The sequence below is a fragment of the Schistocerca serialis genome, chromosome 5, assembly GCF_023864345.2.
Source record: "Schistocerca serialis cubense isolate TAMUIC-IGC-003099 chromosome 5, iqSchSeri2.2, whole genome shotgun sequence".
Lineage (NCBI taxonomy): Eukaryota > Metazoa > Arthropoda > Insecta > Orthoptera > Acrididae > Schistocerca > Schistocerca serialis.
This window is the reverse complement of record NC_064642.1, coordinates 239,321,381-239,465,559: the sequence shown is the minus strand read 5'-3', so window position 1 is coordinate 239,465,559 and position 144,179 is coordinate 239,321,381. Positions and strand designations below refer to the sequence as shown.

At 42.5% G+C, this 144,179-nt stretch overlaps 1 protein-coding gene across 1 annotated transcript; it reads right to left on the bottom strand.

Annotated features, from left to right (window-relative positions):
- Positions 1-33,424: 33,424 nt before the first annotated feature.
- On the bottom strand, positions 33,425-142,817 carry LOC126481863 (venom allergen 5-like). Its single transcript, XM_050105822.1, has 6 exons — positions 142,638-142,817; positions 95,286-95,411; positions 81,646-81,804; positions 49,666-49,747; positions 43,904-44,039; positions 33,425-33,686 (listed from the first exon to the last, which is right to left on the bottom strand). The coding sequence occupies exons 1-6, from the start codon at positions 142,815-142,817 to the stop codon at positions 33,425-33,427; spliced, it is 945 nt and encodes a 314-aa protein (XP_049961779.1).
- Positions 142,818-144,179: the final 1,362 nt, after the last annotated feature.

Sequence of the window (144,179 nt, the reverse complement as noted above, 5' to 3'; positions counted from 1 at the left end):
TAGCAGCTCTGAAGAGAGAGGTTGAGAGGAGCGGTGTGCCTGCCAGCCACCAGCTATGATTTACAAGAGACTATAAACGGATATACAGAGACATCAGCTAACTATTATCATAAGAGGAACTAATATTAATGAATTATTTTTTTGGAGAAACTCAAGACTACTGAAGATATGGTTGCGCAATGCTAGTTGTAAGATTATTGTAAAAAGTAAGTCCCATTTTAAAGTCTGTAAAATCATTTCATCCAGAATATAATTAATTTTTGCCAGCAATTTTCGTTACTGATTATAATCCATCCGAAAAACCATCAACGTAAAACTTTGCAAATTTTTATTGTTGTCAAGAAAAAGTTTAACTATGAATTACGTAACTTCAGTCAAATTAATTAAAGAATAACGTCAGCTTTGCTATTAAAGAATAACGTCAGCTTTGGTAATAAATATAGCCACTTATTATGACAGCCCACGAGTAGCTAATAGAGTATAGTAAAACAGAGTAAGTATATTCATGTCGCAGTTCGATGTAGCAGTCAGATGGCGATCCAGTAACAGTAAAAAAGATAAGGAACAGTTTTGGATTATTGCAGGTAACGACTGAGGGCCACGACGACGACACATTCTATGTTTCGTCGAAATAATCAGAAAATCACTTTTTATAAGCGGCATTTAAATTTGTATGCGAAGATTGCAATTATTATTATTGAGAACTTGAATTAATTTCAAAGGGAAGATTTCATTTGTTATTATTAAGCAAGAGATAGAAATCCTAAGGGAAGGTTTCATAGGTTATTGTAGAAGTGAAGGTTGCGTAACAAAAGAGATATAGGGGAGACGGGAAGGTTTCAACGTCTATCCCAATTCTTGCGTTTCACGATTACAAGAAACAATTTATACTGTTGTATGACACTATTAATTTTGTCTTAGGATACATTTTAAGTCAGGAGACCACCCAGTGACATACGCATCCAAACAACTTAGTAGAGCAGGAAAGAATTATTTGACAACTGAGAGAGAAATGCTTGAATTGAAATACGGCATAACTTATTTCTAGTGTTATTTGTACAGACAATGTTTTAAAGTAGAGCTCTCCATTGGTTATTAGGACTTAATGATCCAACTAGTATGTTAATTAGATTGACGTTGCGTCACAGTGAGTTCGATTTCAAAGTAATGCAGCAGCCAGGGAAATCAAACTCAAATTTTAGCCACAAAATACGTGCTAGGAATGCACTGGCATGAACAAGATGAATGGTAGTCAGCATTTCACCAGACAGCTTCAATTCAGCATGGAAAATGTACAGAAAGATGAGATGCGGATTACACAAAGTAGTCTCAGCAAAACTAAGAAACAATGTATTGAGGCAGGCCCATGACTCTGTTTTAACCAAACGCAATGGGAAATGTTGCATAACGTTACTGATGGATAACACGTACACTGGACATAGAGCGTTACCTCAAAAATTGTATTCCGCGTGCACAAAGGTTGGTGTCACCAAAGGTTGCCAAGGTCAGATAAGTCGCTTCAGATGATTGGAATCGATATCCACAGGCCATTTGCAGAAACACAAGTATATAAATACCATGTACTGACAATAAGTGATCATTTTTCATGTTTCGTTTCTATGATAGCTATACCAAACTAGCAGGCAGAAACAGTAGCACATGTGATGCAGAGCCAGTGGATGCTAAAATTCCCAACACGCACAGCAGTAACAGCTGATCAAGAAAGAAATTTTACATCTTATTTAACGAACATTGCACATTAAGAGACTTCGGACCAGTACTCTACACCACAAGCATAGGACTGAACGGAGAGACTCCATCATATGGCTGCAAAAATGCCAAGCTGCTACATTAACTCCCGTCATAATGACAGGGACTGTCTACATCCATACATCACAACGGCATACAATTTGAAAATCCACGAAAGCACAGTGCTACCCCCTAATGTGATGGTTGGTTTTTGCCCAGAAGATTCCGTCCCCCTGTGAATTTTGTAAGCCTCCAATAGGAAATGATACTTCATTAGTGAAATATTCCTTTAAAAGGTTAAAGACTATTTGGCGACAGGTGAGAAATATGAGCACCAAAGCTATGGAACGACAAGAGGGAACCCATAATAAGAAAGCAGTGTTACACAGTACCTATTATGGTAATAGCGTATGATGACCAACCTGTATGAACCAAATGGAAAGACAGAAAAGTTAGTGACACGTTATAAGCATCCCTTTCAGCTAATAAAAATGAGGTCGTCTCTTAAGGCCATTCACAACTTCCAAGTCATCCCACGGTGGTTTACATTAGCCATTTTCGTCCTTTTAAGTGAACCATAAAGATGGTCCTCAACTGGTGGCTACATTTTCTGAATAGGAGAGGAGAATATCTGGCTAAAGGGGTAAGAAGGAAAAGCTCAGGCAAGGAAAACAAGAAAATTTTGCAGTCATCCTGACACATCGCCACGCACGAAGGCCACGAGCAGGTGTAATAAAATAACAGGCTCATAGTTCTAACCCAGGACGAGAAGAAACTATTCCATCGCCAGGAATCTGGCAGTCGACTACAACTACTATGAACATGTAACACTTCGTCATAAGAAACACTCAAGAAATGTCCTGCGACAGTTGGTGTCTTGTTTACATTTCAATATTTGGGTACTGAAGAACGAAACTACAGCACATGATAAATAACAGACAGGGTTCAGTAATATACAGGCATACTATGAATTGTGCAGTTATATTGCGTGACTACAGAGACAGCTACTTCACATTATGGAATTAGTCCCATGAGTGCAACAAAAAAGAAGCCGGCTAGATGGAGGTGGTCGAACCTTGAAAGCTGTTTCCGGAACAGCTGACACGGAAGACCCAGATAACATTAACAAGGCATTATAACAAGTACAGGTGAATATAGACGGTAAGCAGGAAACAGTGAACTTACATACTACTAAGTGCACCAGTCTGCGGAAACGTGTAGTAAACAATATCGGACAGCCGTGCGCCTCAGGCAAAACGCTGAAGTCCCGCATTCAGGGAACAACAGATACTACGAACCACGCAATTAGTGTACTAGGGGACCATCTGGATAACACAGACATCTAGCGAGAACTCGCAAAATCAATGTGCAGTCTTGCTGATAACATTACTGATGCACACATCGAGACCATCGGAATACAGGAAATCTTGTTACATGCTGTTAGCGGGCATTTAGCACCAATACTGTCGCCGCCAGATCAGTTCCTGGAAGGATTACAGAAAGTCCAAACCAAAGTACCTACTCCATCAGAACTACTAACAGCAACAGGGAAGAGTTTTTATCATTATCTTATCCACCATGCGTCCACAGTTAATAGTACACATGTGACACACACTTGACAATTCTTATTGAAATACATGTAACTTATAAGGGTTGTATACAGGGTGTCCCAGCTATCTTGTCCACCCAAACTATCTCTGGAACAATAACAGCTATTGGAAAACGACTTTCACCGGTATCAATGTAGGGCTGGGGCCCATGAATGTACATATTTGGAAACATTCTAAAACGAAAGCATATGTGTTTTTTAACACAAACTTATGTTTTTTTTAAATGGACCTCCTATATTTTTTCTTCAGCAATCCATAGCATGACAAAGCAAATACACAATGGCGTTCATTGCATCGCAATATTCCCATTACATACCGAGAAATTAAGACGCGAAGTTGACGCTTGAAACACCCGACATGCGCTGCTAGCGCACGTCCTGAGGCTCAGGCGTGAACCCCATGCTGCCCGTAATCGCGATGTGATTGACATGCGTAATCACACTTCCATACTTATCAAGAGGTCCGAAACGAATAATACGCTCTGCTGCCGTCAACTCTCATAAGCACATAATGGTTTCCCTCTTACACGTTTTACGTATCTACGTACACAATATGAACCAGTACCGATCGGTGTACGCCCGTCAGGTTGTTTTATTTATCCTGCACACCCGAAATAAGGTTTATCTAACGCGTTATATTACCCATTGTACCTGTCGCGCAGGGCCTGGCTCTACCTAGTCAAGTGTCCAACGCAGTTCCCACTACTGCCACAGTTACCACTTCGCCTTGCTTATGATTTGCGACCCATGCAAGCTCCTGTACTCCACCACCCTCCGAGTATCCCATTTGTTGTTGCTTTGGCGTGTGGTACACCGCTTGCCAGTGTAGTCGTACATCAGAGTAATCTAGTGACGGCACGGAGGTAGTACACATTGTGAATAAACGTTGTGTTGTGGAACTTATACTGCACAGTATAATGTACACACATGAAGATATGCTAGAAATGCTGCTGATCTATGGAGAATGTACGTTGACGGGGAATACGTTATGAGATTGCTTGTTTGTTGATAGTACTGTTAGCGAACATTATTATTGTATACAATAGGCTGTATGATGCGCAACTTTACTCCCGACCTCCATGGCGAGGTCCATCTTTGCAACTACGACAGCATGCAGCGAGGTCAGATGGGCCCAACAACATGCCGAATGGATCGCTCAGGATTAGCATCACGTTCTCTTCACCGATGAGTGTCGCATATGCCTTCAACTAGACAATCGTCAAAGACGTGTTTGGTGGCAACCCGGTCAGGCTGAAAGCCTTAGACACGCTGCCCAGTGAGTGCAGCAAGGTGGAGTTTCCCTGCTGTTTTGGGGTGGCTTTATGTGGGGCCGACGTACGCCTCTGGTGGTCATGGAAGGCGCTGTAACGGCTGTACGATTCGTGATTGCCATCTTCCGTCCCACAGTGCAACCATATCGGCAGCATATAGGCGAGGCATTCGTCTTCATGGACGACAATTCGTGCCCCTATCGTGCACAATTGTGAATGACTTCCTCCAGGGTAACGACTAGAGTGGCCAGCATGTTCTCCAGACAGAACCCTATCGAACATGCCTGGGATAGACAGAAAAGTGCTGTTTATGGACGACGTGACCCACCAACCACTCTGAAGAATCTACACCGAATTGCCGTTGAGGAGTGGGACAATCTGGACCAGCAGTGCCTTCATGAACTTGTGGATAGTATGCGGCGACGAATACAGGTATGCATCAATGCAAGAGGACGTGCTACTGTATTAGAGGTACTAGTGTGTACAGCAGTCTGGACCACCACCTCTGAAGGTGTCGCTGTATAGTGGTACAACTTGCAATGTGTTGTTTTCATGAGCAATAAAAAGAGCGGAAATGATGTTGATGTTGATCTCTATTCCAATTTTCTGTACAGGTTCCGGATCTCTCTGAACCGAGATGATGCTAAACATTTTATGATGTGTGTAATTACAGGCAAAACAATTTGTTCCGAAGAGTAGATCTACATTGATCGTGTCACGAGGGCCTCCCGTCGGGTAGACCGCTCCCCTGGTGCAAGTCGTTCGGTTTTGACGCCACTGCTACGACTTGCGCGTCGATGGGGATGAAATGATGACGATTAGGACAACACAACACCCAGTCACTGAGCGGAGAAAATCTCCGACCCAGCCGGGAATCGAACCTGGGCCCTTAGGATTGACAGTCTGTCACGCTGACCAGTTTTTTTTTTTTTTTCGTTTCATCTGCTCGGGGTCGTAAGACATCCGTTTAAGTTCGTTGTTGATCGATTGACTCCTGTTTTTTTTATTACAGATGGCTGCTAATCCTCTGACCGAACACGCTGAGCTACCGTGCCGGCTGACCACTCACCTACCGGGGGAGCACATCTACACTGGTTACACTCTATAACAAACCAAACAGTCTTTATTTGTACTTGTTACGAGCAAGATCGACAAAGTGACACACAGCGAATAGAGCTACCACCTTATGGGATATATGTGTACCGACCTTCCAATTACCAGCCACTATAAAGGACGCATCGGCTTATGTACCCAAGCTGCTCCTCGAAATTCTGCTAGTAGAAAATCTAACTTAATCTAAATCACGTATTAGATCCTACTCTACTTGCCTCCCTAGGCCAAATGTTAGCTGTGACAAATGGGCACGTATCGATGGATGACATTTGGACCATGTACAAAAGTACTGTACTAAACATCATAAACAACTGGTAACCATACAAGCCCCAAACTCAGCTGCCTGTATGATTTTAGCAGTAATAGGAATCGTAAACTACCAGTTCAAGCGAAAAGCAGCCTAAAGCCCATTCTTGACATTTTCAGCCTACCTGTGTAAGGGCACCAGTAAGAGGCGATTTGACGAAGGGCGGCGTAAGCCTTGAACAAAGTCTTCTTTGTTGAATCAAGTGCTGGTGAAGTCGAGGAAGAAGTATAAATAGAGCAAAGAACAATGCGACACCGCAAGTGAAGGTGAAAATGTGAACAATAAATAATTATTAATAAACCAGTATCTATGTTTCACCAAAATCCAAGAGTCGATATTTCTTGTGAAGGGGAGGAATTGTATAGGGAAAAAGAGCTGGAGCGCCAGGACGGTCATAAGGCACAGTGGAATCTGCCAGATCCAATCAGCAACTATGTGCTGAATGGACCTCTTCCGCGGCACAGCCTTCCACGAGATGAAACGGGGCCAGTCACCAGGATTGGCTATAACCGGTTACGACAATCGGTCATAGCCTCTGTTCTACACATTTTGGCTTGACAAACAAACTTTGCAACCACCACAAAGTCAGTGGGGAACAGCAGCTTTAAGTCCACTCGAACCAACCTGTTATGTCTCGAACAATTGAGCAGTTCTGTGACGTTCAGTGTTTAGTGCTCAGAGCGGTGTCGATGACGCAGAAGCATTTGACACTGCCGCGATATGAACCGCTGCCTGCCGCCTAAGCATCGAGGTGCCTAAGCAACCCGGCACTTTGCCACCATCTTGGAAGTATGACGTGAGGATCCAACCATCCCTACCCTCAGTGAGCTATCAAAGGAAGCCCTCTACACTCTAGGTATCGGAGCATTTCACAGACAGGTGTTGTCGGAGCAGCCGCCACTAGCCACACCTTCCCCGACCGGGGAATCCCCGAGAATCTGGCGCTGCAGCAGCAGCCGGAGGCCGACACACTGGGAAGCACTGTGATTATCATCTCGCCCGCCATCGTTACTTGCAGTTCCAAGCCAACAATTGTAAACAAGCTGCAGTAAAGACGTTATTGTAATTTTAACCGGATCTTCTTTGGCTGCTCACCTCTTTCTTCTTCAACAGAAAATCTCTACCCTCAACTAGACATCCTAGAGATCACATCGTAGCCAACCACATACAGCACCGTTATACAGGGGAAGGACTGATTTCAAATTTGTGTGTGTGTGTGTGTGTGTGTGTGTGTGTGTGTGTGTGTAGAGATTTATTCTATTTCCTTACTTGGAATTGTAAACTGATGCAATCCCATGTGTACGCTGCTGACACGAGTAAATAAATGTGATTAACAACATGGAACTCCGTATTCAGTTATGTGAATTGTATAATGGTCTTCCCTTCTGCGTAAACGTTTTGATGCCTTTAGAGTACCATATAGAAGTGGGGAGGTCTGGCAGATAGCTGAACTAAAGAGTATTCGGTTTTATAAAGTCAGAACAGCTTTTTTAAAAGCTCATTTCCTTCCAAGTAACTCACTAACCAATACCTTAACACGATATTCCTGGCATCAGAACAAAGAGGCCATCACGCTCAAGTGTATCACTGGGACTGTACCTGTAATCTCTTCCTTATATAGTAATATGCGAAATAATTCAAGCCAGCAGACACAGTGAAGCTCATTCAGTAACGTAACGTCAACGTTATACAGGCTGGCTCCATAAGTGAAAGCAGGCGCTAGAAAAATCGCATTAACTGCCTAGTCCGTGCCACTTAAATAGACGCAGTGATGAACTGCGTCAATGCCTGGAGGCTTTGCATGAAGAAACTAAATTACAAACGATCTTTAGAAGAGGCTTGATAGTTTTTTGTGGCAGCATGAATTCATAAAATTTTCTAGATCTTCAAGCCACGTCACTTTCGAGTTAAAATTCGAGGTTCGAAGATATTCGTATTCTTCGTCAGGGGCTGACTGACTGCTGTTGTTTCTCCTTTACTGTTATTTCACTGCCAGCAATACATTGCCGCTCTTCAATAGAGAGTATTTCGACTGTATACATAGTTATTTGATGTTCATGATGAGAAAATGTGTACATACACTTTTATGTCATTAAAAAGGATATTTGTACATGACGTCAAGTAGCAGATTCTTTTGGTTTAAGTGATGGTATTCTTTACTATTACAACGAAACCATTCATACAGTGCTCGTCGGCACCTGATTATCTCACAAACGTTGCCTGGAATCGTAGGAAATCAGCCTTGTCTGACAGATTCTAAATCCTCACTGATGTAGTTAGAGCTGCCAGTGACTCCTGATAGCCTTGATTATTCGCAGGATCCTCCTGAAGAGTAGCTCACGTCCCCATCTACAACTTCAGAACCATTCAATACATAATAAGGTTTTTGCGTGACTAGAACGGTCAACTTTTCTTCGTTTGCGTGTATATCCAGCAGGTCACAACAATATGAAACGTGGTTAACTTCCTCTTGGTTATGAAATTAATACGGTTTAGCAATTTGATGTTAACTAGAATAAAATCTGTAACACACAAACATTCACAGATAATTTTTTCCAGCATTGTACATACATCGGTTTACATCAAGAGCAAGAGCCAGCTAAAAATTCACTTCTGCAACGTAATGTCGAACAACATGCCTGGGTTGGTAGGCGGTGGTTTAAAAAAGGTGTGAATCCTAGCTCCACATGCCTACCTGCCCTTACCTGTGATGCAGTTGGTCTTACGGTGCTTTCCACTATGTGAACCTGATTGAACTTTGCCTAGAGACAGAAGTGCTTTGAAAAGAGTCAGTACACCATTAAAGAGAGAACAAACTAATCTGTAAAAATCAGACATATTATTAAGGCCGTTTGTGTTCTATTTCAGTTGGTCTACAAATTTTAAAACTGCTTCGCAAAGTTTACAATTGTATTCATCACAATTCAAGGAGCTTTCTAGTCTGAAACTGTTTCCTATTGAGAAGACAATGCCGCCCTGCTGAATTATCCACACACACAAACCATTACAATCGATTTTTAGTTCTCCCATTCGAGACTTAGACACTCACTGCCGGGATAATTTTGGATCTGCCGGCAATAAGTCACATGATTCCTCAAAGACACAAAATACATCAACCCCCCCAGTCGTGATCAGTCGGCATTCATAACACAGAGCCAGGACACAACTAGATAATCAGCATCATCCAGTTTACTGACATCCAGTGGAGTAATGATGTATGACTTACCATAAACTTTGTGCAATTTACCTATGTTCGTTTAAGTCTGTAGATAATGTCGCCATCAAAAATATACTTTTAAGCGCCAATTAAAATAGGCCTACATGACTGTACATATTCAGGCTTAATATTAAGTGAACAAATTAAAGGCTTATGACGTAACCGAGATGAATTACCGTCAGACTTAGGGTCGACCTCAGTCAAGCCCCGACGCGATCGTTACACAGTGGTCTATCACCGCTGCTTATAACTTTTGGGACTTCTGTGACGTCGGACAAGTCATTTTACCAATTATTTTCGTATCAAAACACTCCCTGAAATAATTCTCTCTTCATTCTTTCATAAAAAATGTTTTCCGGAGGGACTATTTTTCTTTCCACAGTCCTCCACTCCATCGACTCGTCCACCTACCTGTTGCCAAGCGGTATCTGCCCTCCCAAACTGAACCCAACATTTAGTTTGTTCGTTTTGTAATCTTACGCTAGCTTCCCAAACAGTTTCCGACGCTATTCTCTACTCCCCACCGTGATAACTTACGACTTTGGGCGCTCTGTCGCCTGATCTCCTGACAATGGTTGCCTTTGGCTCCCAAGTGCTATTGTGAACTCTGATTTCAGTACTTACTTAAATTTAGAACATCTCATGATCGATAACTCTGATCACTATGCGGTTTTCACAAAACAATTTAAATAAATGAACGCATCCGTACGCCTTCTGTTTCAACCTGTTTCTCTTGTTACTCAGTTCCTATGCTTACAGTAACAAGTAAATCGGGAAAGAGTGGGGTCAGTTATTGTACCTATCACTGCTACATCTCACCCTGCTCCCTCCCCCCACCTTTATGCATTTGAAACTCCAGGAGCTGTAAACAGCAATTTCTTTTTCTGCCCTCTCTTCACCTTTTTATAACGAAATTCTATACCATTGCAATTAACTACAATTTTTTAATTACTGTATTCAGCCTGTAGCAAGTGCTTAGCTTACTATTTCTTATTCATTCTTCAAATGGACCATTATCTTTTCCAATACACCAACCGATTTCAATAGTATAAACAAAATTATACATATCCTAAAAAAAAGCATACAATTTCATACATCAGCTACATAATATAGTAATACACTGAATTCCCTCAATAAACCCTGTCCAGGCTTTTTATTCTCCATTTTCTCCTTTGTCTTTTTGGTTACACTTTTTCTTTTACTTGTTTTAACACGCAGAACACATTCGCTTGCACGCTTGTGATATAGAGACGGATGTGGAGGGACTCTGTGTTCTCCACCGTCTGTGATTCTTTCAGTAATTAATTACTTTGACAGTTATGGGGCAGGGGAAGGTCCTACTACTCACTGTCTTGTTATAATGACGCATCTCCCTCGTGTCTCCTCCACTGTCGACTGTCCGCTTTGTCCAGTACCCTTATTTCTTTCACAACTGTGGGCTAGGTTCACAATCTTCAGAAAATGATTACCAAGTTTTACTCTACAATGAAACATCAACATCAGTCTTCTTGAGTTCGTTCAGTCGCATTTTGTACTGACATATTTATAGTTACTGAATACCGCACTTTTCCGTTTACTCACAGTTTTACTTAGTCTCTATTACTACTATCTATTCTGGCGCTCTCTTATGCTCAGTCCAACATTCACACAAAAACCTTAAAGCTTTAACTCTACTCTAGCGTTCACGATTCCTCAGTCTCTTTTAACTATCTTCAGGAACACTAATTACTGCTTCTTTAATCTTAAATTACTCAGTTACCTTCATGGTGACGACTTGTATTACTAACACACCATATCTACTTCGGGCCATTACTTCAAATTCACTTCCCATATTCGTTTATTCTCCATTTCGAACACAACCTTTTTAACTTAAAATTTTCCACATTCCATTTTATTAACAAACTGCCAACCTTATTAATGATACAGGATACTCTGGCATCGTTACTGTCTACACCAGCACATTATTGAACGCATTTCTTCAAATACAACCCATTCCTTAATCCAAAAGCTCTTTTGGATTTACATGTAGGATAAACCAAGAGATATACAGTGGCTTGTTGTGAGCTTCCCACCATGCCATGATAAATGAGTATAATTTTTTTGATTTCTTAAAGTACCTTGTGACACGAATTCACCTGGCTAGAAAATGTTTCGCTTGACCCTATCATCATGTCATTTCTGCCTTTCTTCGAATATATTTAACATTCTCTCCTTTGTCAATTTTTTTTGTCTCGCTCCGGATTTAAATCTAATACACTACTTTTTTGTCTCATTCCGGATTTGAATCTAATACACTGTAAATCCCGCCTCCTCTTCAGCAGTATTTGGAGGTATCCTTCCAATCATTAACTTGCACGGCAGGAAACCAGTAGCTTCATGCCACAGATCGTTAAATAGCTTTTCGAATACCGGAATAAAATTTGTAGAGTTATGTCGGTGACCAAAGGTACGACATAATCGGTTTAATTCTTTCATTGATCGCTCCCTTGGATTACACTATGGAAAATTCGGAGAAATCCTGTTGTGTGTGATCTCGTTCCTTACTAATATTTCTTCACACTTGTGGCCCGTAAACTCTGGACAGTTCTCTGGCAGTAATTCATTTGGTTTCCCAGTTTTTTGAATGACTGATCGGATAAAACCTTACATGCTATGAGAAAACGTCTAGAATACCAAAACTGTATGTTCTGCTGTATCTGGACACAATCTATGGACCAAAGAGAGCTGTAGCAATTAATTGCCTTGGTGCCTCTACCTGAATACTCTAGCGGAGTCCTTGAAATATCACAGAAGCTGCAAACACCTTCTGGTAGTGATCACACAGTGCGATCCTCTTTTGCACCTACCTCGACTTGTTTCCTAAAACCACAGTTTCTTGTAATTCAGCTATGCGTTTTCATGTGCCGTAATGTCCACAGCCTTACTAGAGTGGAACTGCCAGGGCGTTTACATAATGATTGGGAACGCACAGTTTTCAGTCTTCCTTGTCCTTTTTTCTTCTGTGAAATAGTACACCTTGATAGCTCTTACAATATACCTTCACCTTGGAATGTTTACGCGAGCCCAACACCTGCTTCACGAAATTCAGGTGTTCATCTCTGTTTTGTGGCATATTCGATAAATTGTGGCTTCGTTTTTGGTAATCTCCATGAACAATATCCTTAATCCTTCGGAAATTTTGCCCAGCTGTTCTTGCTTTCCCTCTCCAGGTGGTCTAGATAAAACATCAGTGATAATATTAATCCAACCTTTGATGTAACTGAGCTGCATGTTGAACTGTTGAGTTGCTATGGCCCGCTGTACAAAGCTCTGCTTTCGAAGCCCTCTTCTTAAAGCTTAGCTCCTTATGATTAGTTAACACCGTGGCATGATTCTCCAACATGTACCCTTCAAACTTTTGAAATCTATAGGCAATGGCTAACGCTTGCTGCTTGGCCAGTGTAGCCGCAGCAAACGACATCATACAATGTTAAGTATCTCCTTCCTTACCTTCCAGATGGAAGATATCTCTTCACATCCGAGATCATATGGAACAACTTTGTATAGTTGGAATGGTATAAAATTTTACCATTGAGTACTGGTGTTTGAGCTCTTGGGATGCCACTTCACATTCCTTGGTCCATACCCACACCGTGTTTTTCTGTTCGCTCAGATGTATATTGTGCTGCCCTGTAATGATGTAAAATCCCCATAGAATCGAAAAGATCAAACATAGCACTCAACTTTTTCTTCCTATTTTTTGGCTTCGGAAATTCCTTGATGTCTCGTAACTTTCCTACGTCAGGTACGATGCTCTTGACATTGCTGACATGTCCTAAGATCTCATCTCGTTTATAACCAGCTCAGTCTTATTAAGCTTGAGCTTCATCCCACTTTCCCATACGGTGACCAACAATTTCTGCAATAAATTACAGCAGTCTTCCCAAGTGGCTGTAGCTAACAATACATCATCGACATATGCAGTGAGCAACTCGATCAGTTAGGGGGCCAGTTATTTCTGCATTGCTTTCTCAATGACGCAAACCTATATGCTTATCATGAGTGGCCTGATAACACAAAACGCCATACAAAATCAGGTGTATTTTCTTAATTCTGGTAGCAACCCGTGATTACAGTATCCACAGGTTATGTCCATGGATGATAAAACCTTCGCCCCATGTAAACATTGTAGTAGCTCATCAATTAAAATGAGTCTATTGCTATCTCACCTGACTATTTCATTTAGCTTTCAAGCATACGGAACAAGATCCTCATTCCGGTCCTTTTAGGGACCACAAACAGCGGATTTATATATTCATTGCAGGCCCTCTCAATAATATCCCACTCTACCATGCAATTTACCTCTTTCTTCACATCTTTCCATTGAACAAATGGCACAGGGTAAGACCAGGCACCAAAATTCTCTTCAGGCTTTACATCTAACCTACATTCAAACCCTTCAACAACTCCAAGTGAATCAGAAAACACTATACTAATTCCAAGCAAAATCTCATTTATACTTTCTTTTTGTTTTTCTGACAGCATCATATTCTTAACGCTGTCCACTATCTCACCCCTAATCGTTGTCGCTGTTTGTTCAACAGTTTCGACTCACTCACAACCCCTGCATTACTATTTTAAATCTTTGTTCATTAACTCCTCTGCCACCACGCTCTCAAGCCATTTCTTCTGGATATGTAGCTCACAGAGTTTTCATTTCCCAAACCTTTTGCTTACGAAACGTATCACTACAGCATTTTCCTTTACACAGAGTTTTACATAAAAGAAACATGAAAATTCACATCACAACAATGCAAGTTCAAAAATTCAGCTCTTAAAATCATCTAAATGCTCAGCTGAGGTATAATTAAAATGTCTGTTCAGTTACCACGCCATTAAATGTCACAAGTAGCGTGACTTTGCCCTTAATTGCCTCCAGACATTTTAACGCTTGATACCAGCGGCACGGACATACCTATTTTGTTTGGCAAAGCTTTGAAATGTTCTTGCAAAATCTCTAAAATCTCTGAACTACTATGTAGGAGTAACTCATTCTCCCATCTCCCAGTAATACTCTCACAGTAATCTTAATATCAGCTTCTTTTGGTACCCGCTCCAGTTCAGATAACAAATCTTTAATTTACTGATTTTCTGTCAAGTTCTGTATCACCCGATGGATTTTCAGTCTTCGCTCTTCCTGCAGGCAACAATTGAGCACTTGAATCATCCTACTGAGAAACAACAAGTCACAATGTGCTGTGGTTCGCACCGCTCAGCCTGTGACACTAAAAGAAAAGAATTCACATTATCTATGGTTAAGGGTAGTACATTTCAGAATTCCCAAAAAACACGGATTTATTGATAACGTCACTTTGCTCCAGAGGCACTGTTGCACTTTTTAATTGCTTAAGTTGATCAAGTTCTTTAATCCATACTTAAGAACTATTTTCAACCTCACTCTCATTCACATTCTGTTTAAGAGCCCGTTATTTTCCTAGTTGCCAAATGAGTGAACGATTTTTCTTCACTGTCCCTACTGTTGTTCTCCGCTGTTCCTGTCCTGTAAATAGCCTGTCAGTTCTGTAAGTGTCATTTGCTCATAGGTAATCAGGAATGTCAAGATGTATCAAGCTATGTCCCCATCGGCACGTCACATATCGCCAACTGCCAGCATGGCTGGTATGTCGCATCTCGACCCTTTAAGGTCACCTGTGTCTCTGACCAGCGCAGGGTCACTAGATTGCCCAGCAACAACTCAATTTGGTCAGTCGTTGGACCTTTACTCCCCACCTGCTTCTGCTTGAGGCCACTAAGGTCACCTGTTCAAAAAAAAAGTGTGTGAAATCTTATGGGACTAAGGTGAGCAGTCCCTAAGCTTACACACTACTTACCCTAAATTATCCTAAGGACAAACACACACACACCCATGTCCGAGGGAGGACTCGAACCTCCGCCGGGACCAGCCGCACAGTCCATGACTGCAACGCCATTGACCGCTCGGCTTATCCCGCGCGGCAAGGTCACCTTTGATTTCACCCTACCACTCTTCGTTTTCTAATATAAAGTGTCATTCCTTGTTAACTGTCTTCATAATATTGGGACCTCACATATTATTATCTCATGCCAATCTCACTTCGAAGCACAGTGTAGTTTAATGGGACTTGTGGAATATGTTGAACAGCATGTTCTGAATCTTCATAAAGGCTCCCATTTGGTCATCCATTACGGAACTTTAGCCTGCCAGCTAAGACTACGAGTAACATAGACCTACCTACCGCCCTCTTTCTGTGCCTGCCAGTTCTTATTGCTTCCATTTTTGTCTATGTTTCACCATTTCGAAGAACCAGCCATAATCCTAGTAGTTACCACATGGTGCTGCAACCAGCTCTCTCCGAATACAGAGTGCTACATTCGCATTATAAAGCGGCAAACAGTTCTGTCGCCATACCCGTCTCAATATATTTTATTCTACAGTAGGATAGTGACAGTATTTTACAGTGCCTGTTTAGTTCGATGCAATGTTCCCTAGGACAAGGATGCTTGTCCGAAGGATCAGGTAATGATGACGATTGACAGCCGCATTAAATTGCGAAATACGAGACATATGAAAATTTGTGCCCGACAAGGACTCGAGCCCGCTTTACACGAGTGGTCGCCTTAACCGCCTCGGGGCTCCGTGTACGCCTCCAGGACCTACCCAAATTTCCAAATGTCTTAGAGTTTAAGTCCCATAGTGCTCGCATATATATAGTACGCTTCCCGCACAGGGAGAGACATTGTTTTGCTCGTCAGATTGCCTTGCTCGGGCAGAAAATACAGCAGGGCAGTGTGTGTATTTTACAGTGTCTGTATAGTTCGATGGAATGTTCCTTTGGACATGCATGCATGTCGACCACTTGCAGCTCACGCTGTTTGTTGACTATAGTGCGAAAATTAGCCGAAGTATAAACGCCAGCAGCCTCCAACGCCCGCTCAGCTCGCCTCTGTCACCCTCAATATCGCGGCTGCCAAATGGCGCCACAGATTCAATGGCTCCGACACGTAGTTCCTGATGGTTACTCGCCGAGTCATCTGTGGAGCGCTGCCGCCTGTCACCGTCGGCAATCTCATAGCGACCCGTGGTGCGATATCCGTTCCACTCTGGATCCCCACCTCACATGGTGTCATCATGTCCAGGACGATAATAACAAAGCCATGGACGTCTCTTCTCGTTGGATCCCTTGTTGGACCCTGCTTCCAACATAACACTTCAACTGGGTGGCAAGCAGTACAAGGTGTTGCTCTGCCCTGCCGCCGTTGTCTGGCGTCAGACTGCAAAAATGTACCTCAAGTCGTTGCAAACAGTGCAAAATTGTGCGGTCCGTTTAGCTCTGTACTTACCTTGAGATTTTTCTACTGGTCCACTGCATGATATAGTTCGTTTCCGGTTGACTGCACGCTCCTTCTACGTCGAGACGAGGCAGTCGCGCAACAGAAAATTTCGGTCGCTGTGTCAGGAAATAGAGCGTTGCATTGCCGCAAGGTGGTCGCTACTATTGGCTCCGTAGGCAGCTCCTCTTAAACAGCACTGTCACGGATACCCGAGATGACAACCGCAAGCAAAGTGCACTGTCATGAAAGAACGGATGGGAGGCAAAACATGTACGTGTTGAGAACTCCACCACCGTCAGAGATTTAACGTCTCTGTTACGATCCGCGAGTCCGAGGTACCTTCCTTGCTTCAGTTGCGGTCGAGTTCTGAAAAGGCAGTGCTGGAGACAGACTGTATGCGGCATGTGAGCCGCCCCAGTATGAAGCAGTGAACTAAATCAGTTTTAAATTAATTTTTCGCGAACTGCTAGCGCTAATGATAGGCATAATATGTGTCATTGGGCACTTTTCTTACCGAATTTCAATTATTGCGGAATTAATGAAAGAACTTTAACTTCAGATTTTCATAAAGTGAAGGCGATTTCGGATCCTGAAAGTGAGCTCCCAACTATGACTGATACTTGGAGTACAGTTCGCTTCGTTCACATCCAATGTACTGCTAGCTCTACTGTACACACATATAAACCTTGCCGCCGAATTGTTCTAAACAAAAACCGCTTTTTATTTCTTTTATTGTGAGGCCACCATCCCTGAGTAATTCAGTTTTAGGTTATAAAATAAACTTCGAACAATCTCAGTCTTATATACTTGTCCACTTCAGTTACGAAACTATCCTACATCATTAATTTTATTTGCAAACGTTGTCATATTTTTATAGTTTTGATCAATTGCTAGGAAACTCAATAAAAATCTAAAGATTCTACGGTCAAGTCGACCGAAAGTTGATAAATGTAGTGGTGTGTAGCCACCCCTTAGACCTGTGCTCGATCTGAATTTCTATTAGGTTGCACACGCAAACGACCATCTGCTATTTCGAAAGCAATTTTCAACACTGATTTTACTGGACCAAAGAAATACGGCAGCTTTCACCACGAATTACCACCTAGTGTTTCACATGGCTTCACTGGATGAGACGTTGTGGACAGGTTCTATAATGGTAACTGAATACCACAATTCACTGCAACGTGTGGAATAAAAGGATACATAATGCATAGGAATCAAACCCTATTCCCGTATTCCAGAACGAATTTTCGTTCTGTAACGGGACTCGAACTTAGAGCCTGTTCCTTTCAAAGGCAAGTGTTCCACTGACTGAGCTACCGAAAGCACGACAAACGACCCGTACTTACGGTTGGTGGAAATGAAGTTCTGAGGGAGCATCGTGAACAGTGCTAGGGTAAGTCAGTCGGAACAGCACGTTCTCACGAAACCCAAAGGTCCCTTGTTCTTGTCCCGGTACGTCACACAGTTTTAATCTTCCATGAAGTACCTACGAGTAATAACAGTAGTAGTAGTAGTAGTAACAGTTCTATTCATCCAAAGATCTCTTTTATAAGGATTTTGGGCATGGCTTGCTATTACAATTTAAGAACAATGAAAATGAAATAATTCATGTATACAGACATTTGCAGACTTACGGTTCTAGTAAGGTGAGCATGGGACAGGGAGTCAGCTGTGGTCTTGTAGTAGGGAACATCCCAGCGCTTGTTTGAAGTAATTTAGGGAAATCACACAAAATTTTAGTCAGGATAGCTGGATGAAAACTGAAGCCTCCAAACTCCGAATACAAGGCCAGCATGTTTAAAACAGAGCTGCCTCGTTTGGTTTGTTCCTACTGTACAATACTGGTTTTCATGTAAGTCATTTAATAACGAAAGAGGCTAATGGTACACTGTTCATTCATTCCTCACATCCAGTCACTGCACACACTACACACACATTGTTTCATAATACCACACGAACTACCAGCTTATGTCAGGTGAATTTTGGGTACCACAGCTTCCTTCGCTAACCTGAACGGCATCCCCTTATAACGAGTTAGATGTTGTGCTCAGAAACAGGATGTTTATTTACTTATTTATTTAATCTGGCAAGATTGGGGCCATCAGGCCTTCTCTTACGTCTAACCAGGCACTCTACTTATTTTATTTTCAAATGTTTTTGTAGGTATGTTAAGGTACATACAGTACAAAAAGTCAAATAAACAATTACAAAGGTACACTTGGAAAATTACATACATACACAGTTTGTATTCGCTGATGATAAGTACAGCTATAATTAGACATTGTGACAGAGACAGATTTTAGATAGGAGTGCTAGCAGCAGGGGGATATGAGGGAGACTGATGGTGAAGGGAGGAGAATAATAGGGACATGATGAAACATAATTAAGGAAATATCAAGGAAAAGAAGATTGAGTGGCTAATGAAGATAGATGAGGAAGAAGAAGAGAAAGGAGCAAGATAGGAGACACTAGCTTTGCTGTTTGACAGAGAGGAGGATTCGCCTTGTACATTAATTTTGTGGAAAACGTTATGAGGATGATAGCAGGAAATGCTTTGGGAGTAAGTTTCTCCAGAGGAGGAAAACTGAATATAAATATATTATGAAACAGCTATGTGGCATCTTATATGTTTTATTATCGTTATTATTATTATTTATTTGTTTTACAGTTGTTACCAGATCTGTGCATCTTGTTTCCATTTCGGAAAAAAAGTAATTATATGGTGATGTTTAGAGTACAAATAGATGCACAAATTAATTTGCAATATGGATGTAAAATGACTCGTTCCACATCAAGATGATTTATCGTAGAAAATGATCCATGGAACATGAAAGTAACTAACTAAATAACCAACTAAGTAGCCATGTTCTGTGTTACTTAAGTAATCCTTCAATGTATAGCATATATTGCTCAACAAGTACTATTTACTGATTTTTTAAAGTTTACTTTAGCAATGTCTTTAATGCCCTTTGGTGATTTATTGTACAGTTCTATTCCTTGTTAGAAAATGCCACTTTGAGGTTTAAGTGTATTCTTTCTTGGTAAACGAAAGTTCATTCTAGCCTTGTTCCGTGGTCATGGAAAGAGTTGTTCGTACAGTAATTATCAACATTATTTTTGATATGTACAACTGATCGGTAAATGTACTCACGCGATGCAGTTAAAGTCCCCATTGTTTTGAATAGATTTTTACAATACCCTCCACTACTAGTTTTCCTTATTATTGTTATGGTCCTTTTCTGCAGTTTGTAAATTGTGTTCACATTTCGAGCATTTGTTTCCCGCTAAAGAATGTCATAGCTAAGAATTGAGTGCACACACGAATAGTGAGTAACTAAAAGATAAAGACTGCTACAGATGACAGGACTCTAAGGACATAATATGCTGATGACATTCTGTTTGCAAATGTATTTGTGTGTTTACACCATTTCAACTGAGAATCACTATTCATTTCTAGCAATTTTGCATCTGTTACACAGCCTATAGAAGTGCCATCTACGTTTAATTTAACAGTGTCATTGTCTCTCTTCAAACCTAAATTCACGGCATTTGTTTTCTATATGTTTATATTTATAAGATTCTAATATTGGACTAACACTAATTAATATATAAACTCCAGCAGCAACAAGAGTAGAAGCATGAACTAAAGCAGATAAATGTTACTTTATTACTTACTGAGCAATTGTAACTTCCTTGAGGGTTCCACTTGCTTTCTCAACAGGGAGTTCTCTTTTTCTCTCAGTGTCTATAACATTTCTGCCACAGCAAAGACAATTTTTCCCTGTGACTAACACTACTGGGAGAGTCATTGATGTATATCACGAACAGTATTGGTCTTAAAGGATACCTTGAGGTATTCTTACGTTAGTGTATTTTGGGTCTAATAACTGTGTGAGTAAAAGTTATTATTAGCAGATAATGAACAGATCGAAAGATGGTGGGTAGCTTTCTCTAAGCGCCCAAAATTTTCTAAATTTTCCGCCGTGCTGATTACACGAGATATATGAGGGCTATCCAGAAAGTAACAGTCGATTTGGTCTATGATGACAGTGGGCGGGGCTACAACTGCCATCTTGGTGTCATAATCATCCTACACTCAGTACACATCCAACAGTGGTCGCATGAAGTCTACGTTTCTTCTATTTTGACATGTTAAAATGTGCGCTGCGATAGAAAATCACACCACTTGTGAGGCAAACAACTATAAACCATCTGAAATTAATCACGACTGAGCTGTAGCCAGCTCGTGTTCATGTCATTTGTTCTTTGGCATTTTGTTACAATCGAGTGGCGTCTTATTTCTCCCTGAGTTACTACCATTACAAGTTGCTGACTTGCCTCCATCAGTGGCAGCTGCAGCGCTTATCGATACTAGTACTGCTGTACCATCTTTGGTGTGACGGCAAGGAAGTTTCCGCGGCGCGGGATCAGGCCGGGACTGCTGATGGCACGCACCCACGGTCGGATTGTGAGGTGCTAGCTGCGAGATCTGCAAAGATCGTTGCCCACCGAACCTGGACATTGAAGTTGAGTGATCAGTTAACCTGGTATGAAACCTCAACTGCTGTGACATCTCTTTGTTCATTTCTGGTTGTTGCTTTCTGGGCTGTTCTGGCTAGTAGTAACGTATGGTGTGTTGGAGTCGGCGAAATTTTGCAGCCGTCTTCCTGTATGGCCTTTAACTATTGAACTGGCTGTTACTTATCAGCGAAGTTCACAAGCGGTATTTTCTGCCTTGTGACCGTTAACACCCCAGTTACCTGCCCTGGTCGAAGTGTAGTTTTCCGGCAGTGTGTTTTCCTCGCCGAGTTGATGCTGTCCAGCACAGCATGTAGTTTGACAGCCTTTTAGTTGTTTGTTCATATTGTTGTTGGTTATTGTGCCTTGGCTGTTTTTAGATGCCAATTTTGAAGACGTAGTGCCACTAGTATCTTCGTCCTCAGTTGATATTTTCCGTTGTTGTACCGTTGGTCGGGTGGAAGGGAATTGATTAAGTTGTTGGTCGGTCTTCCAGCTGTCCCTGGGTCGGGTTGCCATCCAATTATTTAATCTTACTCTTCGCTGCCTCTGTCATCTCACTTTGCGGTAGAGCTTCCTCCTCAGGGCGACCCTTGGAACACTTCTGAGCACCACTGTTCTGTTGTTTTAGATTGTGATTTTCATTTTAGTCTGGTGTACTGTGTGAGGTTTTCAGCTGTCTATTAATTTAGTTTGTTTTAATTTTAAAATAAGGCCTTCAGCCAACTTAAATTAAAATTTGAAGATTGATTTGTTTCAAAACTAAATTTTGAAAATTTGTTATATTTGAAATTCTTGTTATCCAGGCCCTAAGTCCTGAGTTGTTCACAGTCCGGTGTGTGACCTTAAGCTGAGCTTTTACGTGAAATATTTTTTAATATAAGGCCTTCATCCGTCTTAAATTAAAATTTTGAAAATTAATTTGTTTAAAAATTTTTTTTTAAGTTTTCTCTGTCTGAAATTCTTGTTGTCCAGGCCCTAAGCTCGAAGTTGTTCAGTTTCTTGTGTGTAGCCTTCAGCAGAATATTTACGTGAATTTTATTTTTTTTAGGTAATGCCTTCAGCCGGGTATATTCTTTCAAGTAATTTTTATAACTTGTATTCAGGCCTTCAGCCGTTTTTGTTTCAGTGTGGTTTTGAGCCTTTAGCCCAGGAGGTATTGCAAGTTTTCTTAACTAGGCCCTCAGCCGTATTGTTTTAATTTGATCCTTTTAAGGCAATGTGCAATTAAGTGGTTCTTAGGAAAATAAAGTTTGTGTGTTTTGTGCAACTAACGGTAGCTGATTACGGCCCCCTCCACAACCATAACCTGATCCGCTCTGTCCTGCAAAGCCAGATTTCAACGACCTTTGTGATGTGCACGGGAAAGGAATAAGGAGTGAAAGCCGAGTGAGGCACTAGTGCACTGATTTTTAAAAAAGGATGTACGAATGTTCACGATTAGGACCGCAGTGGTAGGCCTAGCCTTCTGACTGACGAACTGGTGACGAAAATCAACGACAAAATTAGCAAAAAATCGTCGTTACACGATCACGGAACTTCCGTAACATTTTCCCCACATTTCACAGTGTTTGGCCCATGAAATTGTGGTGGAGAAGCTTGGTTACCACAAATTTTGTGGTAGGTGGGTTCCCAAAATCCTAACGGAAGACTACAAAAAACAGAGACTGGGTGCAGCACCGACCTTCCTCGAAAAGATTACGAGAAAAATAGTGTCTGAGTTATCGATCGTATCGTAACCGGGGACGAGATTTGGGTGAAGCATCTCAATTGTGAAAAAAAAGGCAGTCGATGGAATGGGGACACACAAAGAAACCTAATACGTTTTCAAACGCTGTCAGCACGAAAGATCGTGCCTGCTGTGTTTTGGGACTCTTAGGGAATGATTTGGGTTTGCTCCCTTGAACGAGGCACAACAGTTACCGCAGAGAGACATTGTTAAACATTGAAAAAGTTATGGCGGGCGATACAAAACAAGCCTCGGGGCAAAATAACCGCAACAATTTTGGCTTTTCGCAACAACGAAAGTCCACACGCGGCAATCGTAGCTGAGAGCTCCTATAGGGCTGTGGATGGGACGTGTTTGGTTACCCATCATACAGCCCGGATATGGGCACCTCATTCCAGCAATGAAGACATGGTTTGCTACACAACACTCTGATAATGACGCCGAATTGCACGCAGGTATAAACCAGTGACTGCAATCGCATGTCCAGTAATTGCAGGCCGCCGATTTCTACAGAGACGGTGCCGAAAAACTTGTGTCACAGTATTGTAAGTTCCTCAGTCTGAATGGCGATTAAGTAGAAAAATAGCTCAAGAGTGTACCTTTGAAATGTACGTAATAAAATTTGGTTTTTCCATATTGTTAATTTTTTTATTTCAAATAGCCGGTTCCTTTCCGGATAGTCCTCGTAAGTTAGAAGATGTCATTTGTTTTTTGACTCATATCGAGCAAGGTGTCGAAATTACGAGACTAAGATATTACAAATTGCTTTTTGCTTTCGTCTTCTTTTGGAGGCTGTTCGGCACTTCTTTGTTGACTAAAAAAGCTGAGACACAGAATTCAGTTTTTATGTGAAGCTTTTCTGTTCTGTTAATGATGTAGTCCTGGTGACAAAACTGTAGCAGTCCTGTCACGTTTCCTTGTGGTACATCCGAAACTGTCAAACAGCACTCAATTATTGATCCATCGAGAATTTCTTGATCATCATCAATTAGATTTCTTTAAGATACTTCCTGTGAATCTGACTGATATTTTTCTTTTTCACAGCTAAATTTATGTTGACCTCTCACTTTCAATTGTTTGTGATACATACTACGAGGGTAATCCCAAAAGTAAGGTCTCCCACTTTTTTATAAGTACATAGACCTGTTTATTTCTACAATGGTTTACATCAGTTTACAGCTTTAACATTTAGCTATTTTTCGACATAATCACCATTTCTGTCGATGCATTTTTGTAGACGCTGTGGCAGTTTTTGTATGTCCATGTCATACCAGCTCGCCGCCATGCTGTTTAGAAAGTTATGAACCTCTTCTTTCACCTCGTCGTCGGAGTTGAATCGCTGGGACCACAATTAACGCTGACAGGTACTGTGAGACTCTGAAACAAACTCAAACGGGCAATTCAGAAACGGAGAAGAGGAACGTTGAGCCAGGGCGTACACATTTCTATGACAACGCTCGCCCACACATCGCTCGGCAAACCGTTGCTCTCCTGCAACAGTTTCAGTGGAACATAATCACCCACCCTCCCTGACTTGGCGCCCAATGACTATCACCTGTTTCCTAGGTTAAAAGAACATTTGGCCGCAAAGCGATTCAGCACCGACGACGAGGTGAAAGAAGTTCATAACTTTCTGAACAGCATGGCGGCGAGCTGGTATGACATGTGCATACAAAAACCGCCACAGCGTCTACAAAAGTGCATCGACAGAAATGGTGATTACGTCGAGAAACAGCTAAATGTTAAAGCCGTAAACTGATGTAAACCATTGTAGAAATAAACAGGTCTACGTACTTATAAAAAAAAATTGGAAACCTTACGTTTGGGATTACCCTCGCACTTTATGGTTGTGAATGATTTCATTGACTGATCACTGATTATATAGACAAACCCAATCGAAATTTTCTTGTATTTATGTTCAGTACCTTACATTTGTTTACATTAGGGTCAAGAAAGAAGTAGAGTTGTTCTGTAAATTTAGTAACGCTCTTGTTGTTGCGTCCAGCCAAGCACAGGAGGAATATACACAACTTCGGCGGTACGACAACAATAATATTTTGATAACGTTTCCGCTCTTTTCCACTACCAGCTGTCAGCATCAAACAACGACAATGGCCCCCCAGCGGGAACCTGGGAAATGATACCCAGTAGTTCCATTTCTTCGAAAATTCGCGCGAAAACCTCATTTTATAAGCGAACACGACACTGGTTTTCGAAAGTCTTCAACCGTACAGTCGCACGAAAATACTACTGAGAAGATCGTAACAGAGGAGTCAGAATATAAACTTTGGAGAAGAAATTGAGAAGAAATATGACGCAGTGTAGTCAAATGGTATTTTGCTTCAGTATTAACAACAGTCGCTGTAACACTCTCGCGTATCGGTATACTTTCACATTCGGGTTTCATCTCCCACAGAACAGCATAAAAAATAAATACGAGGGCGTACTGAAGAATAACACCTCCGAATTTTTTATTCTGTTCTCAATATCGGTTGAGGTACTACATGTCATGCATATTACACGGTCGAGCTTCCACTTCGCTGACTCAGTTTGCAACCCTCTGCTTCTAGAGGGCTCCAAAATTGTAGCCTCTAACGAGGCGGACTGTTATGTAACTGCGTCGGTGCGTGAGAGACCCTCAGAAAACTGAAAGCACAAATTCGAAGAGTTCGTCCACTCGTGGATCTCTCTCTACTTCAGCTTCAAAATGGCAGACCACTCGAGAGCTGCGACGTCTGCAACGGTCCGACGCCTTGGGTTCGCTGTCATCGATTATCCTCCATACAGTCCCGACTCTTCCCCATCCGGTTTTTAGCTATTCTCAAAACTTGATGTACACCTTCGAGGACTTCACTCTCAGCGATGAAGCTACGCAAGTAGAGGTGAAGTTGTGACTCCGTGAACAAAGTCAAACATTCTATAGTGAGGGTATCAACTAACTTCTCCGTCGTTGGGAGGAATGTGTTTGGCGCCACAGTAACTGTCGAAAAATAAATATGTAGACGTCAGGAAAAACGGTTTGTAATGTCAATAAAGTTTTTTTTTTTAAAAAAAAAAGTTTGAAGGGTTCTCACATAAAAAATCGGAGACATTACTTTTCAGCACACCCTCGTAATATTATCAGGGCGGTATCGTTTTACTGATTCCTTTCCGTTCACGAGATAATAATATGTCATGCTCAAACGAATGACTATCGAATTAATTGCAGAGTAATTTAAGGGGAATAAGAGCTCTAAATACTCTGACTATTACTGAAAAACAATCCGGTTTCTATCTACTTGGTGGAGAATGTCAAAGAAAATTTGTGACAAAAGAGAATCTGTAACAAAAGCGATCAATATGCAGAAAAAACTGCGACTGCTTCAGTTAAATTTTTGTAATCGTTGTAGGAGAAATAAAATAGTGATCGGTAGAGGTGGACAGTGTTCCGTATGATTTCGGGAAAAGTTATGAGTATTTGTCACTTAACTGGCAATATATTCTGTTATAGGGTCATTATACCATCTTGTCATGTAAGAGTACACTGAGATCCTGTACAAAAGGCGCAGTCAGTGAATGCATAGACCACGCACATATTGCTGCGCCGTGCTCGATGGAGTCTAATAAAACAATTTTTGTCCACACATCTAAACTTTAGGATTTCATCAATCAGAGAAAGCACGACTGCCAGAAAATCTCATCACTCGGAATGATTGTTCCTAGTTGTAATCCGGTAGAGTGATAGTGATTTCGTCGATATGTAGATCAGTATCTATATCACTTTGACGGGAAAGATGCAATTGAATAAAACAGAAGTGATAAAAACGCACCATAGTCCGAAAAGGATGCAACAGTGATCTCCAGCTTTGTCAAATCGAAAAAAAGACACTGAATTCCAAAAAAATACATATTACAAAATATTTCTATAATAACTTATTTAAAAATAGTTTTGGTTAGTTACTGCTACAAGTAAGAGGATTGCGCAAATATATGTCAGGCTTTTATTGTCACTGCAGTTCACATGTTAGCATAAGCGCTATTTACATATATACAACGGGAATGATAATACTTTTTTGCATGTTTTCAGGCATCTAGTTTACAGAACAAAATCATAAATTAATTTCCTTCGCTAACGTTAATGGCTACAATTAATTCTTATCAACATCTGTCTCTCCTTTTGATACACCTCAAGACATATTGTGTTACTTACTGCGCGTACAGAAGTAGTTGCTAAACAGGAAAATCGATTCAATCGTCTCAAAGCGAATCAAGATATTTGCAATAATAGTACCGAACACTCTTGTAATATAAAACTACACTGCAAGTGGTGTAGATACAAAGAATGTCACATTACTTTCTCCAGTTCCGTATTCTGACATCACCAGTAGAAAGAGAAATAAACCGTTACTGCGACGTGGCCTCCGTATTTTTCGACATAGCGAACAGTAGACCCAGGCCAAGAGTGACTTAATTCGTCACCTGTCTAGGTACAGCCATATTCCAGTTCAAAGCTGGGCAAGCACAGAAAGTGGTAGCAGAAAATGCCACGACTGGTTGATGTTAACGTCATTAAATTTCTTGTCGATGAGAGGATAAAGAGCTGAGGGGAAAGGTGACGAAATGTTCAAACAGAATGTTGGAGCTGAGTAAGTCGATAGGTGCAAATGATGGCAATAGGGATTGAACAATAATATGAACGTGACTCGAGTATCTGCCCCAAAAAGAAGGAACATGATACACACAGCAAACATCACACTGACAGTGTACGTATCTGGGTTATTAGGTAGGAATTTCTGCGATGCTATCAACAATACATATAAACACGAAGAGGTACCAAAAAAAAACCGGAATAACATTGCCGTGGGCGGAGCTTGTGTGCCGCTAGGTGTGTATAGCGCAACTCACTGCCAGTTCAGTGCCTCGTGTGTTGTCGGCCTGGCTTGTTCTGTTCATCTGCAGAGATTGTTTTTTCAAGCACTGTTTTGTTCTTATTTCGCTTTTTTACTATGGCAAATTTAAGTGAACAATATGCAGCTGTGAAATTTTGTTTTCTACTCGGTAAAAATGCCGCTGAAACTGTTTTAATGTGGAAAACAACTTACCAAAATGACGCTATGGCAAAAACTGAAGTGTACGAGTGATTTGCTCGATTTAAAAATGTCAATTGATGACAAACCACCTTCTGGACATCCATCAACTATCCAAACTGACGAAATTCTTGAAAAAATTCGAGAGCTTGTGCTCACAGACCGTCAACAGACAACTGATCAACTGTCAGAGATTAGTGGGTTATCTTGGAGCTCGGTTCAACCAGTTTTAACAGAAGATTTGGGAATGAAAAGGATTGCTCCCAAGTTTGTTCTCGGGATCTGATTGACAATCAAAAGGAATGTCGAGTTGATACGTATCGTGCTTTGAAACAACAGCTTGAAACTGATACAGATTTCCTGTCAAAGGAACAGGTGTTGGATCATAGTGCTATGTTTACAAACCGGAACAAAGCAACAGTCAAGCCAAAGGAAGACGTCATCGTCGACCCGTCCAAAAAAATGTCGGCAAATCAATTCAGACATCAAAACAACGCTGACTTGTTTTTTTGATGCCAAGGGTGTAGGTCATTCAGAGTTTGTTCCCCCAGGTCAGACCGTCAGTCAAACATTTTATTTGTAAGTTTTAAGGAGATTGCGCAACAGTGTTAGCCAAAAAGGCCCGATTTGTGGCAGGCAGGAGGCTGATTCTTCTATCACGACAACGCACCTGCACACCCAGCCATCTATGTTAGTGAGTTTTTGGCTAAAAATGGCATGTTTCCGCTGCCCCATGCACCTTATTCGTCTGACCTCTTATTTTCACGCATGAAAAGGACCATGAAAGGACACCGATTTGATAACACCGACGAAGTCAAGGAAAAACGAGGGCGGAGCTGTCAGCTATTTCTAAGGATGACTACAAAAAATGTTTCGAAAAGTGGAAGCTCCGATGGGACAAAAGTACTAGTTGTAATGGAGATTATTTTGAAGAGGATGTTTTGTAAACAATTTGAAAATATATATATATTAAAAAATAATTCTTGTTTTTTTGAGTGTCCCTTGTTCAGACTGTACGAAAATGTCACAGGTTATGTCGCACATAGCTGGATGTTAAAGCTAGCAAGGAAATTCTGATAAAATTTGTTATTTCTGTAGGATTTTGTCTGCAAAGACGCCAGAATAAAACGAATGAGCATGCGCCAATGAGACAGTATAGCTTCAAATGGGCGTATTACATAATGTTGTTACGTAAATATGAAGTACTACAGTTAGGGTGGCATTGGGTTATTCAAAATAAATATGGATTCATACAAATCACGCAGTGACTAAATGTTGCTACATTGATAGTGTCCAAAGAGAAATGTCTAATGAAGGTGCCGGACAATGTCTGGTTGTGATGCTACGCTGAGAACTGCCACATATGCGGCATGGCTCTATCCGTAAGAACACCGAGGTATGCGCTGTCACTGTCTCCCCTTCCCGTTTCTCGGGTGTAGCCGCGACGGTGCAGCTACCCTGGCCCGACTACAATTCGCTTTGTCAGATAATACGCAGTGCTTATTTTTTAAATCATGTACGACATATTTTATAAATAATTTGTAAGCAATTCTTTATTTTCTTTTGGTTTTTTTTTCTTTAAATCATTTAGCACTTGGTGTACCATAATGGTACTTCTATCATTGTTGCAGGAACGCAAGTGTAGTACGTGCTCCAGGACGTAACAATTCTTGTAAAACGCAAATCAGTTACAGAATGAAACCAAGCTTAACAGTTTCTTCAACCTATCTCACAATTACTAATTAACTGACAGTTGAAAACTATATAAACGTCTGACATCCATAGAGAAAGTCTCGTAGATACATGCCTTCAACTTATACAGCTTATGGGCAGATAACTATACGTCAAATACAAACATCTGTATGTAGTTTGTCGTGCACGGCTAACCCAGAGTGGCATTGCGTTTTTTCTTCTGTCACTCGTAAAATTGCATTATAAATAAGGTACCTTCACAGTGGCATAACTGTCCACTTCGAATTGATACGCTACCAAGTAAAATCTCATTTGAAAAGTTCTTGTAGAAACAGTAAATAATATTCTCACAAGCTGAGACATTGTCGCAAATAAAACATTGACCCGTATATACAATAAATTTCCTTTAATTTACGTCTATGGTCACAAACTTTTTGTTAACAGATTACCGGTTTCGGTCTATAATGACCATCATCAGATAGATCTGTTCTATAAAAACAAAGTCCTAATGTACTGCAGCCATAGTGGCATCTTCAAATGAATATGATGCATTTGATGTTATTTATATATATTTGACGATGCTGATTTTGCATTTAACATTTGATGATGCCACTATGGCTGCAGTACATTAGGACTTTGTTTTTATAAAACAGATCTGATGATGGTCATTATAGACCGAAACCGGTAATCTGTTAACAAAACGTTTGTGACCATAGACGTAAATTAAAGGAAACTTATTGTAAATAATATTGTTAAATACATCTATCCATGCCTTTAATTACAACTGTTTTTAAAAGAGGCTAGAGAAACTAAAATAGCTACGTATCAATCACAGAGAAGTCTACGTCTCAACTACAGTAATACGTGGAATAATTTTCACATCCCGTTGGTGGAGTTTTGACTGTGTTCTACAGATAGTATAAACTTTGTATACCTGAGTAACACACACTTTTGGACCACGACTCACGCCCTAAAGAACAGGCCGAAGCGAAGCAAAAGGTAACACGGCGTGTGTCTGTATCTATTGTCAAGAAAAGAGACACTGATGTGAAGAAAGCAGATAGTTAACGAATTCACAGGCTACGAATAAACTGCTTTAGATGGGACAATCACAAACAGTGTTTCAAACTACGGAAGCCCATATTTATCAAATGAAAAGGAGACCACCCTCTTACCGTATGTGACATACAAGACACCATGACGAATATAATTAGGAGAATGTATGGCTGCCAGTTTCACAATTCTACTAAAAATCCGTATGTGGGTCAGAGGATCGAATAGTAAGACTACGAGTCATTTTACATAATGGGTGTGAGCAAGCTTCATTCACCACTAATTAATAGAATCTCTACAGCAACATATAGGATGCTCAAAAAATGAGGGACTCTCATGAAAGAACGTTTCTTTCTCGTTGTCAGTACGATCCTTGTATTATCGAGAAAGGAAAGGGTTACGCATTAAAGCAGACAGCATTCGTTGACTTGTACCGATTATGCTGACATCAATAATTCCTTCACAGAAATGTGTAGCAACAAGGACACGATGAAGAGGCTGTAAAACAAGTTACAGGAGACAGGAAATGCTGCAAACGTAGTCGACAGTGGTCGACCGAAATTGGTAGCACCTGAACGGTTGATTGAAGTTCAAGCTGCGTATACTTTGAGTCCAGTGAAGCTTTTGCGACAGCTCTCTAGCCGAGGCTCATAGTATATGTAACGCCAGACGGGGAAGAAATTCACTCCGTCATCAGGTTATCGACCATCCGACTGCCGTGTCATTCTCAGATGAGGATGCGGATAGGAGGGGCGTGTGGTCAGCACACCGCTCTCCCGGTCGTTATGATAGTTTTCTTTGACCGGAGCCGCTACTATTCGGTCGAGTAGCTCCTCAATTGGCATCACGAGGCTGAGTGCACCTCGAAAAATGGCAACAGCACATGGCGGCCCGGATGGTCACCCATCCAAGTGCCGGCCACAACCGACACCACTTAACTTCGGTGATCTGACGCGAACCGGTCTATTCACTGCGGCAAGGCCGTTGACGGGGAATAAATTAATGATTGGTTTTTCTCAGACGAGGCATCGCTCCACCTTGATGGATATGTGAACGCTCATCATTCATGCATTTAGGGTACTGGAAAATCACATCAAGCACACGCAGATTTTGGGTGTCTGTCCAGCAGTGTCAATCTTCATCACGTTCTTCCGTAGCAGACTGAAGAGAGAGCACTAGGTACAGTTTGTAAACACAGTTTGTAAACACGATACCTGAAAAACATTTACAGAAAAAATGTCTTTAGGAGGACAACGCTACGGCTCATACAAGCAACAATACCATGACTTCCTCGGATGAGAATTTTCGTGGAGAATCGACTTCGAACTAAGTTGTTCGCCACTTCGATCTCTTCGCTTATCCCCACCTGACTTTTTCTATGGGGATCCCTTGAGAATGCCGACTAAAGTCACGTTGCTGCGATCTCTCAACTAACATTAGAACATGCAGCTACGAACAACCTCAGCATTACTTTTTGTTACTTTTTGTAATAAAACAATATTCCATAGGTATGCACTCTTGAATTTTCCTTATAAAATAACTCTGTCCCAAATTGAGAACCACACTATCCGGAACTGCGCACGCTTTTAGTACTCGCTCCAAAATGCACTATTTTCTTTGACAAAAATTATGAAATTTAATCCGTTGGCTTTCGCTATAAAAAGTTACATACAAGCAAAATTTATTATGTTTTACATATGTCAATCATTTTCGGAAGTTTTCAGCTGATTTTTAACCAACCATATCCTTAGATTTCCCTAGCTATCCGAAAATGGGGCGTCTCATCCAACACACGAACATGTTGATCACATTCCAAGAAAGTGTTGATCATGTCGTTTTACGGAAGCGATATATCGTCGACGTCTCCGTTGCTCATACTGAACAAATTGTGTCAGCGGTAGTTAATAATATAATGAACATTATGCCTTTCTCGCTTGTTTGACCTTTTCTTCCAATGTCCCGTCCCTAATCCACTACATAGGGAAACATTACTGTACGTCTCTGTTGCGTTCTCAGTCGCAGATTTACACCCAGTGGCCAAAATTAGAACGATTTTTTTTCCCCCAACGAGAATCAGTTCCTCATTAATATATTAGTATACCTATCAAGTTTTGCTGCCATATGATAATCACAGCGCGGACTGGGCTTTTGTGAGTAGCTGAACTTTAAGTACAGCCACCCATTAATTAAGATTTATTCATAATAATAAATGTACATAAGCGTTCTTACAAGCTTTCTCTGTTTTAGCAGCTGCTTGAAATCACTACATCTTCGCGTCCACCTTTAGTTAATTCCATTCCATTCCTGTTTTCGTAACTCCATTTCACAACGATTTTACTGTTGACAGCAGTCATGCAGGAGATATTTTATTTTATATGACAGCAAAGCAGAACATTTGCCATGTAGTCTGATATAAAAAAGTTCTGATAGTGATGATAAGTGATCACGCTTTGGACACTGGTAGTTAATGATAAATTATTTTAGCTACGTGTCTTGACTGTTCTGAAATATGACTTTTGTTTTTTTATTTCATAAAAACCTATAAAGGAGTCTTTCATGTCTTTTTGGACACTTCAGAGTACTTGTGGCGTAACGGTAAGGTGCAGCTGCGGCACTCTGAAGAGCGACGAGCGCTGTAGTGAAGACAGAAGGGCGTCGCGACGCTCTGCCAGTGTGACGTATTCTGCCAAAGTGACGGTGGGCGGGGGGTGAGGCGCCGCCGCGATGTCCCGCGCAGACGCAGCCCGCTAGCCGCCACGAGAGGGCCCGGAGTCGCTCTGGCAGAGCCCCAGGGAGGAGACGCAGCTGTGCGCCGGCGGGCACTGGCTGCAAGCTCGGCCCTCCAGGTACAGGGGGCGCCCGAAGCGGTTGCCGGACGGCCCGTAGTTGCAGGCGTACATGGACGTCACCGGCTGCGCCTCCCCCTCCCGCCACGCGGCGTACCCGCAACCCAGCGTCCGCGTCGCAGCCGCCACCATCTGCGTGTAGTGGCTCGTCTTCCCCAGCGACCTGCAAACACCACAGCCTTCGGTTCAGTTTCTCCACAACGTGGGTGTGAGAGACACTGAGGTGACAAAACTCGTGGCATACCTCCCAGTATGGTGAAGGACCTCTTTTACCCGGACGTTGCGCAGTAATTTGACGCGGCATGGTCTCGAAAAGTTGCACGTCGCCTGCGGAAACGCCGAGCCACGGTGCCCCTGTAGCGGCCCAGAATTGCGGCGAAGTTGCCGCTGCAGCTTTTTGTGCACTAACTCACCTCTCCATTGCGAGCTTCCCAAATAATAAATGATCAAGTGTGGCCCTCAACTACGTACCCTCAGACTCAAAGTTGAAATATTAAAAGTTTTGGCTGGTTTCGTTGTCTAGGGGCTGGGATACGTAGTTGCCGCATTACTGGACAAATACTGCTGAGTCTACAATATACAATTGGAATATACACATGAATGGTCGAAGGTTCCAATCACTCGGCAACTGCGAATTTTAAATGAGTAGACATTTAACTGAAAGATTGCAATTAAATAAAATCTGCAGATGCTATTCTTGACGACTTTAAATGGTGGTACGATAGTAGACGTACCAATAAGAATGCTGTTTATTACAACAAAACACGTATTGGTGTCGATAATCCAGCGATTAAATAAAATATAAGTTGTATAACAGGGAAACAATAAATTCCTACTTCACGTACACTACTGGCCATTAAAATTGCTACACCACGAAGATGACGTGCTACAGGTGCGAAATTTAACCGCCAGGAAGACGATTCTAAATGATTAGCTTTTCAGAGCATTCACACAAGGCTGCGCCGGTGGCGACACCTACTACGTGCTGACATGAGGAAAGTTTCCAACCGATTTCTCATACACAAACAGCAGTTGACCGGCGTTGCCTGGTGAAACGTTGTTGTGATGCCTCGTGTAAGGAGGAGAAATCCGTACGACATTGCTGCTCGCGTTGGTCGAGATCCAATGACTGTTAGTAGAATATGGAATCGGTGGGTTCAGAAGGGTGATACGGGACGCGTGCTGGATCCCAACGGCCTCGTATCAGTAGCAGTCAAGATGACGGGCATCTTACCCACATGGCTGTAACGGATCGTGTAGCCACGTCTCGATCCCTGAGTCAGCAGATGGGGACGTATGCAAGACGACAACCATCTGCACGAACAGTTCGTCGACGTTTGCAGCAGCATGGACTATCAGCTCTGAGACCATGGCTGCGGTTGCCCTTGACGCTGCATCACAGACAGGAGCACCTGCGATCGTGTACTCAACGACGAAGTTGGGTGCACGAATGGCAAAACGTCATTTTTTCGGAAGATTCCAGGTTCTGTTTACAGCATCATGATGGTCGCATTAGTGTTTGGTGACTTCGTGGTGAACGCACATTGGAAGCGTGTATTCGTCATCGCCATACTGGCGTATCACTCGGCGTGATGGTAGGGGGTGCCATTGGGTACACGTCTGAGTCACCTCTTGTCCGCATTGACGGCACTTTGAACAGTGGACGTTACATTTCAGATGTGTTACGACCCGTGGCTCTACCCTTCATTCGATCCCTGCGAAGCCCTACATTTCAGCAGGATAATGCACGACCGCATGTTCCAGGTCCTGTACGGGCCTTTCTGGATACACAAAATGTTCGACTGCTGCCCTGGCCAGCACATTCTCTAGATCTCTCACCAATTGAAAACGTTTGGTCAATGGTGGCCGAGCAATTGGCTCGTCACAATACGCCAGTCACTACTCTTGATGAACTGTGGTATCGTGTCGAAGCTGCATGGGCAGCTGTACCTGTACACGCCATCCAAGGTCTGTTTGACTCAATGCCCAGGCGTATCAAGGCCGTTATTACGGCCAGAGGTGGTTGTTCTGGGTACTGATTTCTCAGGATCTATGCACCCAAATTGCGTGAAAATATAATCACATGTCAGTTCTAGTGTAATATATTTGTCCAATGAATACCCGTTTATCATCTGCATTTCTTCTTGGTGTAGCAAGTTTAATGGCCAGTAGTGTAATTAGTTATGAGCAACAACATAGCTCGCGAAATATTCACTTCTAAACGTCTTCACTGTAGAAACCAGGGAAATCTCACAACTGTACAGGTCAGCACTACGAAAAATTTCTATCTCTCGCGACCACGCGCAAACTGCTCCACTCTGTAAGTCTTTCCCACGACCGCCCGTCGCGCCTCCTCGTCCACCACCCTCTCCCGTACTCTCCTGTACTTTCCTGTACTGTGCTCCATGCTCCTCCCCCGCTTCGGTAGTCGCCTGCTGTAGTAACGAGCGCTGTGATTGGCTAGAGCACTCCTGCTATGTCTTCAAGCCCACGTACTCTCACAAACATATTGAACCACATACTAAATCCTGGATTTACATTTAAATAATTTGAAATTAAATAAATATTCCTATGGCTTGACCATAAACACGCTCTAACACACATTGTTAGATACATAAGCAAATACACTCCTGGAAATTGAAATAAGAACACCGTGAATTCATTGTCCCAGGAAGGGGAAACTTTATTGACACATTCCTGGGGTCAGATACATCACATGATCACACTGACAGAACCACAGGCACATAGACACAGGCAACAGAGCATGCACAATGTCGGCACTAGTACAGTGTATATCCACCTTTCGCAGCAATGCAGGCTGCTATTCTCCCATGGAGACGATCGTAGAGATGCTGCATGTAGTCCTGTGGAACGGCTTGCCATGCCATTTCCACCTGGCGCCTCAGTTGGACCAGCGTTCGTGCTGGACGTGCAGACCGCGTGAGACGACGCTTCATCCAGTCCCAAACATGCTCAATGGGGGACAGATCCGGAGATCTTGCTGGCCAGGGTAGTTGACTTACACCTTCTAGAGCACGCTGGGTGGCACGGGATACATGCGGACGTCCATTGTCCTGTTGGAACAGCAAGTTCCCTTGCCGGTCTAGGAATGGTAGAACGATGGGTTCGATGACGGTTTGGATGTACTGTGCACTATTCAGTGTCCCCTCGACGATCACCAGTGGTGTACGGCCAGTGTAGGAGATCGCTCCCCACACCATGATGCCGGGTGTTGGCCCTGTGTGCCTCGGTCGTATGCAGTCCTGATTGTGGCGCTCACCTGCACGGCGCCAAACACGCATACGACCATCATTGGCACCAAGGCAGAAGCGACTCTCATCGCTGAAGACGACACGTCTCCATTCGTCCCTCCATTCACACACCACTGGAGGCGGGCTGCACGATGTTGGGGCGTGAGCGGAAGACGGCCTAACGGTGTGCGGGACCGTAGCCCAGCTTCATGGAGACGGTTGCGAATGGTCCTCGCCGATACCCCAGGAGCAACAGTGTCCCTAATTTGCTGGGAAGTGGCGGTGCGGTCCCCTACGGCACTGCGTAGGATCCTACGGTCTTGGCGTGCATCCGTGAGTCGCTGCGGTCCGGTCCCAGGTCGACGGGCACGTGCACCTTCCGCCGACCACTGGCGACAACATCGATGTACTGTGGAGACCTCACGCCCCACGTGTTGAGCAATTCGGCGGTACGTCCACCCGGCCTCCCGCATGCCCACTATACGCCCTCGCTCAAAGTCCGTCAACTGCACATACGGTTCACGTCCACGCTGTCGCGGCATGCTACCAGTGTTAAAGACTGCGATGGAGCTCCGTATGCCACGGCAAACTGGCTGACACTAACGGCGGCGGTGCACAAATGCTGCGCAGCTAGCGCCATTCGACGGCCAAAACCACGGTTCCTGGTGAGTCCGCTGTGCCGTGCGTGTGATCATTGCTTGTACAGCCCTCTCGCAGTGTCCGGAGCAAGTATGGTGGGTCTGACACACCGGTGTCAATGTGTTCTTTTTTCCATTTCCAGGAGTGTATATTAAACATATATTAAAGGAATAGAAACAAAAGGTAGGCCAGTAGCCTAACGTCTCTGTGGTTTCTAAAACACAGTAAATATTTAACCAATTGCTTCATCAATAGGATATATCGGCTATAAATAAAGACCTAGATGAACAAATATATTTATAAGCATGCTGCTACCGTTTTTTCGTGTAGCTGTGAAGTACTTATGCCCTGACGCGATCGATAGTAATCAACCACTTTGACCACCAATAACTCATGTATTCAAGTTACATTCCTGTAATTTATACCAATTTAGGTTTACACTAACAGCTTTCTAAAGACAAGTCGATCGACAAAATCGGATGAACCGTTTAGATTTTGTAAATTCGTTGCTGAGTGTTACTTGTATAATTTACAGTCAGATACTAAACCTTAAACTAATAAAGATATTGAAAATCTGATTACACCATCAGAATCGTAGTGCAAATAATGGTAATGTACAAGTTTCTTTTTAAGGTATCATGATTAATCTGGCTGCTATTAATTTCTATACGAACTGTGAAATGTCTGCCATGAAGATTTCACAACGTCCGCCATCTTTGGCACTCCTGGCATGTCTCCTTCATCGACACAGTGTCAGCATGGAATTCCCAGCCATGTGGGGGCTGGACCACGCACTGGGGCTACCCCTCTTGTCTGGCACCGCGCAGTCGGCCTGCCGAGCATCCCGCATGGCCATGCCAAATTCGAACTTAGAATATTTTCAGGGCACTACAACTGGTCCATTACCTCACACCATTGTGTCCCATCAACGTTCAGTGGGATTATGTCAGGCGATCTGGGAGGCTAAATTATTCTTTCGAATTGTCCAGAATGTTCTTCAAACCAATCACGAGCAACTGTGGCCCAGTGACACGGTCCACTGTCTTCCATAAAAATTCCATCGTTGTTTGGGAACATGAAGTCCATGAATGGCTGCAAATGCTCTCCAATTAGCTGAACATAATCATTCCCAGTCGATGATCGGTTTAGCTGGACCAGATGTAAACACAGCCGACATCATGACGGAACGACCACTAGCTTACGCGGTGCCTTGTTGACTACTTGGACCCGTGGCAAAGTGGAGTCTGCACCACACTCAAACCCTATCATTAGCTCTTACCAACTAAACTCGGGACCCATCGTGCCAGGCCATGGTTTTCCAGTAGTCTAGGTTCCAATTGATGAGGTCATCCTGCTGGCGATGTTGTCCTTTTAGCAAAGGCACTCGCGTCGGCCGTCTGCTGTCGTAGCCAATTGTTACATACCAACCCTATATCAGGCAGCTTGCCGCAGAATTTCATAATTGCGAGGCCTCTTCACTTTGTGTTCCTTGAGGGAGTGCCAACAAGCGCAGCACGAAACGACAGCGTTTCATCACGTTAGCAGGTCAGGCGGAGAGCAGGACATCAGCGCTTTGCGCGAACTGGGTAGCCAGCACCAGCAGAAGCTTAGTAAAGCAATAACACTGCGAAGTATCACGTCACCTTGTCACGTGAAGTAAGAAGCCGCCTCGCTAACGCAAGAAGGCGAACTGAATATTGTTACGGACCAGTCTGTTGGTATAAAAATTGTGTTAAGCAAATAGGGTACGATATGGATCGCTGACACATTCGTACTAGGGAAGTCTATGTGGTCATTACAAGTGACGTTCGGTCAACACCAGCCGATATTTCACACTATAAATACCCCAGCGTTTCAGTTCAGAAGGGAATTGGTCAGAAGGATGGATGGTGTACAGGATCCGCGTACTCGATTCCCTGACACAGTATTAACGCTGGGTATAAGTCTGTTAGTCATGGACTGTGCGGCTGGTCCCGGCGGAGGTTCGAGTCCTCCCTCGGGCATGGGTGTGTGTGTGTTTGTCCTTAGGATAATTTAGGTTAAGTAGTGTGTAAGCTTAGGGTTGACGACCTTAGCAGTTAAGTCACATAAGATTTCACACACATTTGAACATTTTTATTAGTCTGTTGTAGATTTCCTGCTCGTACTCAACACTGCCGATAGCCAATGGAGAGATGTCTTCCTCTCCGTAAGCACCAGTCAAGAGTTCGACGCTGCTGACAGCTTCCAAGGCAGATGGAGAGACCTGGGGGTCTTCCGTGTCGACTTGGAACAGGACTCCAGTGTTCCTGACACTTCAGTAGAGCCACGGGCCTACCTGCACGGCAGGCCAGGGTCGGCGCTCTTTTCGACCACACGACAATCGTCGTCATGGTTCAGAGAGCAGAGGTGAGCCACAGTTACGTGAGAGGATAGAGAACCTCCTAGGCCGGCGTGTGTAGGCCACATACGCACGTGCCACCTTCTTCGAGTGCAGAGGATGGAGACGCAGCATCCACTTCCGAATAGCTGCCGGGCGCTCGCGGAACAACCGGACAAGCAGCGGCAGAGGACCGTCGTAACATCGTTAAAGGAGAGATGTATCTGCAGAAATAAATGGTTAAAAGTCACTCTTATTTTGCTGCGCCCACTGGCGTACTCAGGTCACAACCAGGAACTGGGAAGTGTCGAACTGGGAGAGTGCCTCCTGACACACCATCCATCTGCCACGCCTCCAAATCGTCGTCACTTGCACCATTAACGCCACATTTCGCCGCACTGTCTTAAGCGATATGTTTTTCATATGTCCCACTTCACGCTGTGTTGTTTGTCTGTTAGCACTGACCCCTCTACGCAAACGCCGCTGCTCTCGGCGTTAAGTTAAGGCCGTCAATTCCTGTGTTGTCTGTAGTGATTGATAATGCTTAAGGTTTGGTGTTCTCAGTGCTTGTATGTTAATATGTTATGTGGTGCCGGCCGCGGTGGCCAAGCGGTTCTAGGCGCTTCAGTCCGGAACCGCGCGACTGCTACGGGCGCAGGTTCGAATCCTTCCTCGGGCATGGATGTGTGTGATGTCCTTAGGTTATTCAGGTTTAAGTAGTTCTAAGTTCTAGGTGACGACTACAGATGTTAAGTCTCATAGTGCTCAGAGCCATTTGAACCATATTTTCTTATATGGTATTTTCAGGAGTTACATTGCTTTTAAATTCTCATATTCTTGTATATCATTCTTATAGCAGTTCTTATATTATTTCTTATATTTTATTCTTGAGGAAGATTTGGTGCATTCCTTTGGGTGATACCAACCGCTAAAAATTCGAAACAAAGAAATTCCGAAGACTGGTTTGCCACAGTAACATCTCACTCGAGAAACAAACGTCTTGTCGCGGCCCGCGCAGCTCCCCCCATCGGAGGTTGGAGTCCTCCCTCGGGCATGGATGTGTGTGTTTTCCATAGCGTAAGTTAGTTTAAGTTAGATTAAGTAGGTCTAGTGTGTAAGCTTAGGGACCGATGACCTAAGCAGTTTGGTCCCTTAAGCTCTTACCTCAAATTAATTAAAGAAACGTAGTTAACATTACTTAAGATCTCACGTATCGGCAATAATTTCGCGGCAACGCACGCATAACGGAAAACTAGCAAAAACTGGCGCTGTGGTTGATTATGAATCAAAATATACTATAGGAATTTCACCGAAAACAATTTAAAATTATTTTCTCACTCATATATTGGTTTTTTTTTTTTTTACTTTTATTTTGATTTATTCACCAGACATACAATTAGTAGACGAATAACGACACCCCTTATTTCAGTATACATTGGAAAACATTCATGCAATAATGTTATACGGACATGGACAAATAAATGGAAAACAAAACTAATAATAATCGGGTTTCGAACACTGGGCGCAAAAATGTAGGCTGAGAGGCTACTCACCGCTTAGGTTCAAATATTTACTCGATAAAAGGCACATAAAGAACCTCGGAAACTTTTACCGTCTTTTATTCAGAAACGGTCGCGTATGTACGGACAAGCCGCGATACGTGTTCGCCTGTTTTGAGCCCTCTTCCACTGAGCGAAGTTTCTGGGGAATCGGGTTATGACACTTGCCGCGATCTCCTCGTGAGATCGACTGACAAGGACCTGACTTTCGTATCGCGCCGTGCCCTCGATTGCTCGTTCTAGTTGTTTGGGTCAATCGCCCTGGCTGCATTTGTGCTTTCCTCCGTGCCACTCGCTACACGGTGTTTGGACACTAGACCATAGACTCATACTAGCACATTGTGCTTTCCCTCTTCCACGGTCTTGTTGCCTGGCTTCTATATCAAGCATCCAAGGTCGGCTAGGGAAAGAACACTTTTGCCGATAGGATTATTTCACAGTATTGCAGATACAAAATCTTCATATTCACAAAACTATTGCTCTGGAGCTCAGCTTAGAAACAGCAGGGCAATGATTAAATGAAACCTGCATAAAATCCTGTCAATTAGAACGTGTCAGTGTTAGTGAACTCGTGCCCTATTCCACTCTCTTACTGACTGAAAGAAAAGTGAATGTGTATACGCCTCTTTGCTCACCATAATCTCACTCATTTTGTTTCCATGGTCTGTACGTGAAATGTACAAATGTGGCAGCCGAAGTGTGGCACAATCTTTATCGTAAGTACCAAACAGGGAAGCAGACTGCGCAACGAAGGATGCCTATTTAGAAACCCGTATTGTCTCCCATTCTATCCCACGTCCGGCCATCCTGATTTAGGTTTTCCGTGATTTCCCTATATCACTTCAGGCAAATGCCGGGATGGTTCCTTTGAAAGGGCACGGCCGATTTCCTTCCCCATCCTTCCCTAACCCGAGCTTGTGCTCCGTCTCTAATGACCTCGTTGTCGACGGGACGTTAAACACTAATCTCCTCCTCCTCCTCTCCCATTCTGACGCATAAGTTCGAAATTTGGCTTCCTCTATAATGGTGCAAAACCCTGGCGCCTTGCGAAGTCAAAAAGGAAAGTGTCGACAAATGCGAAAAAGAGGCCACAGCTCTGACGTTTATATGAGCTTGAATGTCGGTTAATGATGTCAAATTGACACCAAATTTCACCACAATTCTGCCCAACGACAACGTGGATGTGTTACACGAAGAGAGGGTCGTCACATCCACTCTTACCCATATATCACCCCTCCTTTTGCCGCCTCTGTGACGGTTATCACAACCACGACACTCGGTATTGAAATCGTGCGGATTTTTATGGGTGGCACCCACAGACACACTCCCCCTCAGAATCGACACAAAAACGCCTCAGGGCGTTGGCATAAAGGGTGTCAATAAAACCACTCCTTCCCTTGGGGCACTGATTCCCATACAGTCGAAAAGGATAATCTAATCTGCGGCAACAGAAAGACGTCCGTAAGGACGTTCAGACTGCTGCAATGACATTGTGGAGCTACAGCCCCACTGAGCGTGAACTTCGGAGTATAGAGCGACCACAATGTTTTGCTCTTCCATAGAAGGTGGAACCACTAGGGACCGTTCAAAACCACCCTATGAAATTTGAACGTGATCTGGAGCAGCAGAGGGGTATTATACTTTATCAGCGCTTCTGGTTTGCGCCCTCTTCTGGCCTGATCACGTAGTTGTGCTACATGGCCATGGGTGTGAATATAACAGAAAACGCTCCCTATAACACCCCCTCCTCCTCCCTCCCCCCCTCCTCAGTTCACCAATACCATCGGTGCCAACTATGCACCTTTGCTGAGCACTTTAAAACTGTACCTGTCAGAAATATCGAGGCTGCCCTAGCACCTGAAGGTAGGCAACCCGCATGTAATACGGGCCGAAAGAGTTGCCTCTCATGCATTAGAGCTGCCACGATGCTGAATCAGTGTCAAAGCGATTTGTAACAACAGTCCCTTTTGCTGTATAGGTCAAACTGGCACCGCTATCAGAGTAAGGTACTGAAGAACATTTACTGGGAAAGAAGCATGGTAAAGTGGACCTCTTTACATTTGCTGAACATTTACTCCTTACGGATCATTCCGCTAAAGATGTGGGAGAAACAGTAATTTTGTCTAAGCAGGTTCAAAGGCGGAAATTCGACTGACGTGTAGAACTGGAAATTTTTAAACACTACCGTTTGCCTCGGCGTCGGTAGTTTCCAATGGCAGTGGCGTTAACTTCCGTTCGACACACCATTCTAACGGCCACAACAGTACCCATGTTCTGTGTTTCTTTTTAACTCTGCAGTTCTTTAGGATGCCCATTACAGAGTTGTGTCACTCCATTTGCCTCATTAATATCTACTGCTCTGGCCCAAAAGGAAACCACATCTCGATTTTTAAAAAGGTTGATACATTTACCCTAGTAGCTAATTAAGTTTGCATAAAAGCGTTGCTATTTTTTCAATGAAATCCTGACCACTGTTCGTCTAGCTGACAATGTTTTAGGCAGAAACGTTTAATGCCTCTCAGTGTGTTTTCTCCTTTTATCTGCGAGTACACGGTAGCTGTGTCTGACTCACCTGAATTGTTTCACGTTGCTGGCGTCAAATATTTCCACTTCGTTGTACCAGCTGAAGACGGTTGAGCTCCAGTTTGCTTTGATGTCGTGCTCGGTGCCGTAAATAACGAACAGGTTCTGTCCCACTTGGAAAGTCGCTGAAACAGGAGCACCGGAAATATTCTGAGGGGAAAGGAAAGTGGCTAAATGCTGAGGATCTCCACCACACAGTTGGTCGCGTCCTTCAGCTGAGAGGACAAGTGTTATAATCAGTTCTAGTGGAAGAACCGCAACGCATGAAAAATATTAGGTAACATTATTTTCTAAAATTTCCACAACCTTACTTAATATTAAAAATGTGCAGATTATTTACGTTTTCTGTTAGTAATAGAGTATTCACGTTAACATAATATTCATTTTGAATACATAATGTTTGAGGCTGTTTTAATCAATATCTGAGCACGATTTGTTACGAAACTCTTTTCATTAATGATGGTCGATTCTCCCATAATCTAATTGCAGTGTAAAGCCCGTCCCTTGGATAGGGGGGCAAAGCGACAGCCAATAGGAAGCAACCTAAAAGAAGTGGTTGTGAAGATAATGCACACAGTAAGCTGGTCTTGGGTGTCGAGACTGGAAGATATCTTGCTTGCAGGCTCGAAAGAAAGAGGAACGGACGCGAATTTGTAATGTTTATGTGATTTGACATTTGATCAGCAAGTGACCGTGTGGTGCAAATTTTGCGTCCGTTTCTTTCGTGAGCCCAGTTCACATAGTGAATTACAATATTTCCGTTAGTGAGATCATAGAGAAAATTTAAAGTATTCGTAGTGCAGTGCATTGATACACATTTGTAGAATTAACACTTTTGTCAATTATTCGTCTCTCATGAGACACACTTTAAGCCGTTTTTTTGTGAATATGAGTGCCTGCTACAGTTGCTGAAGTAACTAGTGGCACCACGACTGAATTGTGTTTTAATGAAGAAACAATTGAAATTCGAAGGTATAGTGCGCGCAAAATGCAGTGGCCGCTATATGCGCAGTTGGCTGGGGAAGCGAGGGGAGGCCGGCAGTGGTGGGGAGCCGCTCAGAGCTCAGAGGGGAAATGCCGGCGCTGGAGGGGAAGTGCCGTTCTAAACTGAAGTCTACGCTCAAAGTTGTTTTTTAACTATTAAGCGTGGCCCCTTCACACCCACACTTGCATGATGAACATTCAAAAAGATCTACTCTCACCTCTGCTTTCGTTAGTATCTAAAAAGAATCCTGCTGAAAACGCAACGATTCATTTTCTCCTGGATTGATAACCACTTGTAACTTTCAGAGAAGAGTCATGAGTAGCGAATTTTGAGTAAAACCCACACATTTCTCTAGTTTCCATGACAAAATTTGCGTCCTTTGCCAAAACACAGCGGAGTTTACACTGTATCACCTCATTAATATGTTGTGCAGACAAAATTGCGACAGAATTCTGAAACAGTGGTTTATTAAGTTTCTTAAATGAAGAACTCAGGAAAATTAAAGTCAGTAGTTTATGAAAAAGCACATCCATTGTACAAAAAAAACCTATAATGTCTCCAAATATGTTGTTCCAAAACCCATAGCGTTTCTCGTTTCATCAGCTATCGATGACCCTTAAAAATTACATTCTTTCACCAAAAAAATCTGTAGTTACTGGAATAACACAATAGACAATAAGTTGTATATAATAACGATATGGTAAAATAGTCTCCTCTTTGCGTGCTATCGTTTGCCAAAATCTCATTTCGATATCTGAAACCGTTTATGAAATATGAGGACTGTTGTGAATATTTCACTCTGGCTTTACCGCTGGCGCGGCGCGATCGCGAATGAGAGTGCTACATCTGATTAATTTTCTTGAGATTCGTGACAGACAGATTCTTCTACCCAAGTTTAAAGAAAAATTGAATATGTTAGCTAAACTTCATACTTAACAGCATATTATGTATTATGTACCAAACACAAAATCATAGCGACCCCTATTTTTCATTTTTCCGAATTTCGCTCAGCGTCTTACTTTCGCGTAAATACCACAATACCTATGACCTTCAACGAAATGATGGGCGCATCATCATGAATCTGACATATAAAGCTATCAACATAGCAAAAATTATTTTTTTTTTCGAATAGTTTCTGTAAAATCGTTTGAGAAAGATTGTAGTGTGCGCGCCTCCATTCTGTAACAAACGAATGAACTCGCCCAGCGCTTTGGACGAAAACTGGTCATTGCCCATCGGCCACTGCATCCTGCGCGAGGTATACTCCTTGTGTTGCCTACCTCATCTGATGTAATAAACTCGAGCTACGTTCATTTATTTTATTGCAGTCAACAAGTATTCCAAGAACTCACAAATTCGTGATTTTTTAAGTTAGGAATTGTTTTGCAGTGGTGTGCTATCGATCTCTACACTATAACAAAAAGAAAGAGCTTCTCGTCCAAGTCGTGAGATCACAGGGATGTCTCCTCTACCTTGCGACGTCATGTGGATGCGGTATTCAGAGGCATGTGTTCAGCACACCCCTCTCCCGGCCGTTTTGCAGACTTTCCAGACTGCAGAGCCGCTACCGCTAGTTCCAGTAGCTCCTCAGCTGGCATCACGAGGCAGAGTGCAGCCCGTATCAGGCCTCCCACCAAGGAAAAGCCCTTACCACTGCCCAGAATAAAACCCGGCATGGCAACCATCAAAGCAGACCACTCAGCTACGAAGCTGGACTAGACGACACATAATGGGCCAAAATCAACTCGGATGAATCTGATCAGGCATTTACGTTCCCCATCTAAAGTTGGATTACTGATTCCCCCACTCCTCCTTGTTGCACTGTTGTAAAAAGGGAGAGTCTGTGCTGAGAGTTGTACGAGCGGCTAAAAAATAGTTAAACAGACATTAGCAACTGGTCCTTGTAACTTATATATATACAGTGTTTTTCTTTCGAAAATAAAATTTTTTGTCAAACAAACAAAAATTGAAATACAGCTCCAGGCCTCAACTGGGGTGTTGCAATTCCTCGCCCCCACTTGATCACGCCTCTGACTAAGTTGTACAATGTGTGTTCGAGGCTCAGTAAGGAGGAAGGCAAACGAGGTCATAATAAAGAAAGCTCCAGATCAAGACCCGAAAGCTGTGCGGGATTAGCCGAGCGGTCTAGGGCGCTTCAGTCATGGACTGTGCGGCTGGCCCCGGTGGAGGTTCGAGTCCTCCCTCGGGCATGTTTGTCCTTAGGATAATTTAGGTTAAGTAGTGTGTAAGCTTAGGGACTGATGACCTTAGTAGTTAAGTCCCATAAGATTTCACACACATTTGAACAAGACCCGAAAGAGGTAAAGTTGTATAGAAGTTCTATAGGTCCGTCTGTTTATTGGACCTGCTGGGAAAACTTCTTGAGAAGCAGCTAGCAGGTAGACTGACAGCACACGGTGTGCTGTGCGGGATGAGTGATAAACAGTTCAACTTTCGGTTGGGGCGATCGGCATCTGACGCAGTCGCCATGGCGGCTGAGGACTGTAGCTCAGTCCCGTACAAGTACATGGCATCATGGTGGACATCAGTGGCGCTTTTGATAACCTGTGGTGGCCTTCACACTTCTCCTGCCTGTGGGAGAATGAGTGCCTAGGGCCGCTATGTGGCTGTCTTAGGAGCTATTGTGAAGAAAGGGAGGTCTCGCTATTATCCCTAGCGAGAAAATCAGTAAAAAGGTAACAAAGGAGTGGCCACAGGGTTCTGTCCTGGGCCACTCTCTTGGGACGTTAATATGGAGCCTCTTCTAGAGAACTTGAAGAATATTGCGGATGTACTAGAGGTCATGGCCTACGCAGGTGACCTCCTCCTGCAGTGAGAACCTTGAACCGAAAGCGGAAAAGGCTATGTCGGTATTGGCAGCGTGGTGTCATAAAGCAAAGATGGCAGTAGCACCTAGCAAGTCTACCTACTTCATCCTGAAATGACAACTTATTAGGAATCCAACAGTAAGAATAGACGGCTCACCAATTCTTCGACGTCACAACTACCTGGGAGTAGTCATCGATGAGAAATGGAGTTACACGAGGCATATCGACACTGTCACCCAGAGGTCGCTGGAAATACTTAATAACCTGATTGGAATTAGAGACAAGCCTTTCCACCTACCAGCAGACCTGATTCAGCTGTACCACAACATCCATTGTAGGGTACGGTTCGGCAGTGTGGCACACAGGCTCGCGAGCATCATGCCTACCACGGCCGTGAGAAGGGTGCAGCGGAACATGCTCCTGCACTTAGTAGGGACATACAGAACGACACCTGGGGGGGGGCATTATCAATGTTAATGGGACTTGTCCTCTTGACAGTAAGATTAGAGAACAAGCAGCATGGTACTGGTTAAAGAAAGACAACAGGTAGAAAATAGTTGAAATAGAGAGGGCTCAGGCAGGAGACAAAGTCGAAATCAAAAGAAGGGGTGAGGAAGTACGGCAGGAGCAGTGGGATGGGGATGAAAGTGGGCGCAGAACTCATGAGTTGTTACCAGACATCAAGGAGCGGCTGCAGCTTAGGTACTTCAAACCTACCAAAGGACTGCTGCACTTTATCACCGGATATGGACCTTACCCGACATATCTGCGCCGATTAGCAAAGCAGGCTACACCATCGAGTGATTGTGGCACTGTACATGGCACTCCAAACCATGTGGTGTTCGAGTGCCCCCTTTTCGACGATGTAGCATGTCGGCTTAGACAATAGTACATCCAGCTCAGGCAACAAAACACATTTGAGATCCTCAGTGAACATGCCAAAGAGGTATCAACCAAAGTTTTAATAGAATTTCTAAGGAACAACCACGATTAGAATAATACACCGACTAAAACGCACCTCTCCTGTTCCGCCGGAGTTTGAACTTGGCCAGCCCCCTAAAGGCTGTGATCCGCCACGTCTCGGATTTAGGAAAGAGTGCATCAATCACGGACTGGACAACGCACCGATTATGACTGCAGTATTAAGAATTTTAGGTTGCATGTAGGTTTAAAATACGATAAACTAGGCAAAATGCAGCAAATTCAAGATCTTGGGCCGGCCTGGTGCCAGGGACATGCCCACTAGGATTAGGTCGACGGACACGACCACCAGTGTAGGTTTATATAGCACTGACACACCTGGAACGTTGCAGGACGTGTAGATTAGTTTCTTAAGTATCATGTTATGCAGAACTTAGCATAGAATTAGACAATAGATACTATCATAGTAACCAAGTAGATAACTTAACAGTTAATGTTACATGTAGAACAAATAATAATAGTTAAAACAAGAAATGCCCATATTGGAAATACGAATACACCTCATGTAGTAATAACAATTAGCTGCAGTCATTGTGAACATTAGATGTAGAATTGGGACCCACTAATGAGTGAGGAAGTGGGTTGTTATGTATCATACTGTTTATATTGAAACAAAGATTAAAAAAAACTACACTTTGCAGCACCAGACCTTAATATGATCTGCAGCGCAGGCTGAAACCGGTTGTCGGTGGTAAAAGAAACTGAGATCTAGGCGACTGTTCTTTATTTAGTATAGTTATGATAGTAGAAAACAAATTCCGCTACGGGATTGGTTTCATAAGTTTTGCTGGTGTTACGTATGTACTGAAAAAAATTGAAAGCTTTCTCAGTAAAAACCCAGTTTTTCCTCTTAGACCGTCTTTTCTGTACTACACTGGTATGTCTGAGTTCACACGCAACGAGCAGAAAACGGAGCGACAGCAGCGGCACAGGAATGGGAAGCAGCGAAACACTTACGGAGATCCCTACAGGCGTCGTGGGCGTACGTGCACTGGTCCACCCAACGCTGCGCTATCGTCGCCAGCTCGGGGTCCCACACCTGCAACCAGCAAACACAGCAACCACGCACAGGTGTAAAAGTCCGTATTTAGCGCACGCACGTGCCTTGTATGCATGAGTGGGAAGAAGGTTAGGGTATAATCTCCCATCGAGGACAGAGTTGAGGTGGTTATGTGTTAGGGTGTATAAATCGGCGCGGCTTTGATCGCTATACTCCAGTATTCTTTCCCCTGTGCTGTGCTGTCAGCGTGCTTGCCTCATAACTTCCCTGTCATCGCTGAGACATAGAGTAGTACATTTGGGGGTTTGTTCTGTCTGGGAGGCGTGCACTGATAGCCGAAGTTGTTACGGCGATTGCTTGCGTAAAGCGGGAAATCCGTACAAACGTTCATACTTCACCAGTTAATTGCGGAGATATGTACTGTACAAATTTTCATACTTCGCCAGTTAATTGTGGAGATTGGTCCTCTACAAATTTTCATACTCCACCAGTTCATTGTGGAGATGAAATCTAATCGTACTCGCAATTGCGAGGAAATTGCATATACACCGTAAGAAACAGATACTGAAAAATACCATTTCATTCGCTTACTGACACCCAAAACTCCAGATGTCAGACATTCAGATCGGTTCCAAATGTTGTATGTAGACAGCTATCAACCAAAACACCGAAGTACTTCGTACTATGTGCTGTCGTCCCGTAGAACATGCGTAAACGGTAATTAAAAGTAACACCAGAACTACGGGGCATAGGAAATGAGTGTCTGTAGGTCTTCCGTGGGTAAGCTGGTAGAGCATATAGTTGTCATGCCACAGGTTCCACGTTCAAACTCTCCTGATGACTATTGTTTTTAAATGTTTACAAGTGAAACTGTTATAAGGAAGAACATTTTCCTAGCACGTAAAAGGACTTTTCGGAGTTTGCAGCAATGATCTTTTGTAAGTAAGCTTTCGCTTCGTTAGTTGAAAGTAGCAAACCCATAGAGTACATTATTATAGATAGGTGTGGTGTTGTGTCGGACATGTGCGCCAGAACAGACACCAATCGCATTTGTATTTTCACAGAATAAAGATAAACAATCGGAACAGTAGAATAAAGAAACAGTTGCATCACACGTACGGAAATATTAATAGTGCCATATAACACATTCACCCATAACACTAAAACTAAAAATTGGCATCATTATGGTGTAAACCCAGGACCCTTGATACAGAGATCTAACGCGCTACTAACTATGGTAAGGATTCAAGATGGCCGCCGAGTAAGTGACGCCAGAAACCATTTCCAGAAAGTTAAGTGATTTAGACAGGAATATAATTTAGTTTAACGCTGACAACAAATTAAATACGTGCATTAGTGTATCGTTTAGTCTTGCCGTTAAAGGTTTGACTTTTATTTGCGTATTTTTTTCAGAAAACACGAAAAGATCGTAACTTCGCGAAGTCGTGCTTAGGCTTAAATTTTGTAAACGTGTTTGTTTCTTGTTTCAAGGTAATTTAACTAGTTTCTCGGTAACAAATAAGTAAACTACCGTAAATAGCGTATAACTTCATTGTTTTAATACAGATTTCAGAAAAACAGCGTAACTTTATATCAGAAACTTGCCTATATACATTTGTTTATAGGCCTATTCTCGTAACGTTTTTGGAGAATCAAAATTAAAGTATCTCGTTTAATTGCCCTTTTTTCATTCCATCGAGTGAAATATATAATAAATAGCGTATACCTTCGTTGTTTTAATACAAATCTCAGAAAACCAGCGGAATTTTAAATCAGAAACTTGCTTATATACATTTATGAATAGGCTTAATTCTTGTAACGTCTTTTTTGATTTTCGGTAATTTAATTGATTTATTCTAGCTAAAGTATTATTTTTGCCATGAGTGAGAAGTGCCTGACTTGCCGTAGAATTGTTAGTTCCGGGGTTTGGTGTGATGGATGCAGTAGTTTTTTTCACTGGGGGGACTGCAGTGGCGTGGGTGTTGGGAAAGTGGATCAGGCTCATCAGTGGTTATGTAGGATTTGCAGCAGAGATAGGAAGATAGTGGAACAGGAGGGGAAAATTGCTGCCCTTCAGGCTGAGCTAGATCAGGCTAGGGAAGATCTGGACAGGTTAAGGAGGGAGAAGGGTAAAGAGAGGTGGGAAGTGGCAACAGGTAGCAGAATGAACAGGCCTAGAACTAAGTCTGACAGTTTTGTGGTGAATGTCAAAAATAAGTTTGACCTGTTGCTTCAGTTAGAAACTGATGAGCCTCAAGCAGAGGTAGGTGTAGACAGGACACAACAAACTTTCAATAGGAAATAGAAAAAGAATGTAGGAAAGTCATCGAAAAGGAAGAAAGTTTTGTTGTTAGGCAGTTCTCATGCCAGAGGTGTAGGCCAACTTCTGCAGGAGGAATTAGGACCAGAATACCAGGTCACAATTTTTTTCAAACCAAGTGCTAGTCTGGATCAGGTGACAGAGGATTTAGGTTCACTCTGTAAAAGATTTACCAGGGAAGACACCGTGGTTATTGTGGGAGGGCCAGGGAACAGCATCGACAGAGATCCTGGGTACAGTATAGAGTGTGACCTGGTAAAGATTGCGTCGGCATCGAGAAACACCAATGTGGAATTTGTATCTGTCCTGAGACGCCATGACCGGCCTCATTTGAACTCTTCTGTTGGGAGAGTTAATTTGGAGTTGGAATGGCTGCTTGGGTCGGGTGCGGGGGCTCATATTGGTGTGGTTCCTGTTGATTATCTCAGTAGGTGGGACTATACCAGGCACGGCCTACATCTCAACAGGAAAGGGAAGGGGAAACTGGCTGGGGTAATAGCAGGAAATTTAAGGGGGGGAGGCACTGCCACGAATGGTAAAATACCAGTGGTTACAGGTGTTGGAGCAGCACCTTTTTTAGGATAGGTAAGACAGAAAGATGTCAAGTTCTACGAGAGGTCAGGATTGAAACAAATCTTCAGTTTAGGAAAGAAATTCAATAGCACAATTCTAGCACATTGGATCACCAATCACAGCTATCAATTATAAATTTTCACCAATCACCAGAAATTTTATCTCTGCCAAGTTGTATCTCAGTCCTAGGTAATTGCATTGATGAACTAAAGTCACCCAACCCAATTGACATAATCTGCCTCTCTGAACACCGTGTGACCACTGGTATAGGAACTAGGCCTAAGCACAATGAGAAACTCAGACAGGAGAGTACTGCAAATGTTAGAATAAGGAAAGGTTCTCATAAAAGTATAATTAAAAATAATGTAAGTATATTTCATCAAAATATTGGGAGATTAAAGAATAAAGTAGATGAGCTTCTGGTTTGTTTGGAAGATTTAGAAACTGAGAATGAAATAGATATACTATGCCTGTCTGTGCATCACATTGTTACTGATATGGATAAGGTAAATGTAAGTGGTTATAAGCTCTCTGCACATGTAATGAGAGAAAATATGGAGAAAGGAGGAGTTGCCATATACACTCCTGGAAATGGAAAAAAGAACACATTGACACCGGTGTGTGAGACCCACCATACTTGCTCCGGACACTGCGAGAGGGCTGTACAAGCAATGATCACACGCACGGCACAGCGGACACACCAGGAACCGCGGTGTTGGCCGTCGAATGGCGCGAGCTGCGCAGCATTTGTGCATCGCCGCCGTCAGTGTCAGCCAGTTTGCCGTGGCATACGGAGCTCCATCGCAGTCTTTAACACTGGTAGCATGCCGCGACAGCGTGGACGTGAACCGTATGTGCAGTTGACGGACTTTGAGCGAGGGCGTATAGTGGGTATGTGGGAGGCCGGGTGGACGTACCGCCGAATTGCTCAACACGTGGGGCGTGAGGTCTCCACAGTACATCGATGTTGTCGCCAGTGGTCGGCGGAAGGTGCACGTGCCCGTCGACCAGGGACCGGACCGCAGCGACGCACGGATGCACGCCAAGACCGTAGGATCCTACGCAGTGCTGTAGGGGACCGCACCGCCACTTCCCAGCAAATTAGGGACACTGTTGCTCCTGGGGTATCGGCGAGGACCATTCGCAACCGTCTCCATGAAGCTGGGCTACGGTCCCGCACACCGTTAGGCCGTCTTCCGCTCAAGCCCCAACATCGTGCAGCCCGCCTCCAGTGGTGTCGCGACAGGCGTGAATGGAGGGACGAATGGAGACGTGTCGTCTTCAGCGATGAGAGTCGCTTCTGCCTTGGTGCCAATGATGGTCGTATGCGTGTTTGGCGCCGTGCAGGTGAGCGCCACAATCAGGACTGCATACGACCGAGGCACACAGGGCCAACACCCGGCATCATGGTGTGGGGAGCGATCTCCTACACTGGCCGTACACCACTGGTGATCGTCGAGGGGACACTGAATAGTGCACGGTACATCCAAACCATCATCGAACCCATCGTTCTACCATTCCTAGACAGACAAGGGAACTTGCTGTTCCAACAGGACAATGCACGTCCGCATGTATCCCGTGCCACCCAACGTGCTCTAGAAGGTGTAAGTCAACTACCCTGGCCAGCAAGATCTCCGGATCTGTCCCCCATTGAGCATGTTTGGGACTGGATGAAGCGTCGTCTCACGCGGTCTGCACGTCCAGCACGAACGCTGGTCCATCTGAGGCGCCAGGTGGAAATGGCATGGCAAGCCGTTCCACAGGACTACATTCAGCATCTCTACGATCGTCTCCATGGGAGAATAGCAGCCTGCATTGCTGCGAAAGGTGGATATACACTGTACTAGTGCCGACATTGTGCATGCTCTGTTGCCTGTGTCTATGTGCCTGTGGTTCTGTCAGTGTGATCATGTGATGTATCTGACCCCAGGAATGTGTCAATAAAGTTTCCCCTTCCTGGGACAATGAATTCATGGTGTTCTTATTTCAATTTCCAGGAGTGTATGTCAAAAGTTATCATTGTGCAAAAAGTATAGAAACAAAAAAGTTTTGTGTAGAGAAACATATAGAAGCATGTGGCTGTGAGCTTAAATTAAATAAAGGCACATTTATAATTGTAACTGTATATAGGTCCCCATCAGGAAATTTTCATCTATTTCTGAAAAATTAGGACTCCTTATTGTGCTATCTGTCCGACGGGGGGAAGCAAATTATTATTTGTGGGGACTTCAATGTAGATTCTCTGAAAGAGGGTAATAGGAAAAATGACCTTGAAGTATTACTCGGTTCTTTCAATTTGACACCCGTTATTGATTTTCCTACTCAGGTGGTAAAGGATAGCAGCTCACTGATAGATAACTTCTTTATAGACCAAGATAAGTTTAACCAGATAAATGCTCAGCCTGTTGAGAATGGTCTTTCTGATCATGGTGCACAGCTAGTTACAATATATGACATAGATCCATTCAGCAATACTAAACAGTCCTCCAAAGTAGTACGTTCAGTCAACAATTTAACAATTGCAAATTTCAGGGAAAGCCTACAGCAGTTAGACTGGGATGAGGTGTACCGTGTACCTGATGCCAATTTAAAATATAATTTATTTCATGACATCTTTGTAAATGCATTTGAAAACTGCTTCCCCAAGAAAATAGTTAAATATACTCGTAAGAAACCTTGTAACAAACCATGGCTTACTAAGGGTATAAAAATATCTTGTAACTGGAAAAGGGAAATGTATCTGACAGCAAGAAAGAGTAGTGACCCAGAAACTATCAAAAATTATAAAAACTACTGTGTTATATTAAGAAAAGTTATTAAAAAATCCAGGAGTATGTGTATCATGTCTGAAATCAGCAACTCTGATAATAAAATTAAAACAATTTGGAATATTATTAAAAGAGAAACAGGTCAACCAAGAGCAGAGGAAGACAGTATTACCATCAAATTGAATGAAAACTTTACGAACAAAAAGTCAGAAGTTGAAAATATTTTTAATAATCATTTTCTAAATGTTGTGGATATAGTAGGATCCAGGTGTTCATTAGAAGATGCTAGGCTGTTAATGGAAGAGGCCATACCTATGCAATTTGATACAATTGAAATCTCACCCACTTCTCCCTCTGAAATTAGGAAAATAATAAACTTGCTTAAAAGCAAAAACTCACATGGAATTGATGGCATTTCCAGCAAAATACTAAAAGCTTGTTCTCAACAGATAAGTAAGATTCTCAGCCACCTGTGTAATAGCTCTCTGGAACAGGGCATTTTCCCTGATAGACTGAAATATGCTATTGTTATACCTTTGCATAAAAAGGGGGATGGATCTGATGTCAACAATTACCATCCAATCTCCCTTCTAACAGCTTTATCCAAAATTTTTGAGAAAGTAATGTATTCAAGAGTAGCTTCACATATCTGTAAAAATGAAGTACTAACAAAATGTCAGTTTGGTTTCCAGAAAGATTTTTCAACAGAAAATGCCATATATGCTTTCACCAGTCAAATTTTGAATGATCTTAATAACCGAACACCACCCATTGGGATTTTTTGTGATCTCTCAAAGGCTTTTGATTGCGTAAATCATGAAATTCTGCTAGACAAGCTCAAGTATTGTGGCATGAGTGGGACAGTGCACAAATGGTTTAATTCGTACCTAACTGGAAGAGTGCAGAAAGTTGAAATAAGTAGTTCTCATAACATGCAAAGATCAGCACATTCCTCAAACTGGGGAACTATCAAGAATGGGGTTCCACAAGGGTCAGTCTTGGGTCCTTTGTTGTTCTTATTATATATTAATGACTTGCCATTCTATATTCATGAAGAGGCAAAGTTAGTTCTCTTCGCTGATGATACAAGTATAGTAATCACACCTGAGAAACAAGAATTAACTGATGAAATTGTCAATACTGTCTTTCAGAAAATTACTAAGTGGTTCCTTGTAAATGTACTCTCACTGAATTTTGATAAGACACAGTACATACAGTTCCGTACAGTGAATGGTATGACGCCATTAATAAATATAGACCTTAATCAGAAGCATATAGCTAAGGTAGAATATTCCAAATTTTTAGGTATGTCCATTGATGAGAGATTAAATTGGAAGAAACACATTGATGATCTGCTGAAACGTTTGAGTTCAGCTGCTTATGCAATAAGGGTCATTGCAAATTTTGGTGATAAACATCTTAGTAAATTAACTTACTACGCCTATTTTCACTCATTGCTTTCATATGGCATCATATTTTGGGGTAATTCATCACTGAGGAATAAAGTATTTATTGCACAAAAGCGTGTAATCAGAATAATAGCTGGAGTCCACCCAAGATCACCCTGCAGACATTTATTTAAGGATCTAGGGATATTCACAGTAGCTTCTCAGTATATATACTCTCTTATGAAATTTGTTATTAACAACCAAACCCAATTCAAAAGTAATAGCAGTGTGCATAACTACAATACTAGGAGAAAGGACGATCTTCACTATTCAAGATTAAATCTAACTTTGGCACAGAAAGGGGTGAATTATACTGGCACTAAAGTCTTTGGTCACTTACCAAATAGTATCAAAAGTCTGACAGATAACCAAAAAGTATTTAAGAAGAAATTAAAAGAATTTCTGAATGACAACTCCTTCTACTCCATAGAGGAATTTTTAGATATAAATTAAGAAAAAAAAATTAAAAAAATAAAAAAAATAAAAATAAAAAATAAAGAAAAACAAAAAACACAAAAAAATAAAGTTGTTATATTAACTTAAGTATGTTGTTAAATTAACCTAATTATGTCATGTATTGGAAGATTCGACTCGTTCCACATCATTACGAAATATCGTATTCATGATCCATGGAACTAGTATTAATCTAATCTAATCTAACCTAATCCCCTCGGTAGCTGTGCATGTTAGCTACAGTTATGCTTCTCCTGTTCTCCGTGGTTCTGGTGTTACTTTTAATCAAAGTTTACGCTCGTTCTGCTGAACGACAGGACAAAGTACGAACTAAATCGCTGTTTTGGTTGATACCCCATCGATACACAACGTTTGGTACCGATCTGAGTTTCTGACATCTGGAGGTTTAGCTGTGAGTGAATGTTTTGAAGGGAACTGCAGTGGGATACACCACAAAAAGTCTTCTTCACAGCGGAGCATAAAGCTGCAGGGGCCAAACAGCACGAGAAGTGAACGCAGCGGACTGGAGACGTATAGTTTGGCCCGATTAGGCACAATTTTATCTCTTTATAAGACACCAGGTGCACCAACGATGCGTTCAATCTGCAGTGTCGGAAGGTGTGAGGGTAGATAAACTTCGAATTTTTAGTTTTAGAAGATTCCAATGAATATCTTGTTTGATTTCAAATTTTTGTACTCTCAGCACTGAATATGTATGAGTAAACGTTATGGATTCTAACTTCGAATTACCATTACGTAAGGTTACGATTCTGATAATCAGTGATTCATTTATGTAATATGTACTAGATCAAGTTTCTGCTCGAGCTTCGTGATATCTGTTTGAGGTATTCATTGGGCTACGCGCGGTGTTGCGCACACCGCGGAAGTTACTCTGACGTCAGCACAAATGCAACAGACAGAGCCCAACGCCGTACATCGTCCCACGGAATACTTCAAGTACAGACCTTCCTTTGAAAACTTTTAACATTGAAACAACAAAAAGAAAGTCTTTTTTGGCTAGGAGAGAAAGTGAGTCGTATGAAATGCCCAAGTAAATGCGGCAAAAAACGTGTCCGTGATACGGAATTCCTCGGATACTCGCTTGCAACAAACTGAAATAATATCAGTACGTTTGTATTTGGATGAATAAAGTGTACGAGTATCCTGCAGGACCAAAAGCCATATAATTTTATCCTCCTGTACCCTCGCACATGGTTAAGTTCAGGTGGTGTTTCATGTAACGTGTCCTGGACTGAAGAACTCACGTTACCATGAAAGTGAGCATCGGTATTTATTTCAACTTTCTCTGTGACAAAGTATTGTCCTTTCGACTTCATCTTCGTCATGAATACACAGTAGACATTTCCACATTCCAAGAAGACTACTGCCGTATTCATAAGATTACACGCTCACATTCCTGTTTAACGAACACTCAGGCACCTATCACAACTCGACTGGTCCACAAAATCAGCCGAACTTATCCTTAGAAATACCAACGCATTTTCCAAAACGCTTACTACCAAGGAGGAATACTTTATGCCTTCTTAAAAAAAATTTCAAAAAATACTTTAATTTCTAAACCTGTTGTTAACTTTTATTAAAAACACCCTATCTATACAGGTACTGATCTATAAGTAGGACCCAGAACCTGAAAATATCTTGCAACACAAGTTGAGCAATACCAAAGTATTTTCCGTAACATGTACACTGAGAGGAGGGATACTTTAAGGGCCCCCGAAAAAAAAAATGCAGATTTCGTTAACTGTCATTGCCTTTTATTCACAAAATACTTTTTGAAGATATATTCATGTTTAACAATGGACCTGAACGTAAAAATATGAATATGACATTTGATGCAAAAAGTCAAATTCACCACTGCGGCATAAAATTTTGGCTTGCGTTTTACTGAAAAATTTAAAATATTTAAGGATTCTAATGTCACAAATCATTAAAAACAATAAATAATTTTTTCATAATTTTAAAACATAAAATATACGACTAGTTTACAATTATTTCAAAAGGTAGGCATAAAGAACCCCCCCCCCCCTCCTCCTTGGTACTGCGGGGGTAAGCTGAAATTTTCTGAGGGGTAGAAAGAAAAGTCTTTGATTACAGCTTGCGAAGTGAATGTATGAAGATCTTCTTTGGTTGGTTGGTTGTTTTGGGGAAGGAGACCAGACATCGAGGTCATCGGTTTCATCGGATTAGGGAAGGAGGGGGAAGGAAGTCGGCCGTGCCCTTTGAAAGGAACCATCCCGGCATTTGCCTGGAGCGATTTAGGGAAATCACGGAAAACCTAAATCAGGATGGCCGGACGCGGGATTGAACCGTCGTCCTCCCGAATGCGAGTCCAGTGTCTAACCACTGCGCCACCTCGCTCGGTCAACATCTTCTTTCTCACACAGTTCACCCACTACATACATATTTTCTACATTGTGTTACGAATCTATGGCAGAAAACTTGAGACTTATACCTTACATATTCTTAAACACCTTATGAAAATGTCTTCTATCGCAGTGGATTAGTAAATGCTTCATTATTCACTGCGCAATATATAAATAAATTAACTGAGAACATAACGAAACACTAACTACGTAATCGCTGCTACATTGCTGTATTATTATTATTATTATTATTATTATTAGTGCCAGTGCTCACACACAAAGCGTCAGGTGCCTGAGTCTTACAAGTTCTGCCAGTCCAACAAGTATAAATGAATCAAGTGTCTCTACGAAAAAATAATGGTGCAGAGGAAGCATGTTTTGTAACAAAGGTCTTCACTCAATGTGGATCGTTAACTTCCTTCCCAGAGAAAGAATTGTAGATAGCAGTTGCGATTCACTGAGAATAGCTTTATCATTCTATAAAAAAGTTGTTAGAAGTAAGAAGAACCAATTGTCTCTCTGACATATTAGTTCGTGATTCAGTAAGATAACTACAAAACTAAATTTCATCTATCTTTCGTCACTTTAAAAATAAAAGTTTTCAAACAAAGTTCATTCCCATCGTAATTTCTAGTTAAGCGCTAATGACGACGGTGGTCGGAGGGAGGGGGGGGATACTAGCTAATATTTGCTTGCACTCCAGGGTGATATCAGAAACGTTGGAAACCACTGCCATAAAGAGTAATGCGGTGTGACGTTACCAGCCGTAGCCTTACGCGTCGCTGATTCTTGGTAACATTCAGAGCTGCAGGCGCCGTTTCCGGCAGGAGACACTGTTCTACAATGCCCAAGCGCACTGCTCACACGCCTTTATGACAGACGAGAACAATCGTTCTTCAGCTATTGGTGGAACTGTCAGATGCAGTCAAGTCCCATCCTAAATGCTGGTATGCTGCATAAGCTGTCTGCGTTTTTCCGTAAGTTTAATAAACACTGTCATCAATTATATATTCCCCTTCACTATTTACAACAGTCTGTCGACGCTGGGGTAACTTTTCGATTCCGCAACTGTATAAATCACGTGGTTTTCAGGCGAACAACTCGTCGAGCCATGTTCTGAGCACATTTTCATCGGGGAAAGAAGTTTCTTGAAGAGTGTTCTATAGAGAGCGGAAGATCAGGAGAGTAAGGTGCGTGCGGAATGACTTCCCAACGCAATTTCTGTACAGTGTTTCTTGCCAGTCCAGCAGAATGCGGGCGGGCGTTGTCGTGGAGTAGAACCACTTCACGCAGCCTTGCTGGTCGTTGTTCGTGGACTACGTCTGCAAGACATCTTAATTCGTTGTCAATAAGTGTCAGCAGTGATGGTTACACCTCGGGGAAGCAAGTCGTAGTACGCCATACCGTCAGTGTTTCACCAGATGCTTAACATTATCAACTGTGCATGCGTCCACGTCTTTGTACGGGGAGTCTCTGCTTTGTTTGGGTTCAACCATTTCTTTCTTTTCCTTACTTTAGCAGAAAGAAACCATTTCACGTCACAAGTAACGATACAAGATAGGATTAGTCGGTTTTTTTCGCGAGCTAGTCAACGACGAGCAAGCAGAGATGCACATTTGGCCAACTGTTGATGTTTGTGATTTTTGGCTTAGAGCATGCGATTCTCATACACCCGATTTTTGAACCTTCCCTATTGCATGCAAATGTCACATGATGATGGGGTGGTCACAGTTCATCACATTTGCCAGGTCTCGAGTACACTGACGTGGATCAGTGTGGATTAATGCGTTTACACGATCCTCATCAAACCCCGAATGTCTTCCTGAACGTGGAAAGACTTATGTCAAAACGATCCTCCTTAAAACGACAAAACCATTTCTTGCCGTGCTCTGTCTCACGGCATTGTTCTCATACATTGCGCAAACGTTTCTGGCAGCCTCCGCTACTGCCACCTCTCTATTGAACTAAGACACAAGAATATGTCGGAAATGTTCCGATTTCTCCACTTGGCATTCCATTTTTTAGCGTCCACTAGATCCATTCACTATCTCCGATTGATAAACTGAAAATATGTAAACTGAAATAGCAAAATTGTTCAAATGGCTCTGAGCACTATGGGACTCAACTTCTGAGGTCATTAGTCCCCTAGAACTTAGAACTAGTTAAACCTAACTAACCTAAGGACATCACACACATCCATGCCCGAGGCAGGATTCGAACCTGCAACCGTAGCGGTCTCGCGCTTCCAGACTGCAGCCCCTAGAACCGCACGGCCACTTCGGCCGGCAACAAAATAGCAACTGTAAACTACAAATAAAAAAAATGAAAATCGATAAACAAACCCACAGCAACCGGAATACCAAAATACGAAACAAAAACGCTACAAAGTCATCCACGAGCCTAATATGAAGACTACCTGGCAGATTAAAACCGTGTGCTGGACCGTGACTCGAACTCGGGACCTTCGCCTTTCGCGGGCAAGTGCTCTACCATCTGAGCTACCCAAGCACGACTCACGCCCTGTCCTCATTCTGGAAACATCCCCCAGACTGGAGCTAAGCGATGTCTCCGCAATATCCTTTCTTCCAGGAGTGCTAGTTCTGTAAGGTTCGCAGGAGAGCTTCTGTGGATTGTGGAAAGTAGAAGACAAGGTACTGTCGGAAGCAAAGCAGTGAGGACGGGGCGTGAGTCGTACTTTGGTATTTGAAATTCAAAACATATCTACAACCAAAATCCTCCTGTCGAAGCAAAGAAAAGGCTAGAATGTTCCTCTTTGACAGACTCTGAGAGGAAATGGGGAACCAGTTGCTTCAGTCCTCATTCAGCTTTCCTCAAAAAAATTTTGGCTCTGTTGAAGTTCGCCGTTTTGGGACGTTCCAGATGCCCCAAGCCTATGTATGTTCTCCACTCGTCTGTGTTTTTCATTTCCACTGTCTTCTCTCTCTTTTGTTCCAACTACTCCCGTACCCATCCGTCTCTCTTTCTCTTTCACTATCATTTTCTCTCCCCAATCATCGCTGTCTCTTCTCTCTCTCTCTCTCTCTCTCTCTCTCTCTCTCTCGCACTCACACAGTTTTTTTTCCACCTTCATTGTCTCTCCGTTACTCTCTTTCTGCACGAAAAGCGCGTCTATATTCACAGGACGTCGGAATGAGTACTGAAGCAGTTGGTTCCCGACTTTTCTGTCAGAGTCTTTTAAACAGGAACGCAGTCGCCCTTTTTGTGTATCGACAGGGGTTTTTTTCCGCTTTTTCTCTTCTTTTCCCTGCTACAGGAGAGTGTGCTGTTTATTCGATGGATCAGTAAGTTTGGAAAGTTTATTTATATACTTTGTCACATATACACTCATGTTCAGAAAAAACAGAACACCTTGAACGACTGAAGATAGGACATTCATATTCACAGGACATGTACATTACTATATTCTGCAGAAATGATTAGCATTTTAAACATGTCGGCCGGTGGTTCAAGGTCAACATCGATATCGCGGTGCTACATCACCTACAGGCAAAATGTGCCTACTGCTCTCGTTGTCGCCATACCCCGAAGGCAATAAGTCAGTCTGATTTTAGCAGACGTGCAGGATGCCTCACAGACGTATGCGCGAACCGTACCGACAAATCAGTGACTTTGAAAGAGAGCGCATTACTGGCATGAGAGAATGTGATGCATCCATCCGGGAAATTCCTTCTCGTGCGGGACGAAGTGTTTCAGCAGTGCAACGGGTGTGTGCAGAGTGGTTCACGGAAGACCGTAGAACACCACGAGATGGGTCATGTCACACCACCCATACCACCCCCGTGACACCTCATCCGAATGGCTCTGGCACAATAGTGGAACAATGGAACACGTTGTACACTATCAGGGCTGACAGCCCGTCGCCGTTTATTACAGCATGGGTTACGTGTGCGTCGTCCACTTCTTCGCCTATCTTTGACGTATGTGCAGAAACATGCTAGACAGCAGTGGTGTATGGAACGACGTCGCTGAGAACAGAATAGCGTTTTGGGCTGAATCCAGGTTCGGTTTGATTGAAAATGATGGGCGCATTTTGGTTCGCGTAAACAGGGCGTTCGGGATCACAGTGATTGCATCCGCACAAGACATATAGCTCGAAGTCATGGCCTTGTGGTGTTGGGTGCTATTGGGTACATCCACAAATCACAGCAGCTGCGTGTTGAGGGCGTTGTGACCAGTGTGACCTAACTGAATGACATCCTGCAACCAGTAGCCACACACTCCAGACGCCATTTTTCAGCAAGACAATGCACAACCACATGTTGCTGTACGACCACGTGCCTTCTTGGTGGCACACCAGATCACTAGACTTGTCGCCAATCGAAAATTTGTGGGATATGGTGAAACGACGGGAACAGCGATGCGACCCAATGCCAACCACCACAGATGAACTTTGAAACCAGGTGAATGCAGCATGGATGGCTACACCACAGGACGCCATTCGCGCCGCCTTATACGCGTCGATGCCACCACACATGGAACAAGTTATCAGGGTCCATGGCGGACCGTGTGCCCACTGGGCAATAGGTCACATGCTGAACCGAGGTGACTGAAATACTAATCATTTCTGCAGAATATACTAATGTACGTGACCTGTGAATATGAGCGTCCTATATGTAGTCGTTCACGGTGTGCTGTTTTTTTTCTGAATATGAGTGAATATACTTTGATACATATAAGCAACAAGTAAGTACGCATACATAAGTGTAACACAAAATCGTTTGCTATACATTTTCCCTAGGTGCTTAGTTTAACGATCACAATTCATCGAAAACGCCTGGCTTGTGATTTGTATCTTAAAAAAGTGTAAACGTAATTGAAAATATTTTACTGTATTTTTGATATTTCTAGTTTTATGTAATTTTTGGCAGTCATTTTAAGCTGTTCGTAGACATGTTAAGACTGTCTTTAGTCCATTTTCTGTCACTGCAGTACCACCTTGGGCATATTTGTAAAGGCGTGAAGTGCCTGTCATACAGAGATTGCGAGTCTTACAGTTTTATTACTGAGAACGTGCTCACTAAAGACATCGTTCGATGACCTCAGAAACTTTGCGACGACCCTAGAACCTTTGCCATGCGTTCACTATATCAGTTAAAATTACATTTACGCCTAATACTACTATTACTTGCGTATTTTATGTGCACAAGTACGGCGAATTTGAACCTCTGGATCTCGGTAACGGATAATGGTATCAAAAAAATTTTCAACGTTCCCCGAGGACATAATCTTAAGAAGATACAGTAAAAATTTCGACAATTTGCCATGAATAGAAATTACAGAAGTGGGCATCCTCACAACTAGCTCTTTTGGTACACTAAAATCAATGTTTGTCTGGTGTATCTTGATAACGAATATAGATTTTCGAAAACGGGAAATTAGTGTTTCCAGATGAATGTCTAAAGGATGTACGGACAATATTTAAACCAATTTCTCCAAATGTTTGTATAGATAATTGCGGGTCGCTGTGCGAAAACCGGTTTTTGCTGTTTTCTGCATAAATAGAGTAACTTTGAATCTCTGGTTATCGGTAACGGATAATGATATCAAAAAAAGTTTCAGATTTCCCCAGAACGTCATCTTAAGAAAATACGGTAAAAATTTCGACAATCTGACATGAATAGAAATTATAGAAGTGGCCATCCCCTAAATTAATATTTTTCGTACCCAAAATTCATGGTTTCAGCGTTGTCTCAGAAAACACTTATGAACAAATGATGCTTTTTATAAGCCGCTTGACGTCCACTCTAGACCACACCTAATGCGAAAGGATCAACCGATATGCCTGGGTTGAAGGAAGTGTGTAATGTTTAAATTGTAACACTGGGCTGCTCGATAGTTAAACTATGCCCGCTCTTCCGAATAGTGTACAAATGGTCGCCAGGCTAAGGACTATTTTTACTTGACCTCTTACCTCTGTGATCAATGATTTGCACTGCGTCACTCCAGCTCACAGTATTTTCCAAATCTTCCACGTCTGATAGGGTATTTGGAAATCGGCAGCGGGCTCTTCTTATAGGTTTTGGTTATTATTTCCATTTGTCTTGTTTCGCCACACTTTTATTCGGCGAACGGAAGGTGATGATGTAATTGCTTCAGTTGTTTGAAGGAAGCTATTTTTCGACTTCAGCATAGGACATAATGTTTAGCTTCCGAACGTGGCATATCTTGAATCATACACCTTAAGTATGGTTTGTATGCTGTGCAAAATTCATCGAACAATCTCTCTTACTTCTGAAGAAAAGTGTACCTATAGCAACAAATGTAGCCAATAGTAAGAGAAAAAATGATGAAGTTTCAAATGTAAAAAAGTTTATTTTGTAATGTTTTTGAACTTTCACTGCTATGAGTGAGAGTCCTGAATCCTTCCTGGCCACGCTGACAAAGCTTTATGGATTTATTTGTAAAAGTATCTTTTCTTTCTTTCTTTTGCTTGTACCGTTTGTCCCGCAGATACGCAGGATCGGCATGATTAATCAGATGCGGCAATTTTAGTGGAAGGGGTGGCCGGATGCCGTTCCTGCCGCCACCCCGTAGCCCCCAGGAAGTAATTAGTGTACCCCAACTGTCTGCGACTAGTGTAATCCATGGAATAGTGCGAAAGTGTTCCGATGTCTGCGAGCCGTGTAATTGAGGCGGGACGTGGGGACGAGCCCAGTATTCACCTAGGGGGACGTGGAAAACCGCCTAAAAACCACATCCAGGCTGGCCGACACACCAGCCCTCGTCGTTAATCCGCCAGGCGGATTCGATCCGGGGCCGGCGCGCCGACCTGAGTCCAGGAAGCAGCGCGTCAGCGCGCTCGGATAACCTGGCGGGTAATTTATTTGTAAAAGTATAGACAGTGGAAATTAAAATGTACTGTGGTGCCTCTCATGCTCCAAGTCGGCCCGTTTGACGTCCTACCCCCCCTTAAGCGAGCTGGCCCACAACTCTTGCAACTGGTCCTTAATGCACTGGATACTGTGCTGGGGTGAAGTTATCATTCGAGCTGGTCGCACACATGCTCTACTGGCGACAGATCTGGCGACCTTGCTGACCACAGTAGTACCTCACATTAATCAGTCAATTCATAGACACATGTGAAACATGTGGACGGGCATTGCCATGTTGAAAAATGGCACCAAAATTCTGCCGCATGAGTGGTAACACATGCACGAGGAATCACGATGTTAGTGATGTACTACCGTGCTGTCAGTTCCTTTAGTCACTTCCAGCCGTGACTTCATGTCATGCCTGATAGTTCCTCTAGGAGTAACACGGCTGTGCCTCTCCAAAACCTGGGAAGAACGAGATGTGTCCCCAGACTGCCGCCCTGCTTGCCAACAGTTGTCATCCAGGGTAGGCCAGAACCACGATTCATCGCTCAGCACAATGCAACCCCCTTCATCAGCAATCCATTTTTCCCAGTCATGACTACACTCTCTGAATGCAGTCTGTTGTGCTTTGGTGTTAACGGCAGCCTTCACATGTTCGGCTGCTGCTCGTCCCCGACCTATGTTATGAGATGACACAGAATATTGCAGGCAGTTCATAACTTGTTCTCTGATGGCAGGCACAGATGTGCAAGGGATACGGTGTACTTGGTGTGCAGTATGGCTATCTACGTAGACGGTTATATTCTGCAAGCCACCCTGCTCTTTGTGGCTGACGGTATTTTGTGTACTACTGTCACTTCCCTGCCCTCTCCATTTTCTTGTTCTAGTCGCGAATGGTACGCGACAAGAACGGTCGTCGGTAAGTTCTGGGCTCTAATTCCCTTTATTTTATCTTGATGTTGTTCTCGCGAGATATACTTAGCAGGAGGCAATATATCTGGTGGCTCTTCTAGGGACGTATGCTCACGGAAGTTTAACAGTGAACGACAACATGACGCACAACGCCTCTCTTGCAGCGTTTGTCGCTGGAGTTGGTTTATAATCTCCATAAACATCCGTGCTTACTAAATCAACCTGTAGTAGTTAGACTTGATTGACGACAACCTTGATTATGAGTAGGCATGTCCTCACGTTGCCATACAGTCCAACATCAGCCCATCGTCATATCCGAATACTCCAAAAATCTGGATATTGCACAATTGGACCAGCTGGTTTAATGGAGAACCACAATCAGGCCCCTTTCAAACTCTGTGATGTGCTGATTTCCTGTAGATATTACTTCCTCTAGCTTATTTAAACATAGGCCTAAGGCTAGTGAAGATAACATGTGGAACAACATGAAGAGTACGCTCATATACATAAATCAAATGTAGCCAAAATGATTATTTTACGAGGCCATGGAGGTTAGCTTCCCAGTTAATGTAAGAATGTGCATATCATGGTTTTAGCATGTAAGGATTAGTCACGTATTCCATATTACATAAAAGAAGAAATGTTAGAAGGCGTCAGATATTAAATGCAATAAAATAATATAAGGGAATATAGTTTTTCATATGACAATAAAGAAAGGGAGTGTTTGGAAGTACTGAACACTCCATTTTAGACAAAAATCAAAGTGTATGATTAACTACCAATAATTTCACATAAGGAAAAAGATAGAGAGGATGCTAAGACGTTGTTATCCATGTCCGGAAAAAAGAATGGTGTAACAAAGTACAAGATGTTCCTCATGAGTAAGAAAACAATGAATCTTTATTGTTTCGACTTGTTGTTGTCAAACATTTCACCTTCATCCTAGTGATGACAGTTTAATTTTTATTTTTGTAAGCAGTTACTGGCTTTACTGTTAAGGATATGGGACGTTTTTTATATTTGCGTAAATTGTTTACTTATTATTTATTTAGTTGTTTTTATTAACTTGGATTATCGTGTAATGTTTTACAAGTGTCAGTTGGAAACTAACAATTTCTAGACAGGCGCTCATGATTAAGAGATTCTCAACGATATGACGCTTATAAAAGATGTCTGACTTTTTTATCGTACTTGTCTAATACAATAAGAAATTAGAAAAATATGAGGTATTATAAACAGTATATCTGTTAATGGGACACCAAGTTTAGAGTGGGAAGTATGTGTTATGTTACCATTAAGCCTGACTGGTCAAGAAATAACGCTTTCTTGGAAGTACTTTAGGATCTTAGTTTGTTCAGTTAATAGTACAAGAGTAGTAACATTAATACGCAAAGCTAAAACAAGTAAACTAACATACTTCTATTAGAAGGAAAACAATCATTTGACAGAAAGAATGTACTCTAAATGTGGAGGCCGAGAATATAACTCTGGCCGCTTTCGGTAATAACCCAATAAAAGTTAACATTGACAGGAATTTTTCTGTACATTTGGAAGTTCTGTATACTAAAATGGTTGGGTTTTATATGATTAATAATTGTGAATAGTTTAACTTTAGTACTAGTAGCCCGATAGTGCTCAGCCAAACATTCCGCTAGAGCTTAAAATCTTTACTAATTATCAGTGACTTCATAATGTTAATTAAGAGAGATTCTCACAGATAGATTATGCTTTTGTAGCCAACAATTATCTATGCGATGGGGAACCAAAGCGTATAATTTTCTCTACGGTGGAATGAATCGAAGCCTACCATCGTTATTAAGACTGAGTGTGGTTCAAGGCAAATACACTCCTGGAAATTGAAATAAGAACACCGTGAATTCATTGTCCCAGGAAGGGGAAACTTTATTGACACATTCCTGGGGTCAGATACATCACATGATCACACTGACAGAACCACAGGCACATAGACACAGGCAACAGAGCATGCACAATGTCGGCACTAGTACAGTGTATATCCACCTTTCGCAGCAATGCAGGCTGCTATTCTCCCATGGAGACGATCGTAGAGATGCTGGAAGTAGTCCTGTGGAACGGCTTGCCATGCCATTTCCACCTGGTGCCTCAGTTGGACCAGCGTTCGTGCTGGACGTGCAGACCGCGTGAGACGACGCTTCATCCAGTCCCAAACATGCTCAATGGGGGACAGATCCCGAGATCTTGCTGGCCAGGGTAGTTGACTTACACCTTCTAGAGCACGTTGGGTGGCACGGGATACATGCGGACGTGCATTGTCCTGTTGGAACAGCAAGTTCCCTTGCCGGTCTAGGAATGGTAGAACGATGGGTTCGACGACGGTTTGGATGTACCATGCACTATTCAGTGTCCCCTCGACGATCACCAGTGGTGTACGGCCAGTGTAGGAGATCGCTCCCCACACCATGATGCCAGGTGTTGGCCCTGTGTGCCTCGGTCGTATGCAGTCCTGATTGTGGCGCTCACCTGCACGGCGCCAAACACGCATACGACCATCATTGGCACCAAGGCAGAAGCGACTCTCATCGCTGAAGACGACACGTCTCCATTCGTCCCTCCATTCACGCCTGTCGCGACACCACTGGAGGCGGGCTGCACGATGTTGGGGCGTGAGCGGAAGACCGCCTAACGGTGTGCGGGACCGTAGCCCAGCTTCATGGAGACGGTTGCGAATGGTCCTCGCCGATACCCCAGGAGCAACAGTGTCCCTAATTTGCTGGGAAGTGGCGGTGCGGTCCCCTACAGCACTGCGTAGGATCCTACGGTCTTGGCGTGCATCCGTGCGTCGCTGCGGTCCGGTCCCAGGTCGACGGGCACGTGCACCTTCCGCCGACCACTGGCGACAACATCGATGTACTGTGGAGACCTCACGCCCCACGTGTTGAGCAATTCGGCGGTACGTCCACCCGGCCTCCCGCATGCCCACTATACGCCCTCGCTCAAAGTCCGTCAACTGCACATATGGTTCACGTCCACGCTGTCGCGGCATGCTACCAGTGTTAAAGACTGCGATAGAGCTCCGTATGCCACGGCAAACTGGCTGACACTGACGGCGGCGGTGCACAAATGCTGCGCAGCTAGCGCCATTCGACGGCCAACACCGCGGTTCCTGGTGTGTCCGCTGTGCCGTGCGTGTGATCATTGCTTGTACAGCCCTCTCGCAGTGTCCGGAGCAAGTATGGTGGGTCTGACACACCGGTGTCAATGTGTTCTTTTTTCCATTTCCAGGAGTGTAGTTGTTGACTTTATGGCGGTAGATGTTAATAAAGGTAATTAAATCAAAGTAAATCTCCTTTCCGGAGAGAGAACTGTAGTGTGTGACGGTATACTTTTTAGGTGAATATGCACAGAACACAGGTATATAATCCAATATTGAGGAGTACATTTCTTAAACGACAATTACGTAAACAAATGGAATAAGAAGAGGAAAGAATAAATACAGCAGGTGGTATAGAACAAAGAGTATTTTTGGCTATTACGTGCTTAGATGACCTTCACTGGGTGGTAAAGGACAGGTAATAGATGTCATTGTATGTAACTTTTTAGTTCAAAGATGGAACGTAAAATTGAGCGTGAAAGAGAGAGTGTAGTACTTACCAGCCTTAACTAACGTGCTATGATGAAGGACATTTAACAGTACTGGAAGACGGTCAATTTATGGTGCAGGAATTTTTACCGAAGAGTTTGTTGCAAGTAAAAGATGTTTTATCAAGATACATTATAATAATGAATGCAGTTACGGTGTAGAACAACGGTGTTAATGTTAAATGAACTTTGACTGTGTGAGTCAGTTGTTCAGAGTATGTAGTATGGAAAAATCCACAATTAAGTATCCTTTTTCTCAGGAATGGTAAACGTGTTACTTTCAGATTTGTGTCACATATTGAAGTGTATGGTCACGTGGCGGTGCAAAAATTTTAAGCTTCTAACTCGATGCAATCAAAAGATACGGCCATTTATGTCACATGTTTTGATAATCGAGAACCTGATCTAAACCTGTAGGGTACTTCCTGTTGACCTAGAATAATGAAATTTGGCAAGAAGCAACGTTTCACAGTACAAGTAAAGGAAAAAATCCGAAAATAGTTAATTTGTACTTATATAACACGGAAAAGATTTATTTTCATTTTTTATCCATCTATTTGTCCATCTGCTAAGAACTTTTTTTCCCGTGATCAGGTTGGCTTATCAAATTCAAATTTATGTCACATACTAAGGTCTGTGGCCTCTTGGAGGTGTAAGACATTTAAGCTTCTAAGTCATTTCAGTCAAAAGATTCGGCCATATATCTCATGTATTTTGAAACTTGCAAACCCACCCATCAAAACCTACAGGCTACTTCCCTTTGACTTATAATGATAAAATTTGCCAAGAAGCAAGGATTCACAGGAAAAGTGAAGGAGAAGTCAGAAAATGTTAATTTGTAATTAGATAGCATGAAAAAACATTTTTTGTAGTCTTTCATCCGTCTGCCTGTCCATCAGTTCGTTACGACTGCCTTTTCTCTTCAACAGATTGGCGTACCAAATTGAAACTTATATTGCACATTAAGGTCTGTGGTTCCTCGGCGGTGTAAAAATTTCGAGCTTCTAAAGTCAATGCAATCAAAAGATGTGGCCATTCAAGTCACATAATTTGATACTTGAAAACTCACTCACCAAAACGTTAAGGATACTTCCCGTTGACGAAGAATCATGACATTTGGCAAGAAACAATGTTTCACAATGCAACTAAAAAAATTTGAAAGTTGTTTAATTGTAACTATATTTCATAAAAAATACGTTTTTGCTTTTAGAACATACACTCCATTCGTCACCCATCAAAAGCGTGATAGACGAACATTACTGCAAGCAAACACAAAATGTAAGGTGTACTCTTGTTTTAGTAAAAATAAGTAACAATTATTTTATTAAATCGCCTGTATCTACATATATAAACTGAAGTCTCCCGCTAGCCTGTTTTTGTATGTCCGGGTTAGTCTGAGGAACTATTGTAGAAATTTTGATACGGTCTTGGAATTCCCGCGACTGATATCTTCCCAGGATCTATATTGAAACAAGTTGTTGATATTCTCGATTCTCAAAAAATGGTTCAAATGGCTCTGAGCACTATGGGACTCAACTGCTGTGGTCATCAGTCCCCTAGAACTCAGAACTACTTAAACCTAACTAACCTAAGGACAACACACACATCCATGCCCGAGACAGGATTCGAACCTGCGACCGTAGCAGTCGCACGGTTCCGGACTGCGCGCCTAGAACCTCGAGACCACCGCGGCCGGCTCCTCGATTCTCAGGCTGGGATACTTAACTATATGAATTACGTGCTCAACACGGAGTCCTGACGTAACCGGATGGAGCTTCTGAAGTGGTAGGCAGGTTTACAGGTGTCGCACAATGTTATTTCCGACCAGACAGCCACTCGTAAGTAGATGAGTTCCACTGTATTAAGAATGCCGCTGATAATTACTGTAATTCCAAAAAAAAAAGACTGCTTATGTAATTGTGTATCAGATTGCTTTCAGCCACATATGTTTGCACATATTTGTTAAGAAACATGACATTTTTAATACGTGGCTGTAGCCTGTGTATAGTGAATTTGCAATAAATAATTATGAAGTTTTCACCTCGAGGCTGAATCACTTATACACAAGTTCGCTTACAAATAAATTTGTTTTTGGATGGGATTCGCCTTGAGCTACCACAGTTTTTTTTTCTCCTTTCCCTCTGAGTAGTTTCGCTGAAATTACACAATAATCACTGTATTTTTTATTATGTTTCTTTTAAATATCCGGAAAATTGGTCTTTGCTAAATGTACATAAATAAGTTTAAGTTATTTTAAAAAAGTATTCACAAATCTGAAAAGCAGATTAAATTTTTTATATACCTTATCACCGTATGCTGTGATTTTTGTGATTTTCTGTGTTTTGCGTTATAGATGTTTTCCTTTTACAGCTCGTTATCTGCAACCATAGAGAACTTAATTCAGAAAGTTATTTACATCGAAAATTTAGGACTGTAAATGTTACGGTCAACATTACTTTCTTTCATGTAGAAGATTGCGTATATATCTATATCACAAAACATAAAAATACCAGCAGCATCTGATAGGAAGCTACATATAAAAAAAAAAGGCTCCGAGCACTATGGGACTCAACTTCTGAGGTCATTAGTCCCCTAGAACTAGTTAAACCTACCTAACCTAAGGACATCACACACATCCATGCCCGAGGCAGGATTCGAACCTGCGACCGTAGCGGTCTCGCGGTTCCAGACTGCAGCGCCTAGAACCGCACGACCACTTCGGCCGGCGCTACATATAAAAAAATCTTGTCTGTTTTTCAGATCTGTGAATACTTTCTTAAGAAGTCAAAAAAATGGCTCTGAGCACTATGGGACTCAACTGCTGAGGTCATTAGTCCCCTAGAACTCAGAACTAGTTAAACCTAACTAACCTAAGGACATCACAAACATCCATGCCCGAGGCAGGATTCGAACCTGCGACCGTAGCGGTCTTGCGGTTCCAGACTGCAGCGCCTTTAATCGCACGGCCACTTCGGCCGGCGCTACATATAAAAAAATCTTGTCTGTTTTTCAGATCTGTGAATACTTTCTTAAGAAGTCAAATTTTTACTGTATGTGTACAGGTAGCTAAAAGCAATTTTCCTGTTATTTAATAGAAAGAACATATAGGAAAACACATGATGTTGTAACTTCAGCTAAACATGTCTGACTTAAAGAAGAAAAATTTGTGTGTACTAAAGGCGGATTCAATCCAATAAGAAATTTTTAAGTGCTGAAAATCAATAACTGGTCATGTGATGAATTTTTATTGGAGACCTTAGCTTAATTTTATTTAATTGTATCTATTGGAAAAATAATTCTTAAAGCACCGCTAAACCAAGATCAAAACTGAAGTGCAAACATTCCTTAAATTATGACTGTACAATTGTCTCTGGCCTCAAAATTTCATGACGTCTTGGATTTTCGACGGAATATTTGTATGTTTTGTGTTATAAAAGATCTCGGAGTTATCGGTCGCGTTTACTTACCTGAAAAGTGATAGGCGATAAGAAATATTTAAGAGTAAAACATTAATTTGAATTCGTCTGAAAAACCAGTTTAAAACTCATAAATTACTTCAAGCCACTGCTCTGCAGTCGTTAATATTTCTTGTTTTCATGAGAATGCAGTAAACAGCTAAGGAAAATCTTACGAGGTTCCGAGGGAAAAATTTGTTCAAAAGAAACAGACATTATTGTGTCCCTCCATTTTGTTAAAGAATTTCTGACCTCGGACCTGCACAAATTGTCTTTCTTTGGAATCAAACAATGCAACACTGAGCGACATGACAAATGTCAATCATTACTGAGGGTCGGATGCAGAATAATTACTAATAACGCTTACGCTCATGAGTGTAACTCTTTAAACTGTAGAAAGAATTCATAAATGATTTCGTACACTCGTCTCCATTTGTACTTGGCGCCAGGTAGCGGCGAAATGTGTCTCACACACAACATTGGCATGCCATATGACCCAAGTGAAGCTTCTGGTCACAGTGGTCGCACTTCTGTTTGTTTGTTGAAAGGATAAATAACTGTACTAAAGCTCTTTTGTGAGCTTTTGTAGAAAGAGCTGGTTGCTATGGCAGGCCATTTATGATTATGAAGTGTCCCGCTTTTCTAGGACTTGGTGAGTGAACACCCTTACATACTGTAGTCCAATCTAGAGTTAGTTTTTCATGGTTACCGAAATCGCTTAACGGGAATGGTTCTTACGGTAACGTAACAGCCTGTTTCTTTGGTCTTCATTTTTGTATCCTAGCTTGTGACCCACTCAGAAAGACCCTGCCGTCGACAGGATGATAAATCTTCCTCGTTTACGCAGTTGCGATTGGTACAATCGTGTTGGGAACATTTCAGTGTGTCAAAAATTCAAGATTCGACAATCAATATGTACATCCCTGGTTACTTCGGTTCCACGGCCAATAATCAAGCTGTAAAGTCACACATCAAAAAAAGTTTTGCATCACCCCAGTTCCCAGAACTTCTGCAGATAGACGTTGACTGTGGATATTGTATCACAGACTCAGTCCGTTTGACTGTTCAGTGATGAAACTAAACCCGCCCACAGATGTAAACAACCAAGTATGAGCAGCCCTATTAGGCGGAGGGGGTCCGACAGCCGATCAGTTCCACTCATTCCATCAGGAAGGAGGTACACGGCTCGTGTTGTCTGTAGTTCAACCGTGCCTACACAGTCAATACCGCTGTTAATCACGTCCGAATTGTTACTTTGTGCCAGGAAGGGCTCTCAACAAGAGAAATGTCCAGGCGTCTCGGAGTGAACGAAAGCGATGTTGATCGGACATGGAGGAGATACAGAGAGACAGGAACTGTCGATGATGACATGTCCCGCTCAGGCCGCCCAAGGGCTACTACTGCAGTGGATGACCGCTACCTACGGATTATGGCTCAGAGGAACCCTGACTGCAAGGCAACCATGTTTAATAATGCTTTTCGTGCAGACACAGGACGTCGTGTTACGACTCAAACTGTGCGCAGTAGGCTGCATGATGCGCAACTTCACTCCCGACGTCCATGGCGAGGTCAATCTTTGCAACCACGACACCATGCAGCGCTGTACAGATGGGCCCAACAACATGCCGAATGGACCGCTCAGGATTGGCATCACGTTCTCTTCACCGACGAGTGTCGCAAATGCCTTCAATCAGACAATCGTCGGAGACGTGTTTGAAGGCAACCCGGTTAGGCTGTACGCCTTAGACACTCTGTCCAGTGAGTGCAGCAGGTGGAGGTTCCCTGCTTTTTGGGGGTGGCATTATTTGGAGCCGCCGTGGGGGTGGTCATGGAAAGCACTGTAACGGCTGTACGTTACGTGAGTGTCATCCTCCGACCGATAATGCAACCATATCAGCAGTATATAGGCGAGGCATTCGTCTTCATGGACGACAATTCGCGCCCCCCTCGTGCACATTTTGTGAATGACTTTCTTCAGGCTAACGACATAGCTCTACTTTGGAGTGGCCAGTATGTTCTCCAAACATGGACCCAATCGATAATGGCTGGTATAGAATCAAAAGGGCTGTTTATGTACGACGTGACCCACCAACCAATCTGAGGGATCTACGCCGAGTCGTCATTGAGGGATGGGACAATCTGGACCAACAGTGCCTTGATGAACTTGTGGATAGTATGCCACGAGGAATACAGGCACGTATCAGTGCATGAGTACGTGCTACTGGGTATTAGAGGTACCGGTGTGTACAGCAGTCTGGATCACTACCTCTGAAGGTCTCGCTGTATGCTGGTACAAGACGCAATGTGTGGTTTTCATGAGCAAGAAAAAGGGCGTAAATGATGTATATGTAGATTTCCATTCCAATTTTCTGTAAAGGTTCCGGAACTCTCGGAACCTAGGTGATGCAATACTTTTTTGATGTATGAATATTCCCGTGCGCAACGTTTCGTCCCCTCTTGTGAGAGAAATTCTCAGAGGCTGTAAAGATGGACGTTGATATGCAAAGTAACTTTCGGATAGTGTGTCGTTGACACGTAAAATAGCTCAATGAAAACTGGACCGCGCGCAGAAAGAACTGTTACGGTACTATGCAGAAGATAACTCAAAGAAATACGCAAAGAGACGTACATCTACATCTACATCTACATTTATACTCCGCAAGCCACCCAACGGTGTGTGGCGGAGGGCACTTTACGTGCCACTGTCATTACCTCCCTTTCCTGTTCCAGTCGCGTATGGTTCGCGGGAAGAACGACTGTCTGAAAGCCTCCGTGCGCGCTCTAATCTCTCTAATTTTGCATTCGTGATCTCCTCGGGAGGTATAAGTAGGTGGAAGCAATATATTCGATACCTCATCCAGAAACGCACCCTCTCGAAACCTGGCGAACAAGCTACACCGCGATCCAGAGCGCCTCTCTTGCAGAGTCTGCCACTTGAGTTTGTTAAACATCTCCGTAACGCTATCACGGTTACCAAATAACCCTGTGACGAAACGCGCCGCTCTTCTTTGGATCTTCTCTATCTCCTCCGTCAACCCAATCTGGTACGGATCCCACACTGATGAGCAATACTCAAGTATAGGTCGAACGAGTGTTTTGTAAGCCACCTCCTTTGTTGATGCACTACATTTTGTATGGACTCTCCCAATGAATCTCAACCTGGTACCCGCCTTACCAACAATTAATTTTATATGATCATTCCACTTCAAATCGTTCCGCACGCATACTCTCAGATATTTTACAGAAGTAACTGCTACCAGTGTTTGTTCTGCTATCATATAATCATACAATAAAGGATCCTTCTTTCTATGTATTCGCAATACATTACATTTGTCTATGTTAAGGGTCAGTTGCCACTCCCTGCACCAAGTGCCTATCCGCTGCAGATCTTCCTGCATTTCGCTACAATTTTCTAATGCTGCAACTTCTCTTTATACTACAGCATCATCCGCGAAAAGCCGCATGGAACTTCCGACACTATCTACTAGGTCATTTATATATATTGTGAATAGCAATGGTCCCATAACACTCCCCTGTGGCACGCCAGAGGTTACTTTAACGTCTGTAGAGTCTCTCCATTGATAACAACATGCTGTGTTCTGTTTGCTAAAAACTCTTCAATCCAGCCACACAGCTGGTCTGATATTCCGTAGGCTCTTACTTTGTTTATCAGGCGACAGTGCGGAACTGTATCGAACGCCTTCCGGAAGTCAAGAAAAATAGCATCTACCTGGGAGCCTGTATCTAATATTTTCTGGGTCTCATGAACAAATAAGGCGAGTTGGGTCTCACACGATCGCTGTTTCCGGAATCCATGTTGATTCCTACATAGTAGATTCTGGGTTTCCAAAAACGACATGATACTCGAGCAAAAAACGTGTTCTAAAATTCTACAACAGATCGACGTCAGAGATATAGGTCTATAGTTTTGCGCATCTGCTCGACGACCCTTCTAGAAGACTGGCACTACCTGTGCTCTTTTCCAATCATTTGGAACCTTCCGTTCCTCTAGAGACTTGCGGTACAGAAATGCCACTTTCATTCGAAGACAATAATTACATTGAAGTCCTGTAATGGTCTGCTGGAGATTACAAAAGGTTCTTAATAGGCTGTGTGATCACCACTCTGCATCGTGCTCCCATGGTGGCGACAAGGTTTTAGAGCTCCTCCGCCTGTACTATGTGGTGCGGTCGCGCATTGCCATCTGTAAAAATAAAGTTAGTGCCGATTTCATCCCTGCAAAGATGCACATGGCTAAGGGGCACAGTGCCGCAGTAGCGTTGACTGGAGAGGTGCTGTGTTGAAAGAGTTACCCTCAACATGACCAGGTAAAATTATGCCTCCTCACACCATAACATCTGGACCAACAAAACAATCATGTTCGACGATACTGGAATATCCTATATGTCAAGACGTGGGAATACTCATTGCACCCAGGTACATTGTCAACTGTGATAGTTTTGGCTGTCGAGGTGTTAAAGTGCGGGAAGGCAAAACGTTGCATGTGTGACTAACCTCCAAATCTTTTAACGCAGTACACTCACCGGTCACATTATTGTGACACTGTGCCAGTTCCCCACGTGCGTCTCTTGAGGGGTGCTGTCGGCTCTAATTTCGTTTTTGTGGGTGACGATGTGCTAGGGCAAATGAACTGGCCTGTCCGTTCCCCCGGCTTAAATAGCATAGAACACGTATGAAAGGCATTGGGGAGACGTGGTTGCAGCGCGTCCATATGCACCAACGATCATCCAGCAATTGCCAACCTCGCTGGTGGACGAATAGAACACTCTACCACAAGAACTCCTTACCAACCTTGTCGCCACCATGGGAGCACCTTGCAGATCACGCGTTGCCATTTATGGTGATCGCACACTTTATTACGAACCATGCCCTGTCCTTTCTTATTTCCAGAAGACAGGGTGAATTGCGTTGAGTTCAGTGTATATATCGTCTTTGAATAAAATCTTCATTTCCATTCCTCTCACTACGCATTTCTTTCCGCTACCTTAAGTACCATATTGCAGCAATTGTTTCTATGTATGGCCCAAGTGCCATCAAATTATGTTACTTGAAAGTGAGCAAACTACGTTGGTCTTTAAAGTTTGCACAACCAGTCTAGTTGCTACACTTTGAAATGTACACTTGTTTATTCACTGAGGATTGAAATACCGTGCGATTAAAAGGCTTCATGAGGGGAAGACGCCCAAAAACAAACTAAACTTTTACAAGGAACTCAAAAGAGAAGCTCTTACCTACCAGAAAACAGTTTGTCAGTTTCGTCTGAAAATTAACTTGCTACGTCATTATAGCCTCTGATAAAAGGACATAACAGAAAGAATAAAGCAAATAATCGACGAACACCTCCCCGAAAGCCAAATAAGATTCAGAAAGGGAAGATCAACTCCGACAGCAATAGAACTCCTGCTAAAGAGCGTATGGGAAGCCCTTGAAGACAAAGAAAAGTTCTATGTAGTATTTATAGATTTTACAAAAGCCATTGACTTTATAAACAGAAAATTAATGCCAAAAAACTAAAGGAAACCCTGGAAAAATGCAATACTGCAATGGAACGAAGTAAGAATATCAGACAATCTCTCCCTATCGGAGCCGATACTCCAATCAAACGGAGTACTACAGAGAGACCCACTGAGTCCCCTGTTATTTATCCTTGCAGCGGAAGAAATTGTAAGAATACCCCAAAGGGAGGGTGTAGTCTCATATGCATATGCAGACGATATTGTAATACGTGCAAAGAATATTGCAAAGTTACAAGAAGCGATAAACGATATGGAAGATTGGTGTGTCGAACACGGCTTCGAAATAAATGTGGCGAAAACAGAAATGATGGTACTCAGAAATGGAAGAAGAATACCTGCATCAGCTGACATCTTTATACGAGAGAGAAAACTGAAGATTGTACCGTACTACAAGTACCTAGGGGTCACAATACAAACAACTGCAAAATGTTTCACAAAACATGTAACAGAGAAAGCAATGCAAGCAGTAATGGCAATACATGAAATACAATACATCAGATCCCTTAGCCTACAGACTGCAATGGCACTATTCAGAGCCAAAATCTCCCCATTACTGACGTATGGCATAGAAATTATTGGACCACACCTTACAGTGAACAACCTAACAACACTAGAAAGAGTGAAGGCGACCTATATAAAGAAAGCAATAGGAGTGTCGAAAACAACATGATCGAGACTTGTATACCTGCTGGCGAGGGAACTCTTTCTCATTGAAGACCTTCGGACAATCCTGATGCTACCCAATAGCAGCGCCTTGAAAAGCCTACTTAAAACATTGAAGAAAAAAAGGGAAGACATACTTCCAGAATTTTATAGCACAGGTGCCATGATTGACCGAACATGGACAAAGGAAAACTTCGAAACGAGACACGTGATCACCAGATCGGCAGTCCATGGTTTCCACCACCTTATTTGCAACAACACGTCATATCTTGAACCAAACTAAATGTGTGAGTGTAAACTGTGTCACCAAATTTGCAAACGTTACCATATAGAGCTCTGTACCACAAGGATACGAACAATAAGTGACTATGCAAATCGCAATATGTGAAGTTTCTAATTTATCTTATTGTTATCACTGTGCATTGAATTTGTATGGCTATTTGGCTGCAATAAACTTATTATTATTATAAAAGGACATAGGAAATGTACTGTTGCGTTTTCATTGTGCTGTTATCATAACTTAGGGAAGAAGATAGCTGAGAGTCATCTTCCATGAGCCAGAAAGGAAATTCCAGAATTCTTTCCCACCTAATAATAATTAACTCAGTCTAAAATGTCAGCTCTAATTGTTTCATCACAATATTCAAGGACTAATAAGTAAAGTTAGTGAATTACTCGTTTACACTGATGAATTAGGCATTGAACCCAGTTGGCATAGTCTCATCACTGGGAGCGCTGGTGTGACAGAGAGTGAGAGGAGAGAGCTGGAGGGTGAAGTCACCAGCTTGTGCATGTGAGCACTAGCGTCAGAGAGACTGACAAAAGAGAGGTGTGGGGTGACGTCAACATGCATGTGAGCACTAGTGTGAGACAGAGTGAGAGGAGAGAGGTGGGAGTGACGTCACCAGCTTGTCCATGTGAGCACTAGCGTCAGAGAGAGTGGCAAGAGAGAAGTGTGGGGTGACGTCACCAGCTTGCGCATGTCGGCGGCGGGCGGCTGGTTGCCGCGGAACTCACGGCCGAGTGCGACCCTGGAGCGCAGCTTGTTGTGCAGGTACAGGATCAGCTGGATGTCGCCCTTCCGCAGGCCGCGGCTCAGCATGCGGGACTTGCACGACTGGCTCATGCCCTGCAACAGCGCACAGCCTGCTCAGCTGGAGCGGTCTCTGGGGCCAAAGCAAGAGGGGCAACCGAGAAATCTCTGAGGAAGCGCTATGTGAGTGTCTAGTAACAGAGCTCTCTTTCTCTCCGAACGTTTACCAACCTTAATGCAGACTACCCACTTCCCTGTCCTACTTTACCAACTGTAGATGGCGCAACCTGTACCACCCATTCCTCTCGATTCCAAATGAAGGTCCCGGCACGCTGTTGCCTTGCCCAGATGAAATACCGATCACCTCATCTAACACTTCTGGTAAGTTCCCTCCCAGGTAGATATTCCATATAATTTTCTGCCTGACATCCCCTCCAATACTCTCCACAGACCAGCCCTACCATATCCTCCACATTCCTCTCGATTCCAAATGAAGGTCCCAGCACGCTCTTACCTTGCCCAGATGAAATACCGATCGTCTCATCTCCTAACACTTCCGATAAGTTCCCTCCCAGGTAGACATTCAATATCATTTTCTGCCTGTCATCCCCTTCAACACTCTCCACAGACCAGTCCCTTCCAACAATTACCAGGAGGTTCCATAACATCATCCTTATAATAAAGACCATGTACTCGTATATCCACATCAGCAACTCCTTGTAGTAAACATTGTCACCTATTTTCAAGTTCGGTAGGTTTCATACAGAGTACATCATGGTAAAACAGAGATTTAGAAACTAGATTTTAAACTGTAAAACATTTGCACGGGCAGACTCTGATCACAATTTACTGGTTAGAACTGCTGATTAAAATTGAAGAAATTGCTAAAAGCTGGGAAACTAAGCAGATGGTACCTGGATAAATTGAAAGAACCAGACGTTCTTGCGCGTTTCAAAACTAGCGTTCAGCAACGATTCTCTGACACAGGGAAAAGGGGTACAACAGAAGATGAATGATTAGCTTCGACAGATGAAATAGTAGAGGTAGCAGAGGATCAAATGGGCAAAAGGACAAGGCCTAGTAGTAACCCGTGTGTAACGTAAGAGAGACTGAATTTAACTGATGAAAGTAGAAAATGTAAAATGTAGCAAATAAAACAGATAAAAGGAAATGCAGACAAATCAAATATTAACATGACAGGAGGTGTAAAACGGCAAAGCAAAAATAGCTAGAGGAGAAATGGAAGGCTTTAGAACCATATAGGACTGTGGGGAAAATTTATGCTTACTGTAGGAAAATTAAAGAAAACTTTGGAGAAAGGAGAAGCACCTTTATGACTATTATTATCATTTCAAATGGCAAGTCTCTTCCAAGCAATACAGAGAAGGAATACATAGAGCGTCTGTACAAGTAAAACAATCTTGAAGACAGAATTTTAACAAGACTTTCACGAAGATGAGGTGGGATATATGATACTGTGAGAAGAATTTGACAGAGCACTGTAAGACCTAAGTCGAAACAAGGCTCCAGGAGTACGCCACATTCTCTCAGAATTATTCAGACCCCCTGCGAAAGCTAGCCATTATAAAACTATTCCACGAAGTATAAGGTATATTAAACAGGCAAAATACTGTCGTACTTCAAAAAGACTGTAATAACTGCAATTCCAAATATGTAAATTGTTGACAGGCGTGAATATTGTCAAACCATCAATGTAATAAATCATGGTGTAAAATTCTGAGTCGTATGAAGAGTGGCCTTCAAAAAGTATGCCACATGTTATCATGGAAGGCCAAGTAACGGTTCATGAATGCTACACTACACTTAAAAAGTGACACAGCTGCATACATTATTTTTCAGCACAGTCACTAAGTCTTTGTATGCCGCTATCGGAGCGTGCTACCAGTCGCTCATTTCTTTCACGATAGCAATACGTTCTTTGGCCATGGAGTCATTCGAGTACCATAGTGTGAACGTCTTCTTTGTGGGCAAATCGGCAGCCAAGGCCGTCTGTGGTCGATGTCGATGGCCTTCCTTCCTGATCAGCATCATCCAAGTCAGTGTGGTCTTGGTCAAATTGCTACCATTATCCTACGGCTGGACACGACATTTCATTTGGTCAATGGTCATAATTTCACAGTGAATCTGTATGCAGCTTAAACGTTTTACCCACATACGTCTGCACTATCCCGAGCACTTCAGCTCTGGAGTACATTTCCAACTGTCACGCTATTTCACTCCCTATCCGTACCACAGCAGCACTGTGTCCGCATAATATCCAGAACATGTGTTTTTTTATGACAATGAGCCACTTTTGTTGCACAATGGTCTTAGGGTGCGACGCCTTGTATAACTCACTTTTTCAAGCTACGTTGTATTGAGAGAAGAATGAGAAAAGTGGTAGAATTCGCTCACTGTGAAGGTCAGTTTGAGAACCGCAGAAACGTAGGGACATGTGGGGCGATATTGACCAAACGACTTATCTTAGGAGACAGACTGAAGAAAGTTAAAGATACATTTATAATGTTGGTAGATTTACTGATGATTTTGACAACTTGGACTGTTGATAGGAATTACTCTTTGAAATACTGAAAGTGGCAAAGATAAAATATAGAAATTAAACAGTTATTTACAACTTATACAGAAACCAGACTACTGTTATAAGAATCGAACGATATGGAAGGGAAATAGTGGTTGAGAAGGGAGTAAGAGAGGACTGTAGCCTCTTCCCAACTTTACCCAACCTGTACATTGAGCAGGCAGGAAAAGAAACAAAGGAGAAATTTGTAAAAATGAAAGCTGAGAGGTTTGCTGATAACACTGTAGTTGTGTCAGAGGTGTCTAAGGCCTTAGAAGATCAATTGAGTGGAATGGACTTGTCTCGAAAAGCGCTATAAGATGAACGTTACCAAAAGTAAGACAAGGATACTAGCACGTGGCCAAATTACTATTTTAGCTATAAAATAACTAACAACGGTCAAGACAGAGAGCAAGAAAAGCATTTCTTAAAATGAGAAGTCTGTTAACATTTGACATTAATTTAGGTGTTATGGAGTCTCATTTGAAAGCATTTCTCCGAAATGTAGCTTCAGACGGAAGTGAAACCTGGACAAATTAAGTACCGAATCGAATTGGGGAAAAAGAAATCTGGGCCATAACATGACGGTTGATAGGATACATCCTGAACGATCAAGGAATCGTTGGTTTAGTAATGGTAGGATGAGTGGCGAAAATGGATTAAGAATAACAGGCCGGTTAAAATGGATGTTTTGTGCAGTAGTTTTACAAAGATGAAAAGGCTTGCACAGGACGGAGAAGCGTTTATAGCTGCATCAAACAGGGTTTAGGGCTGGAGACCAAAACCACAATGTATGAACCTAGAATGTTTATATAATCCAAAGGCTGTAGACTGCCACCTTGGCTGATGCCAACCTGTTGGCAGTAGGGGGAGTGTATTAATTATCATTTATTATTTAGCACATGACTGATACACAAAATTGCCAACATACAAATGAGAAATGATGAGCTTGACAAGTTTACATATGTATCATAACAGAAAGTCCAGTTCTTTGATCCAGTGCACAGTCTCTGGTGTTGCTAGCAGGAAATCGTCGTCACTATTGTGATTTGTTCGAATCCGACAATCGCTGGCAACGTGATGTACAATGAGATGCAGAAACTCATGAGATACCTCCTAATTGCGAAATTGTTGCCAGTGCAGGATTTTGTGCACGCACTGATCTGTCGATTATGTCCCATATATGTTCTATGGGATTCATGTCAGGTGGTCTGGGAGACCAAATCATTCGCTTTAATTATCTAGAATGTTCTTCGATAACTGTGGCTTGGTGACAAGGCGCATTGTCATCCATAAAAATGCTATCGCTGTTTGGGAACATGAAGTCCATGAGTGGCTGCAAACGGTCTAGCGTAACAGTCAATACGAAGATTCATACCCTCTACGAATCTAAATAATCCATGTTAGTTATTATCCGATTTTGTTCAAATTTGCTACACAGCCTCTTATTATTAATGGAATGACGCTGTTCAAATTTCAAATTTTTATTTATTATAGTGCCCGAGCTAAAGAAAATTACCTAAAAATCCTAAAAACAACGCTTGTTTTTTTTTTAAACCAAGTTAGGAATAAATACAGATTGACTTTCATCATCATTAGAAGCCACTACAAATTTATCAGCGCATAAAATCAATCAGTCAGAATTTTCTTTTTAAAACTATAGTCACTGAGCGTTACGTAATACAAAATCAGTCAAAATTATTATTTGATTATATTTTGTTATGAGTGCATGAGAATGATTGAGAGAGTGTATGTGGGACATATGTTAAAACTTAATACGTCATTTTTATAAAACTTTGTACAAATAGACCGTTGGAAAGTTATGGTGCAACCATGATTCAGATGACGTATGTCGGTGTGAGCTTGCTTTTGTATAAAAGCAGCCAGAATGAAAGTTAGAGACGGAATAAGTTTATTTATCGATTTGGAGAACATATTAGAAATTGAAGTTTTAATGATGTTAATTACTATCAGATTATTGATTGGATAAGCAAGCTCTGCCGCGAGAATGATCTGTAAGGAACATTCTGATTGGTCGTTTAGATCAACAGCCAATCAGAATTAAGCTGTTCCCTCGGGAATATAGTGGAGTGGGCAGTCAGTAAATACAGTTCGAGGTAGTCGCTTGCTAACCAGCCTACCATGTTAGGTAGCTCCGTAAAAATACTCTGAAAAATGAAGAAATAGTGAGTTAATTGCGGTTCGAATACCCCGTGACTTAAGCGACTAGGGCTACGAACATTTTAATGAAAGTTTGGTGTTCCTAAATTAAATAGTTCGAGAGTTATGAGCGTGTGAACTTCCTGGTCGTAGTAACAATACCGCGTGGCATGTTTCGTGCTCTGTACGGAATACTTTGGCGAGCAGTTCTTTCGAAGAAGAACACTGAAACGACCGAATGTTTAACTCGCGAATAGTTGTGGGTCGGTACCTGGTAGAAAGTGAAAATTAGTCGGATCGGACTTGCAAAAATTCTGACTGCTTTTCGAGTGAAACTATGTTGTACAGACAGTGAACTTTGGATGATAGAGTATTACCATAGTGAATACGGACTCGATAGCCATTTCATGTGTTTCCATATGAATAAAAAGCAGATTCAGTCTAATTTTAAATTCTTTCTGCAAGTAGAATGCATCCTCCGAATGCACGATTTTTTAATTATGAACATTTAGGAACTGACATTCAACTCGAGTTACTCGGCCTCTGTGTGGTAGGTATTAGGTATTGGTTTCACCAACGGTGCTTTACACTGCCTAGCACGTATCTGCTACTACAGAGTGAAGGGGCTTCGGAAAGAAGCATATCGAGGTGGGTGGACTTTCGGTAAGTGAAAGAGAGAATGCGGACTGCCGACCCCGCTCCGCCGAACACGGTTTCTCAGCCGTCTAGGGTCCAACCGGTATAGTCACTGGCCCAGGAGAGGCGCTGCAGGCGGTGTGTTAGGAAAGGCACTCGCGTCAGTCTTCTGTTGGCAGAGCCCCTTAACAACAAATTTCTCCGTACTATTCTAATGGATACGTTCGTCGTATGTTCCACATTGATTTCTGCGATTATGTCACGAACTGTTGCTTGTCTGTTAGCACTGACACACTATACAAACACTGCTGCTCTCATTCGTCAAGTGAAAACAGCCAGCCACTGCGTTGTGTGTGGATCTCGGCGCACTGAATTCCCTGACGATTTCCGAAACAGATTACCGCATGGGTCTAGCTCCAAGTACCATTCCGCGTTCAGAGTCTGTTAATTCTCCGCCATACGGCCATTACCCGTCGGAAACCTTTTCACATTGATCACCTGATCTCAAATGACAGCTCGGCCAATGTTGTGTCTGATATTAAACCTTATGGACGGGATAAGGCCGCCATTTCCATATCTGCATATCGCTACCCCCTTGTTCCATTTGTAAAGTGCATAATTGCGCCAGGCATTGCCCATACGGATTCGACTAAAAGCAGTCCAGGTCGTTTGTGGTAGATGATAACCAATTGGAAGCTTAGCATCTCAGTAGACATTACGCAGCCTCACATCTGTTACCTCATCCCTCCAATCTTTCCATTCTTCAAGAGGCTTAAAGTCTCTGGCAGTGTTGTGAGCAGCATCACTTAGAGTTGGACGTCGCAATTGTAGCCTTTTAAGATTTAAAGGTGGCAGACCGCTATGCATTAGTAGATCCGGATTTCTGAAGACCTCGTGGAATTCTCTCTTAAGTGCAGTAGATCTGCGAAAGTTGGGTGGCATAATACCTGTTAACAACGGAAGCCGATGAACTGTGGTAGATCTATATATGACGGTAGTATCTGTTCCCGAAAGAACAGTTACCGTAGATGACCATGCAGCTTTGCTAGAAATGAAATGATAATTAAATGGACACCCTAGCTGCAAACAGGCATTGATGTACTTCGTTGGGGACATGTTGAAAATGTGTACCCCGAATGGGACTCGAACCCGGGATCTCCTGCTTACATGGCAGACGCTCTATCCATCTGAGGACATGTTGGGAATGTGGGTTCACAAAATTCAGCGCTTGAGTATTATTTTCGTGGATCCTCTGGTAGTTTCACATAATGTATGGAGGTTATTATTTTAGTGTTATTATTATTTTTTTCTAGGTGTCTGTGGGACATATAAAGTTGGAATGGTAACAAGTTTTCCGGGGGGGGGGGGGGGGGGGTGGCGAGACAGAAACTGCTATCCCTGCGAACCCTGGCCTGGTTCCGTACCTGTGTTGAAAGTGGAATACTGCTCGGGCAGCGTAACACTGCGTCCACACTTTCATTAAGTTCTAATTGAGGCGTGACGATTCTACCAACTTTAAGCTTTTGATCGTTCGTTGGTTTATTTAGTAGCCACTGGTGCCTAAAATCTGCTACCATCCTGTCTTGCCTCCCAATCACTCTTTTTGTACATATTCTGTAGAAACCTATTAACAACATCGATTATATTTTTCTAGTGTACAACATGATGAATTATCTTCGTCCCCCATAAAATAGTTCTTGCTAAGTTGAAGCATTACTGAAAAACTTGTAAAACCGATAGGTGACGTCAGTACATTCTACTGACCACCAGTAACGCATCCTCAGGGTAAAATGTCAACACCCTTTACATATTTCAGACGTGGAGGTAATATTGTAACACTGGAAAAGCATTAAAGATCAAAATTCAGATGTGGAAATATTTAATTTGAGTATACATCATGTGCAGGCCGAGAAAGTACTTGTTTATTATTTTATTCTTTAACCATATATGTTTTACAACTATTTTGGCGTGAAATCCGCATAATGGCACTTAATTTGAGACTTTATAATCATGTTTTGGGTAGCAGTTTAAAGGATGTGTGTGTGTGTGTGTGTGTGTGTGTGTGTGTGTGTGTGTGTGTGTGAAGGATAGAAGGGCAGCGTGTAGGGGTATAAAATAACGTAACATTGTAAGATTGAAGAAATTATGGCATATTCTTTCGCTGGCGTATTTTTACAGACATTTTACATATGAAATTAACACTGATTCTTGACAATCATAAAAAAACAATTATATGCGAGGGTTCATTGTGTCTTACACCACCTGTAGGTCGAAAAATTACCTGCATAGGATGTTATTTTTCAGCCATATGTGTTTTATAACTATTTAGATATGGAAACAACGTTGGGCCATTTAATTTGAGAGTTCATAATCATTTTTAAGCAGCAATTTTGATGAATATTTGAGTGTGTGTGTGTGTGTGTGTGTGTTATGCTGAAGTATTTTAGATGTGGAAATATTGCTAGATACATCCTATATGTATTTTTTATAACTACTTTTGAACATGGTGCAAAACAATTCATCTCGTTAGAAACCCCTGAGCACAGCCAAGATGGTGACTGTAAGCCTACATTGTGATTAGATGCTTCGTTTTAATAGACTGTACCGTACTGAGTGTGACTGGAGGAGTGGGAACAGGAGATGGTGAGTGGGAGGCGTAACACATCACCAACAACACTGGCTCAGACAGTTTGGATTTTTTGCTTTTCACCTGAATTCTTTTACGTATCTATTTTCTTACGTTTCCCAGAACTCTAAAATTTTGAGTCCCCCCCCCCCCCCCCAGTTCCATTTTATATTTTTAAATTTATCACTAGCACCATCTAGGATGTTTTAATTTCCTGCCATATGCCATCTTGTATTTTAGCATTTTGGTGACGCAGCTAGTGACTGATGTGTCGCAACAGCAGTGCCGACCAGCGGCATAAACTTGAACTATTTGCCAAGTTCTCCAGATATATACTGTCATGGATTAATACGTATATTGCTCCAAGACATTCCACTTACAAACAAGCCCTTTACAAAGCTTAACTAGCAGCACGTTGCACCTACCGAAATTGAAATGATATGAAAGTTGCTTAGTGGAGCACAAAGAATCGAAAGCTATTAGCAGGTATATTCAGTGTTTACTTGCCTACTGTAAAGTTGATATTTTGTTCTAAGAAATGTCCACTTGACAGGCGGTATACTATAAAACACACAAAGTTCCTCTAATTTGATGGACAGTTAACTGAAATCACTCCACACTTCCATAACATTGTTACACAAAAATGGTCAGTTAATATGTTCCTTGGTATGTGACAGAATACTTTTTTTTGCGATACTACTCTGTTCTACTCCTTTACTTTTCAAAAAGTTCATACGAAATACAACATACCAGTCCGAAATGCACAGGCACCTCCAAGAGCCTGGTTATGTAAAAGAGATTGCAACGGCTGTGGGAGTAGACAGCATGTGGGTACCTCTCTAACCTGAGTAAAACCTTGAATGAAGTTTTCACTTTGCAACGGAGTGCGCTGATATGAAACTTCCTGGCAGATTAACACCGTGTGCAAGACCGAGACTCGAACTAGAGACTTTTGCCTTTCGTGGGCAAGAGCTCTACCGTCTGAGCTACCCAAGCACGACTCACGACCCGGCCTCACAGCTTTACTTCCGCCAGTAAAACCTTGACCATGGTGCATGAGCCCTCTAGTTCTGTAGTTAATCACTTATAACTTTCTCAGTTTGGATTTTGTTAAAGGAAATACTCTATTTATGATGCAGGGCCATTTCAGAATGAATCTGGAAAAATACAATCCCTCTGCTTCAGTAACATTGCTAATATGAAATAAGGACGGTGCTGGTTCATACAAATTGTTTAAAATTCATTATCCTCAAAAATATTATAACTACAATTATAAAATTTGATACAGCTCTGATAATTCTTTAACAAAAAATGATTGTGAAATTTCTAAATTGTATACTACACTCCTGGAAATTGAAATAAGAACTCCGTGAATTCATTGTCCCAGGAAGGGGAAACTTTATTGACACATTCCTGGGGTCAGATACATCACATGATCACACTGACAGAACCACAGGCACATAGACACAGGCAACAGAGCATGCACAATGTCGGCACTAGTACAGTGTATATCCACCTTTCGCAGCAATGCAGGCTGCTATTCTCCCATGGAGACGATCGTAGAGATGCTGGAAGTAGTCCTGTGGAACGGCTTGCCATGCCATTTCCACCTGGCGCCTCAGTTGGACCAGCGTTCGTGCTGGACGTGCAGACCGCGTGAGACGACGCTTCATCCAGTCCCAAACATGCTCAATGGGGGACAGATCCGGAGTTCTTGCTGGCCAGGGTAGTTGACTTACACCTTCTAGAGCACGTTGGGTGGCACGGGATACATGCGGACGTGCATTGTCCTGTTGGAACAGCAAGTTCCCTTGCCGGTCTAGGAATGGTAGAACGATGGGTTCGATGACGGTTTGGATGTACCGTGCACTATTCAGTGTCCCCTCGACGATCACCGGTGGTGTACGGCCAGTGTAGGAGATCGCTCCCCACACCATGATGCCGGGTGTTGGCCCTGTGTGCCTCGGTCGTATGCAGTCCTGATTGTGGCGCTCACCTGCACGGCGCCAAACACGCATACGACCATCATTGGCACCAAGGCAGAAGCGACTCTCATCGCTGAAGACGACACGTCTCCATTCGTCCCTCCATTCACGCCTGTCGCGACACCACTGGAGGCGGGCTGCACGATGTTGGGGCGTGAGCGGAAGACGGCCTAACGGTGTGCGGGACCGTAGCCCAGCTTCATGGAGACGGTTGCGAATGGTCCTCGCCGATACCCCAGGAGCAACAGTGTCCCTAATTTGCTGGGAAGTGGCGGTGCGGTCCCCTACGGCACTGCGTAGGATCCTACGGTCTTGGCGTGCATCCGTGCGTCGCTGCGGTCCGGTCCCAGGTCGACGGGCACGTGCACCTTCCGCCGACCACTGGCGACAACATCGATGTACTGTGGAGACCTCACGCCCCACGTGTTGAGCAATTCAGCGGTACGTCCACCCGGCCTCCCGCATGCCCACTATACGCCCTCGCTCAAAGTCCGTCAACTGCACATACGGTTCACGTCCACGCTGTCGCGGCATGCTACCAGTGTTAAAGACTGCGATGGAGCTCCGTATGCCACGGCAAACTGGCTGACACTGACGGCGGCGGTGCACAAATGCTGCGCAGCTAGCGCCATTCGACGGCCAACACCGCGGTTCCTGGTGTGTCCGCTGTGCCGTGCGTGTGATCATTGCTTGTACAGCCCTCTCGCAGTGTCCGGAGCAAGTATGGTGGGTCTGACACACCGGTGTCAATGTGTTCTTTTTTCCATTTCCAGGAGTGTAGTTTCACTGGCTGGATAATGTACCGTACTTTATACCAGAATATCACATTTTCACAACAGCTTACAAAGTAATGAAAGTTTCTTAAATTGTTTGTGAGATGATTTACTTTGAAACACACATCTATAAATAACTAGTTTGCTACTTTTGTTTAAAGTGGACTAAAATTCATGAAAGTAAGTGAAATTCCTCGAAAAATTAGATAATGAGTTTCTAAAAGCAGCACAATCGCCAACAGAAAAGTTCAACAAAGTTTTTTTCGACTTCACCTCCTCTAACAGTGCGAAAATACCAAACACCTACACAACATGTAAAAAAGTCTGTAAATCGGACGACAAATTTAAAAAGAATACCTGTTTTCAACCAATGATAGCAAAATGTAGAAAAGTCTTGTGTATACCATATTTACTGAATGAACCCCTAATTATGGTCCATAAATAGAAGTGCAACACATTTGGCATAAAACACGCTTAAACTGCAGTACACTTAGAACGGAAAAACAAATAATATACTCTGTTTCAGATGAAACCTTAAGTTCCCAGAAACTGAGGAGGGAAAGAAATGTGATTACAAAGTTGAGTCAAATTTATACAGAACTTGGCCGTATGAACCCATTTATCAGTACGATGTTGCACCCCGTCTGACGTGGATGTATGCACTGATGTGGATGGGAAGGGCGTCATAAACCTGTTGCGCCCTTTCCTCAGGAAAGCTGGTCCGCAACTGTTTTAATTGGGGCTTGATATCCTGGAGACTGGGACTGAGTATGTCTGAGCTGGTCACGCCCATGTCCTGTTGGAGACAGATCTGGGGACTTTTCTGGCCACAGGAGGACCGCAGCATCACACAGTTAGTTCCTAAAGACATGTGCTGTTTGTAGACAAGGACTGTCCGGTTAAAGAATGGTATCACAGTACTGTCACATGAGAGGTAACACACACAACACAGGATGTCCATCATGTAGTATTGTGCTGTACAAGTTCCCTCAATCACTACCAACTTTAACCTGAAGTTATAAGGTGGTCGGTTTGCGTTGACCAATTCTCGTCCAAAACGCTGGGCAAGTTTATACGTTTTTTGGGAGGGGAAGCTGACATTGCCTGCTTTCAACTGGCTGCGATGACAGAATCGAGGTGCACACCCTGCAATCTTTCTCAAACGATTTCACAGAAACAATTCAGTAAAAGAATTTAATTTTTGTGTTTCTTATAGCCTTGTACGTCATTTCGTTAATGGTTGTAGTTATTGTGATATTTGCATTTGTGTAAAACACTGCGCGAAACTCGAAAAAGTTTGAAGTGAAAAATAGGGCTCGCTATGATTTTGCGTTTGGTGCATATTACTCGTTGCTGTGTGTGAAATTTTGCTAACATATTGAATTTTTCTTTGGACGTCGTTGGAGGTCTCTATTTGTCACCAGTCTTGAGAAAATCTATCTTATGTAGTTCATGCATCTGCGACCGCGATAAAGGCAGAATGAAATATCCATATCATTTCTCATATCTCACATACAGTTTGAGATATCGAAATGAGATTTTGGGAAATGATAGCATACAGATGAGAGTTTGTTGCCATATGGTTACTATGCAAAACTTCATTATCTCCTGTATTATTCCGCTAACTGCGAACTTCTTTGATGAAAGAATGTAAATTTTAAAGGCCAGCGACAGTTGGTGAAATGAGAAATGCTGCGGCTTTAGGAACAGCATAAGAGAAGACATTACATGCCTTTTTTGTACCGAGTATTTGGCTCTTCACAAGGTATTGATCTTACTTCCACTCAGTTCACAACTTAATAACACTCGTTCAAAATTCCCCCGCAACTGCAACTGCAGTCATTGCTAACAGACAAGCAGCGCTGCATAAAATAACTGCATGAATCAGTGCTAGACGTAGGGCAAACGTTTCCATTAGCACAGTGCAGAGAAATACGACATTAATGAGCTATGGCAGCAGATGACCGACGCGAGTGCCGTTGCGAACAACAAGACATCGCCGGCAGTGCCTCTCTTGGGATCATCAACATACCCGGTAGATCCTAGACAACTGGAAAATCGAGGCCTGGTCAGATGAGCCCCGATTTCAGTTGGTAAGAGCTGAACGTAGGGCTAGAGTATGGAGCAGACCCTTTGAAACCATGGATCCAAGTTATCAACAAAGCACCTTGCAAGCTGGTGGTAGGTCCATAATGATGTGGGGTGTGTTCACATGGAATCGACTGGGTTTTGGTTATGTTCAGCTTCTTGGAGACCATTCATGGACTTCATATTCCCAAACAGCAATGGAATTTTTACGGATGGCAATGTGCAATGTCCCCAGGCCACAAATTGTTCTCGATATGTTTCAAGAACATTCTGGACAGTTCGAGCGAATGATTTGGCCACCCAGATGAGCTGACATGAATCCCGTCGAACATTTTTGGGACATAATCGAGAGGTGGGTTTGTGCACAAAATCCTGCCCCGACAACACTTTTGCAGTTATGGACAGCTACAGGGGCAGCATGTCTCAATATTTCAGCCGTAAAAAGGGGGGCCGACACTTTATTAGGAGCTTTCCCATTACTTTGGTCACCTCAGTGTATAGCGATAGAAATGACGCATTGACACCATCACAGAGATTTTGAATAGCTTCATACACCAACTGACATCACAATGAACTGGGTCGGTGGCCAAATATCCAAATAGCATGTGTCATGCAGTGAGCCTATTAGTGTCTACTGGAGAAGTTGTGAACAGCTTCATATGGCAAGTGACACGGCAGCTAACTGGCCCTACTCAAGGTGTCCAGCAGACGGAGTGTGTTGCAAATCGTACCTTGAAGCGGCACATGGTGTGGTCCTGGCAGACTCTGCAGTAGTCTATGGTCTTTGCCAGTGTCACTCCCACAGCCGCAGCCACCAGCGCAGTCCTGATGGCCGCCAACGCCCACAGCCTGCGCACCTGCAACAACTGGAAACACTACCTCAGGAAAGCCCTAGTCAAGTACAGCTTGGATATTTTTTAGATGGCATTGACACAGCTGTCATTCTGGCACTGTTGACAAGTTTCAGGCGAAATACACCTTGGAGTATGGTTAAACGTGCTCAGGCTAAGAAACGAGGAGTAGCGTTTCAATGAGACACTACTTGTAACCGGACAAACTACAGAGTCCACAAGGTGTGCGACCTTTTACAAAGGTCTCTTGTGCTGCCAGAGAAACAGCCTCGACTGTCACGTGCCTCTGCATAAGAGGGTTTACAACATTATTCAGGGTGCTCAAAAAAAGTGACGAATACTTTGAGAGGCGGTAATACTCACTCAAACAAGAAAAATAAGTCCAACCAACATGGGTCCAGAAACGCATACTTTTCGAGTTAAACACGTTTATAGGAAGGGTTGCGCAACACTTGGTAGTGAATATTAGCACAGTCGTTGCATTACCGCTCCGTCAAATGTGTTGGTAGCATATTATGATGTGTTATGCTACATTCGGTGGAAGGAACCTCTGGGATCAGTGTGCGATTATTAGCAGCAGCAGAAGGCGTGTCTCACTCTCTCATCTGGGGGGCGGGCGGGGTGGGGTGGGGGGGTGGGGGGGAGGGTGTTCCATGAACAGTTGCTGCACCATATCATCACTATTACGTTCAGGCATTAAGAACACAGGCTCATCATAGCAGACGGCGGTTCTGTTAATGTCTGTTGCAAATTTTCATAACCAGCATGTAAGGCAAATATAAATCCCCAAGCAGTTCAGAAAATGGAGCATAAACACCGATTCTCAGACTACGTTTTCGCAGGTGTACTTGGTGGCAAATTAATAGGGTCATATGTGGTACCACAAAGGTTAAGTGGGGTGCATTATTTGGACTTTCTCATTAATGTATTGCCTATCTTGTTGTAGGCATGCCATTCTGGTTCATACTTGATGGCGCACCAGCACACTTACGCCACAATATGTGTCAACATCTGATGCGACATTTCAGGACCACTGGATGGTCGGAGTGGTCCCATATCTTGGCCTGCTCGTTCCCCGAGACCTCGATCCCCTTGAGTTTTGACTATAGGGACACTTGAAGGAATTGGTCTACGCCACGCCAATCAACGATGTGGGGACACTACATGGTCGCATCTTCAATGCGTGTCTGTAGGCACAACAACAACTGGGTACACTTCAAAGGGCGCATCTTTTTTTTTTTTTTTTTTTTTTTTTTTTTTTTACACTGGAGGTCAGAGTGTTGGATTGCCGTGAATGGACGCCACGTTGAACACCTCCTGTAAACATGTGTTTATCGCTTAAATTATGTATTTCTGGATTCATGCTTATTGGACTTATCTCAAAGAGTATGCATTTCCGGACCCATGTATATTGGACACATATGAAGTCTTTTTCAGAGACTGAATTAAAAAAGCAGTTTACAGTATTGGATCACTGTTTGTATATGCGATTATGTCGCAGTTGAAGGCACTTATTTTTCTTGTTTCGATGAGCACTACCACCTCTCACAATATTCGATACATTTTTTTGAGCACCCTATATATGTTAGCCGTGAAATGTACATATGCATCATGCGTGAAAATACCAAAGCATAAAAAAATAAACTAACTACATACTGTTGTAATAATATGTGAATGTCTGTCTTGTTTTATTAGTGAAACTCTTAATGTCATGAAAAACAAAGTAAAGTGTTGAGGCCAAAGAATTCTGCTACTAGTCCAAAATCATAAAAGTGGGAAGAATTCCTGCCAGCTTTTTGTTAGAAACAAGTGAAACACCGTGCTTCACTTTTTCCCGCCATACTTAGGCGCCATTTTTCCTCCTGCTCTTATAACGTGAGAATCTATATTTCTATGTAAATCCGTTTTGGCTTAAATGAAATAGATTGTAATTACTATGTGGAATTCATTTTGTAATATTTTATCTGATTAATTCTCATCCTGACAAAAATAATTTTGTATTTTTTCATAGGCCATAAGGAAACCGTTGGTGGCTTGATGGTGTAACAATCGAAAGCATTACGTGTTAATTTCATTATTTGTACACTATCGCTAAGGAGAACCTGCCTGAAATCAATTTGCAGATCAATTCGTTCAGTCCGTTGCGTGTATTTTTTACATAAGAATTTTGTTTGGTTGATTGGTTAAGTGCCATCGAACAATGACGTAGACAGCTGCTTCAGTCGCTTGATGTCTCCAGCTGCACAGATTACATTAGATTAGATTAATACTTGCTCCATAGATCATGAATACAACACTTCGTAATTATGAGGGATGTGTCAGGTTAATAAAAGGTGCCTATACAAGATATTACATTACACAAAATATTATATGCCACTTAATATTTTTAATTTTATTTTTGGTGGGGGGTGGGGAAATTACCCACTTACTATATCCAAAAATTCATCTAATGATTCGAAGAAGTTGCCATTCATAAATTCTTTTAATTTTCTTTTAAATGATATATGGCTATCTGTCAGACTTTTGATGCTATTAGGTAAGTGACCAAAGACTTTTGTGGCAGAATAATTTACCCCCTTCTGAGCCAAAGTTAGATTTAACCTTGAGTACTGAAGATCATCCTTTCTCCTAGTGTTGTAGCCATGTACACTGCTATTACTTTTGAATCCGTTCGGATTTTTAATAACAAATTTCATAAGTGAATATATATATTGTGAGGCTACAGTGAAGATCGCCAGCTCTTTAAATAGTTGTCTGCAGGATGATCTTGGATGAGCTCCAGCAATTATTCTGATTACACGCTTTTGTGCAATGAACACTTTTTTACTCAATGATGAGTTATCCCAGTATATGATGCCATTCGAAAGCAGAGAATGAAAAAAAGCGTGGTAAGCCAATTTACTGAGATGTATATCACCAAAATTTGCAATGACCCTAATTGCATAAGTAGCTGAACTCAAACGTTTCAGCAGATCTTCAGTGTGTTTTTTCCAGTTCAACCGCTCATCAATGCATACACCTAGAAATTTTGAATATTCTATCTTAGCTACCGATTTCTGATCGAAGTCTATATTTATTAATGGTGTCATTCCATTTACTGTGTGGAACTGTATATACTGTGTTTTGTCAAAGTTTAATGAGAACCCATTTGCAGAGAACCACTTAATGATTTTCTGAAAAACATTGTTTACAATTTCATCAGTTAATTCTTGTCTGTTGGGTGTGATAACTATACTTGTATCATCAGCAAAAAGTACCAGCTTTGCATCTTCATGAATATAGAATGGCAAGTCATTAATAGATATAAAGAACAGCAGAGGACCCAAGGCCAAACCTTGTGGCACCCCATTCTTGATTGTTCCACAGTTTGAGAAATCACCAGTTTCTTGCATATTACACGAACTGCTTATTTCAACTTTCTGCACTCTTCCAGTTAGGTATGATTTAAACCATTTGAGCGCTGTCCCATTCATACCACAGTACTTGAGCTTATCTAGAAGTATTCCATGATCTACACAATCAAAAGCCTTTGAGAGATCACAAAAAATTCTAACGGGTGACTCCTGGTTACTCAGTGCATTTAATATTTCACTAGTGAAAGTATATATAGCATTTTCCATTGAAAACCCTTTCTGGAAACCAATCTGATATTTTGTTAAAACTTTATTTTTAAAATGGTGTCACGCTACTGTACACTACATTACTTTTTCAAGAATTTTAGGTAAGGCAGTCAGAATATACACTCCTGGAAATGGAAAAAAGAACACATTGACACCGGCGTGTCAGACCCACCATACTTGCTCCGGACACTGCGAGAGGGCTGTACAAGCAATGATCACACGCACGGCACAGCGGACACACCAGGAACCGCGGTGTTGGCCGGCGAATGGCGCTAGCTGCGCAGCATTTGTGCACCGCCGCCGTCAGTGTCAGCCAGTTTGCCGTGGCATACGGAGCTCCATCGCAGTCTTTAACACTGGTGGCATGCCGCGACAGTGTGGACGTGAACCGTATGTGCAGTTGACGGACTTTGAGCGAGGGCGTATAGTGGGCATGCGGGAGGCCGGGTGGACGTACCGCCGAATTGCTCAACACGTGGGGCGTGAGGTCTCCACAGTACATCGATTTTGTCGCCAGTGGTCGGCGGAAGGTGCACGTGCCCGTCGACCTGGGACCGGACCGCAGCGACGCACGGATGCACGCCAAGACCGTAGGATCCTACGCAGTGCCGTAGGGGACCGCACCGCCACTTCCCAGCAAATTAGGGACACTGTTGCTCCTGGGGTATCGGCGAGGACCATTCGCAACCGTCTCCATGAAGCTGGGCTACGGTCCCGCACACCGTTAGGCCGTCTTCCGCTCACGCCCCAACATCGTGCAGCCCGCCTCCAGTGGTGTCGCGACAGGCGTGAATGGAGGGACGAATGGAGACGTGTCGTCTTCAGCGATGAGAGTCGCTTCTGCCTTGGTGCCAATGATGGTCGTATGCGTGTTTGGCGCCGTGCAGGTGAGCGCCACAATCAGTACTGCATACGACCGAGGCACACAGGGCCAACACCCGGCATCATGGTGTGGGGAGCGATCTCCTACACTGGCCGTACACCACTGGTGATCGTCGAGGGGACACTGAATAGTGCACGGTACATCCAAACCGTCATCGAACCCATCGTTCTACCATTCCTAGACCGGCAAGGGAACTTGCTGTTCCAACAGGACAATGCACGTCCGCATGTATCCCGTGCCACCCAACGTGCTCTAGAAGGTGTAAGTCAACTACCCTGGCTAGCAAGATCTCCGGATCTGTCCCCCATTGAGCATGTTTGGGACTGGATGAAGCGTCGTCTCACGCGGTCTGCACGTCCAGCACGAACGCTGGTCCAACTGAGGCGCCAGGTGGAAATGGCATGGCAAGCCGTTCCACAGGACTACATCCAGCATCTCTACGATCGTCTCCGTGGGAGAATAGCAGCCTGCATTGCTGCGAAAGGTGGATATACACTGTACTAGTGCCGACATTGTGCATGCTCTGTTGCCTGTGTCTATGTGCCTGTGGTTCTGTCAGTGTGATCATGTGATGTATCTGACCCCAGGAATGTGTCAATAAAGTTTCCCCTTCCTGGGACAATGAATTCACGGTGTTCTTATTTCAATTTCCAGGAGTGTAGATTGGGCAGTAGTTGTTGACATGAGATGTATCTCCTTTTTATGCAGTGGTTTAACAATGGCATACTTCAGTCTATCTGAGAAAATACCCTGCTTCAGAGAGATATTACATATATGGCTAAGAATCCCACTCATCTCTTGGGAACAAGCTTTTACTATCCTGCTGGAAATGCCATCAATTCCATGTGAGCTTTTATTCTTGAGACAGTTTATTATCTTCCTAACAGAAGGATAGGTGGGTGGAATTTCAATTGTATCGAATTGTGTGGGTAAGGCCTCTTCCATTAACTGCCTTGCTTCTCCTAATGAACATTTAGATCCTATTTCCTCTACAACATTTAAAAAATGATTATTCAAAATATTTTCGACTTCCAGCTTGTTGTTTGTCAAGTTTCCATTCGTTTTGATGGTAATGCCATCATCCTGTACTCTTGGTTGCCCTGTCTTCCGTGTAACAATATTCCAAGTTGTTTTGATTTTGTTATCAGAGGTATTAATCTCAGACATGATGCACATGCTTCTGGACTTTTTAATAACCTTTCTTAATGTAGCACAGTAGTTTTTATAATATTTGGCTGTTTCTGGGTCATTATTATTTCTTGTTGTTAGATACAGTTCCCTTTTGTGGTTACAAGATATTTTTATTCCCTTAGTAAGCCAAAGTTTTTTGCATAGTTTCTTATAACTAGATTTAACTACTTTCTTGGGGAAACAGTTTTCAAATTCTCTTTATAGTGCATCATGAAATAAGTTATATTTTAAATTATCATCAGCTTCCTTGTACACCTCATCCCAGTCTAACTGTTGAAGATTTTCCCTAAAATTTCTAATTGTCGAATCATTAATTGAATGCACAACATTGGAGGGTAGTTTTAAATTACTGAATGGAGCTATGTCATATACTGTAACTAGCTGAGCACCATGATCAGAAAGGCCATTCTCAACAGGACAAGAATTTATGTTTTTAAACTTATCTTGGTCTATAAAAGTGTTATCTATCAATGTGCTGCTGCCTTTACTAGCCGAGTAGGAAAATCAATGACAGATGTCAAATTGAAAGAACCGAGCAAGACTTCCAGGTCATTCTTCCTATTACACTCTTTCAGTGAATCAACATTGAAGTCCCCACAAATAATAATTTGCTTTCCCCTATCTGGTAGATAGCACAACAAGGGATCCAAGTTCTCCAGGAATAAATGAAAGTTTCCTGAAGAGGACCTATATACTGTTACAGTTATAAAAGAGCACTCCTTAAATTTAAGTTGACAGGCACATGCTTCTATATGTTGCTCTAGACAAAACTTTTTTGTATCTAAGCTTTTTACACAGTGATAACTTTTGACATATATGGCAACTCCTCCTCTCTCTACTCATATGTGCAGATAGTTTATAACAACTGATATTAACTTTTCCATATCAGACACAATGTGATGGTCAGACAGGCATAGTATATCTATTACATTATCAGATTCAATGTCATCTAAACAAACCAGGAGCTCATCTACTTTATTGTTCAATCTCGGAATATTTTGGTGAAAAATGGTAACACTATTTTTTTACTTTACTTTTGTGAGAATCTACTTTTTCTTTACTTTAATCCACCAATATTTTGGTTAAATATGGTAACATTATTATTTACTTTACTGTTGTGAGAATCTTGTGAGCTTTGGACCTCTTTATCCATGAGTAGTAGTGTCCCCCCTTATGGATTCCGCTAACAGCCCTGCCAGTTTACCTTCCCTTTCCTATTGAGGTGTAGGCCATGCCTTGTGAAATCCCCTCTATCAATAGCCTTGACAGGAATCAACCCAATGTCTGACAGAGTGGCCGCCCTACGCAACTGATCCAACTCCATATTTACCCTCCTGACAGAGCGGTTCAACTGGGGCTGATCATGCGACATGAAAGCAGGCACCAGCCCAACGTTGGTATGGGTCGTTGCAGGGTCTATTTTCACCAGGTCACACTCAATACTGTAGCCCTGATCCCTATCAATACTGTTTCCCACTCCACCCACTATCACCACATGATCCTGCTTTGAGAAACCCTTGCACAAGGAACCTATATCCTCTACCACCTGGCTAAGACATGCACTTGGCTTGAAAACGCTTGTGACCAGGCATGTGTCACCTAATTTTTTCTGCAAAATCTGGCCACACCTCTTCCATGGCTGCTACCTAGCAACAGAACTTTCCTCTTACTTTCTACTTTTTTTGAAACAGTTGATTTCCTAGTGAGATTCTGTTATATCTTAACTACATCTACTGCTACTGGAGCCTCTTCCTTTCTTAACTGTGGTAGTAAGGCAAATCTATTGGTTGCGCCAATTGGGAAACTGTCAGACACTGTTCTCTTTCTGTGGCCCCTTTTCTCAGCTACCACTTCACAAATAGAAACAGATGGTGAACTGAAATATTACGCTAATGCAAAATTCTCCAATTTTATCAGCCATTACTACTTACTTCTGTCCAAAATTTGGATCAGATTCACCATTATTAGGGTTTTCTGTCTCTCGTCGCGGTATTACGAGGTGCTTTGGTAATCATATGCTTTTACTGTCGATACTTAATGAGTAAACTTCTATCTAAAACATCTCAACTTTTAACACATAAAAAGAAAGAGAGAGAGAGAGAGAGAGAGAGAAATGCTTCAGGTCCCAACCAGTAGCGGGGAGGGGGAGTATGCAGATGTCCATATCAAAGAATCGATGTTCAATCTGTATTCAAATTTGCTGGAAGCTCCTTACACAACTAACTCCGTTCCATAGATTTGTTATAAATGATGAGTTAGATGGAACGTGTCTTGCCAGATTCTCTGTAAGGTTAATCATGACGACTACTAGGATCCAACGAATTTAATTTTGAAAAGCACTGAAACCTACAGAATATATTAGAGTAGTTACTAAGTCCTAGTTATCGTTTTGAAAAAGGTTATTTAATTTATGGTTTTCTTTGTAACCACATGACTGCAGTTCTAAAACAAGTGGAAAGTCCCTAAAGAAAATGGTGCGGCTAATTAATAAGTGGAGTGCGGTGTGGTGTCTCGGTTTCCGCATTTGAATGAGAACAACGCTGCAACAGTCCATGCTAAGTTGGTGGTAGTGTATGATACGGATGGCGGTTATCACTGAAACAACTGGTTTTCGGTTATTTCTTTTGTTTTTCACATCAGTTAACCTGACTGTTAAAACCGTTGAAAACAACGAGTTTCTCAAATAAGCAATATTCGGTTTTTTACTCCTATTACTTCCTGTACTAAATACAGAAATCTAAAAAATACTGAAAAACTTTGACCCTCTTAGTTTCAAGATACCTAGAATCAAGATGTTTAATTAAGTTGGCAAATAAAAGAAAACTTAGTTTTTTTTCTGAAAAGAGATAAGTCGTCGAATACTACAAAATAATCACCAGTATACTACTATTGATTCTAATTTTTTGAAACTATGCTCGAAATTCATAGTGAGTGCTACAGCGTGAAAACTAAGAAAGCAGAACTCTGCTTTTCGTATTGATTTGTTCCTTTTCAAGGGCTACAAGCAAATAAAGACATATTACGTAGACGCAAGTAGCAGATCAGCTACTTTCTATTTTTATCGTATACTATGAATGAACTGTTGTTAAGTTTCTAATCTATTACTGTTACGGTAATTTCCTTTCTCTTATATTATTTTAGAAACAGCAGACAAATCTTTACTCTTTAAAACAAATGATGCATTGTAATTCCAGACTATGGTTTGCGCCATTCTGCAGTACAATGAATGTGTGGCGACGACAGGGAGAAACCATCGTATACACCTGGTGGTTCGTTGGTTGGTTGATTTGAGTGGGGGGACCAATCAGCGAGGTCATGGTCCTTCGGTTTTGGGAAGGAGAGAGAGGGAAGCCAGCCGTGCCCCTTCAAAGGAACCATCTCCGTATTTATCTGAAGTAATTTAGGGAAATCACGGGAAACCTAAATCAGGACGACTGGACGTGGGTTTGAGCCGTCGAAAAAAATGGCTCTGAGCACTATGGGACTCAACTGCTGAGGTCATTAGTCCCCTAGAACCTAGAACTAGTTAAACCTAACTAACCTAAGGACATTACACACATCCATGCCCGAGGCAGGATTCGAACCTGCGAACCAGACTGCAGCGCCAGAACCGCGCGGCCACTTCGGCCGGCTTGAGCCGTCGACCTCCCGAATGCGAATCCAGTGTGACAACCACCGCGCCACGTCGCTCGGTGGACCACATGGGGCCGGTCTCGCATTCTGCACGTACACGCGTATGTTAAACCATGACAACAGGCATATAATTGCCTCGGTAACGCTGTAACAGTTCTTAAGCCATGTGCTTGTTGTTCGTTTTTGTCAGCATTGTTATAAAATAGCACTGATCGCTTTTCTCGTTTTCGATAACGACGCAATATTTCAAACCAATGCAAATTTTCCGAATAAAAAGTACTCCTTTTTTGAAGAAAAGGTTTTTTCAAAAAATGAAAAATTTTAGCACTGCTGCTATGGCTAATTGACATTTCGATTTCCTTACCGAAAGACGCCGATTATTCAAAAATAAAATACCGGCATCGGTTTTAAGCGGTCGGTTTCTCCCATCCCTAGTGCATGGCCACAATGCTCCATCATATTATTCATTGGTCAGGTGTCACAGACGCTTTCGCTGTGGGTAAACAGTCCTGAATGGGGAATACCGAAGTAGCAAGCCATATATTTCAGAAGAACGGGGAATCGTATGAGAAATGCAGGACCTGGTGTTCGAAAACCGACGTATCTCAATCACGGCGATAGTTAAATAAGTAAAAATCAATCATGGATCCATTTTTAACGTCTAGCATGACATTTTAAATATCACAAAAGTCGGCACCAACTTGATCTACATCTACATCTACATCCATATTCCGCAAGCCACCTGACGGTGTGTGGAGGAGGGTACTGTAGTGAGACGCGAAATTGAAGCGTCACCCATCCACCAGTGTCAGCCCAGTTTGCAGGTGAATATAAGTTTAATTTAGTTTTGTTTATGTATTTTTTGTAATATTTGTAATCGTTGTGAATTGTCTAAAGTTTGTATTTATTTTTTATGTTTCATGTACGGAGAGGGCAGCGCAACGAACGGAGACAGCATCTTCGCTGCCGGGACCAGAGAGAAAATTGCTGGCCACCATACGTCGCGGGTCGACAGCCAAAGAGCAACAGAAGATCCTGAAACCGAGTTGTTGCGTCGTGCTTCTAAAAATCGAAAAAATTAGAATTTGTAATGTTTCTACAGCAATGACGTCATAGAAAGTCTAATCATGTTGTAAATGTTCAGTCCTATCTTGTCAAGGCTCAGGTTCACGTCTATATGTAGGAAGATAATAAACTAGTGGATGCTACTAAAGTCTAAATACGTGTTCCGAGAATTTATTTATGAAGAATTATGTTACGTAATTTATTTGACAAGATTATTAATTTCTGACAACGTTCATCGCGAGTTTGAGTCTTGAAAGTTTATTCAATGTGGTTCTAATATCTATTAAAGCAGATAACCTGCATGAATATAATTTCTGAGGAGAAACAAACGACATCTAAATTGAAAAAGTTTACGCAAACCAATTGGACTGAGTGACATAATTCTGCGCATACGACGCAAATGATGATGTTTTACAGTTTTGTTCACGAACCATTCTAAGACAATTTAAATAGAATTTAAATAGTTCTGAAGTGTGTTGTAACTGACGTAGGTGACGAAGTCTGCACATGGTCATATGTCAAAAAGAAAATCATTCATACGAAACTTACGTCGTTACACTACAGTACTTTGAGTACCTCTATCGGTTCTCCCTTCCGCGACTGCTCTCACCCATTACAAAAAACGTCAGACGTTCCTTCTCTTCCGCCATCTCTGAGGTTCCGAAGCTTCGGGCTGAGTCCCACTGGTGGCCGCAACCATAGGCCAAGTCTTCTTGTTTGGTATTTTTTAAATTTATCACAAGCGACTTCTAATCAAGCTGCGGGCCTATGGGGTATCGTCTCAGTTGTGCGACTGGATTCGTGATTTCCTGTCAGGAAGGTCGCAGTTCGTAGTAATAGAGGGCAAATCATCGAGTAAAACTGAAGTGATATCAGGTGTTCCCCAGGGAAGCGTCCTGGGACCTCTGCTGTTCCCAATCTATATAAATGAGCTGGGTGACAATCTGAGCAATTCTCTTAGGTTGTTCGCAGATGATGCTGTAATTTACCGTCTAGTAAGGTCATCCGAAGACCAGTATCAGTTGCAAAGCGATTTAGAAGAGATTGCTGTATGGTGTGGCAGGTGGCAGTTGAAGCTAAATAACGAAAAGTGTGACGTGATCCACATGAGTTCCAAAAGAAATCCGTTGGAATTCGATTACTCGCTAAATAGTACAATTCTCAAGGCTGTCAATTCAACTAAGTACCTGGGTGTTGAAATTACGAACAACTTCAGTTGGAAAGACCACATAGATAATATCGTGGGGAAGGCGAGCCAAAGGTTGCGTTTCATTGGCAGGACACTTAGATGATGCAACAGGTCCACTAAAGAGACAGCTTACACTACACTCGTTCGTCCTCTGTTAGAATATTGCTGCGCGGTGTGGGATCCATACCACGTGGGACTGACGGAGGACATCGAAAGGGTGCAAAAAAGGGCAGCTCGTTTTGTATTATCACGTAATAGGGGAGAGAGTGTGGCAGATATGATACGCGAGTTGGGATGGAAGTCATTAAAGCAAAGACGTTTTTAGTCGCGGCGAGATCTATTTACGAAATTTCAGTCACCAACTTTCTCTTCCGAATGCGAAAATATTTTGTTGAGGCCAACCTGCATAGGTAGGAATGATCATCAAAATAAAATAAGAGAAATCAGAGCTCGAACAGAAAGGTTTAGGTGTTCGTTTTTCCCGCGCGCTGTTCGGGAGGGGAATGGTAGAGAGATAGTATGATTGTGGTTCGATGAACCCTCTGCCAAGCACTTAAATGTGAATTGCAGAGTAATCGTGTAGATGTAGATGAACAGTGGAATGTCATTTCTGACGATACTCACGTAACAGTAAAACAAGTCAGTCGCCGAGCAGAGAAAATCTTCGCTGCAGCCGGGAATCAAACGCACCCCTGCGGTTACCAGTCCACCGAGCAGCTACCGAGGCGGACGAGGCTCTCGCAGTGGCGCGCGTTGCCAAAGACCAGTCGCGAGACGTGTTGCTCTCTAAACTTCCTCTGAAACGTTTCTTGGCGTCGCCGAAACATTTCTATGCACTGCTGCGCAAACGAGTATACTAACATGCTAAACAATGGTCGCGAGTCTTGCTTTGACCTGCGCGACGGGATTTAGTAGTTATTTCTTCTATACCACTCCCTGTAGCAATCCATCTCCTTTCAAACAGCTTTCACATCCGACCACTGGATTGGGAAACTAGAACTGCACACAGTCACTACCTCGTCTCTAACTGGTTTATAGTATCTCGTCCATAAACAAAAGTGGATAACAAAGTTAAAGACCGATAGACACACAAAACCACCACCATTTTCACTGGAACAGAGTGGAATTATTGTCTTCTACAAACCGCGCCATATCCGCCTCATTGTTATCAAACACTAACAGGTGTAGAAGTATGAAACCGAAATTTCCATATAGGTGGTGCTAGCCGTCAGTGTACGGCCCGTGAGACCGCGTCTGCAGCACCATTTGCTTCCCGTAACGGCTGACGACGAATGTCAATACACAGTAACACAAGTTCCATACATCGGTTTCTGTTTCAAACCTGTAAACATGTCGAGTTTCGTGCCTACGAACAACGATTTACGGACAGCATTGGTTTCCTGTTATCATTTGTAGAAAAATGTTGCACAATCGCGTCGAAAGCTTGTCGAAGCTTTTGGTGAACATGCTCTTGGGAAAACACAGTGTTTCGAGTTGTTCAAAATATTCTTAAGTGGTGCTTTTGACGTGAGAAACGACGAGCGCGAGAAACCACTGAAAAAGTTCGGACAACGAATTGCAGGCCTAATTGGATGAAGATGATACTCAAACTCAACAGGAACTCGCGGTACAATTGAATGTGATGCAGAAAGCCGTTCTTCTTAGGTTGAAAGCTATGGGGGAGGTGCAGAAAGTGGGAAAATGGGTTCCGCATGAACTGAATGAACGACAGCAAGCAAATCGGAAGACCACTTGCGAAATGCTGCTCGCCAGATACAAAAGAAAGTCTTTTATCCGTCGAATAGTGACGAGTGATGAAAAATGGATGTAATTTGAGAATCCTAAGCGTCCTAAATCATGGGTGCATCCAGGCAAACCATCAACATCCACTGCAAGACCAAATCGCTTTGGAAAGAAGACAATGCTTTCTGTTTGGTGGAATCAGATGGGTGTCCTCTATTATGAGCTGCTAAAACCTGGCTAAACCGTTAACATTGATCGGCACCATCAGAAAATGATCGATTTAAATCGAGCCATACGTGAAAAACGACCGGAATATGGAAAAAAGCAACACAAAGTCATATTGCTTCATTATAACGTCCCATCACACACAGCACACTAGCTCAAAATTAGCCCCTGCGCCTCTGTAAACTATAAAATTGGCGTGGGTGTTCATAATGGGGACCTCCACTAGCTGACAAGCAGAGCACAGAACTGAAATGTAACAAACCCGCCTAACCGAGCAGCATCAGATATGTTACAGCCATGTTAGGCCAATCCAGATGTCTTCCTTACCCTTGTAATCAACATCGGCACATCAGTGTGTATAGCAATGACTCTGCCACAAAGGAGCCCTGCAACCAATAAGGACATTGACCACTGCCCAAATAAGTGGCAGAACCATTGTTGGAAAAAGTGACGGTGAGCAATTTGGGACAAATATGGTACAGCTGTAATAGAAAACACTAGCAAGCGATAAACCAGTATAGGGGCATACTACCGAAATCTCCTGACGAGATTACATTACGTCACGATGAAGAATCGCAGGTAGTAATCCTGCTCATTCTACACAGGACACAGTCAAATATTCTGCTTCTTTGAGGTGTCAAATGTTACCTCTCCTCTGCATTCTCTTTATGTCGCTCCAGAGAGGAGGAAGAAGTCAGCAGTAGTGTATAATTGTCGATTCAGGTGCAGCATACATTGTGGCCGGATTTCTGATGACCTATTTTCGTCTATGATGCCGTGGAATGTTGCCAGATATTCTCCCTTACCCACCACCCACCCCTCTCACGTCGCTATCCAAAATGGAAAAACTAGCGTATATGTCCTAAGTCAGAATTGTGGGAAACTCAAAGTACTAACTTGCACTAGTGGGAAATGCAAAACACCCCACCAAATTTCGCCAAACCTCATAGTTGTTGTTGTTGTGGTCTTCAGTCCTGAGACTGGTTTGATGCAGCACTCCATGCTACTGTATTCTGTGCAAGCTTCTTCATCTCCCAGTACCTACTGCAGCCTACATCCTTCTGAATCTGCTTAGTGTATTCATCTCTTGGTCTCCCTCTACGATTTTTACCCTCCACACGGCCCTCTAGTACTAAATTGGTGATCCCTTGATGCCTCAGAACATGTCCTACCAACCGATCCCTTCTTCTAGTCAAGTTGTGCCACAAACTCCTCTGCTCCCCAATTCTATTCAATACCTCCTCATTAGTTACCTGATCTACCCATCTAATCTTGACCATTCTTCTGTAGCACCACATTTCGCGAGCTTCTATTTTCTTCTTGTCTAAACTATTTATCGTCCATGTTTCACTTCCGTACATGGCTACACTCCATACAAATACTTTCAGAAACGACTTCCTGACACTTAAATCTATACTCGATGTTAACAAATTTCTCTTCTTCAGAAACGCTTTCCTTGCCATTGCCAGTCTACATTTTATATCCTCTCTACTTCGACCATCATCAGTTATTTTGCTCCCCGAATAGCAAAACTCCTTCACTACTTTAAGTGTCTCATTTCCTAATCTAATTCCCTCAGCATCACCCGACTGAATTCGACTACATTCCATTATCCTCGTTTCGCTTTTGTTGATGTTCATCTTATACCCTCCTTTCAAGACACTGTTCATTCCGTTCAACTGATCTTCCAAGTCCTTTGCTGTCTCTGACAGAATTACAATGTCATCGGCGAACTTCAAAGTTTTTATTTCTTCTAACCTCATAGTCCTAAGTTTAAAATGACAAAATAGGCAATTTATGTTTGTTTTAATAGCACTGCGTCATTTTCATTTAAACAGTTACATTGTTTAAACAATTACCACCATGTCTGATTGATGTGGTCAGCAGGTGCATGTGTAGTGAATGTTTTTATTTATTTAGATAATTGGCAGGGGTATCTGCACAACACTAAGACACTTCAACGCAAATAGTCAGTGGCTTGCCACACCATGCCGCTGCTGGTCGCCATAACACTCGCACAATTCTGGAGACCTCGTGTGAGTGCCGTTGGCTGATCGGCCACCGCCCATACACCGTGTGACGTCTCACAGCTACTCCTAGAGGCCACGGATCCAATAGACAAGATCACATGATTAGTGAGTCATAATGCATCCATACCGAATGCAATGATTTGAAGCTATTTTCTACTGCCAGGAATATGATGACCTTTCTTCAACACGGAAATTCGCTGAAGCTATTTCTAGCACATAAACATTCCAATGGGAATGATTTAGCACTTAGCTAAGGTCTGTATTCAGCTACACAAGGTGGCAATAAAGCTGTGCTGTATCTAGCAATAAACAGCGCCAAACTGCTGCTGGATTGTGTCGTAGCTGTATATGACTATTAGTCACACCTGGTTGTGGCTATTTTCTGTCGTCAGAAATGCGATATTGTCTCTGCACCACGGAAGAGCAACGATGTGATGCGATTTCTAGCAGACAATTATTCATATAGAAAGCATTCTCCTCTCAGACACAGATGCTACTAAACGTTCTGCCAATATATAGTATCAGACTGAGAGTAAAACGTGCAAACAGCCCAAGACAATCGATTTACCTTTCCAAATAACCAGAAATGCTAATGCAATCTTCCCCCATACTCTAGTGGAATTTGCAATCATTGTTGGAGTACGGATTAACGCTTTCCACATACGTAAATAATTAAAACTACACTGAAGCGCAAAAGAAACTGGTACATGTATGCGTATTCAAATAAAGAGATATCTAAACAGGCAGAATACTGTGCTGCGGTCAGCAACGCCCGCATAAGACAACAAATGTCTGGCGCTGATTTTAGATCGGTTACTGCTGCTACAATGGCAGGTTACCAAGAATTGAGTTTGAACGTAGTATTATAGTCGTCGAAAGAGGAATGGGACACAGCATCTCCGAGGTAGCGATGAAATGGGGATTTTCCTGTACGACCATTTCACGTGCGCACCGCGAATATTAGGAATCCGGTAACACATCACATCTCCGACATCGCTGCAGCCAGAAAAATATTCTGCAAGAACGGTACCAACGACGACTGAAGAGAATCGTTCAGCATGACAGAAGTACAACCCTTTCGCAAATTGCTGCAGATTTCAATGCCGGGCTATCACCAACTGTCAGCGTGCGAACCATCATCGACATGGGCTTTCGGAGAAGACAGCCCATTCGTTTACCCTTGATGACTGCACGATACAAAGCTTTAGGCCTCGCCTGGGCCCATCAACACCGACATTGCACTGTCGATGACTGGAAACATGTTGCCAAGTCGGATGACTCTCGTTTCAAATTCTATCGAGCGGATGAACTTGTATGGGTACGTAGACAATCTCATGAATCAAATGGTTCAAATGGCAGTTCCAGACTGAAACGCCTAGAATCTCATGAATCCGTGGACCCTGCATGTCAGCAGGCGACTGTTCAAGCTGGTGGAGGTTTTGTAATGGTGTGGGGTGTCTGCAGCTGGAGTAATATGGGACACCTGATACGTCTAGATACGACTCTGACAGGTGACACGTATGTAAGCATCCTGTCTGATCACCTGCATCCATGCATGTCCATTGTGCATTCCGACGGACTTGGACAATTCCAGCAGGCAATGCAACACCCCAAACGTCCAGAATTTCTACACGGTGGCTCCATCAACACTCTTCTGAGTTTAAACGCTTCCGCTGGACATCAAACTCCCCAGGCATGAACATTATTGAAAATATCTGGTATGGCGTCCAGCGTGCTGTTCAGAAGAGATCTCTAACCCCTCGTACTCTTGCGGATTTATGGACAGCCCTACAGGTTTCATGGCGCCAGTTTCCTCCAGCACTACTTCAGACATTAGTCGAGTCCATGCCACGTCGTGTTGCGGCACTTCTGGTAGCTCGCTGGGGCCCTAGACGGTATTAGGCAGGTGTACGGTTTCGTTAGCTCTTTAGTGTATAACCAGAATTATCCTTATTTTTTCGGAATTCGTAATCTTTGTTGGAGTCTGAGTTAACAATCTCCACATATTTTGCAAGCAGAACCGCAGTTAGGTACATGATTGTCCTTTTAATTTGCAGAATAATTCTTCAAATTCAGTAGGAGAAAAACAGTAAACATCTTTCACAGATTAGGCCTTGCATCTCTTCTGAATGCTGCCTGTAAGGCAGTATGACGAGCAGTCTACGATCGCGGGACACTTCATCAGTATTGCGCCAATCCCTCCAATTGTTATTGCTGATAGATGAATCCTGATGATGCCACAAGGGATGGGTGTACCCTGTACCATACTTCCCTATGTCAGAAAAAAATCTGTAGAGGCACCTGGTTCTTCCACACCAAAGGCAGCAATGCTAACCATGGAGCTGTGGAGAGAATCTTCCAAATTTAATTGTCGACCATTTAAAATGGTCGAAAGCTATTTTCTTTAAACACGTGTTGAAAATTAAATACGGCTAGTTAAATTCTACCTTGTAACGTGTTTCTCACTACAGTACGAAAAAAAAGTGAATTACTACAAAGAAATATGCGACATTCACAAACACTGCGACTGCACTGATTGCACGAATATGTGCTTAAGACTTTAAAGTAAATTCTGCAAGAGCATGGAGGAGGAGTTTTAGTAATGTACACACAAGACGATGTGGAATGCCTTGACAATAGCGTAACACAGGAAATAAAAGACAAAGAAAAATTTCTGAATGCTATCGGGTAGAAGAATTGCAAAAATGTGCAGAGTTAGTTAATTATTAATTCCATACAAGAGATGTTTTACAGGAAAAGAATTAGATGTGTGTTATAATTCGAGAACATACCTTCTTTGTATTTACAGAAGTACCGGTTGAAGAAGTAATTACATCATTCAGATGTAGATTTAAATTATGAGTTAAGAATTAATCTGGCTGCTGTTAAAACTGTAGCAAACAAACACACAGAAAGAGTTGCCTTCTGTGTATAATGCGTATGGAAAAATTAATAACGTTATTTTTCAACAATATTTTGTTTTCCTCTACATTACCCTATTAAAAGTTCTCAAAAAAGTAGTATTTATAATAATTTATGTGTGTCTTTTGGATGGTAATCTTGAAAGTAGTTGAAAGTGTATAGATATATGACCTTGAAAAGTATCTGGCAGTTGGTCGCTGAAAGCATAGCAAACCTTGTTTCTTACCTCTTTCTTGGATAAAGAACATGGTACTGCGAGACTGGAAGCTATGATTTATGACTAGAAGATCAGTATTGACGTCGTGGAAGGCTATCAAATTGTATTAAACACTAACAAACTGTATTTATAATTTGCTCCAGTGCACTGTGCACCTATCGCTGTTTGGTCCCTTTCCCCAACATCAACAAACCAACGTATCGTTTCTGTGTGGTGCGTATTCATGAATAGCTTACAGAACAGTTGCTGTATTATGTTTAACATTGCTTTGCAATTTGTCTGCTGGGGCATAAAGATCTCATGAAATCTGACTGGTGTACAAGGAAAGCTTGCAGATAATCAAGAGCTAGAGAAGATTATAAACTATGTTGTCTGTGTCTATAGTTTTAATTATTTACCTGTAAACTATATAGAAATAGTTAAGACAGTAAACTGTTAATACAGACTCCAACAAAGATGACATAAGTATTATATTAAATATGGAGAATCATTATTTTCTAATCTAGGACGTTAGTCTCCACAAAACTTTCATATACAGATATTGACATTTTAGGACTGGTTCCCATAAATAACGTTATCCACAGGCCTCAGGCAAATGACTAATGTACTGACCAGTCTCAGTCGTTCCTTATTAAATAGATTACTCCTTTAAACGCACTTAATTTGTTGTGCTTATAAAAAAGAAAACCAGAAATGGAAGAGTGTGAAGTCAAAAAACAAAAACTTAACTATTTGGTGAAATCAGTTACTACAGAGAAAGAATAGTAACTGCTGCTGGGAAAAATTAGCCATTGTGCACATGCAAGCAAGGCTTACAAATTACTTTAAATATGGTATACGGGAAAACCAAGATATAACTGAGGGATCAAGTATTTTAGCATTTATTGTAAATAGCAATAGAAAATAGTCATATGTTGGTGTACTCAGAGAAAGTGATGCATTCAAGGGTATGTACTACATTAAAACATATACGAAAAATCTGTTTATAAATCTCCAGTCCCATTTGGATATACATATTGTGTCTAAATATGTTGGACTTGATGTTGTGCGTCTAACTACTGAAAATCTGTTTGGAGAATCCAAAACCAGCAGACAGTGATCCATTATGTAATTGAAGTGCCACACTCACCTCTTTCAAATTCAACGAACTATTGTCTCACGTTGTGAAGTGATCGCTCTCCTTAGCTTCCATGCATGGAAGCCATAGAGTATGTATGTGTCTAGACCCATCAGACAGTCCCACCACAAAGCGGCTTGGTTTGGTCATTCAGCAGATGTCCAAACATCTTAGTTGTTTAAACGTTTAAATCCCAATCCAAAAGCTCCAACTCCTCCAATAAAGTGGTAGAGACTACAACTGGTGTTCATAATATCTAAGATTACATGTATATATGTGTGTGAAACAAACCTACCATAATATGTACCAAAATAGTTTAAGTTCTAGATCTGCTGTGTTGTGAGGTATATAGGATAGGAATTTTCTTGTATTTGTGTGTGTGGAAACTGCTAAGGCATGTTGCATAACTGTGGATAATGCACCCAAGTGTCGGGATTTAATATCCAAATTTCATTATTCCAGTATTCCTGGGTTGAGTGCTGTTAAAATATCACAGCAGGATTTATTTTGATCGAAGCTGTGTAATGTTAATACGTGGTCCATTGATAGTGAACGGGCCTAATAGCTGACGAAATAAGCATCAAATGAAAAAACTGCAAAGAACGAAACTCGTCTAGCTTGAAGGGGGAAACCAGATGGTGCTATGGTTGGCCCGCTATATGGCGCTGCCATAGGTCAAACGGATGTCAACTGCGTTTTTTTAAATACGAACCCCCATTTTTTTTACATATTCGTGTAGTACGTAAAGAAATATTAATGTTTTAGTTGGACCACTTTTTTCGCTTTGTGACAGAAGGCGCTGTAATAGTCACAAACGTATAACTACGTGGTATCGCGTAACATTCCGCCAGTACGGACGGTATTTGCTTCGTGATACATTACCCGTGTTAAAATGTACCGTTAACCAATTGCGGAAAAGGTCGATATCGTTTTGATGTATGGCAATTGTGATAAAAATGCCCAACGGTCGTGTGCTATGTATGCTGCTTGGTATCCTGGATGACATCATCCAAGTGTCTGGACCGTTCGCCGGATAGTTACGTTATTTAAGGAAACAGGAAGTGATCAGCCACATGTGAAGCGTCAACCACGACCTGCAACAAATGATGATGCCCAAGTAGGTGTTTTAGCGGCTGTCGCGGCTAATCCGGACATCAGTAGCAGACAAACTGCGCGAGAATCGCGAATCTCAAAAACGTCGGTGTTGAGAATGCTAAATCAACATCGATTGCACCCGTAGCATATTTCTGTGCACCAGGAATTGCATGGCGACGACTTTAAACGTCGTGTACAGTTCCGCTACAGGGTACAAGAGAAATTACGGGACGATGACACATTTTTTGCAAGCGTTCTATTTAGCGACGATGCGTTATTCACCAACAGCGGTAACGTAAGCCGGCATAATATGCACTATTGGGCAAAGGAAAATCCACGATGGCTGCGACAAGTGGAACATCAGCGATCTTGGCGGGTTAATGTATGGTGCGGCATTAAGGGAGAAATCTAAATGGCAGTCTAAATGGTGCAATGTATGCTGATTTCCTACGTAATGTTCTACCGATGTTACTACAAGATGTTTCACTGCATGACAGAATGGCGATGTACTTCCAACATGGTGGATGTCCGGCACATACCACGCGTGCGGTTGAAGCGGCATTGAATAGCATATTTCATGACAGGGGGATTGGTCGTCGAAGCACCATACCATGGCCCGCACGTTCACCGGATCTGACGTCCCCGGCTTTCTTTCTGTGGGGAAAGTTGAAGGATATTTGCTATCGTGACCCACCGACAACGCCTGACAACATGCGTCAGCGCCTTGTCAATGCATGTGCGAACACTGCAGAAGGCGAACTACTCGCTGTTGAGAGGAATGTCGTTACACGTATTGCCAAATGCATTGAGGTTGACGGACATCATTTTGAGCATTTATTTCATTAATGCTGTATTTACAGGTAATCACGCATATGTTTGTGACTATCACAAAGCGAAGAATGTGGTCCATTCATATTTCTTTACGTAGTACACGAATATGTAATAAAAATGGGGTTTCCTATTTTTAAAAAAAACTCAGTTGATATCCGTTTGACCTTTGGCAGTGCCGTCTAGCGGGCCAGCCATAGCGTCAGCTGGTTTCCCCCTTCAAGCTAGACAAGTTTCGTTCTTTGTAGTTTTTTCATTTTACGCGCATTTCGTGAGATATTTGGCCTGGTCACGATCGATGGACCTCCTTGTACATATTGGGTGAACATCAATAAAGCAGACAAACTGCAGGGACAGATTCCTGACTGGAAATGGAGGAAAAAAGTTCCTATGAACGTGTGTCTAGAAATGCAGATATGCAGATGGCCCTCTCAAATGGCAGTTCCTCTGACCATGTGCATGTGTCGTGTGTTCCTTGTTTGTTGCATGCTGTGTGACTGAAGCAGCGTACTCTAAGCAGCAGAACGGTCCAGCATCCATGTCGGGAACAAGCCGACATGGGTTTTGTGTACGGCCAAGCAGATGGAAACAGTCAAGAGGCAACACCGCTATACCAAAACAAGTACCCTCACAGACACCAACCGAATCACACATTTCAAGCCCTTTTGGGGCATTTGTGTGATCATGGGTCCTTTCAGACAGATGAACATGCAGGGAGGCGGTGGACTGTGCCTACTTATGATGGAGGAACGGATTCTGCCCCCCCCCCCCCCCCCCACCGTACCCTGCATGGCCATACACAAACGCCATCTCGGCTTGTTCCCGACATGGTAGTTGAAACTGTGCTTGTAAGTGCACCCACTACAGTTCTTACGTTAGTTCTGAAAAAAGTGAGTATTCATCCTAGTGAGTGCGTGTTTCTCTTTCGGGTTCTGGCTAATTGATAAATGAGAAATAAATAAAAAGCTGTATCATCTATTGTAAAAGATGATTAACAAAAGCTTTTATTGTTGTCAAGAAATTATTTATATTGATATGTAGACCTGCAAAAATGTTGAGATTTCATGTAGTTTGGAGGAAGCTTGCTTAAATTGTAATTTTAATTGCAATAGTAGTAGATTTTTGATTGATTGGGTTAGAAGGGACATTTTTTGGTATGTCTTGACTTGAATCATGGTACATAGGCCTACAAGGTGTGATCGAAAGGTAATGAGTAATTTTGTTTTTCTTTTAGTATCTTTAGTTATTCATAAACATCAACTTTGTCCACTTCAACTTAATCCTCCACACATATAACACACTTGCCCAGTACATCTTCCTACCAGGTAAGCGCTTCTGAAACTCATTATGGTCTTCAGCGAGTTCAGTGGTTCTCTTTCCAACTCATCAATGATGTCAAAACGAGACCACTTTATGCAGAAACATCAAAATTTTCCAAACTTTCTAAAACAACAGCAGTCCAATATATACCTTAAGTAATGCATTGGGTTGCCTTAACTTATCTTATTCTGTTCAACCCTCGTTGTACGGGATTTTTTGACTTGCTTATGAAGGAAACTGGAAAAACTCACCCATCTGACTCAAAACTAATATTTCTAAAACTGTGGCCATCTTTTATGCCTATAGCCGTAGGTTGAAATGCAATGAGCCCTTCCAAATCATCATTCTCAACGAACCCCATTCTACCCTGTATTTTAGAGGTGGTCTCTTTTTGTTTTCCACCACTCCCCTGCATTGCTCCTTATCCCATTCGAAAAACTGACAACAGTTAATTTTAATCTCGTCTTTACCCTGCCTACATTCTTTCATATGGTTTTCAGTAACTTTATCCAAGTCTTCCTTTTGTCTGTCTATTCTCATATCTAATTTTTTGTTGCTCTGGATATTCTCTGTACCTTTTGAAATTATTTCCCCTCATTTTATTTTTAAACATGACTATATTTTTTAATTCTTTCAGTGTTTCTTGTATCTTATCTTCGGACTCTTCCTTTGTCTGTAATTTAAATATTCCCCATTGGTTTTTGTGCCCTGTTCTTTGAGTGCTTAATTCCTTCATAGATTTTTCTTGGGCATCCATTCCACGTCTTACTTTATCTTTAACTTCACGAATTTAGATTCAACACCGCTGGTTTTAGATTCAGCACCACTAATTTATATTCAGGTGCTTATCTTACAAGAAAATCGTTTAAAAGCCGGCACTGGGCAAGTTTTAAGAGGGTTGTAACTGGAACTTTTTATGGCTACTTGCATGTCGTCATGCGTCTCCCAGAATATTGAAAACAGTCCATTCCACCAGGTACAGCCCCACTCCACCCCACCCCCTCCCCAACCCTACAAATTATCGTATGGGCGCCTTTGCATGTATTGTTTCACCAGTGACGCCCTCCCCCCAATCAGACTGGAGTTCATTGCACAAGTGTAATCTGTAATCTGTTTTCATTCATCCATGCCTAAAATTAGAGTGACAATTCAGAGTTTACTCAATATAAATAACTGCCTCTCTGCAGTTCACTTGACGCAGTGTACATACAGATTTAAACGTGTCATCCGTGTCTATACGAGCCACACGACAGATCAACAGAGACCTCGTTTCTCGCCGCAGCACCACTCGATTGTTGAGTTCCGACAATCGAAATTAGGTTTTCTCATATAGCAAAGATACAAAAATAGTTTGAAACACTTATGTCCTTATAATATTTGAATGTATTGATGTTTAATGCTAAACATAATGAATAAAACAAAATAATAAAGGAAATAATCATTTACAAAGTTCCTGAAACTATACCTTTACAGTCAATACATATTATGTTTTCCTTTATCAATATAGATTAATTTAAATGCGCCTACAGACTGTTATTGACCTACCTATGAGAGGTACCTGTGATAGGCTCCTGGCCTGAATCTTAAATTTTGCCTTTGTGTTATAATTGCAATGAAAAATTGTCATTCTTCACAACAAGACTGCCAGAGATTATGTTACCTTGAAAAAAATTTACTGAGTCTAGATAGGTGGCATAGCTAGTTACTTGCGCATAGTAGAAGTAGATTTTGAACTGCATGAAAGAAGAATAATTAATATTTAAGAAAGATTCACAATACTTGAGTAATCTGCGTTTAGTGTATCATTGTTTGCAAAGTGTTGCAAGTGTATAACAGCTTAAGTATGTTTGTGCTAGTGGGATATTTACGTACAGCTTGAGATGAATTTTTTCGGTTACTTTAGATGTCGCTTTATCTCAAATTCATCAATATGAGGGAATAATTTTCTGGTTAATTAGTGCCTCACATTAAAGTGTTTGACCAATATTACAGATAAAAGTAGATTTAATAGCTTCCTTATGAAACAGATAATGAAGACAGTTAAACAGTCATTGAATTTTTGGGTTAAATATAAAACTACCCTCACTTGCTCACATGGAAGTACGCCTGAATTCAAGTGGCGACCACAATTTTATCTTTGTATGGCTACTAACTTCTGTTGTGTGTGACTTAACAGAAACGACTTCCAATCTGCATTCGTTTGTTTCTGGATAAAATGTATAGCTTTGAGTCCGATGGCTTCAACTAACCCTTAGTAATATGTTCACAGTCAATATATAGTAAAAATGACAGTACTACAATTTACATACACTATGTGATCAAAAGTATCCGGACACCCCCAAAAAATACCTTTTTCATACTAGGCGCATTGTGCTGCCACCTACTGTCAGGTACTCCATATCAGCGACCTCAGTAGTCATTTGACATCGTGAGAGAGCAGACTGGTGCGGTCCACGTAACTCAAGGACTTCGAACGTGGTCAGGTGATAGGATGCCACTTGTGTCATACGTCTGTACGTGAGATTTCCATACTCCTAAACATCCCTAGGTCCACTGTTTCCGATGTGATAGTGAAGTGGGAACGTGAAGGGACACGTACAGCACAAAAGAGTACAGGCCGACCTTGTCTGTTGACTGACAGAGATCGCCGACAGTTGAAGATAGTCGTAATGTGTGATAGGCAGACATCTCTCCAGACCATCACACAGGAATTCCAAACTGCATCAGGATCCACTGCACGTACTATGACTGTTAGGCAGGACGTGAGAAAACTTTGATTTGATGCTCGAGCAATTGCTCATAAGCCACATATCACGCTGGTAAATACCAAACGATGTCTCGGTTCGTGTAAGGAGCGTAAATATTGGACGACTCAACAGTGGAGAAACGTGTGGGGTGATGAACCACCGAAAACAATGTGGCGATCCGATGGCAGGATGTGGGTACTGTAACAAGTCCGATTTATGTATCCCGCTCGATCGGGATCTGATAGCAGCCCAAATAATAATTAATTAATGTGACTGTGTACCTAATGAGGCTGGCAATCGGATTTGACTGCTACGGAGTTGTTACATTCCATTTTGTCCTTCTCCAATGCTGTAATAATGAAATGTCTGGTGACAAGAAGAAGGCCAACACAGATTCACTAATCAAGACCTATATTCGTCTCAAAAACACAAGAAAAAGGAGACAGCCACTGCCTTCGTCATACATATTTAATAGCGGCTAATCTCAGCACAGGCTTCCTCGCTATTCATTATCGTCACACGCAAATTCAATCACTGTAATCCAACACTGCAATCCAACACTGCAATCCAAATGATGCCGGCGCGGTAGACGCGAAACCAAAAATATCGGCACAGAAATATCACTGATCACTCTCGTAATTGTACTTCTTCACTTTCCCGTATTATTCTAACACAAAGGGGTTAAGCCGCGGCGATGGCCACTCCCTTTGTCGGTAAGCCTTGCATTACATCAACAGGCCTCCACACGGCTCGGCCCGCAACCTGGGAACTGACTTCAACTCTACACTCGCTCTCGCAACACGACCCTATCGATTGTTTGCCCTATCGACCTGTGGCGAGTGCAACTTATAGTAAGGGCCTACGGACCCCTTACAGTATGGCGAGTGCACGCTGAACGTCATCTGCCAGCGTGTGTATTGCCAACAGTAAAATTCGGAGGCGGTGGTGTTATGGTTTGGTTGTGTTTTTCGCGGAGGGGGCTTGCACTCCTTGTTGTTTTGCGTGGCACTATCACAGCACAGGCCTGCATTGATGTTTTAAGCACCTTCTTGCTTCCAACTGTTGAAGAGCAATTCGGGGATGGCGATTGCATCTTTCAACATGATCGAGCACCTGTTCATAATGCACGACCTTTGCCAGAGTGATTCCACGACAATAAAATCCCTGTAATGGACTGTCCTGCACAGAGTCCTCACCTGAATCCTATAGAACACCTTTGGGATGTTTTGGAACGCCGACTTCGTGCCAGGCCTCATCGACCGATATCGATACCTCTCCTCAGTGCAGCACTCCGTGACGAATGGGCTGCCATTCCCCAGGAAACCTTCCAGCATCTGATTGAACGTATGTCTGCGAGAGTGGAAGCTGTCGTCAAGGCTTAGGGTGGGTCAACACCATACTGTATTCCAGCATTACCAACGGAGGGCGCCACGAACTTGTGAGTCATTTTCAGCCAGCTGTCCGGATACTTTTGATCACATATTGTATGTAGTTGTGAGAAGGAGTGTTACAGTGACGAAACAGGACACGGATGGGGAAATCCACAATCATAAGTCAATCTGACAAAGAGCACATTGCTATGCCCCAGCACCAGCGTACGAGCATCTCGGATAAGGCGAAGCTCGTCGGCTGTTTGGGTGCTACGTCGTGACCAGCAATGGAAAATGGTTTAAGGACGGTGAAATGACGAGTAGGCGGCAAGGTGTCGTATATCCACGCCTCATCACAGAGCTTGGAGGTCGAAGGGGTGCCCGTCCTGTAATGGAGGGTAGGCAGCGATTTGTATCAAATCTGACGGCGGATTACCATTCTGGTGCAGGGAAAAGTGCTTATGAGCACAATATTTAGCGTGCATCCTCGAACAGAGGGTTCCGTGACATACGACACCTGCGTGTACCCATGCTGACCCAACGACGTCATAGCAATGCGCACGGAATCTTGGAAACTGGAACGTGCTCCAGTGGAAACGTCTCTCCTGGTCGGATGAACCATGTCTCACATTACATCAAGACGATAGTCGTGCCCGGATATGCCATTATCCAGGTAAAAGGCCTGCTCGAACATGCATCACCCTCCAGCCGGAGGTTCGAGTCCTCCCTCAGGCATGAGTGTATGTGTTGTTCTTAGCGTAAGTGAGTTTAAGTAGTGTGTAAGTCTAGGGACCGATGACCTTAGCAGTTTGGTCCCTTAGGAATTCACACACACACATCTGAACATGCTCCGCGCTACGGGCGCAGACCGATGGGGCCAATATTATGCTTCGCAGGATGCTCATCTGGGCTTCCGTGGCAGCCGTGGTAGTAAACGAAAGCGTCATGGCAGCTGTAAACTATGCGAAGATTATTGCGGACCACCTGCATAACTCCATGCTTTACATCTGCATCATAGGGCCAGACTCGTGCTAGATGCAATTCAAAGGCCTATAATTTGTGGCAGTTGTGTAGCCTGTACGTAGTCGTCTGGTGCTACATAACTCCAGAAACCTACCAAGGACCTGTCAAATCCATTCCACGTAGAATCGCTGGTGTTTTGTGTCCGAAAGTTAGACCAACTCGTTATTAAGTAGGTGGTCACAATGGTTTGGCTCATAGTGTAGATTTGCAAAGAATTTCTTGGCGAGAACAGTCGATGATTGGTTAATAAACGAGTAACTTGTTTCTCCTTGTTTTGTAGAGCCGTACTCTCCACGTTGTTAGATGATATCCCATAAAATCTTCGTGCAAGTGTGTTGTCTCAGGACGTTGGAAATTTAGCTCATTTTTCAGTCCTTCCTCCTGAACTCTTGCATCGGGTGTTCACTTACAGATGGATAGAAAGTGAATTTGCGCAAAGCCATAATTAAGGAAACGTATGTTGCTACACTAATCGAGAGAAGCCTCACTTGTTTTCATCTTGTGATTGTCCAATGTCCAATTTTAAATGTTTGATGCTAAAGTAACTTCCATTCCTCTTGCATTACACGCCCCTTTATCATTTAAAAAGAAACGCAAAGTCACCAAAAATATTCATTCCAAAAGCATGTCATTCATTAGTAATGCTTAGGTTGTCTATATCTATCTGGGAATCTGCAGACGCCGCATGTTGTTGAATTATAAATCTCGTTATAATCCTTTGAGTGACTCCTTATTTGGCCTTATCAAGTCTGATCTGCACACCGAATGTGCGACGGATTCAGTTCATTAGGTCAGGTAGTAAGAGATGAACCTAGGAAGTATTGCACATTCCTGCCGGGTTGTTTGACATCAGATATCTGTCCAACGTCTCCGTGTTGTGAAAATGCCACTCTGCACAAATTGTTTTTAGATATTCTGTGATTGCGTAACATAACTATGAAGTTAAAGGTGTTCTTTGGCTTTTGAAACAAGTTTAAGCAAGCAGAAATTTTGCGCCAATTAAAGGAAGTGAATGGTGATAAAGTAATGAACAAACGAAATGTAAGAAAGTAGAATAAAACTCTCAATGTGGACGAAGAAACGTGTACACTGAATCTCAGTGTCCGTTATTACAAATGATCTGCAGAATCAAGTGACGATCGACATCTTTGATGACATAGTCTCATGAAGCTCAAAGAGTTCTTGGGCTGGAAATGTCTTGAAAGTGATTTAGAGGTGGAGATTACAGCAAATAAAAGGGTTATTCGACAGATGGCAGATGACAATGGCCTAAAATTGTATAGCCCGAGGACAGATAGGAGATATAAACGGATTGAGTGCCAAATAGGAGGAACAAAGATAGAACAGGTGGACGGTTTCAAGTACTTATGATGCATATTCTCACAGGATGGCAACATAGTGAAAGAACTGGAAGCGAGGTGTAGCAAAGCTAATGCAGTGAGTGCTCAGCTACGATCTACTCTCTTCTGCAAGAAGGAAGTCAGTACCAAGACTAAGTTATCTGTGCACCGTTCAATCTTTCGACCAACTTTGTTGTATGGGAGCGAAAGCTGGGTGGATTCAGGTTACCTTATCAACAAGGTTGAGGTTACGGATTTGAAAGTAGCTAGGATGATTGCAGGTACTAGTAGATGGCAACAATGGCAGGAAGGCGTCCACAATGAGGAAATCAAAGAAAAACTGGGAATGAACTCTATAGATGTAGCAGTCAGGGCGAAAAGGCTTAGATGGTAGGGTCATGTTACACGCATGGGAGAAGCAAGGTTACCCAAGAGACTCATGGGTTCAGCAGTAGAGGGTAGGAGGAGTCGGGGCAGACCAAGGAGAAGGTACCTGGATTCGGTTAAGAATGATTTTGAAGTAATAGACTTAACATCAGAAGAGGCACCAATGTTAGCACTGAATAGGGGATCATGGAGGAATTTTATAAGGGGGACTATGCTCCAGACTGAACGCTGAAAGGCATAATCAGTCTTAAATGATGATGATGATGATGATGATGATGACGAGGACAGGTAAGCTCACTGTATCAGTTATCACCTAAAAACAGCCCACTGGTCGTTTTGAGCTGGTTCGAAGGGGACATGTAACTCCACCTCTGACGTAAGCTGTGGCAGTCAGATGCTATGGCATGTGCCAATCAGTTGCATAGAATCAGCAAAGTGAGATGGATCGACGTGGAGAATTCACAGGTTTGCAGAAAAAAGTTATCGTGTTCTGATATGTTCATGACCACGCAGTGAGTGAAGTTGCCCGATTTTTAGATGTATCAACGCGGACTGACCAACGCGTCTGTGAGGAATGGTGCACTACTAGACACCATATATCACGGTGTAACAACAATGACCTGTGCGCTGTTTCTATATCTAATTGACAGAGCGAAATGACCACTTCGCATGTAGCTAAGCAACGTCCCGCTTAGCGTCTCGCCAGGGTGCATGAGCGCACTCTGCCGCGCTGACTTCAGGGGATCTGGACGTCATGGGCTGTAGTATTTCTAGTATTTTGAAACTTAATAACTAAAAAAGTTTAACAGGTATTGGAATAAAACTGTAACCAAATAATTATTATATTGTGACCTCTACTTGAAAAAAAAATTAAAAACTGTGGAACGCGTAGTGGAGTGAATATTGGTTTTTATCTTACGTACCGAATTACGTGTAATTTCTATTTTAGGTGCACTTTACTTCCATACCCTTCAAAATAAAAGGTCCAAAAATTCCAGTGCCCAGTCTTGTTAGTTCTGAATGGCCTTTTCATTTTCTTTAGTTTTCTTTCTTTTCTTCGTTATTCTGGCCTCCTCCGTCATGCTTTCAGCAGCTTTTTCAGCTTCAGCGACTAGTTGTCTGACCACTCATAGCAGCTCACTTTTCATGTTGTCCCGGGTTTTGATGCCTACCCTGCTCATGATTTTCAATCTGCTCGTTACTCCATCGTTAAAATTGATTATGGCGTCCATCAGAACACCGTGAAAAGCTGAAGTGACAAGAAAATGGGTTTTTGGCAAGCGTTCCAAAAGGCAGCTACAGAAACTCTCAATCGGATTTTGTATTTGGCCATGTAAACTTTCTTCCAGGAGTTTTAGAATCTGATAGATCTCGTGGTATTGGGTTCAGTTCAACAGCTCAACTGTAACAGTTCCTGGCACGGGTTGCGCATGTGTATGTTTTTGTCCATTTGCTCACACGTATTTTACGTGCACCATGAAGTATTTCCTTTTGGTCAGAGGCCATGCTGTAGATACTAATCAGTGGATATTCTGTGAAACAGAGTTGCCCAAACAGCTTTTCCCATCTCACTGACATTTTCTCTGTTTCTCCTAATGGCTAGACCATAATATTCTGTGAGGTTTTCTTTTCTGATTTGGTGAGCCTGCCTTGCCCACCAATTTCTTTGCCATCAGAGAGTTTCTTTTTTTTTTTTTGCCTGTCATGTCCTAGCAGAGTTTCGTAAGCCTTATCCCATTCTTTCTGCGCATGTTCTATACACTCTACTTCTTTTTTCTTAATTTCAGTTTCATCATGTGGTTTAGCAGTCACAACACTACTGAAGTCTTTAGTCACTGTGTCGCACACTACGTCTAGCAACTGACCTACTTGAAACAGAGACTGCCCCTTGCTTTCAGTACCACCACTAAAAACATCAAAGTGTTTGCCACATCTGTTTTCATTTACATTATTAGCACAACCTTGCCAGTGTTTTTTCAGACATTTGCAGTCCAGCATGCTGCCTGTATCTACGGAAGTAACAGTGACAACTGCATTCAGCGATGCACGGCCTCTCTTCTGGCAGAAATCGTCCAGTGCGGCAACAATTCAGTAAATCATCAATTATCTACAGTTTCTTTCTCGGCCCTCTTCATAGATGTTTCGCTGACTTCCGTTAGGGCATTATGCAATTTTTGTAATACATCTCAGATTTCGCAGGTGGCGAGAGACGGTCCGTCATAGCATAGAATATCTGCGCTGCTTTTCTTCCTTTCCCAACATATCTGATAGAATATGTGAGGGAAATATTCACTTCACTATATTTTGTGCGAGTTTACAGGAGCTGTTATAGTACATTTCGTTACTGTATACTTTTGACATTCCACTACAATTTTGCTGTATAGGCTTCTTCTCTTACTTATGTCCTCACGAAGCGTAAGGAATTTTTCACTAATACGGTATTTGTATTTAGCAGCAGACAAAAGCAATTCTAAAACTTGCAGTTAATAATTAAAATGTATACAGCAACAACATCTTGTTCATTTTCGGCAAGATGCTTCAGTTTGCGTTTTGAAGCTCTGCCTGTCAAACTTTTACCCCTAACCTCACTTCGCTGCGGAGTAACAATTTATTCACTTTTTCGAGTTACAAAAACACGTTCGTGTTGATTACCATACATTTTACGACTGCAGTTAAACTTCTTCGTTTTTGGAATTTTAGTATGTAAAATGGTTGAAATACGCAGTCACAACAACAAGTTTACACACGCGAAAAATGTAAGTGTAATCAAGTAGTCTATTAGTATCGACAGGAGGATCCATTACAATAAATCCCCACTCATAGTATAGTCGATATATTCTTCAAGGATTATACACAAAAGGGCTGCAATGAAAGTAGCTGCGCCAAAGTTAAAAAACGAGACACTGTGCGTAAGTCAATGATAAGCGAATTTTATCACTGACAGTGAATAACAGCTGTGAATTTCCCATCAAGAGAAATTATTGTAAACAAGGTTTTGTGTTTGATAATAGTGTGACAGCTAGGTATTCACGCACCGCATCTGCTTTAGAAAGGCATTTGGCATTTAAACACGAAAATGACGAGGTTCCACACATAAAGTTTATATTTTTAGAATCAGGAAGAATCACAGAATTTTATTAAATAAAAAGTTTCCAATTTTGGACACTCTTGATGTTCATGTCCCCCTAACGGCGGCCCGCATCACATCACTCTCACACGTTTACCATAGGCGGCCAGAGGATGGCCATCCGAGGGCGGGTGCTGGCAGTCTTGTGGGCTATTGACGCTGACGATTCAATATTGTTTCGAGCGAGCAGGTGGCGCTATTCTGTCAACTTATACGCCCGAGAAGGACGTCGCTCAAATTTTGTGACTGACGGCCCTGGAACTTAATTTCCTGTTTACGGCCACAGAATGCAGAGGCGAGGTGGAATTATTGAATCATAGTCATCGGCACCGGTTGTACTGCCTTGGAAAGGGCAGTAGTGTGCATTCCCTGCACTTCAGGGATTAATGTATTAAGTGTCTCAAGTATGAGTTTGGTTTATCTTTACCGGTGGCTTTCAAACATCGCTACATCTTTCTGTATGTCAATGTCACAGTCAATCTTGTTTAGTGGCTTTGACTTTTTTTTAATTTGCGGATGTTTGTGCTGCCTTTGTGTCATTTAATTTAATACTCGGGACTAGTGTAATTCGTCGTTATCGTTGTGGAAGCCTTGTCGGCATTGCTGTTTAAATATTATTTATACACTATTGGCCATTAAAATTGCTACACCAATAAGCAATGCAGGTGATAAACGGGTATTCATTGGACAAATATATTATACTAGAACTGACATGTGAATACATTTTCACCCAGTTTGGGTGCATAGATCCTGAGAAATCAGTACCCAGAACAACCACCTCTGGCCGTAATAACGGCCTTGATACGCCTGGACATTGAGTCAGACAGACCTTGGATGGCGTGTACAGCTGCCCATGCAGCTTCGACACGAGACCACAGTTCACCAAGAGTAGTGACTGGCGTGCTGTTACGAGCCAGTTGCTCGGCCACTATTGACCAGATGTTTTGAATTGGTGAGAGATCTGGAGAATGTGCTGGCCAGGGCAGCAGTCGAACATTTTCTGTATCCAGAAAGGCCCGTACAGGACCTGCAACATGCGGTCGTGCATTATCCTGCTGAAATGTAGGGTTTCGCAGGGATCGAATGAAGGGTAGAGCCACGGGTCCTAACACATCTGAAATGTAGCGTCCACTGTTCAAAGTGCCGTCAATGCGAACAAGAGGTGACCGAGGTGTGTAACCAATGGCACCCCGTACCATCACGCCGGGTGATACGCCAGTATGGCGATGACGAATACACGCTTCCAATGTGCGTTCACCGCGATGTCGCCAAACACGGATGCGATCATCATGATGCTGTAACTAGAACCTGGATTCATCCGAAAAAATGACGTTTTGCCATTCGTGCACCCAGGTTCGTCGTTCAGTACACCATCGCAGGCGCTCCTGTCTGTGATGCAGCGTCAAGGGTAACCGCAGCCATGGTCTCAGAGCTGATAGTCCATGCTGCTGCAAATGTCGTCGAACTGTTCGTGCAGATGGTTTTGTCTTGCAAACGTCCCCATCTGTTGACTCAGGGATCGAGACGTGGCAATACGATCCGTTACAGCCATGCGGATAAAATGCCTGTCATCTCGACGGCTAGTGATAGGAGGCCGTTGGGATTCAACACGGCGTTCCGTATTACTCTCTTGAACTCACCGATTCCATATTCTGCTAACAGTTATTGGATCTCGACCAACGCGAGCAGCAATGTCGCGATACGATAAACCGCAATCGCGATAAGCCTCAATCCGACCTTTATCAAAGTCGGAAACGTGATGGTAAGCATTTCTCCTCCTTACATGAGACATCAGAACAACGTTTCACCAGGCAACGCCGGTCAACTGTTGTTTGTGTATGAGAAATTGGTTGGAAACTTTCCTCATCTCAGCACATTGTAGGTGTCGCCACCGGCGCCAACCTTGTGTTAATGCTCTGAAAAGCTAATCATTTGCATATGACTGCATCTCCTTCCCGCTGGTTAAATTTTGCGTCTGTAGCACGTCATCTTCCTGGTGTAGCAATTTTAATGGCCAGTTGTGTAAATTATTTCATGCTGTTAACTTGAATTATCTAAAGAGTTCAAGTCATATTTTTTCAGTTCAACTTGAGTCTTCATGAAATGGGTGCCCATTGACTGTTTGTTTTCGTGGGCTTACAGGTCTCACTTGTGTTGACCGCTGATGTGTTTTTCTTCGGAACATGCGTTAACTGAAAATTTCCTGTACATTATAGTAATGGCTGGACTTTCTGAAAGTTTCTCGTTGAAATTATTTCGACAGAAGTTCGACGCAACGCCACGCTTTCAAACGGTAACTGAAAACTTTTTAAATTTCAGCTGTTAATGATTCATTGGTGACTTTCTTCCAGATAATAGAATTTGCCCAGTTTCACCTCTCAAAAAGAAATTCACAAGATCTTTGCAGAAAATTCTTAATAAATTATCTTTTCTAGATGGAGTGTTATGTTTTGGCGACCCAGCAACTTATCAATCCCACGTCGTCACTATCTATATCACTTAAAGCAGTAGTCATAAAAAGACCATAACCGAGGTCAGTGGCAATCGGTTTCAAGTGGCGGTGCATAGGAGTCAATTTCTGAACAAAACCTGCGAAAAGAATTCCATACAATGGACTTTTGGAGTCGGCTACCTCGTGAAAGACCACTGCTTACAGAGACACATGAAGCTGCACATCCCCAGTGGGCCAAACGACATAAACACTGAACAGTAGCTGGCTGGAAGCGTGTGATGAATCGCGATCTTGCCTCTTTTCAGATGGTGCAAGGCACTGAGCACAACGACTGTCCAATGAGGCTTTTGACGCGTGGTGTGTGGCGGGTGTAGTTCCAGCCAAAGGAGGTTTTGTGGTGTGTTGGTGGTGTCCCGCACCATGTCTTGGACAGTCCTGGACATACTTGTTCCAGTGACCGTGAGCACGTACCGGAAGTTAATTTCAATGCTCTTGATGACCATGAGTTGCTCATTCTTCTAGAATGTCCAATCGCATTAATGTGACTACATGTCACAAGCTTAAATCACCACCTTCCGCAGTGCGGACTGCTACAATACGTGCAGGAAGAGAGCCAAATAGGTTCTGAAACGTATCGAAATGGATGAGGAGCCATCCCGACTCCACTGCCGAGGCCCGCTGTGCTGGGTTTCTCAGCTGACGATCCATGGCGCGCCGGCCGGAGTGGCCGAGCGGTTAAAGGCGCTACAGTCTGGAACCGCACGACCGCTACGGTCGCAGGTTCGAATCCTGCCTCGGGCATGGATGGGTGTGATGTCCTTAGGTTAGTTAGGTTTAAGTAGTTCTAAGTTCTAGGGGACTTATGACCACAGCTGTTGAGTCCCATAGTGCTCAGAGCCATTTTTGATCCATGGCGCGAACGACCTTACTGAGACGCTCCCACAGATTCTAGACTGGCTTTAGATCCAGGGAGTCCAGTGGCCAAGGGAGTACGTTAATATCTTGCTCCTCTTCAACTCATGCATTTACACTGTGAACTGTGTAACACATTGCATTGTCCTGCTACTAGATGCCATCTTTCCGAGAAAAAACAAAATGCATGTGGGGACTATTTCGAACAGTCGGTGAAAGTATCAATCTGACTCTGTGATTTGGTACTGGCAGAATTGAAATTGTGAGGACGGGTCGTGAGTCGTGCTTGAGTAGCTCAGTTGGTAGAGCACTTGCCCGCGAAAGGCAAAGGTCCCGAGGTCGAGTCTCGGTCCTCCACACAGTTTTAATCAGTCAGGAAGTTTCAGCTCTACAGAAACTGATCATCAGTGAGTGCCTTCAGCTGGACAGGGCATATCTGAAGAAACTTTCCTTGTGAAGTTTAGGCCACTATGAAGGCTTTAGACGGAGTTACAAGGATTTATAAAGATATCTCCTGGAGGGTGGCTGATTTTTTGTCTGGGGTGCTTGTGGCAAATTTTTAAGTGAGCTGATTATGTGTGGAGAAATATAGCTAGAATTTTTATTATTTTTTGATGATATAATATTCTGTTTTAATTCCGGATACATTTGTATTCAGATGCTTCTTGTAGACCTTTTGTAGACCATTTTGCTTTGTCTGGGGTGCACCTGCTGATTTGTCTACTCAATCATATCAAACGGCTAAAATATAAAGATTCATGTAACAATAATAGCAGACAGCTGAAAACATAAATTAGCTTCATCCAAAACATAGAAAACAGAACGTCACAGTGTCAACTGCCGAAAATTGATGCTGAAAAATTTATTTTACCATTTCTCTCCAATTCTGTTTCCTCAACTGCAACACCAACTGGACGTAATGCATAATTGTTAAAAAAAGTGAAACAAATTAATAAACACAGCTACACCACACACCACTGTGAACACCAAATCCGAGATTTCATGAAGATCAGTGCCTCGGCAACACACAGATGGTTCATTAATGGAAAAAGAAAGAAACGTCGGAGTAGCAATATACAGCAAAATTTTCTGTTTCTATTAAACTTTAGCACGACACCACTCAAATTCTGAGAGTGAAGTTGAAGCCATCAGAACTGTAACAAATCGGTTAAACAATAACTTACTCGTATTCGACAAAGAAATTATATTCAGTGATTCCACAGCAGAAATATCGGCAGTTAGCAATACGCAATATCCAAAAATCGTTCAACTTAAAAGAGTCCAAGAATTAATCAAATGTCTAAGAGAAAAAGAACTCTGCGTGAAATATCCGCATAAATCAATGTAGACGAATGACGAATGTACCCGTTGGGACAGTGCGGCGAAATTTGACTGTTAATGGGCTATGTCAGCGTGCCTTTGCTAAGATCACGACGTCGCCTACAGCGCCTTTCCTGGGCTCGTGGCCGTATCTGTAGGACCCTAGACGAACGGAAAATCGTGGCCTGATCAGGTAAGTCCCGATTTTAGTTGGTGAGAGCTGATGGTAGGGTTCGAGTGTGGCGCAGACCCCACGAAAAAATGGACCAAAGTTTTCAAGAAGGCTCTATGGAAGCTGGTTGTTGTTCCATAACGGTGTAGACTATGTTTACTTGGAATGGACTGAATCCTGTGGTCCAACTGAACCGATCACCGACAGGAAATGGTTATCTTCGACTACATGGAGACAATTTGCAACCATTCATGCTCCCAAACAGAGATGCAATTTTTATGGATGACAATGGCTCATGTCTTCGAGCCACAATCGTTTGTGATTGGTTTGAAGAATATTCTGGACAACTCTTGCGAATGATGGCCACCCAGGTCGCCCAACATGGGCCATAATCGAGAGTCAAATGAATGTCACTCCATCTTCTGGTGGAGTATAGGACTACAACTGTTGAATGTTCAATATAAATAATACCAATCGCCGATATATAGGTTTATTTCTAGGCAACCATTCATGACGTAGTGTAACGTCGATACTGGTTTCCTAGAAATAAACCTATATAATGGCGATTGGTATTGTTTTTATTGGATAATCGAGAGTCATTTCGCGCACAAAATCCTGCACCGCCAACATTTTTTGCAGTTAGAGGCAATATTTATACTTCAGTCGATTTGTGGACTCCACGCCAAGTAGGGTTTCTGCATTACGACGGAGGTCCAACACGATATCAGGAGGTACCCAATGACTTCTGCCACCTCAGTATATTAACAATCCGATTCAAGGAGAGTTAAAACGATCTAATAAAATTTCATGTGAGGGAAAGATCTGAAAAACCTCAAGGACAACTCGATAGTCGTATTCCGCTTGACTAACGGACAAAACTATTTGGCTGCCGGTCTGCATACGCTCTCCCTCCCGCCGTCTCCAGAATGTGTTCTGTGTTCCAAGATTGTTTCGATTATAAACAAAGAATACTTATTAATCGACCTTGTTATTATTGCACTTGAGGGTGAAGGCACTTCGGTAGGCTTGTCGTGAGTTTTTGTCGCGAGGACACGCTGAAACACTTGATAGTGTATACATAACTGTCGCAGTGCGATGCGTCATCACTGGAAGCAAGAAGGCCAACGACAGTGTCTCAAGTGCCAGAACATCATAATGATGACAATAATACAGCTTTCTTAAAACATTATTAACAATATTAACAAACTTTGTTGTCTGCGGTGCTTATTGCTCCCCCCCCCCCCCCCCCCCCCCCTCTCCTGTTCCCATCCTCGCGTCCCTGGGACACTCCAGGTCGCATAGATACGCTACAGCTTTACTCTTACCTTTGAATATATTACGTAAATTTCTCTCATGCTTAGAGTATCGAGCCACTCACCCTCCGATGATTCATTGTGTCATTTAGATACCAGGACCGCCACGTTTTCCCTTAATATGAGACAGATCTTCTGCAGCTAATCCTGAAATGAACAACAGCATCAATGTTTTGGTAGTTTCACGTTATAACTTTGCACTAGGCCTACATAATGCACCAAAAATCGCTTACTTTATACATAACAACAACATAAGCTAGTGGATTAGACGAAATATACTTGCGACAAAAGGCGTGAAAGAAAAGCTTTTATTCATATCATTACTCTGCCTTTTCCAAGAAAAACTGACAAAAGCACAACTGTACATCAGTCAGTAAGCAGGTCATCAGTACATGAAAGTCATAAGCCGAGTCTACCATCATGTAAGCAATAGATGTCGATGTAGCTATTTTTCTACAAAGAGTAACGTAAATCATAGATTAAAATTTTGTTCACTGTTGCTTCATCTATATTTTATTTAGAAATAGTCGGTTTAACTTAGCACGATAAACAGTCTGTTTCAAAATATTCACAGTATTCTAATTCGTACTGACAGATTTAGAAAAATATTGCTGCTTGTGATTTGGTTGTGTGTAGATTATTTTCAGTAACGTCAGTGTCCTCTTCTTCTGTTACACGAGACTGGATAGAAATCATTTCGGAAACAAATGAAACTAATTATCTTGCCTTTGTTTAGTTCATACGTCGGCTATCATCGGAATGTTAATGACTGGGTGTTCTGTGATGTCCTTAGGTTAGTTAGGTTTAAGTAGTTCTAAGTTCTAGGGGATTGATGACCATAGATGTTAAGTCCCATAGTGCTCAGAGCCATTTGAACCATTGGGATGTTAAAAAAATTACCTTGCGAAAACAATTCGTTATAGGTCTTGCATTACAGATTTCAGAGTCGTAGCGAAAGCTAGAAAAGAGTCGTTGCTTCCGCTACGTAGCTCTGTACACCATCAGCCATATTACACAAAGATGGTATCCGTTCTTTCGGACATGCAGCGCTCTAGAATGAAATGATAATTAAATCAAGTCCCTACACTGCCGACAGACGTTGATATACATCAACTGGAACAGTTGAAAATGTGTGCCCCGACCGGGACTCGAACCCGGGATCTTCTGCTTACATGGCAAACGCTCTATCCATCCTTTTATTTCCTTTCATTTTGTTCGATATTTTTCGTTGCGTGTGGTCTGGGCGGACGTCACATGACATCCGTTCGAGTTGACCGTTGATTCCTTTACTCAGTTTTTTTTTATTATTATCATTACAGAGATCTACCGGCTCTATAACACACTGAGCTATCGTGCCGACATCCATCTGAGCCACCGAGGGCACAGAGGACAATGCGACTGCAGGGATTTATCTCTGGCACGCACCCTGTGAGACCCACATTCCCGATTTACTGTCCACACACTACATTCGTAGTGCCCCTGCCCACTACACTCATTACTCGCGACAGTCAATCTTCCGATTCCCGTAAGCCATGTGAATGCATCCGCACTGAAGAAGATCATTGGCCGGTAAGCCTTATCTATATGAAAATAGTATCTGTTCTTTCGTGCAGGAGATCCCGGGCTCGAGTCCCGGTCGGGGCACACGTTTTCAACTGCCCCCGTTGATATTTATCAACGCCTGCAAGCAGCTAATGGTCTGGATTTAATCGTAATTTCATTCTAAGAGAGCTGCAAGATCACCAAGGGTGTCTGTATTTTTAGGACATGTCCGAAAGAACAGATTTATATTTTATGCCAGATGTCTTCGGCCACCATGGCTGGTGATTTTTATTCAAATTTAAGCATTGGCAATGGTCGAACCCGGGACTCATGTCGTTTTGATAATTAGTCAAAGGCTCTATCCCTAGACCACGGGTACCAAGTACCGACAGTTATCCTACTTGAAAGTTCCAATGCTGTCGGAGAAGAAATCAAACATGAAGGGATGCCGGTGGTCCATAATAATCTTCATGTTGTCCACAACTGTCGTAGTGCCACCGATTATTAATTATCACTGGACCCATTGAAGCCCAGGCAAATCTACACATGGGAATATGCTGCCTTCACCACCTTGTGCCAATGACGTTTCATATGTGTGTAGCAGCCGTTCGCCTGGATGATGGCATATCCGGACGTGACCGTCATTTGAGTGCAACAAAAAAACATGATTCATCCGACTACAAACGTAAATGATTATGTCGGTGAGTGAACGTGGGTACGTGAATGGATCGTGTGCTGTGGAGCCCCTGTTCAACAATGCGCAATAAACTTCTGCTCTGAAACACTTGTTCCTGCACCAGGTTTACACTCTGTCATCAGATCTGCCATAGATCACAGTCAGTGTCAGCTTTACAGTATGGACAATCATCAGACTTCCACGTTCTGTAGTTCTGTAACGAGGCGTGGACGTCCAACATCTTGTCGTCTACTCGCGGTTTCACCGTCCTTCAGCCATCTTCCACAGATGATCATGAAAGCAGCACGCTACCAGCCAACCAGCTTTGCCGTTTCTGAGAAACTCATTCTCAGGTATTGTGCCACAACAAACTGCCATTTGTCAAAGTCGCTTCAGTCAGTGGATTTCCCACTTGCAGTTCTTTTCCTTGCTAGAATGGCTCCTCATTCCTCCGTGTTCCTTCTACATACTTCCCTTGCCGTGGCTCACGCCCACAAAACTAACAGACAGCCAATCTCGTGGTGGACAGTATTCAGAGCGTTATGGCTCATCAATTGCACATTAAATTTTGAATAATCAGTCTGATAGTCCCCACTTCCAAATGCTACATGTGTTCTAATTTTATCACAGAGCCACATGCCAAAGAGGACAGATATTGGAATTTGTGATGTACATAGTAAATGCTTCCTTCATAGTATTTTAAGGACAAGATATCCGTATGGTGCGAAAACTGGAATTTGGCTATAAATAATGAAAAGTGTCAAGTCATCCAAATGAGCATCAAAAGGAATCAGCTAAATTTCGGTTACACGATAAATCACACAAACCTGAAGGCTGTAAATTCAGCTAAATACTTTGGAATTACAGCTACGAGTAATTTAGGTTGGAGCTATCACATAGATAATACTGTGGGTAAAGCAAACCAAAGACTATGATTTATTGGCTGAACATTGAGAAAATGCATCAGGTCTACTAAAGATACGGTCTACACGACGCTTGTGCGTCCATCTTATGGAGTATTGCTGTGCGATGTGGGAACCGCATCAGATAGGATTGATGAGGGACATCGAAAAAGTTCAAAGGAGGGCAGATCGTTTTGTATTATCGCGAAATAGGAAAGTGAGAGCCAAGGATATAATACACGAGTTGGGGTGTCAATCATTAAAACAAAGGCGTTTTTCGTTGCGGAAGGTTGGGTGTTTGTTCCTCCCGCGCGCCGTGCGAGAGTGAAACGGTAGAGAAATAGTTATAAGGATGTTCGATGAACCCTCTGCCAGGCACTTAATATTGAATCGTAGAGTAATTACGCAGATGCTGATGTAGAAGGCAATTTGTAGAAATAAACCTACAAGAGAGATTGTAAAATACTTAGCTTGTATGAAGTAAGCTATTATTGTAGTTATCTTGCGGTCACCTGAAACTGTACTGATCTCTTAGTGCTGATCTGATAGTTTTCAGACCCTGCTGCAGTCAGTGACACAAAGTTTATTGAAAAGTTTTTACCTGTAATATGACGGGCAGACGATAGGAAAAAGCAGACCTGTGAAGCTTTCATACTCCGAGACTAGAGTTCTCCATCCAAGCAGTATGGTGATCAGTGCTTCGAGGTCGATTTCCCCGAAGTGTCTTTTGTGCATTCATAAAGTTAATTGCATTTCTGGGTACAATCTTCTGAGTTTGCATGCAAATACTATGTAAACAAGATAATTGGTAGAATCTACTTGCCAAGTAACATGAATGTCTAATAGCTTCTCTAATGGAAGGATACGCATTAAACACATCTTAATACTTCAGCCTAGAACAGCAAGTTCACATCATTTACTTAATTATCGTTACGTTCCTCACTGACGTTCTGGAAACGGGGTTTGTCTGCAGAGCTTGAAAGGAGTTCCCCAATATCACACTTTACTGTCCTGAGAGTTGCCTATACCATTATATTTTTCTCTACTGCAGGATCAATTGGCCTTGGTCTCACGCTTGCGGTCAAATGTGAATAAAATATACAGGAGGAAACAGCACAGCTCTACATAAATAAGGGGCGGCGACAGACTGAATTTAAAGAGATATATTGTTTGACAGCGACCTATGGTTACATTACATGAAGGGTCACCATTTTACATATTATGTATAAAACACTGAAATAAGTGTAAATGTGCTGTCACTATGGAGAATCATTAAGAAGACAGGAGATGGCACTTGGTGGATAAAGAAAAACTACACACAAGAAGACGTGGAATATACTCGACTATGAAAATCAAACATGAAAAGCCGAAGATGAGAGAGAGAGAGATTCTACCTAGCGACGTTACACGATAGTAGAACGCAGAAAATTACCTTATCAGCGGCAAAGAAGCCTCTGTGTTCCGTATGCAGTTGTAGTTATCAGTTGTCATCGTAAGTCCGATGTATCTATTTGTCGGGAATAGCGAGCAGCAGGACTGCAAACTGCTTTACTTGACAAAAGCGACGTAGGAAGGCAACCAACTTTCTGGAGCGAATGCACACTCTGACTGTTCCTCAGACTGTGTCAGATGGAGGCTCAGACAATGGTGGGTGGGGGCCATCTCTCTCTCTCTCTCTCTCTCTCTCTCTCTATCTGGCATCACAGACCATGACAGCAGTAAGTCACGCTGTTCGCTTCTAATCACAGTCCAGTGTTTTACCTGCCATTGAAGTGGAACAGCCAATCACATCCAAGTATATTACCAGTCAGTGAATCGAAACAGCCAATCTCAACCCAGCATTTTTACTATCCCTTAAACCGAAACAGCCAATCACATTCCAGTATTTTATGGGCCATGAAAATGAAACATTAACTCAAAATGCAGCCACAGAGTCGCCATCTTGAATCATGTTCAGAAGTATCTGAATTATCCAAAATTTTACCGCCATGTACGAAAGTATTTATCCAAATAATTGAGTAAAGGTTGTAACTTGCAGTAATTATACATTTAGGAAAGTAAGCTTCGTCAACCAACACACACACACACAAAATGAATGCAATGCTTATGGCTTGAACTTACAAGTTGCGCAGCACTTGTAGATGTCCATAGTTAGATCTCTACATATACAACACTTGGTGTAACATACAATGAACACTGAATCAAATATTTTTTGTGTCTAAATTACTGTTGAGCGATTCTTCTCAGGAGTCGCAAAGTTCATCCAATGTCTAAAATCTCCTCAACATTTGGTCAGAAACACAAAATACAGTGTCTATACCAAGTATAACAATGTTATTTCAGCAAATAGACCCACATTCTGCAAAATGTAACTTAAAACATGACTATGGACTTTCAAATCAAGTGCCGCCGTGCTGTTTCCACGTCTAAATCGTTACAAGACACCAGTGGCTGAAAAATAACGTTCCAAGTAGGTAGACAGCATTTAATTTTTAGGCGCAATGGACCCTCGAATTAAATATTTCCTCTTCTAAATTGTTCTGATGTTTGTAAAGTGTCAAGCTGTTAATTCATTGTCTAAAATGATGGCAAAAATCTGTAAACTTCATTCGTAACACAATGTTTATGGCAGAGTTATTTCCACATTTTCTCAAAAACACGTCGGCAACACACACACACACACACACACAGTCTTTATGTCCAGTTAGTTGAGCTGGCCTAATTGTATCCCTGACAGTTGCATTGAGCTGGGTAACTTTGCGGGTCTACCTCAACCAATAATGTAACACGATTTTGTAAACGGCTCTATGACAGTGGTTCACTGTTGTCAGAGTTTCGTATAAGTCTGTCACAATGTTATTGCACCTGGGAATTTGGGCACATAGGTCGGCTTATCCTGAGAGGGCTCGTAGTCGTGGCTGATAGTACATGCACAACTGACAAGGAAGCATGACAGTGTGATATGAGTTCCTTAAACACCGCTGTAGTTGTTTACTATAACGTCGCCGCCTGTTCCAGGTAACGGTCAAGTGTAATAATATTGTGGCTGAGTAGTAGACGGCTATCGTTTTCACCTGCTAACGTTAGCGCTTCGCAATGGAAAGCTGGTAACAGTGCTGTGAACTTCTGAGACTCTCCACACTATAAATGCAGAAGAAGGTTTGCATGTAACACAACAAACCAGCAAAAGTAGATCGACCGCTAACTTTACATGCTGTTTCAGACTTCGACACTACGAAGACTGTCCAGAGAGGTACTACCTTTTACTACCAACCTAACTGAGTTCGTTTTCACAGCTTTGGGAAGGCTGCTCAGAGGCGTTAAGTTGGCAGGTTTTGACATCTCACAACGGTTGAAACTGCCTCTTTAGGGAATCCGTGCATTACGGAAGGCGAACTACTCGCTATTGAGAGGAATGTCGTTACACGTATTGCGAAATGCAGTGAGGTTGACGGACATCATTTTGAGCATTTACTACATTCATGTGGTATTTAAAGGTAATCATGTTGCAACAGCATGCGTTCTCAGAAATGATAAGTTCACAAAGGTACATGTATCACATTGGAACAACCGAAATAAAATGTTCAAACGTACCTACGTTCTGTATTTTAATTTAAAAAACCTACCTGTTACCAACAGTTCGTCTAAAATTGTGAGCCATATGTTCGCGACTATTACAGCGCCATCTATCACAAAGCGAAAAAAGTGGTCCAACTAAAACATTCATATTTCTTTACGTACTACACGAATAATATTTAATTAAAAAATGGGGGTTCCTATTTTTTAAAAAACAGTTGATATCCGTTTGACCTATGGCAGCGCCATCGAGCGGGCCAACCATAGCGCCATCTGGTTTCTCCCTTCAAGCTAGACGAGTTTCGTTCTTTGTAGTTTTATGGTTTGATGCTTATTTCATGAGATATTTGGCGCGGTCACTATCGATGGATCACTCTGTATTGTGAAGTTTTGTCGTACGGAAGAAAGCTAACACCAATAATAAATGGTTATTATAAATTGGAAACCTCGTGTAAGCTACATAATTCAATTTTCCGATTCCTAACACATCCCACGTAAAGAGAAGGAAGAGCTCTACAGATTGCAAGTAAAGAGAGTACAACTCCAGCCACTTTATGAAGAAGACAGCTAAGACGAAACTTATATTCTCCTTGTCTTACTGTACACGGCACTGAGTGCTCGAAGTGCTTGTTAATAGACACATCTAAAAATCTTTTGCATCGCCTCGGTTGCGAGAGTTCCAGAACTTGTACAGAAAATTGGAATAGAGATAAACATAAACATCATTTCCGCCCTTTTTATTGCTGATGAAAACCACGCATTGCATCTTGTACCGCCATACAGCGAGACCTTCAGAGGTGGTGGTCCAGACTGCTGTACACACCGGTACCTCTAATACCCAGTAGCACGTCCTCTTACATTAATGGAGGCATATATTCGTCGTGGTATACAATCCACAAGTTCATCAAGGCACTGTTGGTCTAGATTGTTCCACTCCTCAACGGCGATTCGGCCTAGATCCCTCAGAGTTGTTGATGGGTCACATCGTCCATAAACAGCCCTTTTCAATCCATCCCAGGCATGTTCGATAGGGTTCATGTCTGGAGAAAATGGTTGCCACTCTAGTCGAGCGATGTCGTTATCCTGAAGGAAGTCATTCACAAGATGTGCACGATGGGGGCGCGAATTGCCGCCCATGAAGATGAGTGCCTCGCCAATATGCTGCTTATATGGTTGCACTATCGGTCGGAGGATCGCATTCAAGTATCGTACAGCCATTACGCTGCCTTCCATGACCACCAGCGGCGTACGTCGGCCCCACATAATGCCATTCCAAAACAGCAGGGAAGCTCTACCTTGCTGCACTCCTTGGACAGTGTGTCTAAGGCGTTCAGCCTGACCGGGTTGCCTCCAAACATGTCTCCGAGGATTATCTGGTTGAAGGCATATGCGACACTCATAGGTGAAGAGAACGTGATGCCAATCCTGAGCGGTCCATTCGGCATGTTGTTGGGCCCACCTGTACCGCGCTGCATGGTTTCATGGTTGCAAAGATGGACCTCACCATGGACGTCACGAGTGAAGTTGCGCATCATGCAGCCTATTGCGCACAGTTTGACGTCCTGTGGCTGCACGAAAAGTAATATTCAACATCGTTGCGTTACAGTCAGGGTTCCTCCGAGGCATAATCCATTGGTAGCGCTCATCCACTGCAGTAGTAGCCCTTGGGCGGAGTAAGCAAGACATGTCATCGACAGTTCCTGTCCGAAGAATATCGCTTTGGTTCACTCCGAGACGTCTGGACACTTCTCTTGTTGAGAGCCCTACCTGGCACAAAGTAACAATTCTGACGAGATCAAACCGCGGTAGCCGGCCGAAGCGACCGAGCCGTTCTAGGCTCTACAGTCTGGAGCCGCGCGACCGCTACGGTCGCAGGTTCGAATCCTGCCTCGGGCATGGATGTGTGTGATGTCCTTAGGTTAGTTAGGTTTAAGTAGTTCTAAGTTCTGGGGGACTGATGACCTTAGCAGTTAAGTCCCATAGTGCTCAGAGCCATTTGAACCATTTTTTGAAACCGCGGTACTGACTGTCTAGGCATGGTTGAACTACAGGCACCACGAGCCGTGTGCTTCGTTAGTGGTGGAATGACTGGAACTAATCGGCTGTCGGGCCCCCTCCGTCTAATAGGCGCTCCTCATGCTGGGTTGCTCACTTTTTTGGACGGGTTTAGTGACATCTCTGAACAGTCAAAGGGACTGTGTCTGTAATACAATATCCACAGTCTACATCTATGTTCAGGAGTTCTGGGACCTGTAGTGATGCACAACTTTTTTTCATGTATGTACTTTACATTACGTTTCAATGTGCTACTTGTGATGTACGAAAATATATGTCCTCTAACATGATAGCTGGCTGATCATTGATGTATAGCAACATTGACAGTATTCAAAGAAAAGTCCGCTGAGGACCAATATTGTCTGATTTATTCAGCACAATCTTTTCATTCTGTTTGTTAAATGTGATTCAAATCAGCTGTGTGTAAAGCCATAAATTCCGTAAAACTTGAGTTTTCTAAGACAGTATCATGATCTACACAATAGAAGGCCTTAAGGAGATCACAAAAAATTCCATCAGGCAATATATTATTATATAAACCTTGTACTATTTGACGAGTGAATGTGTCAATAGCATTCTCAGTCAAGCAACCTTTCTGTATTCAGAATTGTGATGTGCTAAGTTGTTTCCACTTAAGTCTGCAACTGCTCTTGAGTAGAGAACTTTTTCGAATATCCTGCAAAAAGGTGTCAGTAAGAAAACCGTAGGATAATCGTTTAAGACTGTCTTGTAACCTTTCTCATGAAGTGATTTAATAATTGCGTATTTTAACCTCTTTGGAA

What these genes read in the sequence shown, in the direction of transcription:
- LOC126481863 (XM_050105822.1), bottom strand. Translation starts at nt 142,817, where the DNA reads ATGCAGCGCGGTACAGGTGGGCCCAACAACATGCCGAATGGACCGCTC. An exon ending in CCGCCGACATGCGCAAGCTG is followed by an intron (nt 49,748 to 81,645) that starts GTGACGTCACCC and finishes TGCTGGTTGCAG; the next exon opens with GTGTGGGACCCCGAGCTGGC. An exon ending in AGCAACGTGAAACAATTCAG is followed by an intron (nt 33,687 to 43,903) that starts GTGAGTCAGACA and finishes TGGTGTTTGCAG; the next exon opens with GTCGCTGGGGAAGACGAGCC.